The sequence below is a fragment of the Malaya genurostris genome, chromosome 3 (genome assembly GCF_030247185.1).
Source record: "Malaya genurostris strain Urasoe2022 chromosome 3, Malgen_1.1, whole genome shotgun sequence".
Lineage (NCBI taxonomy): Eukaryota > Metazoa > Arthropoda > Insecta > Diptera > Culicidae > Malaya > Malaya genurostris.
The window spans coordinates 18,365,985-18,488,898 of record NC_080572.1 but is presented as its reverse complement, the minus strand read 5'-3'; the positions used below and the strand labels follow the sequence as shown (position 1 = coordinate 18,488,898).

General features: G+C 36.9%; 5 protein-coding genes across 9 annotated transcripts; 2 read left to right on the top strand and 3 right to left on the bottom strand.

Annotated features, from left to right (window-relative positions):
* Positions 1-9,731: 9,731 nt before the first annotated feature.
* LOC131436922 (venom serine protease-like) lies at positions 9,732-12,684 on the bottom strand. Its single transcript, XM_058605917.1, has 2 exons — positions 11,997-12,684; positions 9,732-11,927 (listed from the first exon to the last, which is right to left on the bottom strand). The coding sequence occupies exons 1-2, from the start codon at positions 12,547-12,549 to the stop codon at positions 11,308-11,310; spliced, it is 1,173 nt and encodes a 390-aa protein (XP_058461900.1). The 5' UTR covers positions 12,550-12,684; the 3' UTR covers positions 9,732-11,307.
* A 26-nt stretch (positions 12,685-12,710) lies between these two features.
* On the bottom strand, positions 12,711-20,577 carry LOC131436921 (venom serine protease 34-like). Of its 3 annotated transcripts, none has more exons than XM_058605915.1 (5): positions 20,191-20,577; positions 19,851-20,059; positions 19,584-19,796; positions 19,416-19,521; positions 12,711-13,356 (listed from the first exon to the last, which is right to left on the bottom strand). In XM_058605915.1, exons 2-5 carry the CDS (start codon positions 20,049-20,051, stop codon positions 12,728-12,730), a joined length of 1,149 nt encoding a protein of 382 aa, XP_058461898.1. In that variant the 5' UTR covers positions 20,052-20,059; positions 20,191-20,577; the 3' UTR covers positions 12,711-12,727. The 3 variants fall into 3 exon arrangements, with proteins under 3 accessions (XP_058461898.1, XP_058461897.1, XP_058461896.1); XM_058605914.1 differs by having other exon boundaries at positions 20,222-20,577; XM_058605913.1 differs by having other exon boundaries at positions 19,851-20,577.
* Positions 20,578-34,875: 14,298 nt separating this feature from the next.
* On the top strand, positions 34,876-46,128 carry LOC131437508 (venom serine protease-like). The gene is made up of 5 exons (XM_058606905.1): positions 34,876-35,129; positions 44,835-45,053; positions 45,119-45,221; positions 45,275-45,726; positions 45,804-46,128. Exons 1-5 carry the CDS (start codon positions 34,905-34,907, stop codon positions 45,981-45,983), a joined length of 1,179 nt encoding a protein of 392 aa, XP_058462888.1. The 5' UTR covers positions 34,876-34,904; the 3' UTR covers positions 45,984-46,128.
* Positions 46,129-50,362: 4,234 nt separating this feature from the next.
* Positions 50,363-57,523, bottom strand: LOC131436286 (venom serine protease-like). 2 transcript variants are annotated; one of them, XM_058604926.1, is made up of 4 exons: positions 57,388-57,523; positions 56,782-57,260; positions 51,141-51,243; positions 50,363-51,075 (listed from the first exon to the last, which is right to left on the bottom strand). In XM_058604926.1, exons 2-4 carry the CDS (start codon positions 57,232-57,234, stop codon positions 50,438-50,440), a joined length of 1,194 nt encoding a protein of 397 aa, XP_058460909.1. In that variant the 5' UTR covers positions 57,235-57,260; positions 57,388-57,523; the 3' UTR covers positions 50,363-50,437. The 2 variants fall into 2 exon arrangements, with proteins under 2 accessions (XP_058460909.1, XP_058460908.1); XM_058604925.1 differs by having other exon boundaries at positions 56,782-57,429.
* Positions 57,524-57,782: 259 nt separating this feature from the next.
* LOC131436284 (uncharacterized) lies at positions 57,783-98,717 on the top strand. 2 transcript variants are annotated; one of them, XM_058604924.1, is made up of 6 exons: positions 57,783-58,194; positions 92,529-92,758; positions 92,915-93,508; positions 95,683-95,952; positions 96,376-96,540; positions 96,610-98,717. In XM_058604924.1, exons 2-6 carry the CDS (start codon positions 92,705-92,707, stop codon positions 96,886-96,888), a joined length of 1,362 nt encoding a protein of 453 aa, XP_058460907.1. In that variant the 5' UTR covers positions 57,783-58,194; positions 92,529-92,704; the 3' UTR covers positions 96,889-98,717. The 2 variants fall into 2 exon arrangements, with proteins under 2 accessions (XP_058460907.1, XP_058460906.1); XM_058604923.1 differs by lacking the exon at positions 57,783-58,194 and adding an exon at positions 68,183-68,388.
* The last annotated feature ends 24,197 nt before the right edge of the window (positions 98,718-122,914 follow it).

The following is a 122,914-nucleotide window of genomic DNA, read 5'->3' as shown; positions in this document are numbered from 1 at the left end:
GACGAAAAACGGGAAGAAGAAAATGAAAAGTAAAAGAAGAAGAAGCCCCTCCCGAAATCAAAAACAAATATACAATCTCAGACATGAGTTACAGAAATAACAAGATAGTAAACGTAAAGAAATGTAATACAATAATAGTACCAGTGGAAAAGTTTAAAGTGTCTATTAAAAACACCCATAAAAGGGACACCGAGAATTAGGTACATCAGCAATCTTCAGTAACATTATTTTTTTTATCTTTGGGACCCTCCCGAAACGAAATCCTGGGTACGGGCCTACAGTAATCCACATGATTTTTTCCGAAAATCGTTAAAGTAATGTGCTGATGTCTCGGTAAAACGCGTTATTTTTCAGAAGTTTTTGACAAGTTTGGCAAAAATTGGTAGTTAACAAATTTTGGATTGCCGAGATTCTCAGTAATCATACATTTTTCTGAGACGATTACCTAGCACTCTGCTGTGCAAATCTCTTCATTTTTTCGCCGAGATTCAGCAAGAAAATTTAAGTGTGTATATCTTCTAGATTCATATTCAGAGTTGCTATTCATACAGAATTATCTGTAATAAACGTCCATGCGGATTTCATGCAGTATACAGATTTAATACATATTGTCAAAACTAAATACAGAATTGCGCCTACTTCTCATCCTTCAACGCCATACAAAATCAAACCCATGTTTTGTTAAGATATTTGCTTGCCTCTGGCCTGCTACCACTTAATTTCGGGTGAGATGACTACAAGTACATTTCATATCGGGCCCTACACCGATAAAAATATTTACATTTATTTTCATGCACATATTTGGAGCAGGAAATTGAATATGAAGTTATATATACTTTTCAATATACTTTAAAAGCAAAACTAAGAGTAAATTGAAACATGTTGTATAATACATTGAAAAATCGAGACATTTTAATTTACTTTTACATCGATGATGGTTTTCATGTTAGTTAGTGGCCGTACGAACCGACTTCGATTATACCGGTTCTCGGGTTCCGGTGCCGCAAGTGCATATAATAGTGAACCCACTTCGTTTTCTTAAGGATGACCTACGCGAGCAAAGCACTGTTTCATTATGTATGTTATACTAGTTAATGCACAAACAATCCCTTGGTCTCCTTCAAAAATCGAAGAGAAAATTTTTGAATAGAATACCACAGTATTATATATGAGAAAGACATCATTACTGTGTATAATGATCTTATTAAACATTCCTTGCGGAAAACTAAATATTACAGCTATGTATTATCGTAACCTGTGACCTGTTATCCTTTGGTCATAATTTAGTTCCTTGGGCACTGAGTCCAGTTTGTATATATTTTTCGATTATTGTATATTTTTGTTCATTTTTAATTGTTAGTAAATGTCTAAGTAGAATTTAATCGTCAATTGCGTTCCTACTCCGTGTTTATACGTTTGAATTACGTTTAAGTTCTGCTTAGTAGCAACGGTTAGTGTCAAAAGTAGGGTTTCGTTTATTTATTATATTTATTCTATTTATTTATTTATTTATTCATTCATTATATATTTTTTGTTTATTTATTGACGGGTAGGATCTAACACTTTTGAAAAATCATTAATTTTTTTCTATGTATTTTTTTATAGTAAAACATTTGAAGAATATTCTGTGAAATTTTCATGCCTATTGGAACAAAACTCTACAAGTTATGGGCCTCTTTGCTATCTCATACTGCGAAGAAGTAAGAGCTCGGTACACAGGCCCAAGACTTTTGCTTCGATTGACTTAAAAACTTGACAAGACATTCTTGAAATGTTTCATTATAACGAATTTTAAAAGAAAATATATGTATATTTTTTAAATATTAGACCCTACGGGCTCCCTTGAGTAATAAATTGTTTCCATTGATTTTATAGACAAAAATTTTAAACGCGTTTTTCTCGAACCCAGGTTTTGAAAGTCCGTGTCCATCGTCATTCAAAAAGTACTGCATTAATTTTGTTCAAATTTTGCACACATTTTCTACATATAAAAAACCAGACCCCAACGTTTTCCTTTTCGTTGCTTGTTACTTTGGGGAGGTTTTACAGCTTCAAAATGGCGATTTTTTTAGTGGAAAAGCGAAGTTTTCACTTTGAACAACCACCAAAAATAAAAAAAAAATTTAAAAATCTGACAGAAACGTTGGGGTTTAGAAAAACTTCAACTCTAACTATGCTGCTTTGATTTGTCCACTTCTGATTAGTTTGCGCTAAGGTACAGTGGACACCGCAAATCATGGTTTTTTAAAAGCGTTCTCAAAAATACCTATTCACCGACTTATTTCTCAATATTTTTCCACGAAAAAAATATAAAATGTTGTTCGAATGATGCTTTTTGTCATGCAAAACATTTGAATTTTATTTTGCTAAACGATAATTCTGAAAAAAATCGCAAAAATGATGATTTTTTCGTTTATGAGTACATAACGCTGCATTATTTTCAAATTTTTAAAAAATGCGGACGGGTATTATATCAGAAAATCAATCGAAAAACCATGTATCACCATCAAATCATCATCAGATGAAGACGCATGGTATTTAGTATCTGAAATCATACACCACTTACCTTCAGAACTAAGTACGATGCGTTTTCATCTATAACTTGTTCAGGTCTTGGGTACACTGGAGTCTCTTTTTACGCAGTTTTTTTTAATGCGGTTTCTTTTTACACGGTTTTCTGAAGTTACGCGGTTTTTTTACGCGGATTTCCGAATTTTCGATTTTTCAAGTCTCAAAATTTTTCTATGTTTCAAAGTTGATTTTTTTTGGGACTACACCAGATCTGGACGTTTCATGCATTTCTAAGATATTTGGCATCAAAAAATTTTTTTTCTTTAGTTTGGAGTTTATTTACGCAGATTTCCGAAGTTACTTACCTTACCTAACAGCTATAGTCTTGGGGTGTCCTTTGCTCTATCAAGCATACGTCTCCACATAACTCGGTCCATGGCTGCTCGTCGCTAGCCACTCATGGCACGGGTGCGTCTGAGATCACCCTCCATTTTTTTCGAAAATAGATCCATGGCCCAGTGGTACCCTCTGGATAATGTTAAGCCCTTGGAGTATTTAGGATCTTACTAGTAACCGGAATCGGATTCGGATGATCTTTCGTGAGACCATCAATTACATCAACTGTTTTTTTTTGTAAATTAATAATATCAAAAATAAAAACTTATGTACAGTAAAAATTTCAGTTATAAGAGAAATAAAAAAATTAAATTAAATTGAATTTACCTTGTTGCTGTTGTCTCTGTTCCTCTATCGTAAAGAACGACGTAAAGCTCATCCAACGAGATTTCCAATTGGCAGTCTTTTGGTATCGTTTTCTGCTATCTCAGTTTCTCTGCCGTCGTTGTGGTCACCACTGAACTTGGTGTGCTGCCCCAGGTACAGTGCTATTGCTCTTGGTGGTGATAAATTGTGATGCTTGCAGTGTATAAATGTCGTTTCTTTCAACCCTACGTAGCGTACAAATTCTGGTACCTGGTAGATCAGCACTGGGTTGCTTTAGCACCTCTGTGCCTTTGCACCCCTTCGTCTTCACACCTTTATGCGATGGCACCTCTATGTCACTTCTATGCGCTCGCATCTCTGTGTGTATGAACGGGATGGCCTTCGTTGCTAGCTTTCCAGTCGGGAAACACTCCAAATATTGCCTTTGCGACTAGCACCAGCAGTTTAAATTTCCTGCAGCCGTTAACTCACGAGTCAGTATAATTGAAACACAACCTCTTCGCTTGAATGGTTTTTACTGAATGATTGGAACACATTATATGAGAGGAAAAGGCCTTCGTACTCGAATAACGACGCGTGTCGACGTTATCGTTAGATGAATTTGTGTATTCATTCACTTTTTACCGCAGATAAGGATAACATACAAGAAGAATAATACGTTACCACACGAAATTAACTAACGACGTATGAACCACGGTTTTGAATAGCTGCGTGGAGATCCCCCTTTTCATAGAGGTTGTCGCCTGGGCAATATCAATTTTAACGTTCTAATGATCAAAAAGATGTACTTATGATCAGATAACGTAGGTTCAAGCTCATCGAGGCCGATCCAATATATCATCGAGGCCGAGCCAATAATATAGGATCGACTGCGAAATCTGTTGAAACAGAAAGGCCAAATTCCACAAAAGGTATGTAATGCCAATACTTTGCTATGTAGCCATTCAGACATCTTATTGTTGTGTCATTTTACGACATGGAACAGGAAATCAGTGAATCAATTCTTATTTGAAATAATTCCGCTGGATGTCACACGGTTTACCTGTTTGGTGGACTTATCATTGTTAGTGTTATTCTTAGACAGTTGGTAATCGCTACCGACACTACACGATTATCTAGGTTGCTCGGAAAGGGGAGTTGATATTGATGGTAAACTTCCATGGGTGGCTGGATGGTGTCACCCCTTAGATGATGCCGATTGAGAGCACATCAGTTTAGGCTATATTGACGGGAACGAGCCAATATATCAACGGTGATTTTTAACGGATTTTTACTTGTATGCTTTACACAGCTTTTTTTGAAAAAGTTTGTACTAGCTTGAATGTCTGTTCTCTGCGTTTAAAGTTTGATGAATAAAGTTGACTTGTACCGGTAGTTTATTTATATGGTTAATAATATGTCTTCAAATGAGTATAAATATGTGAACAACCCACAGGTGCGAATTTTGTGAGGTTATGTTATGCTTGTGTAAAACTGTAATACTGTAAAAACTGGCTGTTCACAATACTGAATCAGAGTCGCCATTTTAAAATCTGTGTTTCAACATGAAAAATCTGTCTACCATCTGTGTTGCATATTTTCGCTCATAACCTGCGAAAAAAACATTTTGAAAATCTACTATTCTTATGAAATATCTAAAAAATCTGTTGAATTTTGATAAAATCAGTGTTCTGTGGCACTGAATCTGAGTGGCAAAATAGGCGGAAAAATCCGTGGTTTTACAGAAATATCTGTGAATATGGTAACTCTGTACTGAACCTGATGTTTCTCACTGCTCATCATAAGTTTTGAAGTCTCAGAAGACTTTAGAAAGCAGATGATGTCAGACAAAAATAAGTGTTAGTCCAAACACTGTAAAGGACCTTATGAGTAGTGTTAAGAGGTTTGTACAGGTGAAGATATAGTATAGAAATTGAATAAAACAAACGTAGAAAAAGTTAAATAATATTTGGATTCTTTGATTTGATTCCCTGGAAGATTGGAGACCGGTAGCGACACCTGCCACTGAAAAATGGAATCAAAAAAGGAGTTTCCTGCCAAACATTTTCATAACGGCAGTAGTAATTCGCAACGATTTTTTCGTTTATTTAATTAAATAGATATCAGCAATAAAAGTAAACTTAGAGTAGAAGAAAATCGATTTTTAAGTGATTACTACTACTTTTTTTTGTGTAAACTATGATTAAACAAGGAAAATCTTCAGAAATTGGGTAAGGTTAGGTTTTTTCGGACCAACAATTTTTTTAACAGAAACCAGTGTAATGTTGATTCCTCGAATACTAGAATGTTCAGCGATCGAATACCATTTATTTTGGATACTTTATTTGTTATTTCCGGGCTATTTAAAAATGATATTGAACCAAGTATAATGCTCCATTCTAAACAAACTTTAGTTTTCGCACAATAAATTAAGATCAACATTACCATCTCAGAGTAAAAACTGTTTTCTTTCATTTCTACTGATTTTTCAAATGAATTTGTTCATTTTTATAAGAAATCGTTAAACAGGTGAATTAATTAAAAATTGTCCTAACAATTTGACAGCTCTTGCTGAAAGTATCATCTCTAAACAAGCAGCGTCTCTACATTTCATTTTAGCGTCATTGGCACAATCAAGGGAAAAGAGATTCGTTTTCTTTATTTTATTGTACAGAAGAAGTCAGGAAAATTCCTCCCATCAATGTTGGCGATTGCCGATAATTTGGTAGAGAGCGGCTCGATATTTCTCTACATTGTATACAACATCGACAATCTGGTAGATGATGCTACAAGAACTCGCTGCCTCTTAATGCATGAACCGTAAGAGAATTTTTCTACGCAAGTTGACAATAATCGCAGAAAATCGAATCGATGATTCGACTTGATGATTCTCATACTAGACTGCATTTCCAGACATTTTCATAGACACAACTTATACAAAAGATATACGCACATAGAATATGCGGAAACCTATTATATTTTTAAGAGAAATTACTATCAAACAAAAAATCTTCTCAACAGAGTTTTCGCCACCTTATTGTTTAATCTTTTCTATCTCCACCTTATTGTTTAATCTTTTCTATTCTCATACTAGGCTGCATTTCCAGACATTTTCATAGACACAACTTATACAAAAGATATACATAGAATAATCGGAAACCTACAATATTTTTAAGAGATATTACTATCAAACATAAAATTATTTCAACTGAGTTTTCTCCACCTTATTGTTTAATCTTTTCTATCTTTAAACAAAACTTCTCAGCAAAGATATAATTGTTTGTTTAAATTAGGAAAATATTAATGGTTTTAAGTCTATTAGAGCAACACTAGTTGTTAGATGCTTTTCTAGAACAAAAGGTGATTTCATAATTATCAACACAGCGAATAAAAACTTTTAAAGCATCATATATGAGATTTCTCGAAAAAGTGTGTTATGAGCATTTTATTTTCAGAAATCTTGAATTTGAATACGCTCTGGAGAAAGATCGAATTCATTGCTTTTGAACTATAAGATCATATTTTAATGTTAAATTGACTATTATCAGACCCTGTTAGCTTAGAGCGATGTCAATCTTCAGTTCAGCAACGCCATCGAACGGCGGCGCATTTAACTTATTATGTCAAATGCATCACTCACTAGTGAGAGTGCTGCGAGCATGAACGATGCATGAAAAAGAAAACCTATTCTTTTTCTAGCGTAGAAAGTAAACAAACGAAGACCCTTGTTCAGCATTTGTGCAGGCAAATATAAACATTTGTAATAGAAGATCGATCACCTTGTGTAAGTCGTATGTGTAAGAAAATCTCGGTTTAATCAAGGAACAGTGCAATGAGCCGAAGATGTACTATTGTTGGCTGCTTCAACGGATGTAAAGGTCCATCGCCGAAATCTATGTTTAGAGATTTCACCGTTAATAGTTACGTATGTGCTGATCACTTTCGAGATGAGGATCTCTTGAATAGCAGAAATTATTCTCGAGGGTACACTGAAATGAAAATCTTATTTATATTCATTAGATTTGTCATATGAATCATATGCAGAATATAATTCATAGAAATTATATGGAAACTTATAATCTTTATTTAATGTGTACGTCAAATCTAAATGGACGTTATCATAATGAAAGTTATGAAAATATCCCATATAATTTATATGGAAATCCAATGAAAGTCGTGAATAGTTGTGTCCTCGATATTCATCAACTGCTCCAGACCATTTCTTCAGGAGGTTCCGCATCTCAATGTAATTTTAAATTGCTGACAAGACAGCTCATCCAACTTCGTTCAAGGATATGCGTTAACGGACCATGAAATATATATCCGGTACATTTCATTACTCTATCTGTCTAGTAAGATTCATTTTTTTTATTTTCAGTCTCGGGATCTCACTTCTCTTTCGCAAATATCATGAGGTGCTCCCTTACCGAATGGAATATTAGTAAAGCTTGAATCCTCAACGAAAAGTAGTTCTGCTATTATCTGCTTATCTTATCTGCTATTCGTATGACCTCCATTGAAAGTTATATATATATATATATATATATATATATATATATATATATATATATATATATATATATATATATATATATATATATATATATATATATATAATTTTATAAAACTAGTCTTATGGTATATATGAACCTATCTAAATAAATTCGAAGTGAATATAATATGCGCTTCATAAATTGTTTCAATGTATGTTGTACGGATATCTAGTAATGGTTATAAGACGTACCAATAAATTTGACTCAGACTGGAAATTTTATTCGTTATATGGAAATCCTATAAAAATAACGTTAAGAAGAGTTTTATGTGTCATAAGATTATCTCATATATTTGACATGATGTTGAACACATCTTGTAACTATTATTGGAAATGCTAATAGTGCAAAATCATTAGAATATCATATAATGTGAAAAAGAAAATTTAGCTCAGTGTATGATTGTTCCATCACCAGTGCATTATTATATTTTCAATACTTTTAGCTTAGAACCATTTGTTACTCCAACTTTGCGTGGCCCTGCTCCAGCTAATGACATACCCGTACCACAGTTCAGTCTAATGGATATTTACGATAATCAAGGTAAAAATATTCTACAAGTTATAAACGTTTAATAACATTTAAATCTTTCCAGTCGAATATCAGCCGATTATGCTATTAGACGAACAGGACGTCACTGGCGAAGTTGTTATCGATACATTACCGGACAAGATAACTTTGAATAACAATAAATAACAGTCACGAAAACTTTATTGGAAAACGAAGGCTGGTTGCTATATATCTCGTCAATTACTATGTTATGGAAAAATCTTCATGAAAATTTCGGATTTTCATTTCTTCGGACACGAAATCTATCACAAGACTGTTTGGAACATTTTTTCTCCGTAATCCGATGGAAACATGTTAACAACAATCATCCAGATGCAAGGCAATTCATGTCAGTTTACAAGTCAGTTGTCATCAATCAGTTTTATTATTATTTAAAGGAAAACGTTTAATAGTTGCTGTAGATGCGTCTTGTTGGACATTGTTTGCAGTTGCTGGTTGGTTGGGTGGTAATTTGTTAACTGCAGCTGGTGTACTTTGTTCTATAGGGGATACGTTGGATGGTTTCGTTGACATCATCAATCAGTTGATTCTACCAAAAAAAAGTCGGTAATGTCGAAGCTGATCTAAGCAAATTTATTATAAATCAAGATGAAATTAAAAAAATCGGTTTTATTACTAGACGGCATATCCGTGAAAAATATATTTGCAAGGAAGATGATGAAGCAGTTGAGTTTACCAGTGATATAAACCAGCTTTCTAGCATTCATTGGACTACAGGATGGGCATGTAGCACAGTCAAGCATAAAGAATGTTTGATACGAATGACAACACAAACAGAAAGTGCTCCGATGAATGCAACGATTTTGTCCGATCTTAAACGATACTGCAATTCTAGCCGTATATTGACACCTGGAGAGAAAATCTTCATTTTTTTTCCAAGGTGTGTGTCGAATTTTAAATTCCCATTTCGATGATCTATTGAAATTAGGTCCGGTAGGAGTAAAGGCCGATCTAATAGAGATTACAGAAGACCGCTTTGAATTCCATAAAATAGAACGAGCAGAATCTACTGAAAATACTGAAGAAAAATGAATATTGTTTGAATGTGAAAAATAAATAATGGATGTAATGTGTATTACATGTGCATTGAAAATTACAGATAAATATATAAACATGCTTATAGGATGTAAGTTAGCCAACATGAACTGCTCATTTAAAATTAGAAATGACTATAAGAAAACTCAAAATAAAGCTAAAAAGCTCAATATTTATAAATCTACACAATTGATGAGTAGATACTAGTACATATTTTTATACGAAACAATAAATAAATAAAAGTATGAGTTTTGATTTTTTTAATTCTATTCTGTTCACGACCATACAAGTATGAACATTATTTTTACTTTTATGGAGCCACTTCTCATCACAACAGTCTACGTTGAGATTTTTTTAAAGCAAATTATGGCGTTCAGAAACGGTACAAAACAATCGAAGTCTAATAGTGTTTGTATGCAGGTATGAAGCAGAGGAGTCAATATTTTTTAAATAATCTGTTATTACTTTTCTGATGAGAGTCTGTTATTATTATTTAACCCAGGTTAAAAAAAATTACTTTGAGTAGAATATTTAGAAATTTTCAATTAAATATAATGTCAAGCTAGATTGACGTATTAAGAGTAGATTCTAAGTATCAGAGCATTCATTAACAATGTTCAAAAAGATAATTTCTGTATCAGCGTTTATAGGCTCTTGGGATTTTAGTCGAATTCCGAATAAAGAAAAACATTTCATGGTAAAAGAAGCAATGAATCTCACACACATATTAATTGTTCTAAAATCAATCCATATTCTTTAACTTAAATTACTTAAATTTTTACCGAATAAAATTGAAGGATATTTATTGTAAGATGCTTAGTAGACGTTCATTAGCACTAACAAAAGAAGTCACGAGATCGATATTAATTCTTGATAATGCGATTTTTTAGAATTACTCTGTCCAATTCAAATACGATTGTTAATAGTAGGTTTACAAATATTGTTTTATTTTGGTTGATCCATTCATTTACAGTTACAACGAAACCTGTTTTTAGTACTTTTTATGATACAGATTCAGCACACATCTTGCTCCGCTATCAAAATGATCCATTTTTTTGGGACAGATTATAAAAAAAAGCAAGTTTATGCTGCACATACGGACAGATTATAAAAAAAAGCAAGTTTATGCTGCACATCTCACAAGCACTTTTTTCATCATAATGTGCATCTGATGCATTCTGTAAAATTAATTGTAAAACAAAATATAACCCTTTGACGATCGACATGATAATGCTGAAAAACAAACCAAACGATTTTGATGCAGTAGTTAAAAACATAAATATTGTCGCTCACACTCTTTGTTATTGAGTTACTTTCGCGCTCGCTGATGTGACAGTTTTCTCATGTGCGTGTATGCATAAGTTGCGATGCGGACTCGTTAGGGGGTGTCATGTTGCAAAAAAGTATGTTGCCAATAATTTGTACGTAAAATCGGAAAGCTGGCTATCTTCAAAGACATCATATTAACAAGATATCCAGCTCTCACATTTCCCGAACAAATCATTGGCAACATCCTTTTTTGCGAGCATGTCGCCCTCAGGTGAGCCCGCATCGAACCTCATACATAGAAGTAGAGGAGAGAAATGTCAAATTCGTGCGCGCCAAAATAGCAGGGCTGTGCACCCATACAATTGACATGACATGTTGAATGAGACGCCGTGCGATGGCGTTGCTGAACTGAAGATTGAGATCGCTCCAAGCTGACAGGGTCTGCTATCTTGGTAATAAGAAGTCTTTGCTATTATCCATCAAGAGCTTAAATATGATCAGTATATAACGAGGAAAACAGGACATGTGAATGCAATTATGTAATGTCGGCGTCAGTACAGTTTTCATCTACAATTGATTTTACAAAATTTTGTAGGTCGTATATGTGCATCAGGAGTGTTAATTTTCAAGGCTAGCACCTCTGGACCCAGTGTTCAACATTAACTTTTGACTATTTCACACAAAAAATTGCATCACCGGTTTTACTCCGTATCCAATCGAGAAAGGCTGTTATTCTAGTATTGACAGATGGCGTTGATCCTGCACATACTCCTCCGTAGCTAATGATACCGATTGTATACATATTTTGTACTCCTCGTAGATACAAAGGCCCTCCTGAATCGAACTGGCAAGTGTCCTTCCCAGGGGCATAGGTACATAATTTCTTACTATTAACGTACTGAACGTTGCAGTTTTCGTTTGCAATGACATTGAGCGTAGCACGACGCAGGGTCGTGCTTTGCTGGCCTCCAAAACTTGTGGTACCCCAACCGGCTACATCGACTTGGAGGTTTTTGAAATCATAGTACCAATAATTAAATGGAAGGCAAACTGGGCCGACGCCGCGATTCCATTCCATATCTTTACTGGTCCGCAGCAAGGCAATGTCGTTGTCACGTGTACTTTGACCATAATTCTCGTGAACGATGATTCGTTCTAAGTCGTAAAGCTGAGAATATGGAGTATCCAAGCCTGTTCGGTAATTTTGGTCTCCTACCAAAGCTTGAAAACGGTCAACATTTGGGGTGTTTTCCACGCAGTGTGCTGCGGTTATAATGTATCTATAACTTACTAGTCAACAAATAAAAATTGAATCTATTAAAATGGAATCTATATAAATAAATAAATACACAAACTCACTTATTACTCCAGAACAAAACACGTTCACGGTCACCTTGTCCAGTAGTCCCACCATAGATGTATATTCATTAATGCCAGATTCCGTTCCGCCAACGATTTTTTGCCAGCGCGACCAACCGCAGTCACAACTCTGTGATTGTACCATAACCCTACAATTGAAGGTACCTGCATTGCTTGAGCTTGATGAGGTATAGGCTATCATTATTTTATTGAACAGAGATTGGCGATTCAGTACTCCGGTGCCACATGAGAACTCACTCCCCACCAACGAAGAAAAGCCCTCCGTTGAAATGTAGAACAATTCTGTTGAACAAGACGATCCCTGAGGTGCGTCTATGTTAATCGCACAGCTGACATTAATGGTGTATCCCGGAGGAGCAATCAGTAGATAGCGACAAGAACTTCCCGATGGATATTTGCCTGGATACAAAGATGATTGCAACTGGAAATCTGCGTTTGAGGTCAACTGAAACTGTTGATCACAGCCTTCAAACCAAGCACTTGTTAACGGTAGAACTAGTAAACTTAGAAGTAGTGATCGTTGTGCGATCATTTTTGCAACTGAATTCGCCAACAAATTTGCGTTAACCGATATTAGAATAGCAACTGTTTAAATACGGCTCTGTATACATTTTGGAATGAATTAAGTTTCTTGTTACTGCGAAGTGTATTTACTTATAGTACCACTACATTGTTGAATAACAAATTTCGCAGTTCAGTTTTAACATATTTTATTGATAACAATATGTCCATTCAGGAGTGTTTTTCATAATCCAATCCATATACTCTGTAACTCTGGTACTCACACTCGGATCATTAGTGGCACAAGCCATACCATAACTTACCGTACCAATAAGATAAACCAGGCCATTGTAGAAGTCAGTGTATAATAATGGCCCACCTGAGTCACTCTGGCATGTGTCCTTCCCAGGCACAAAAGTACAAATTTGAGTAATTGCGTAGTTTTTGAACGTCGCATAACATTTGCTGGGATCGATCACGGTTAGGCTGACCTTCAGCAGAACATTTGACTTTGGATCACCAAAATCTGTCGAACCCCAGCCTACAGCCTCTAGCTCCAATCCTACGAATGTTGCTCCGTAATATTTGAAGGGTAAACAAGCTGGACCAACACCGGCTGAGAAAATAATCTCTGTAGCGGCGCGAACAATTGCGATATCATTGAGTTTAGTTTCCATGTTGTACAACTCATGCGTTTTAATAGATGCAACGCGGTGTATGGCGGCATATAGTGTATCCGTACCGGAGGTGATATTGTGATCTCCTACTAACAGGGCCAGGTTAGTGATACTATGGCCAATGGGGCAGTGGGCAGCCGATATTGCATGAAAGTTGCTAACTGAAAAAGAAAGAGCACATAAAAAACCTAGAAACAATAAACGAGCTAATAATCGCCTAATGATCAATATTCAATGTATGATAGGTTGTAAGATTTTCCACGAAGAAATAAAACCCCGCATTCAGTTAAAATTTCTAAGTTGACTGTAAAGTTTATTTGTATCAGAAAATAGAAAAAAATACATGGGACAGCCCTTTGTAATTATTCGAGCTATTGATGTGGAACACGATTATTATTTTATTTTGCTCCCCCGATAGGGGGAGTCGTGAAAGGAGGAGAATCTCCCGGGCCCGGACTTTTTCAAGGGGTTCGGAAATTCGAAGATTCAAAAGTGTTTCTTATGCTTATTCTTCAAAATCAAGTGTTCTGATTTTGACGTAGGACTATGCCTTTCTTTACTATGCTCACCTGGGTGCATTTTAAAAACTTCACAACACGAAAGTGTAACGAAATTACTCCAGATTTGTTTTCTTAATGACTTTTTCCTTGTTTGAGTATTTTCTCAAATTCTTTCACGACACGAATTGAAAAAGATGTAAGATTGTTATTAATACCACGTCGATTGATATACCACTTTAATTTGCGATTCCGTCTGCTGTGGTGATGTCCAGATGTAACGACAAGGGAGGCTATGTTGGACGAAGGTGCTGCGAATGGCCATGTTCTTGGAGGCGGCCAAATCGATGAGTCAGCTGGTGGGCGCTGAACTTTTTAATCGTCGGTCTGAACTCCTCCTCCAACCGATCACGCGCCTCTGCATATCACCCATCACGATGAAAGCTGTTGCCAGCTCGCGTGTATTGCCTCAGCTCTGGTAGATGGTATGATCACCTCTAAACGTTCGCACCATAGATCCTGTCCAACACACCTCCTGCAGCGCTACGATGCCGAACCCGCGGTCCTTCAGTAGATCGGCGAGTATGCGGGTGCCCCCGATGAAGTTGAGAGATCGACAGTTCCACGTACCGAGCTTGCAATCGCAAGTCCTTTTTCGTCGCAGGGGTCATTGCCATTGCTCTCGATTCGTATTACTCTTGCTGATTTTCCGTTGCAATAGTTTTTTACGGCTCGCAGGACACCAACGCCCTAAATTTCCGGAGGACCATAGTGTACAGTTGAGCTTGAATTCCTTTACTGGCCCTCGGACGTCGATCAGCCGCCCCTAACATGGGGAACAGACGCTGTTGTGAGCCGCTCCTAACATGGAGAACAGACGCTGAGGCTTGCAGAAGCAAACCCCCCTTCCCTGTCAGCCTACGACCAAAGTTCCCGGGGTTGGTTACCCGATCTTCCCTAAGATTGCTCGCAGTCCAGCCGGTTCCGCGGGGAGGTAGGGATAGGAGTTACTGAGAAGAGGCTGATGACCTCAATGGGGTCTGTGTTGCGCGTTACCCTGCCTTTACCAACCAAGTGTAAGTACACCCGGCATTATTCAACTGGTGCTTCAGTCACTGGCGAATATGAGTTTCCGTTTCTCAAGCATAATGCTCCCTTTACACTTCTGCTGGATGCCAGCATGCTCGTACCAGTATACTGGATCCAGAACGCTACCAGTTTAATGTAAACGCTTACCAGCTGCTGGTTGGTGCATAATGAAAATTTCTGATTGTTCTAAATTTTATGTTGACAAGCGAAGCTTGTGAAGAAACTCAAAATGGCGACAGGATGAAAATAATGTACTTTGTGCACGTGTTTCATATTTTTTTTTCAGTTAAAAGAATTCGTTTGCACAAAGTGGGCCAATATCATTAATGAGAATGATGATTTAAGGGCTTAAAAGATACTTTTTTAAGTTTTTATAATTTAAAAAAAATTGCCAGCAAGGAATTTCAGCAATGGTGTAAACACCACATAAACGCAGAAAAACAGCAGTTATTCTTTGAGCATATCTGCTGTAGGACATTCGCAGTAGTTTCGTTTCAAACAAGAGAGATTGCATCATCCACTTTCTGGTCGTTTGCATTGGAGGAAAGAAAACGAAAAGTGGAAAACGATGATGAACATTATACAAAATCAGCCGAAAAAGGCCAGAGATGGCATTTCACCAGAGTGATACACGCTGGAGTCAGATTCTTGTCCACACCGAGGATGCAAAAAACGAAGCACTGCACAAAGAGGAAAGCGCACTTCTTCTCAGTGTCGAATAGACAGCATTTGAGTGTGTGCTTGTGGTTAAAGCAGCTGGCGCGAGTGAAACACATTCTCTTCGCATGAATCGCTCACACGCGCTCTCGTCTAAATACACCCAAGTGACCACTGGCGCGTGATGGTGAGCGAACACTTCTGTGAACTTCAATTAATAGAGAGTAGATCTAGCCTTGCCATGAAAAATTTGCAAGGAAAACCGAAAATTTTACGATAAATTGTTTTATTTTGCTGATTTTGCGTGTCCACGCTTCTTCAACGCAAACCATACAGCAGAGTGCTCACCGGCGTGTATACCTCTGTGAAAGTATCTGCATCCACCTCAGAGAATTTATTAGCTAATGCTCTAGCACTTTGGTGCGATTCAGTGGAAGAGGTAAAAGGAAATAAACAAACGCACTCATGATGCTTGCACACTTTATACAACAGTGGTGTATAAATGTGAAAGAGAAGAGCTCTCGTTGAAGTTGTCAGTGCGAGGGGAGAAATTTTGCTTGTTCTTCGTCACACAGAGGAGATAGACATCTCTGCATACGGCATATCAATATCGTAGAAAACACCATCTTCTGAAAGCCTGAAATGAATCCGCGATTACATCATTCAGCTGCTGGTCGTTTGCGTTCGAGTAACAGAAAAAAATACATTTAATCGGTTCAAAAAATGAAAAATGATAATCAGAAATGAGAAGTCCATCTTAAAATTCTATTCGTTGGTATTTTTGTAGCAGTGAGAACCGCTCTTTTGATCTATTATGTCCATTGTTCGCTCCGTTCGCAGTGCGGTTTTCTCTTCAAACAAGTGCGGAAAATTCATCAAAGTATGAACACAACGGAACGAATACATATACAAATCGACAGTTCTAAGGGCCATACATGATATTGCTATAATCCGCAATTACGTCCGAATCATTTAGTTCCTAACACAAGCATGTGGCAGATTTACTTTGTGCGCCGTTCGCCAAACGAGAGGCAATTTTGCTCGTGGGAACAATCGTCAACTGTGTTGAAAGTTGGAGAAATGGTAACCTTCGTTTCTTTTCCAAAGCATTTTACAAAGATGAGATTCTACTTGAAATAGATAATTTATTAGTAGAACAATGTACCAGAATAAATGTGGATTTTTAAAGCGATCTGCCCCTTGTCGACAGCAGTCCTACGTCAATCTCGCGGTTATGTCTCTAAAATTACCTACCACAAGTTCTATTCTTCATAATCAAATCATACCTTGGGACTTTTTTTAGTTCGTTCAATCCCCGGAGATGAAGTCTTTGTTTTTCTTTATCACTAAACGATCGGGCACGTATTGCAATCCGGATCAGGGTAATTTCGCCGAAAGCCATTCACCCGAATGCCGTTCCGCCGAATGGGTCATTTCGCCGAATGTCATTTCGCCGAAAGCCATTTCGCCGAAAAGGCCATGGCGCCGATTCCTGCAATTGTCTTAATATTATAATTGGAATTGATTTAAAATAAAAACAAATGAATGATAATACGTTAACGCCCGTTTTGTTGACTTCTTGAATAAATATTGATTTATGAACTCTTGAATAAAGATTGAGTCAAGCCAAGCAAATGTATGTGATATTTTCCGTTTACTAAGTGAAAAAATATCGACTTGATTCGTGTGCTGGCCGACCTCGCTACCGTTCGTTCGAACTTAACTAAAGCAAAGAAACCTAGCTTTGAGTAGACCGGGCAATCGAGGCGGTTACAGGGTCGTATGCAAGTGGCCGCCGCTTCCGACCCGCTTTATGTCTTCGAGACATCTTGGTTTCGGTTATGTGGCTGCGCCACATCAGTTATACAGGAGGCATAATAACACAAAAAATAATAATATAATGGGTTCGAAATTACCCTTTCGGCGAAATGACTTTCGGTGAAATGACCTATTCGGCCAAACGGTTTTCAGCGAAATGGCGTTCGGCGAAACGATTTTCGGTGAAATGGCTTTCGGCGAAGTGACCCGCTCCCGGCTTCACACATGCATACATACAGCTGTTAAGTGGTTATCGATATCGCATCCTAGCAAGAAGTGCTTCAATAAAAAAAATCCAGGCCAGTGTGTGCGGTTGTGAAAAATCCAAGCCAGTCTCGCTGGTGGATCGTTAAACAATTTGGAATTTACAATTCGATCGTGTCCCGTGAAATGCAATCTTGGAAACGCAAGGAAGATGAGGAATTACTTGAACAAAGCTGTACTACGAGTGGTTAATGTAACCGAAATGCATCAAAGTGTATACCAAGCAGATAGCCGGTCTGAAATTTGTGAAAATTCGTGGGCATGTCTCGTCTGGATGTTTAAAAAACGTTCCGGAAGAAAACAGTTAGCAGAACTATAAAGTGTTTTTATTGTGGCAGGCGATGTGTGGGTGTAGTAGTTCAGCAAACCGTACATAACGATCGGAACCACCAACGGCTAAATATGTAAATAAGATTGCCTTCAGCAGCATCTGTTGTCCTTCCTCCGGTTCCACGAAGGTAACACTCTTTTTTCCCGGATCTGGGATCCGCGCCGTAACGCGAAACCGGGTTTTACCGATCGAGATAAAAATTGGCTTAACTATTATTGGATTGAAAAGGAACACGAAAAGTTTGATGGAGCTGAAATCTAAATTTTGTCCCAGCCTAGTGAACATGGTATAATGATAATAATAATAGTCACCATGGAAGTTTTTGTCAGTAGGTTGGATAACACAATCCTGTGTTTGGCGAAAACTTTCGATAAGATAAGATTTGATTGAAAAAAACAAACAAAGTGCTAGTTCTCCGAATTTGATAAATAGTACATAAAAACTGCGTACGCGCTATTACTGACAGTGCTATCTATCCTGCCGAGTTTTTAGGAACGAATGATATCACCAAATGAATGTAACGCAAATACAGATTGAGCCGAAGACACTTGAAGTCGGATCCGGATCAAATGCAGGAATTATGTATGTGACCACAGGGCCTTTCATTTGAACCTAAATTTGTGAAAATTAGTCACGCCATCTATGAGAAAACTTACACATTTTACCCATTTTGCACATTTTACCCCATAATTCCGGAACCGGAACTCGCATCCAAATAATATTCAGGAATTTTGTCTGGGACCGCAAGACCTTTCTTTAGAATCTAAATTTGTGAAAATCGGTTCAGCCATCTCCGAGAAAAAAATAGTACAAAAAAACGATACATACGCACAGACTCACGCATACACACACAAACATTTTGCGTACTCGACGAACTGAGTCGAATGGTATATGACACTCGGTCCTCCGGGCCTCGGTTCAATAGTCGGTTTTCACAGTGATTGCATAACCTGTCTGTATGAGAAAGGGAAAACACAACAGATCATATAAATTCACTAATTTATGACTATTTACAATATTTGAAGAAATTTGCATTACTTGTTTTTCAATTTCGAATGGAATGTTTGTACTTATTTCTGAATTTAGTGATATTATGTTGTCGAACGGTTAGTCAGAGTTATCAATTATTGTGTCCTTGCAATGAAATCTCTTATTAATCGTTTGTTCACATTGTTCTGTATAATCTGTGTTGCTCCATATGTGTATTAGTAAATAATGAGCCTTTTCTAATAAAGCACCCGGTTTAACGACGCTTAACGAAGTTAAAGCCGGATATAAAGAATTAATATAAATAAATAAATAAGTAAATAGGAAAGGAAAGCCTTGGTATTACATTCCTGTAGTGGAATTTGACCTTATGTTTCAACAGACTTCGCAGCCAATTCAGAGTGTACAGAACCATTGCATGGCTAGTGCTACGATTCTACTGACACTACAAATCCTTCCAGGTCGGGACTCGAACATACGACATCTGGTTTGTAAGACCAGCGCCCTATGCATTGAACCGCCAACCCGGGTAAAAAATAAGTAAATAATTCATAGCTATTTCCAAGCTTGTACTTACTGATTGTGGCACCGCAAAATATCCCATTTCCGCTAGCCATATCAATTAGTGCAGCCATCATTGGAAACTCATTGACTAAGGTTTCTGTACCTCCAACAATTTTTTTCTGAAAAATTACCCTCTATAGTAGCACTAACAAGACAGCATATAGATTGTCGTTTCTCATACCTTACGTTTCATACCACATTGACAGTTGATTTTCTTAGCAGTGCAGTAGAACCTTCCACCGTGCGTTGCTGTGGACACTTCCAGCGTAACAACCATTGAACTTCCAATAGACTCCGTGGTTACAGTACCGGTTCCGCAGTAGGCTTTCGAATCTGAAAGATCCAATTTACCTCCAGTTGAGATTAACAATTTGTCGTAGTAACATGAAGTGCTCTGGAAGAAAGTAGCTTTGAGGCAACCTTCGTTATCTTGTTTCAATGATCATACCTGTGGAATGTAAACATCGGGACAAGATAAGGCAATTCTTGATCCCGGGGTGGTGGACAGAGTCCAACGACAGTGCGTGTTGGCCTGATACAACTGGTCATAATTGGGTGAGTAGATAGCATACGATTCGCCGGTGACGACTTGTTGATAGTAATCACAGCCTGTGTATTGTCCGAATGCCAATGAAAGGGAGATAACCATCAGTGGGACTACTATCCGAACCGTTGAATGTACCAATTTAATCATGAAACAAGCAAAAACGCAATTATTAAATCAAAATATAAAACGTGCTTCCTTGAACTTTTTAAACATGCAAAAGAAATAATATTTCACTAGTCACAGAATCAATTATCCTTGGCCGCAGGTATTACCGCAACAAGACATCAATTTCATTTTCGCTTCCATTTTCCTTCCCCACTGGAATTAAGATTTAATTTAGGACGGTTTTTTTGGGGCTTTGTTTTTCTACGGTATCAGATTATGCGTTGTGAATCGTGACCGTAAATCCGTATCCGGTGTCTGATGTGCATGTAAATAGCACGCAAAATGTATTCAAAAAAAAAAAACCGTCCCGCTCTTTTACGTGCACTTGGGTTGTTTTTCAAGGCTGCTTTCCACAATTGCCACCTTGCAGCGGACACAAGTTAGTCGTTTTTATTGCTTAACTAATTCGATTCTGTTTCCTTAAGCACTGGTCAAAAGTCTAGGAAAAGCTCTGAGCTTACGAGCTATATTTTTACTACTAAGAGATGACGCTAATTGTTTTTGTGTTTATATGTATTTCGCTGGGCAGGGAGGGGGGACAGACGTTTTGATAAATTGTTTGTGCAGAAAAAGCAAGCAAGAGCCTGAGATAAGGAAGATTTCGGTAACATCTTCACTGGAAGAAATGTATACTATAAGATTCTATTTTCATAACAAAACATCTGGAGCAAGTTATTGCATAGATGAAAATTAATTCGGATCTTTCAAAATAGGCTTGTAACGAGTTTCATACGCAATGGGTTTTAATGGAACAACACCGGTGGGTTATATTCAAATGTTTGAAAATTATTGAGCTCGGAATTCGTGCACAAAAATTATGTATGAATTAGCAATTTAATAAATAATAGTAAACAATCTTCCATCTAGAAAGTATGGTTTCGCGAAAGAACTGAAACTTGTTTTTACATTTCAAAAAGAAATTCTCCATCTTCTCCTAATTGTAGTCTAAAATTTGTCTTGAAGTTTGGTCTTTTTCGTAATTAGTTAGTAAACAAATGTGCATAATGAAAGGTTCATTTTATGATTTTCTTCTATTTATTTGATGCAATTGAAGTTAGCACTTTTTCTAATGCGATCAATTTTCTCGGAGATGGATAATTTGATTTCAACAATCTTAGACTTGCTTAAAAGTCAATATCAATCAATTGATCAACTTCGAAGATCAAACGGCTGACACTTGCGATTCTGGAGATATAATGGTATAAGTGACGTAACCGACAAATCTCACTGCCGCTATACAATTTTCTTGGAGATGGCTAGAACGATTTCAGCAATCTTGTGCTCGTTTGAAAGTGATTTCAGAGATATTATTGTTTAAGTGTCGTCACGGATTGACAGTTTGTAAACATTGATTATCGAATTTACCGAAGTTCGGTGAATGATTTTTGCTTTTCTCATATAGAAAGGTTACGAAATCACTGTGAACCGACTTTTGAACCGAGACCTGTCGAGTACGCAAAATGTATATGTTCGTATGTGCGTATGTGTGTTTTTTTGCATTAACTTTTCTCGGAGATGGATGAACCGATGAAACTTAGATATAAATGAAAGGTCTTGCGGTCCCATACAACGGTTACGGGATTATGGGGTAAATACGTGCACCAACAACCTACTCGGAGATGGCTGAAGCTATTTCTACTATCTTAAATTCAAATGAATGGTCTTATAGACCCATACAAAATTTCATCCACATCCAACGTCCGGTTCCGCAATTATAGGGTAAAATGTGTTAAAAGTTTTATACCATCACTTGAAGGTGCGAAACAAAAAACGTAAACATTTTAAACTGGCCTTAAAACTACTCCATCCGATAGTTGTTATCTGTAGAAGGCCAAACAAACCGATTCCGGCTATACTGGTTTCCGGTTACCGATTCCGGATGTACCGGAAATGGTGATATTTTTCTCAAATGGATCTCACTCACTGTTCTTAGAGATTGTTTGAACGATTTTTCACAAATGAAAGGTCTCGTTGTCCTATGAGGAATTCCTGAATTTCATCCTGATTCGACTATCGGTTCTGGAACTATAGGGTAAAATATCTTGAAAATTTGATACCATCACTTAAAGGGGTGAAACAAATTATTATTGTTTCAAGGATCGAAGAAAATTGTTTTGAAGACTACCACAGTATTACATACGATAGTACGATGGACATAAGAAAGGCATCCACTAGGTGGATTAAAACAGATTTTTTTATTATTCATACAGTATTATTATTTCTAGTACGTACAATCGACGATCATGACATTAATAGCATTGTTATTTACTGAGTACTGTGAAATCACTGGTGTATGATTGAACGTCCGGTAAACAATCGCCTAATTTCTGTACAATAATTGGAATCTAGCAGAAAATTGGTCGTTCCCAATGCTAACCGAGGGATTTGTAGAAAAATACGCGGGACAGCGAGAAATCACTTTTACGTATGTCGGTAAAATAAAGAAAAGCCTTGGTATTATTACATTCCGTTTGTAAAATTTGACCCTCTGTTTCAACAGATTTCGCAGCTGATTCAAAGCGTACAGAACCATTTAATGGCTGCTGCTACGACCCTACTGACACAAAGAATTCTTCCAGATCGGGGCTCGAGAACTGTCTTGTAAGACCAGCGCCCTATGTATTGAACCGCCCACTTGGGATATCCGTAAATATATGGACGTCTGAAGACCCGTAAAATTAAGCGAGAACATAAATTGAAAATTAAAATATAAATGAAATGTTTTGTCTTGCCAGTTATTTTATTCACAATTACTATTGGAAGTACTTACTGTAGAATAACAAACTGTTATATATTTATTTAGATTCAAATTGATCACTGTTTGCGGTTCGTTTCCAGTAAACTATGTGATCAGCCATTTGTTGGAGAGCTGAAATATCAATTCTACGCCATATTTTTGGTGATTTTGCAAGATCGAAAATTTTCAAACTTTGACCACCGGGTGGCACCACTTACCTATATCCTATTTAGCTCAAATTTTGCATGAAAAACTTTCCTAATGTGCTAAAATTATCGTTTACAAAATTAAAGATAACCCTTTTTAGTACCCTAGTGATTATATGATCAATATGAGCCACCCTTGAAGTAATATCGAAAGATGGTATCGGGGAATCTAGGCTCGAGCCCAAGTTGTTGTGATGAGAGAGTGCGTAAAAGTATTTTTCAGCTTGTAAAAAAAAATAATTCTAGTACTGAATGACTGTTTACTGACAACTGCAAAAGGCAGCGTTTCGGGAAACTAGCAGTAAGCATTTCCTTCTACTCCTACCATGGGTACTCGGCTCATGAAAAAGAAATAAGTGGTCGGGCGGTCAGATTTTTTAAAATAGTTCTTGAGTCTTAACATGAGATGAGTTCAACAAATAATCAAGGTTATGCTCGGCAATGTTGACACTCGTTTCGTACTGTTCCACGTTTTGCCGAATCCTCGTTCACCTTTGCACGATACATATCATACGAAAACCAAGCATGTCAAAAACGTTTTAACCACTGGTATCAAATTACTCAAAAATTGCCAATTGGGTCTGCAAAAATAATGGTAATTGAAAAAAAACAACTTTCGAAAACTCATTAGCCCGTCTGCTGTTTTCAATTATCCACCTGGTAACCAATTGATTTGGTAGGTTTATGTTGACATACAGCACAGTTTGGTTTACACGAATAATTGAGTTTTCTTTTTGCCTTTCTCATAGAGAAAGGCCACAACCTTTTAACGCAATCGCTGTGAAAACCGACTTTACAACCAAAGCCCGGAGGGCACAGTGTTATATATCATTCGACTCAGTTTGTCGAGATCACAAAATGTGTTTTTTTTTGTGTGAATGAATGTGTGTAGGTAACAACTGGCTAAGAATAACGCTACGGTCCACCTGTACCGGTGGTATAAGTCCACCAAACAGGTAAGCCGTGTGGCATCCGGCGGAATTATTTTCTACCAAGAAAATAGGAAGTCCCAAGTCAAGGTGTATTTCCGTGCCGATGACGATAAGTGCTGGAGATGTAGTGTTCATTACTTTATTTAATAATGGTTAGAGTAGCACAAATCAATCTCCAGCATAAACGTACAGCAACTATGAATCTATCCAGACTTCTGCAAGAAGGAAAAGCTTCTATAGCTTTGGTTCAAGTACCATATTTCCAAAAGGGAAACTTCTACGTTGGAAAGTTATTAAACCCAGTCTTCGTTGCCTTCAACCAGAACGGCATGACTAATTCACGTGAAATGCATACTTGCAAATAGTGCTCTCGATGTTTCTCTCATATCGGAGCTCACAAATCGGGATATTTGTGATGTCACAGTTGGTATGACTATTGATGGCATAGACAGGAAATATGTCTATTGTTCGGCATATTTAAAGGTTATATCATATTGCTGCAAAAGTGATTTACCGCTTATAATCGGCAGTGACATAAATGCTCACCATATCATTTGGGGCAGCACAGGTATAAATTTGAGAGGCTCTGATATGATGGAATTTGTGAGCAGTACAAACCTGCACATAGTCAATGCAGGAAATCGTCCAACTTTTGCGAGATCTGGAAGACAGGAGGTTTTGGACATAACTCTCTGCTCTGATAGAATTGCGCATGAGATGATAAATTGGCTCATCTTCGATGAGCTCGAGCCTTCGTTATATGATCATAAGTACATCTTTTTTGATCATTCAAAAGTTAAATTTGATATTGTCACATATCGTAATCCCAAATCTACAAACTGGGACCTCTATGAAGAAAGCTTGGCGACTAGATTTTACGAGTACCACCCAACAATTAAAACCCCAATTGATTTGGAAAATGTTGTCGACGAGACAAACCCACTCATAGTTGCTGCATATGAAGAGGCTTGTCCACTTCGGAGTGTGCGAGCTACTAGAGGAACTCCTTGGAATGCTGAACTTGCTAGACTAAGGAAACTATGCAGAAGAGCTTGGAACCACCGACGCAGAAAAGTTGGAAAAGCCTTTGCACAAATGTCTCTAGTTTTAACGAGTCTAGCAGATTAAATAAGTTATTTTTGAAATCTAAAGACTTTAATGTCGGTTTCTTAAGAACTTCAGATGGTGAGTGCTTGTCTGATGAAGGTGATGTACTTCACTATTTTTTAACACTCCCTTTCCAAGATGTATGGAGCCATCATCGATAGCTGTTCCTTAGACTTTTTCGGGTAGTTACGATTCTTGGACCCTTGCTTTAAGAATTGTGACGATTGAAGCGCTATTCACACTAGGCCGTGACGTATCCGGAACGGAACTGCAATGCAGCTCCATGTGAATACTCTCATTAGACCGTGTCGTGCCCGTGTCTGTATCGACACACGTCCGAAACACGGTGAAAGCATGCGTTGACTCAAAGTTACTATTGACAGGTACTTGAATTGTCACATGCTTACCATCCAAGGCTGCAAGACACAGCGGGAAATTCCACAAAATCGTTAGCAATCTTCTTCCACATGTCTTCTGTTGCTAAATATCTGAAATCATGAACCGACATCCACTATAAGCCATCTCTTTGATCGTTATAAAATTTTTAGCAGTAACTGCCAGCCTCTCTCGGAGATTCACTGCTAATCGGAATGTAGTGTCGTGCTCTTTAAGACATGGATGAATTTTACTCAACATCGAGTTGAAACAGGCTTCTGACATTCGGAAATATTCCTTGATCTCGTTATTCACAAGCTGCTTTTATAAGGTGGTGAATTCACCCTCAACTGCTCTTTTTCGCCAAAGTTCGTGCATCCAAATCTTCTTTCTTTTTTTTTTCGTTTTTAAACTGCTTATAATCTTCGTCATTCAGAGCAATTGAAATTACGGCCAATTCTTCGTTGGAAAAATGTGCCATTTTCGTGAAGAACATAAAAACATCAAATGCAACGATTGTGTATGTTACAAGTAACAACGGCAGCGACACGGAAAGTGCACGGTATGATGAGAATATTTTACAAATAAATTCCGACACGTTCCGGATACGTCACGGCCTAGTGTGAATCGGTCAAATGAGCAGTTGAGAGTTGAGAATCTCTAGGAAAGTATGGAGTTTTTCCAGTTTTACTACAGAAAGGGTATGAACATTTCAAACATGTTTGAAAAAAATACTTACTTTTAGTCATTTTTTTCGTAAATACACGGAGAACCCTTCGATCATAAAATTGCGATATCGCAGTTTTTGATTTTTGCGATAGTTGATTTAACTAATTTCTTTTTGATTTAATCAATATGGCTTTTGATTTGCATATATTCAAGTAGTTGAAAAATATATTGTTTGGAATGCTGTCAAATGCCGGAGATAGTTGAAAGCAAAACAATAATCGCAATGCAAAATCAACAACTTTTTTAGTTGAAATCTGTTCGCGTCGCTTCAAAATATCAATGAAAACAACATCGATAGTTAAAGCGTTTGGTGAAATTGTGTTCATTCAATTTGAGAAATCTTGTTATCATGTGTTTATCTAACAGCGGTGTTGTGATAAAGTTAACCTTGTTTAAGATCAAAAAGATTTGGTGACAAACTAGAAAATGTCAATGAATGATCATCTCGTAATCTTTCAGGTATGCTCAAAAATTTTATGCTTCAAATTCGATCATTGATTTACTTCCAGCAGACTGTTTTACTTCCAGCTGTTTGATACCGATGATGATGTTCATGCATTAGCAATAAAACGCATTTTGACATGAATTTAATTTATAAAAGTAACAGGAGCGAAGGGTTTCAAACACACAGAACGCGCTGCAATTGAATGGCGCGTTTGAATTGCCGTCGCAAAATTCTAATTCCCAGCGGCATCAACCCAAGCTCATATAAATTGACTAAAATTATCAGTGCATAACTTAAGTTCAACCGTTTGAAGGCATTATCTTTCAATACTCATTTTAGGTAAATTTAATAATTTCGCTATTTTACTCGCCACTCCGGGCACTTTTGCTGATTAAAAACGTTTTTCTACATCAATCATTTCCGATCGAATCGGAAGTATTTTTTTCAAATTTAGATCTTTACTGATCTCGACTTGACACGATCATGATCATACAAAAATCAAAATCACTTAGAGATCAGATCAGTTCTGATTTCGTAATGATAATTTATTCCTTGGTTAAGATCACTTGAAATCAGCAGTGATCGGCGGTTTTCCCTGCCCTAATGATATTACATATCAATATAAAATACTGTTTATATTTTAACAACGATATTTATTTCATGAATAACATCATGAACATTCCGAACTTATTTCAAATAGATCATGACGTGTATCAGTAAGTATATTTTGATTATTTTCGCAAATCAATAACATTGTTCGAGTTGATTCATCTATTTGCAATGTCTAAAACAAATAAAACCGATTTATTTTTCAACTAACAGAATTTTGTTTCAATAACAACACCAGTTATTTCAACTAAAATATTTGTTGAAATTGAAAGGTATGTGTCCTCACTAATTGACAGCATTTTTTTTCAAACAGTTAAATTAGTTGTTTCAACCATTGTTTCTGCTAATCGAAAAACAAAAATGACAGTTTAGTTAAAACAACAATCGATTAGTTGTACCAAATTTTAACCAATCGAATTCAGAAAATCAACTAATATTCTGGTTGAAATGGGATCGCGGGTGGTTCCGTGTACGTTTATTTCATAGGCAATATACAGAAGTTTTTCTCTATATGCATCCACAATACATAGTACTTTAAACCTAATGCATTTCGAATATTATATTAGTATGTTGGTATTCATTAGTTAATCTAAACACTGTTTTTATCAAGAGATTCGCTATTATAAATTACATTAAATAAAATACATTTATTTTGTATATGCATGTTGCTAGAATGTCGGAGAACAATCCGGTCAAAATATTCCTCGACAATGATCCGACTGGTATTGAAAGAAGATCCGCACAGCCGACAAGATCGATCGATCAAGTTGAAGACGACCTGCGGACGCTTCAAAGCTGGCGAAGTTGACGGCGAGTAGCCATAAATCGACTTGAATGGAGTCGCTTCCTATATACAGCAGACAGCCGCGAGGCCAACGACTGAAAGAGTAAGAAAAGCAAGCTTACAAAGTTTATGAATAGTGCTCAAAGCAAACTTCATTTAAGCAATTATATACATGCAAAAGTTTACGCGACGCATCTGAACAAACTTTAAGCAACTTCTAGAGAACTTTGTTGAGTTTTTCAGTAGCGAGAGAGTTTGCTATCCATATCCACTTGGAACTATTGGCATTAAAAATGCCTCACTCTTCACTATATGGGACCGGGTGTCAAATAAAAGTTTTAAAAACAAACCCATGAAGGTTGTACTTCAAGGACTACCAGACATGATGGAAGCCGAACTGAATTAGGCTGAGTATGAAATGCTGCATCACGTTCAGCTAAATCCAAGTTGGCAACCCCACCAACGGGTTCGTCCTAGTGCTAGTTGAGGCGTTAAACAGAGCAAGCACGATGATCCTCCAGCAATACAGGGGATTGCCGTAGGCCTAATAAGCCGCCCGTAAAGTATTTATTATGAATAATACAGGAGAGAATACGACCCGGAACAATCGGCATGCATAGAGTGGAAAAGCGGACATCGAGCGGCTACCTTCTACCAAAGCTGTGGCACAACGAACGAGCTGGGAACAGGCTTTATAGTGCTGGGCAAGATGCGTCAGCGAGTTATTGGGTGCCGATCAACGCTAGGATGTGTAAGTTGAGGATTAAGGTGAAATGTAGTCTGAAAAAATGCGCGCAAAATTTTATCCGCTTGAGTTGATCGAATCGTCGCACAAAGCATAACAAGAAAAACCTACACATAGGAACCAGCAATATTTTCAGTCATTGAGCGCAGTGGGCTTATCACTAATTTTGTTGGCTTGTAAAAGTGACTCATTGGGGCGTATGAATAAAATGTAGTAAAGTCTGTTGTTTGTAGTATCTTCTTAAAAACAAAGTCCACAGAGTATAACGCGGTTTGGTATGAATAAAAAACAAGTTCAAACATGTAGTTAATGCTACTTCCGAATTTAAGCATTTACTGCATACCGTATCGACACAGAGCCGGAAAAGCTGGCATAAGCATGCACAAAGCAAGAAACGTACTTACATCTGTAAAAATGCCACTTCTTTAATTTCTGTACTTCAATTTATCAGCAAACACACGAGTAGCAACCTCTAGAGCTACCTACCGAAAACTTGTAGTAAATACTACAGTTTGCATCATTTTTTGACAGGAACGTGATCCACACGTAGCATTTATCACCGAAATTCAAGCATGCTACGTTTTATTCATACGGCCCATTGATTCGTAATTTCACACTTTGAATATATCCTAATTCAATCGTTGATTACACTAGAACTATGAATCATGAGTAATTATGATTGACTAACATGAGGTTATAACAGTTCGGCTGAAAAGTTCGTATCGTTTAATAGAAACACACATTTTTTTGCCAGAATTCGTTTTTATTATTCAACATAATTGCCATCAGAGGCGATACAGCGATTATAGCGATCTTCCAACTTTTCGATACCATTTTTGTAGTACGATTTGTCCTTTGCCTCAAAATAGGCCTCAGTTTCAGCGATTACCTCTTCATTGCTTCTAAATTTTTTATCAGCGAGCATTCTCTTGAGGTCTGAGAACAGGAAAAAGTCACTAGGGGCCAAATCTGGAGAATACGGTAGATGAGGGAGCAATTCGAAGCCCAATTCGTTCAATTTCAGCATGGTTTTCATCGACTTGTGACACGGTGCATTGTCTTGATGAAACAAAACTTTTTTCTTCTTCAAATGAGGCCGTTTTTTTTTAAATTTCGTCCTTCAAACGCTCTAATAACGCTATATAATAGTCACTGTTGATGGTTTTTCCCTTTTCAAGGTAGTCGATGAAAATTATACCATGCGAATCCCAAAATACAGACGCCATAACCTCACCGGCCGATTATTGAGTCTTTCCACGCTTTGGGTTCGGTTCATCGCGTGCAGTCCACTCAGCTGACTGTCGATTGGACTCCGGAGTGAAGTGATGGAGCCATGTTTCGTCCATTGTTATATATCGACGAAAAAACGGTTTTATTTCGATATAACAGCTCCAAACACTGCTCAGAATCATCAATTCGTTGTTGTTTTTGATCGATTGTGAGCTCACGCGGCACCCATTTTGCACAAAGCTTTCTCATATCCAAATATTCGTGAATAATATGTCCAACACGTTCCTTTGATATCTTTAGGGTGTCAGCTATCTCGATCAACTTCACTTTACGGTCATTGAAAATCATTTTGTGGATTTTTTTCACGTTTTCATCGGTAACAGCCTCTTTTGAACGTCCACTGCGTTCATCGTCTTCGGTGCTCATATGACCAGTACGAAATTTTGCAAACCAATTACAAATTGTTGCTTCGCCCGGTGCAGAGTCTGGATAACACTCATCAAGCCATTTTTTGGTATCGGCGGCACTTTTTTCATCAAAAAGTAGTGTTTCATCAACACACGAAATTCCTTTTTTTCCATTTTTTTTACAATAACAAAAGTAGCTTCACTCAAAATGCAATATCTCACAAACTAATAATCAGACAGCTGTCAAATTTATACACGTATCTTTTGAAGGTTGGTACTAACTGAAAATGGTATGGATTTAATTCTAATGGCGCCCTCTCATAGAAACGATACGAACTTTTCAGCCGATCTGTTATGCATATGTATTGACTAACTTGCTTTCCATGTATATGCCTGAGTTTAGTAGCAAGCATGGGTTCTCCCTTCAGAAGAACGATTGAAGACAAGAAAATATTCAAGTATTTTCGGTATCTTTGACACCTAACCCTTCACGCCGTTGAGAGGAAAGTTGTGTAAAAGTATTCCCTTGACACGCATGATAGAGCGCGGTCGAATTTCTTTATCGAATAAAACACTGTTAAAATAAATTACTGGACTGGAATTACCGCCAATATATTCAATTCTAATTGACTTTCATTGTCATCTTCGAATAAGTAGAAAGTGGTTATATTGTTATTCTTCTTCATGTCACTAGCTATGTTAGCGTAATCGTAATAATTTTCGCTTACGAAAACCACCGTGCCAACCGTGCTTTTCTCACACCATGTTAATACGAAACAGCAGCGCGCAAGCAATAAAAAAATGCGGAAAAGTTTATGTAAACTTTTTCTAATTTAGGTTGTTTTGGCTAAAGTTATATAATTTTGAGTTGCATTTCAGATTCTTTGTGAAATTCTGCTACAAACAATACTTTTCAGTTCTAAAACCATCCCCGTGGAACGGAACAGTAACCGTTTATACATTTCAAAAACCAATTACGGCTCGGCAAAGCAAAATTTCAAATTTCTGAGAATACTTAGTTGTGATAAATTTAATTGCGAAAACTTAAGTGTTTTAAGTTTTTCGGAAATCGGTCTAGTTTTTGAATAATTGATCGAAAATGCGAAAAGCGCATTCCACTACATTTCACCTTAAAGGCCGTTTTTTTTCAATTACAGCATCATTAACGTGCACTGCCCACATAAAGGGAGACCCGATGACGAGAAAGAAGCGTTCTACGTGCAGCTGGAACAAGCCTATGACGGCTGCCCACGCAGAGACGTAAAAATTGTCATCGGTGACATGAATTCCCAGGTAGGAAGGGAGGCAATGTACCGACCGGTAATCGGGCCGAACAGCCTGCATGCCGCATCGAATAACAACGGCCAACGATGTGTCAACTTTGCGGCCTCCTGAGGAATGGTAGTCAGAAGCAGCTTCTTTCCCCGCAAGGATATCCACAAAGCTACCTGGAGATCACCAGACCAACAGACCGAAAACCAAATCGACCACGTTTTGATCGACGGAAAATTTTTATAAGTCCGCACCTACCGCAGTACGAATATAGATTCGGACTACTACTTGGTTGCTGTATTCATGCGCTCAAAACTTTCGACGGTGGCTACCAAACGTCGAAACCGAACCTCGTACTTTAACATCGCGCGGCTCCGGTAAGCTAGAGTAACTCAAGATTACGCGCAGCAGTTGGCAGTGGCACTACCAACGGAAGAGCAGCTTGGTGCAGCTACTCTTGAAGATGGCTGGAGAGAGGCACGGCGGCTCCGAACGTAAGGAACGACTGGTTCGACGACGAATGTGAACAGTTAGTGACCGAGAAGAATGCAGCTTGGACGAGCAAGCTGCAACACCGGACGAAGAGCAATCGAGGAGCGATACAGACAGGCGCGGAACAGATTAAACTAGGTATCCCGTAGAAAAAAGCGTCAACAGGAAGACCGAGATCGCGAAGCGATGGAACAGCTGTTCCGTGCTAATGACACAAGGAAGTTCTACGAGAAAGTGAACTGTTTGCGCAGAGGCCATGTGCCACAGGCCTATATGTGCAAGGACACCAACGGGAATCTTCTCACGAACGACTGTGAGGTGATCGAGAGGTGGCGGCAGTATTTCCACGAGCACCTCAATGGCTATGTGGCGGAATACGAAAGTGGCGGCGCGGATAGACTGTCGGTCCCAGGTGGTAATGAAAGCACTGCACTGGGTCGTTACCAAGATCTGGGAGGACGAGATTTTACCGGAAAAATGGATGGAAGGAATCGTGTGTCAAAAAGGGTGACAAGCTGGATTGCTGCAATTACCGTGGGATCCCAAATCTTTCATGACTTTCACCGATTGTGATTGACCAGCGCGGTCGTGAACAGAAATCTTTATTTACGAACGGAAACCGAATTTCGTAAAAAAAGCAATGAATATTTTTAAGACGAAACGTAAAGTACAGTAAAAACGGTTATGTGCCCAAAGCACAAACATAGACTAACCCCTAAATGACAATGAATATTGTTATAAATACTTCTTGAATGCAGTTGATGATGATATATTGGTAACGTTATTGTTTTATAATTATTTGCCTATTTTTCAAATTTAAATCTGTTGATGATTGAGTTTCAAAATTGCAATTCTGATGTCATTATGTTCGGTCGTGTCACGCACACAACTCTGTACTTTTTCTCTACTTTCAAGTTGCCTAATGTTTCACGAGTATTTTTAAGTAGCGACAGAGTTCATGCACAGCTTGTTCTAAAGTATTAGGAAATTTCTCTTGTATTTTAGGCAGCAACAAAGTTTATTTGTCCCGATACTATAAAACATTTGATTGCTAAGGATGTTTTTGTAACGTATGTGTATTAGTAAATCGTTAGAATATGTCACTGTTTTACCTTTCTAGTTCTAGGGATCTTAAGATAAAAAAATGATCAACTTCAAATTGACACATTCGCTGTTTTATCGTACATTAACAAACTTGCACACCTCTCATTTTAAAGATGTGAATGCGTTGTATCATGTTTACTGTTTTATTCTGGCATCGCCCTCCAGTTGTGAAAATGGCTATCAGAAGTACTTGTACGCCAAGTCAGCGAAATTTTTTACGGTGTCCAAATGTTCTATCAACAACGTAATAAAAGTGTTCAAGAAACGTTTGTCGTCAGCCAAGAAGATTACATTGGGGAAAATCGAATGCCTGCAATATGCAATTATATGCAATGTATGATGGTAGTGTCGTTTACACTTGTGCAAGTAAGTGACGATAAGTAAAACAAGTCTGCCTGACTACGATAGCGGCAGCTTTAGATAAAGATGTTGGCGAAGTTTGATAGCGTTTGATTATCCTATAGATAATGTACCCTTTGTCAACTTTGAGCAGCTTTCGGGATAGGAATATTTTACGGCTCCAGGCAAAAAGAAAGGCAACGATTTTAAACACATTAAGCAGTTTATGTTCGCTAAGAAATATTTAATTGCAGGGCATCTGTTCCTGTGGCTTGATGAACTATATTTACGTCGCAACCGACTCATTTATGTGCAAGAAAGCATGGAAAAACTTTGTTGCCGTTTCATCAAGCCACACAATTATTTCGTTCTTTTGTTGGATCGATTTAGCATCTTACCATTGCGGAAAATAAGAACAAATAGTGGTTTATCGTAAAAAACGTCCAGGTGGTGCCCAAGCACATATAAATGCCAGACAATTTGCATTTGACGAATTGAAAGTTAGAGTAAATATTCACACACATAGTTGTTTGACCAATTTTTGATCGTAACACCGTACAACATTGGGTCGATCTATTGAAATTTCACCAATTAAATCTAAAGTTGCCGAAAAGAAAGTCAAAACCTGATATGAGCCGTACATTAGAACATCGACAATTGTTATTAGTATCACAACTGCCTAGCAATAATCGTTTGCCTCCTATCATTATGCAACCTACGCGGACACTCGCTAGCACACAACCGAACACACGTCCCTTCACATACTCTATGTGAGCAACAAACTAGTCGATAGCCTATAGCAACCGGTTGAGATGTGATAGTTGAGAACTTTCAGAAAGCATCGTTTGATTAGCCAATCAGATTCTAATCGAAATTTAGCACAACCACAACGCTCGTTTGTTGCAGGATATTGCACTGTTAGAGAGATACATTTGAATACAAGCGATAACGCAAACCACACCGGTTATTGAACTGTTGAAAATTAAATTTTCGGCTAAACGGGCATGCAGTTATATTTACTGAGCGCTAAATTGCCTTGCTGATGGAGGCAATAACCGGTTGCTGGAAATAGGAGTTTCGATATAAGTAAAGTTTGCTTTTCGGGAACGAAATTTTATGCTTCCCTTTTCAATTTATCAGTAGATATTACAATGCATTTCAAACGAGCTATTCCGCTTTCAATTTACAGGCGTTGTGACTATTTAAGTTAGCTTCGCAGCAGTGGTGATTTCAGTATGTTAATTTTGACATAGAGAAGGAATAGTTCGCTTGGAGCAATGTGGTTTACGATAATTTGTTTGATTCTATTATTTGAAGGCAGGCTTGTGACGGTCACCGGACAGTGCTTCTACTCGCTGGACATGAAATTCGGTTCAGATTACTATTTTACTTCGCCAGGATATCCGCTGCTTTATTCACCGAACATTGTGTGTTCTTTTCGAGTGAATGCGCCCTTCGGATATAGAATCAATTTCACATGCGAAGACTTTCAGATTCCTCGAGTAAGTTAATTTCCCGAAGACATTGTGCTATGAATGTAGTTGTGATCAGTGGTATCAATTTGTGAATTGGGCCATTTGGTTGCTAGCTGAAAACAGATAGATTTCAAAATGATTTTATTCAATTTTTGCTTTCTCATATAGAAAGGTTATGCAATCACTGTGGAATCCGACCTTTGAACCGAGGCCCGTATGGCCGAGTGTCATATACCATTCGACTCAGTTCGTAGAGTTCGCAAAATGTCTGTGTGGATATGTGCTAATGTGTGTATGTAACGTTTTTTGCACTAACTTTTCTCGACGATGGCTGAACTGATTTTCACAGACTTAGATTCAAATGAAAGGTGACCGCAAAACCATACAAAACTCCTGAATATTATTTGGATCCGACATCCAGTTCCGGAGTTATGGGGTAAAATGTGCAAAAAAAAAGAAATTATGTGTTCTAATTTTTCTCATAGATGGCGCGACCAATTTTTTCAAACGTAGGTTCAAATGAAAGGTCCTGTGGTCCCATACGTAATTCCTGAATTGCATCCGGATCCGACTTCCGAATCCGGAAATATAGGGTAAAGTGTGTTAAACATTTTATACCATAACTGAAAAGGGGCGAAAAACCGTAAAAAGTTGTCCAAATCGACCTCAATCTTCTCCAATTGATAGTTTTTATCAGTAGACGGTCAAACAAACCGATTTTGGTTATTCTTTTAAGAATCGAAGAAAATTATTTTGAAGAATGCCACAGTATTATATATGATAGTATGATTGATACGAGAAAGGCATCATTACATCACTAGGTGGATCGAAACAAGTTTTTTTTATTTCATGTAGTTTTTATAGCATCATTGATTCGCTTGATTCGCAAGTAGTTAATAATTCACAAATTTATATGTTTTGGTCGTCGCGTTTATTCTGGCATGTACATTAAACATACATGTAAATCGTCAAACATAAATTAAAAACAAATCGCCCTCACTCTATTGTCAGCCTTAGAAACAGTATGAGTGTGACTACTATATACCTATGTTGAAACAGAAGGTCGAGTTCCGTTTCCAGGTACAGTAGCCGATTTATGCCTTTTGATAAACGGATTTTCGTTACAAATGCTGATAGAAGTCTGGTTTCGTTAGTAGTAAATAACAAAATTTTGTACAAACTAATCAAAAGCGATATGGTTTAGATATGATATGTAGATTGGGCAGTTAAGGCATTCAAAGTGTTAGCTAACATTAGTGATATAATTTATTTCATGGAGACGCATGTTGCTTTGTTGTGCATTAGCTTTTGCGTGTTTATCATACATAAAAAAAGTTCCTTTGGATAATGAACATATGGGGCATTCCACGCAAAATCAGCCATCCAAATTTTTTTTTTTCATCTAACTATTTTTACTCGGGATAGAACTCGAAAATATTCGACACGTATTTTTTATTTCAATATGGTACGTGGAATTTTCGAGATATGATTTTTTGAAAAAATCGTTTACAAAAAAGAGCCTTTTTTCAACAGCCTATACAGTAAAATCTAAAAATACGAAAACTCTTACAAAACATGAAATGTGCGTCCTTAACTTTTAAATAAGCGATTCCATAAAACAACCTCTTAAGTTAATGAAAAGAGTTAAAAATTAATAACAAATAAAAAAAAACAAACTTAGGGCTATTTTTTTCCTTTTTAATTCAAAAAAAAGCCTTAGGGGTTTAACTCATTCTTGGCAAAGTTTCAGAGTGGAAAGATTAATGCTTTCGGAGCAGTGAACTTTTCAATCACGACCCGCACGCGCGGAGTGTACCGCAGCGCAACTGGCGCGAATACGGGCTTAACTCGTCGACACATGTCACGCCACTGATCGAATCCTAACTTTGAGAATTTATTGTTAGCAACGTTTTTTTCCGTCGGCACTGGAAAAAACTCGGCGAGGAATATCGGTGGCAATCAAATGGATTTTATCCCGGATCCGGGATTCCAATACATGTATACGCCGGCAGCTCAGTCATCGCCGATGAGGAAAAAAAAGTCCCGGATAGTCCCGAATGGTTCCGTCCCGGTCGTTCCGGTGCAACAGGCTATAATTCGTAGATTGAATTTAAACTAAAAACTTCGCCAATATTGCATAGGAAAATATATAATGACGCTCTGATGATCTCATGATATCTGAAGTCGTAGTGTAAAATAAAACTAAAATAATATTGAACCATTTAGTCGGTGTTGAACAGTCGTTCGCACCGCACGCGTATAGCTCTTGGCTCCTAGAAATTTTTTCTGGCTACCTAGAGTTTCATTGATTCAAGGCTTCAGTCTTTTTCAAGGCTACCTGAATCACTAACAGTCTTTTTAAAGACTAACAATTAGTTAGCCTTTCTCAAGGCTATACAAAGAGTGATATTAGAGTGACTAAGTGATACAAAGAGTGATATTAGAGTGACTAAGAAATTAATCAGCCTTTTCTAAGGCTAGCTAGGAGTCTAATCGAAGACTAATTTAGCCTAGTTAATTTAATTTAAAATTTCATTCATTTCAAAAATGCCTGCGTCCAACCGGAAAGGCAACAAGCCTAAGGCTAAAAATAATTCAATACGGAATAAATCACAATCCGTTACTCAACATTTTTCTAATAACATTTACGATCTTATAGAATCTGAATGTAAAAATAAAAGACAACGGACGGAATTCCCTTCCGTTGATTCTATGCCGTCTAACAATATTTAGGAGATTATTCCTGAATCAGATTGTAGCGACATAGAAGAAAATTCTTCAAAAATTCCCAAAATGGACGCTTGTCGTTCCGGGAAGAAACAACAATCTATGCCACCAGTGACGGTGATGATTTCCGACTTCAAATCATTCCGTGCTGAGCTTTTCTCCCGGAAGTAAAAGTCTCATTTCAAATTGAACGAAGAGAAGAATGTCGAGTCTTGGTTGATGGATTGGAAGATTACGAACGTCTTATTCGATATTTGTCCGAGAAACTTCATAAATTTTATTCATATGATATAAAATCAGACAGACCCTTCAAGGCTGTCTTGAAAGGCTTATCAAATGATCAAAGTATTGATGAAATTAAAAATGAACTAGAAGAATTGCTTGGTTTTGCCCCTTCCCAAGTAATACTTATGAAAAAAAGAGCGAATGGTACTTCTAAACCACGCTCTGGAATTTCCCATGAACTTTACCTAATGCACTTCAATCGAAATGATGTAAACAAATTGAAAACTTTAGAAAAAGTACGTTTCATTTCCCACATTAAAATTCATTGGGAACATTATAAACGGCATAATCGTATTGCAAACTTAACGCAATGTCGTCGTTGCCAAGGCTTCGGTCATGGAACCAAAAATTGTCATGTGGATATACGGTGTTTGAATTGTGGTAAATCGCATTCGAAAAACGTTTGTCCAGTGAATGAAATCACTGATAAATTTACATGCTCAAATTGCGATGGAAATCATAAATCCAATTATTTGAAATGTCCTGTCAGAGAAAAAAAATTAAACGCTCGTTCGTTTAGACAACAAGTCAAATCAACGACCTTAAATTTACAGAACATACCTGAAAATCAAAAAACCGTTACAAATGCCACGCCTAATTCTTTTAAGGCACTTATTTCTTCGAATTTAAAACAAAAAACAGGTACGCCTGCCAATTCGTCTTCTAACGAAAATAATTTATTGACAGGTAGATCGACCTCGTCATCATCTTCTTCTAATGTCAGTTATGCTGGTATATTAGGTAGAAATCTATCACCTATTTCTTCTAATGTAAATAATCAAAACACAAGACCGCCTTGCAGTTCATCTTCTAACGAAAACAATTTATTAATAGGTAGACCGGCCAAATCATCTTCTTCTAAGTCTACCTACAAATCGCTTCTTTAAATGAAGTCGATTTAGGCGAAATAACTGAAAATAAAATGGTCTACCTACAAGATCAACTTTTTCACATGAGCATCCAAATGAATTCGACTTCATCACTTTTTGAAGCATTTCAAATCGGATGGCAATTTGCAAATAATATTATAATGAATTTAAAATTTAACAGTGATGTTAAATAATTATTTGAATATTTTAAATTGGAATGCTCGATCTTTGAAATCGAGTGAAGATGAATTTTATAATTTTCTCGAAGTTCACAAAATCCATATTGCCATTGTGACAGAAACTTTTCTTAAACTAAATGTCAAATTGAAAAGTAATCCACGATATGTGGTTCATCGTTTTGATAGGTTTACTGGAATGGGTGGTGGAGTTGCCATTTTTGTCCAACGGCAAATTTAACATCGAATTTTACCTTCTTTCAATACTAAAGTTATTGAAAGCTTGGGAATCGAAGTTGAAACCATTCATGGAATTTATTTCATCGCTGGAGCATACTTGCCATTCCAATGCACCGGCGAACAATTAAATTTCTTTAAAGACGATTTGCAAAAACTTACAAGATATCGATCGAAATTTTTCGTAATAGGGGACTTAAATGCTAAGCATGTCCAGTGGAATTGTAGGCAAAATAACAGTACTGGTAAAATACTTCATAATCAACTCTCAGCTGGTTACTTTACAGTTCTTTACCCTAGTAATCCGACTTGTTTCTCTTCCGTGAAAAACCCGTCTACAATTGATCTGGTTCTAACAGATCAAAGTCACATTTGTAGTGAACCAATTACACATGCTGACTTTGACTCAGATCATCTTCCAGTAACATTCAGACTTTCCAACGAAGCTATAATTAATCCAATTAGTTCTATATTCAACTATCATAGAGCTAATTGGTTGGATTACAGATCTCACATTGAAAATCATGTGGACCATGAAACTAAGCTCAAACTAAATTAAATTCTCCTATCATCGATGACAATCTTCAACTGCTCATTCGGTTGAAGAATGTTCGTCGACGACAATATCAACGTTCTCGTGATCCTGCTATGAAAAACATAGTTAAGGATTTACAAAAAGAAATTAAACATTGATTTACTCTTTTGCGAAATGAAAATTTCGCTAAAGAAGTTGAACAAATTAAACCATATTCTAAACCTTTCTAAGGTTCTTAAGAAACCTCAGAAACCAATTCCTGCTCTCAAGGAAGGAAATCAAATACTTCTTACAAATGACGAAAAGGCTCAAAAACTTGCTCAGCAGTTCGAGAGTGTACACAATTTTAATTTGAACGTTGTGAGTCCTGAAGTCTCAGTGAAATATGATCATATTTCAGCCCAAGTGCTATCACAAGATGACATTATTGAGACGAATTTTGAAGAAATTAAATCAATTATTAGGAAACTTAAAAACATGAAGGCTCCTGGTAATGATGGAATTTTTAATATTCTTATTAAAAATCTTCCAGATGTTGCCTTGAGACTCCTGGTTAAAATTTTCAAAAAGTGTTTTTCATTAGCTTACTTCCCAAAAAGATGGAAAAGCGCCAAAGTAATTCCTATCCTGAAACCTGATAAAAATCTAGCAGAAATATCAAGTTATCGACCAATTAGCTTACTTTCTTCTATCAGTAAACTTTTTGAAAAATTATCTTGTTGAGAATGATGTCTCATCTAAATGAGAATTCAATTTTTTTTTACCAGAGCAGTTTATATTTCGTCATGAACATTCAACTACTCATCAACTTTTCAGAGTAACGAACATGATAAAAGCAAATAAATCTTCTGTGTTATCCACTGGAGATGCTCTTCTAGACATAGAAAAAGCATTCGACAGTGTTTGGCACAAAGGTTTAATAGCAAAAATGTCTGATTTCCAGTTTCCTATTTATTTGATCAAAATGATTCAAAATTATTTAACTGATCGTACTCTTCAGGTTAGCTATCAGAATTGTAAATCTGAATTGCCCGACCCGTACGAGCCAGTGTTTCGCAAGGTTCGAGCGTAGCTCCAATCTTGTATAATATTTTCACTTCTGATCTTCCAAATCTACGTTGGTTGTCAGAAATCGCTATTCTGTGACGACACAAGTCTGTTAGCCACAGGTAGAAATCTAAGAGTGATCTGCAGTCGCCTACAAAGAAGTTTAAATATTTTCAGTGATTATCTGTCAAAATGAAAAATTAAACCAAATGCAGCAAAAACGCAATTAATTATCTTTTCTCATAAGCCAAGAGCTTCTTTTATTGAACCAAACAATAATCACATTCTCAAATTGAATGGCTTGGAATTGACATGGTCTGATCAAGCTAAATACTTAGGTTTAACGTATGACAAAAAACTCACTTTCAAGGATCACATTGAAGGTTTCCAGGCAAAGTGTAATAAATATATTAAATGTTTATATCCTCTTATAAACAGAAATTTTAAGCTCTGTCTAAAAAACAAATTGTTAATTTATAAACAAATTTTCAGACCAGCCATGCTTTATGCAGTACCAATTTGGTCAAGTTGTTGTTCCACCAGGAAGAAAACGCTTCAAAGGATTCAGAATAAAATTCTGAAAATGATTCTGAAGCGTCCTCCCTGGTTTAGTATAAATGAGTTACACAGACTCACAAATATAGAACCATTAGATGTAATGTCACATAATATTATAAGCAAATTCCGACAAAAATCGATGCAATCTTCAATTGAATCGATTCGCTCTCTGTATTAGTTAGTAAGTTAGTATATAAGTTCTCTTTCCCCATTACACAATACAAGTAGGTTTAGAATTTTCCCTACACAAAAATCTCAGAATTTCGGAAGCAAATAATGTCCTCATGGTAATAACCAAATCATATATATATAATAGGGCTGAAAAGTCACCACTTGTGGCTGAACACCCAATTTAAATAATAATAATTTGATTTTAACTCATATTCCAATAAATAGTTATTCAAAAAAAAAAAAAATTTAACCATTTTCCCAATTGTTGGGTCCGGAACGGGTAAGGTCGAAATGAGTATGTTAGATCATCAATTAATAAGGTGTACGAGTTGCAAATTCCGCACTTTATCCACTGTCATTTATATTACCGTATGAAAATGTTTACATTCCTGAATCAGTCGGATTGAAAGCAAAAACCTTTTATGGGATCTTTGATTTGAAAAATTCAATCTAGCCATATCTGAGAACATGATGAAACTCGCATTTCTTAGTATTTTGACTACTTCTAATGCAGAATTGTGAACTGGGATCCAGAATAACCAAAAATATAACAAAAATGTGCACTTGATTTCTTCGGAGATGGCTGGATCGATTTTCACAAACTCAGATTCAAATGAAAGGTCTTGTGGTCAGGTTGCTATTGAATTTTACCCGGTTCGGACTTTCGGTTCGGGAGTAACGGGAAAAAAGGTACAAAAGGTCCCATAGGTTGCTATTGAATTTCATTTGGATCCCACTTCCGATTCGAGAGTTACGGGGTAAAATGTGGAAAAAGAACTAAAAATGTTTCATCGTTTTTTTCAGAGACTGCTCATCCAATTTTCACAAATGTAGGTTCAAATAAAAGATCTTATTACCCCATTTAATCTTACCGAATTTTATCTGAATACGACTTTCGGTTCCGGAATTACGAATTGATAGGTTCGGTTTCGGAGTTATGGGGCAAAATATGTAAACATGGAAAAAAGCGTACTAGCGGTTCTCAAAGATGGCGTGACCGATTTTAAAACTAAAACTTGGATAAATGGTCTTATGACTTCTGAATTTTATCTGGATCAGACTTCCGGTTTTGGTGTTAAAAATCTTATATACCATCACTTAAAGGGGCGAAACAAAACACTTAAAAAAATTCTAAATCGACATCAAAACTGCTCCAATCGGTATTCATTATCAGTAGATGGTCAAACAAAGCGATTTCGGTTATTCCTTCAAGAATCGAAGAAAGTTATTTTGAAGAATACCGCGGTATTATGTATGATAGAATGGTTAATATGAGAAAGGCATTATTAAACCACTAGGTGGATTAAAACAGGTTTTTATCTTAGTTCTGCCCAGTGCGGTAAAATTTCATTTTCACTCGAATATTATAAGATGAAAATAAAATTTATAGCCACTGACCGTCAGCATATTCCTACTAATTCATTTGACTTTTGCTGCCATTTTCAAGTGAAGCTCCAAGAATTCATCGTCAGTTGAATAATCGTACCTAGTCATTTGAAGTTTTGCTTGCTCAGTTTCAAGTGCCAAGTAGTCTAGCTGCTTCATTGCCTTCGCTCTTGGTAGTGAGCAAGTTCAAATGAATAGAATTATAAATGGAGTAAAGTATGAAAAATATAAACTGAAGGAGGAAACAATTAACTTATATATATTCTGTAAATGATATTTCAGCTATTTAATTTGTCTTTCCTCTATTACCTTGAATCAATTCAAATGTTTACATGAACCTCATTTGAAGGCCGTTCTCACACTTTTGAAAGAGATATTTTGTTATTTCAAGAGATCAACTGACGGTGGAAAAACTAAGAAGCTTCGATTGGGAAAGAAAAGAGTAAAGAACTGAATGCTGCCCGTTGGTACGTCAGAGAACGTTGTGTGTGTCAGAGTGTGAAGTTCACTGCTTCAAATTTAATTCATTCAATATTTCGAAACTATGGTAAAGGTGGGATGAATATAACCTCTTATGACAGAAAATTTTCAATAAATTCAAATATTCGAGTAAGAAAAAAAATTTAATTGAACTGTAGATATTTGGTATTTTGTGCTTTAAATTTGAAAGCGTGCCCTGACTTTATAGTTTTGAAGCTTAATTTCTATGGGAAAATCCAATTTTATTTTTAATCAAACTGAAATCTAAGTACTAGTACTAAAAAATATTTTCTGTCTCTATCAATCGTCTTAAGGCCATCGTCCAAGAACGATGTGCGCGGATGGTTTTAGGAAATTTGCGATGGAAATTTTTAGCAATTTGCCTAAACCAAAAACATACAGACCTTTAAAATTTTTTTTATCTATCTGTAGGACAAAAATGGCTAAAAGATTCGGAGGATTTTCCGAGTCTTAAAAAAAATGCTCTGAAAATGAGATTCTTGAGTGATATGCTGCTTACAAGATCGTTTTGTCCACCAGCTAATGAATACTCTAAATTGCCCGGAATTTCATTGAATCGAAAAATACTGGTAATCTTCAATGCAGCGGCTGTGTGGCAATCAAGGGCACCCAGCAAATGCTGGAAAAACGGAAGAAATGTGCAGATTCTATGTACGTTTGCACTGTGCGATCACTGAAGGGCTCCATCAAGAGAATGATTCGAGATTTATAATGCAGTAACTATCATCTTTTAGATAACACCAGAATTCAATGTTCCATGTATTTTTAAGACATGCGGCAAGAAAAAATTTCGTGGTTTTTCATTTTGTTTTTGGCGAATTTTCAAATTTATGGGTTTATTCCTAGCCAGTTTCTAAAGTCATGCGGTTTTTTATGCGAATTTTCGTAGTTATGCGTTTTTTTACGCGAACCTATCTCGGCAGTAAAAAGTCTTGAGTGTAGTACACCTTAGAAAAGGTATAATCTCCAAGGAGCAATTAGCTTGCAGCGGAGCTCCAGACGTATCAGCTAGCTCTTATGGACACTTATTTTTAAACTTGTATGCTACAGTAATGCAAGTATGTTTTGCACAGTTTTGTGGAAGCACTCCAGAACTAATAAAAATGGTAGTGAAGCATTATTTTTTTTACTTACCTTTGGGATTGAAATAATTGTCTAAGTTTCACACGATTCTGATGCAAATTTGAACTATTTGCAAAAAAGCTTCCAGAAACATTGCATCCAACACTTCCTGTTCTAGAGTACCAACTGTAAGATGGACTCCTTTTCGATATCGCTGGCAGGACGAGAAGATTTGCAAGATGCATTCACCTACTGTGGAGCTGGAGTGATTCAACATAAATCAATTGCTGAACAGCTCTATGTACAGCTGCGATCAGTTCCAAGTAGTCGAGGTGGAAAATTTCTTTGCAAAATGTCGATTATGCCTCAAAACTGTTCATGTGGCAAGAAAAAAACCGTAAGCTAGATTCGATTAGATTTAACAGTACGGAATTGTTTGCTAATATAATACGAATTATTTAGATGAGAATTGTAAATGGTGTTCAAACAATGGTGAACGAGTTTCCAATGATGGCTGCGTTGATCGATGTCAAAACAAGAACTGTCATGTGTGGTGCTGTAATAAGTATTGCCGAAAAATTATAGATTTGAATTGTTACCAAGCCGTGTTTCTCACAGTTTCAGATTTTCACGCTCTTACAGCAGCTCACTGTTTGGTACATCGTACTGTTGACGACACGGTTCTGCTGCTTGGCGATCATAACCTGACCACGGGGGCGGACACAATATATGCTCAACCGTACGTTCTGGCACAAGTTCTGACACATCCTGGATTCACTATGAACCCTGTATCCAACGATATAGCTATGCTCCGAACACTTCAACAGGTACAGTACAATGCCGGTGTTGGTCCAGTTTGTCTACCGTGGAAATTCCGTGGTAACAACTTCGACGGTTCTGTGGTGGTGGCATGTGGCTGGGGAGATCTGGATTTCGGTGGACCACAAGCTACAGCACTCAACAAGGTCGCCCTGAATGTTATCGGCAATAAAGTTTGCTCATCACGGTTGAATACCACCATTTCGAATCAGAAGATGTGCACCTATAACCCAATGAAGGACACGTGCCAAGTAAGCAATAAAATATAGATTTAACCGCGTTTATTCGGTGTTTCATTTTTTCCCCTTTTTTGGATGAATATATCTAGTCTGACTCCGGAGGGCCACTGTTCTACATTGAGCCAGGACGCGGGTTGGTTTACGAGATTGGCATCGTAAGCTACGGGTTTGCTTGTGCTACAGCAAATCCCAGTGTTAACACCAGGGTCACCGAGTATTTGGACTGGATTATGGTCAACAGTCCCGACACGTTCTACTGCTTTCAGTGATGAGGATTGCTGTTCACAATTGACGATTTGGGTTCGTTCGAGATTTGGCGTATATGGTTCACCAATGGTGTGTGTGTGATCAATCATTATATGTGCTTCGGGTGAAATCGAGGTATATTTGTAGCGAAATAATTTGAATTCTTGTAATGTGTTTTGTTTTTGTATTGATTAATATATACAGTTTGTGATAAACTACGTAGAAACCGTTTATGTTTATCAAGATATTTGAGAATAACATATTTATTGGTTTGTTGTTATTCTATAATAGCGCGTGACTAGGTGATTTATGTTGTGTGTTTAATATGTTTAGCTGTAGGTAAGAAAAGATGGTGAGCTAAATTTGTCCGCGTCAGTTTTAATTGTCGAAAATGTTTCGGTCAGATAGTATATGTACTTCTTCTAGTTTCATTTCTTTTGATAATCAAAATTATTTTTGTAGTTTCAGAGACACATTTTAAGTCGTCGATATGGTTCAATAATGGCATTTTTTTATGAAACACATATCCCCCTTGAAGCAGTTAATCTAGCTCACACATCTTTATACTAAACAGATTGTATTGATTCTTTGTTTGGTGTTTGTTTGACCAAGTAAAAACTGGTCTAAGGATCATTACGCGAGGAATTACGCGAGGAATTACGCGAGGAATTACGCGAGGAATTACGCATCATTTGGTCTGAGTTGATTTGAACATAATACCTTATTCGATACAGATGTGGGCCTTGTTTGTTTAAAATGCGTGAATTTTCACTTATAGCTGAGTATTGATTTTTTAATGCTCCTATATAAGGTTCAGATAGTTACTATAGGATACGTGATTGGAACACGTGTGAGAGAGAAATAACTGACACATAGATGAATGAAACAGATAGATTAAATATTTAAGTTATCATTGATACTAATTTAAAATTGAACTTCTAAAATACAAGCTTCGGGAGCTGGGGAGCTCGCTAGTTCTGCTTATTATATATATATATATATATATATATATATATATATATATATATATATATATATATATATATATATATATATATATATATATATATATATATATATATATATGTATATATATATATATATATATATATATATATATATATATATATATATATATACTAGCTGACCCCTGCATACTTCGTAGCGCAATAATATTAGATTAAATGTAAACAAATAAAAACTACTTTCAATAAATTTTAATGTTATATCGCGGACCACAGCTATTCTGTGATAAACAACATTTTATTGTTTCTCTATTATCGATAAAAATATATAAAAACCGATGAATTGCTGACACTTTTACAGGCAACATAAAATTTTTCATATAAAAACTCGAAATTCACGACATAAACTCCTAACCTTGAGCCCTTGAGATTTATTGAAGGTAACAGAAAAGCCTAACAGATGGGAAACTGACGTTTGCATTCGAATGATGTATCATCGGAATACGTGGAATATACACCCTTCACCTTTGAATTTGTCAGTTAAAATTGTTCCCTCAATAACATCTGCTCTTAACCTTTTAACTTTGAACTGTTTTGCTGCATTTGCTTCTGCACTTTCTTTACCTTTTGCTGTACTTTCTGTACCTGTTCCTGTAGTTTCTGAATTCGTTCCTGTACTTTCTGATTTTGCTCCCATTTTTTCTGTACCTGCAACTGTCCCGGCGAAGTTCGTACTACTCAAAAATTATCTTATTTCATACACTCACGAAATCAGAATAGTCAAACGACCTATGTAGGAGTTGGTTTCAGAAGAGCGTGGCCATGAATGCTCGCGATCAGTGAAGAAATTCTAACAGTTGTTTTATCGCGCACTTTATTAATTTATTAAATTTAATCAATGAAATACGGAACGACTTGAATAAGATGTTGATTGCATTACGCTCTAAACATAAAGGATTTGGAGAGGCCGATAGGGCTTAACTGAGCTCTGTTTCATGTTTCATTTTCATACTACCGGCCCTTATTACCAGTGTGAAGTGAAAATTAAATGGAGTGAACGTATCCTAATTGAGTTTCACACGATGACATCACACGAACGGTAAATGTAGTCCATATTTGACGTTTATTGGTGGTTAGTGTACTATGGAATACTGTGGAATGAGATAGAATAATGTAGAATAGAATAAAATAATACAGACTGAACTAATGAGCAAACCACTGATAGCTGTCAAACGATGTTCATCCAGTTCATTTTGTAAGGTTGTGTCGTTTTCATGTGAGGCCTGATGGGTGAGATGATCTGTGAGTGAAGTGTAAGAGGAAGTGTATGCAAGAACGGTAATGAAGGCCACCTTTTCAGCTCAGGACTAACGATCGACCAATAGTAAAGATGAAAGTAGGGTAACGGTACCTTAATTTATCTCAGCTCCATTAGTCATCTCATATACGAAAGCCATTAGTTAGAGTGAGATCTGTTGTCTCTGTTCGATAGATTGACTTCAAAAGTAAGATGAAATTAGAAGCATTCGCTTCAAGTTTTCGCGTCGCTATAACAACAGTATTGAACAATTTTCGAACTACTTTTTCTGCGGTAGTGCTTCACAAATCCGAAGCAAAGATATTGTATTCGATTTGATCACAATGCATTAATTGAAAGTCGAGTAATCGCTAAAATAACATGGTGACACTACTAATGAGATGATTATTGGTACATTAACTCTAGTCAGAATCTATTAGAATAGAAACAGTAGCTCAATGTTACGATGTTTCCTTGTGGAGTACATGTATGTATGTATGTATGTGTGTGAGTATGTTTGAGTGCATGTGTAGATGTATATGTATGTGTTAATTGCATGTGTAAATAATTACTAACTCAACATTTCTATTCCATATGAAATTAATTCACACTGAGACCAAGTGGGCATCATAGCCTTGGAACGTCTGTGTGTTGATTTAAAATAGACGCTCATAGAAGCAAATCTTATCAAGGGTCCAGTGTAGAATCGAAGCAAAGAACTACTGCCACTGCGACTACATTAAAAACATTTACAACCATAGAATGAGTAAAATAATGAGTTATTTGTGATACTATGTAATGCGAAGCTGGATGTAAAAAGATGGAATTGAAATAGATATTTCAACCTTTGAATTGAATTCTTTAATCGATTTAAATACCCCATTCATTTTCATCACATAAGTTTCATACCGTTGAATGTGTTCGCTTATTATTGGAAATGGTGGATGTACAACAAATTCGAGCTCATAAGCATTTGCAGAAAATGAATTGAATGCAAGTACACATGGAAATGTTCCGACTGCTTAAATGAGGCTAATTTTAATGACACGGTAAATATATATTCGAATGCCGTAGGTTTATGGTAAAGGGGTGTGTCGTGTTGGTTTCACAAGTACATAATTCGAATTTTTACTTAAAGAAGGAAATCAAACTGCACAAGTTACGCTTCCTTTCCTTGTACCTTATCCATCAAAACAGAAGGTTAAGTTCTGCAATGGAATGTAGTACCAAGCCTTTGCATCGCCTTTTAATATATTCAAAATAATTGTACAAAAGCTACCGTTTCAGTCGTGTGGAATGTTGTACGGAGGACTTCAGAAACTGAATGTGCGCTGAAAATTGTACGACATTGGGTCTTACTAAACGGTGACTGCTGCTTTGTAGAGTTCTCATTGCACTGTTGGCGGGAGTTGAATTCCAAATGTGCCGACCATTTATTTGTTGACTGCAAATAAATATTAAAACCAGCTGCTGCTGATGACAGAGCTACCGCGACAATGCCAACAACGGTCGATTTCCAAAAGACTGAGGAGTAGAATAGGAAGGCGTGATTTTGAGGGTAGTGAAAACATAACAATTTATGGCGTTTTCCTTTTGTTAGCGTGCCCATAGGATTTCATTCGGTTAAGTCAGAAAGATTTGCCACAGTGAGATACTACTCTTTGGATTACTTTTCGTTACATGATGTGATGGGGAAAATTGAAAATCAAATCTGGCTTTAGGCAAAGAGCGCTAATTATCAGCAGATTATGAGTACTAAGTTGAAATCGATTTTTTAATATTAACTGGATAGTATGTATCATATTTCATATCGATTCTCGTTGGAACATGATCGTTCGCTAATCTTGGAAAAAAAATGCAATGTAATCCCACTGTTCTAATAGTTTATTGCACAGCACGTTGGTCGTTCATCAGATTGATAACGCAGCAAAAACGAGTACTGAACAGCGTCCTTCGCGCTCAGTTGCCCTCCCCAGGAAGTAAAATAGTTGTATCAAAAACACATTTCCATCGGAGGCCAAGCACGGAAAGCTGTGGACCACCCAAGCGATGTAACTCATTTCTTATCGTACTGTTCGTGTTTCTAGCTGTTGCCGCTGTTTCATTCGGGTGTGAATAGAATTACAAATGAAACCAACTATTAATTATTTTTAAAAGCGTTTCCAGTTACAAATCCATTTTATTATTTTCATTATTTAAGTGCGGCAGATTTCCATTATGTCTTCTCGCAAAAACTGAACCCAGTGTTAGTTTCAATCCAGTTCAAGTACGAGGTAACGCGGGCACTGACACTGGGATATTTTGAGGCGCACGTTATACCATAATTTATAACACCTATCGCGTACATTTTTCCGCCGGACGCGTCGACATACAACATGGGGCCACCGGAGTCAAACTGGCAGCTATCCTTTCCAGCCGTGTAAGTACAGATCTGGTTATCCTGAACAGTGTTCATTCCGGATAGTTTGGATCGACATGTTGCAAGATCCATCACCTGTAGAGCAACTTTCTGAAGATCGGTCGCCATTGGTCCGCCGAAGTCCAGCGTACCCCAACCGAGTGTTGTAAGGTAGACATTGTTGAAGCTGGAACTGGTGTATGCGTATGGCAAACAGGCCCGATTTACTCCAGGATTGAACACAATCTGATCGGTCGTTCTCACCAGAGCGATGTCGTTCGTTTTTGTCTTGGAATCGTAGGCCGAATTGACGGTAAATGTGGAAATCAACATTGCTTTCGCATAGGCCGTATCCGTTCCAGTTTTCATGTTATGGTCACCCACTAACAGAGCGGAGTTGGAAATTGATCGTCCCGAGACGCAATGAGCTGCCGTCAAACTATGCCGGTCGGTTACTGGATAAAAGAGTTAGGATAGATGAATGAGTTCTGTTAGTTTGATGTAGTGTCAGCAAGCTTACTAATTGTTGCGCCACAAACTAGAGATTTGGATGAAATTTCAATGATTGCTGCTGCCATTGGGTATTCGTTCGGTTGAGTGGATTCTCCACCCACTATCAGAGGCTGAAAAATTGAAAAACCGAGACAGTTGAATTTATTTTCCAATTATAAAAACACAGCAGATACGTCGCTTTGAAACGATTGAAATAGTTATACTGCGTGAAGATCAAAGTTTTATACGTTAACGTTCGTACCATATACAGGACTGTTACCAAATATAATAGATAAAATGGAATGTAATATATATATATATATATATATATATATATATATATATATATATATATATATATATATATATATATATATATATATATATATATATATATATATATATATATAAGGCTTTGTCTTTCAAAAAGGCTTTGTTAACATAGTTGGTTCATCACAAAAATTGAGAGCTGAATTCTTCGAGAGTACATTAGTGTCGAACGGGTTGTCATCTAGAACCGGCCATCTCAGTCACAATATTCATATCCAAATACTCAGTCTATAATGAAGTGCAATATTACTAAGGCAAATCATATAATTTGAACCAACTTTCTGAGTAATTACAGAAAATGTGGAGATCTTCTCCAATACAATTTTTCGTAAGATTTGTGGATTCCTCAACGGTGTGAGACCAAGTGAGAATGCTGAAGAAAATGGATTTTGGTACAAAAAGAATTGCATAGCGGCAATAATTGACACAGAAGAAGAATGAATTAGCTTCAAAAGTATTTGCATAGAGTATTCAATAATAAATGTGCGAATATTTAACAAAACTACTGTTGTTGTTCACAGGTTATAAAAAATAACTAAGCGGCATGATGTATCTAGCGAAATTCATTCACCCAAAAACTGAATTACTGGGTTTTAGTTCCTTGTCATCAAAGGTGGTACTGTGAACGTCCGGAAAATTATTGTTCAGGCTTCCAGTATGATGGGTCGAACTGTGCCACATGAAGTGCCTCTTGCATGAATACTTGTGATTAGTCTTACTACCAAATTTTTTTTCTGAATTCACAACATGAGATAGGGGAGACCGGGGCTGGTTGGTCGATGAGAAAGGTAGGCTTTCCTGAAATAACTATTATGTGCATTGGCGAAATCTAAAGTGATTTTGGTAGAGTTTTAGATCACCCACATACCGACTATTTTTTTTTGTGTTTTTGTATTGTCGTTTGTACAGGAGCACGTTTGTTCTTTTTTCGGAGCCGGTGAGTAATTTTCAGTTTTTGTAAAGTAATACGTGTAACTTGGATCCGGTCGTCAAATGGTGAGATAACTAAGTCCTCACAAGTCCCTATCTCATGCCTCCCCGAGCGTCTATGATGACATTTGGTCAATAGAACGGCGTCGACTGGGTGCTATCGCCTTCTGCGTTAGTGGCAGAATGAGAGGGTGCGAAATGGCTTGTAGGTTGAAGCCCATCCTGAAATGCAGTGTTTATCATAGTGTGTTGCAACATATAGTTCTGTTGTTTATTACATCATGTATTATTATTATTATTATTTTAATTATTATTATTATTATTATTATTATTATTATTATTATTATTATTATTATTATTATTATTATTATTATTATTATTATTATTATTATTATTATTATTATTATTATTATTATTATTATTATTATTATTATTATTATTATTATTATTATTATTATTATTAGAAGAGCGTAACTTACACTGCGACATTAACTGTTATATTGTATCATAGCATATTATTTCATATATTATCGTCTTACACTATTTTATGTTTTTATATACTATGTTGTATGGTATTATACTGCATTGCATTATATCACATTATATTGTATTATATGTATTATAACACATTTTATTATATTATATTATATTATATTGTATTCTATTATATTATGTTATATTGTATTGCATTATGTTGTATTATATTATATTATATTATAGGGTTTGTTATGAGTAGTACTACGTACCTCTGCGCAAAATATAAATTTGTTTTCCTTATAAGTTATCATTTTTAAAGTAACTTTCAACTAAATATCAAGGTCGTCACAAGGTGAGCTTGGTTCTCACCAGGCATGTCCAAACACTGCACTGCTCTGCGTGCTTCATATAACCACCGCCACCTCGTGTATTGAGAATGTCATTGAGTGCCAGTGCACAAAGTGAAACACGAAACGCAATATCCGAAGCCATGGTGCTCGTGGCGCAGTTTTATTTTCGACACTGGTGTTTCAAGCTTCGGCATACACCGAAACCGCGTGTTTTCAGTTTCGTTAAACACCGGAGCCGAGTGTTTTGAATTTCGCGAAGGCACCGAAGAGCACCCATGCGTTGGTTATATTGCCAATCAATTGAATTCAATCAAACGCGTATTGATGAAAAAGGAATTAATCTTTAAAACGCATTTTTCGTCATAGCGTGGCACTATATGCGCTTATAGTACAAGCAAAGTATAAGGCAAATTCGGAAACACTCGGCCTCGGTGTTTGCCGAAGCCAGGAACACTCGACTTCAGTGCTGCCCGAAAATCCGAGCACCGTTGCTTAGCAATTACACGACCACCGCTACGGGTGCTTTTTCTGCTGCGTTCGGTGTTTGTTATTCAACACGGACACGAAGCGTAGCATTCAATAATCCTGGTGGTGTGCTCACGAGTGAAGGTGAGTACCGTGCAGAACGGATCCGTGTTTTTGCCATGCCTGGTTTTCACTGGTTCCTGTTTCATGCCTACACGTGTGTCTGTGGTGACAAATGGTCTATGGAATGCGTTGATGGCAGAATGAGAGGATGAGAAATGACATATAAATTCAAGTAATATAATATCATAGCATATCGCAACATATCATTTTATTAATTCTATTATTTATTATATAATTCATTGTACTATATTATATTGTTTTTTATTGTTATTTTCATAATTGTATTTATTGTTATTATTATTAATTTGTCATCAATAATAATAACATATATTATTTTTATAGATGTAGATATTATTATTGTTATTAGAAGAGTAATATTCTACTGCCTGCAGTATTGCGAAGATAGAAGAGCATAACTGACACACTACATTAACTGTTATTTTATATCATGTTTTGTAATATATTATATTATATTGTATGACATTGTATTATATTATAATTAATTAAAATATATTATATTATATTATGTTATGTTATATTATTTTGTAATCTATTATATCATTTTATGTTATATTAATTTCATTACACTATGTTTCATTGTATTTATCAATATAAAACATTTTGCACGGGGGCGTAAAGAGGAGGGAGCATCAGGGCATCGGACGAATTGATGACTGGACGAGGGATTGTGGATAGCCAGCCCAAGTCACTTGAAGGAAACTTGTTTCCTTCTGAAGGTTTGACATGAGTCTGACGCGCCCTTCTCAAACAAACCATCAGGCGGGTTCAAGCATGTATAGCGATATGCTTCATCCATGCACTGGATATTATGGTTGGAAGAGCATCTTTTATTCCCGCGGAATACGAGTAAGTGACTCTACTTACGTATCCGCCCAACCCTTTTTGTTCGCTTTTCGGTAACAGCTATAGTAAGAAGGTGAATGGATGAGTCATATCGGGGCTACTGTAAGTCTACCCGCATCCACTGGCAAGTCCTTGAACTGATGGTGGCTTCACTTCACATCACTTCACACATCACAGTAATACGTGTAACTTGGATCCGATTTCCAAAAACGTGGTATTATTGGAATACCTCTTTATAAAATGATATGTCGGTTTCCACTGCACCCTTACTTTTGTTTTGGTAAATCGTGATTGGTCGCGAAATCATTCATTGTGGTAGGTTTACCACAGACGCGTACCCGGAAAACAATTTCGAAGGGTGTTTCGGAACATGTTGATCGATTGCCATACGAACGGATATATGTATATATGTTATTCGCATGAAAAATTTGTGGTTAAAAAGTCGTTTGTAGAAATTTATTCATTTTATAGTTGATTTATTTTTTTATTTAAACAGGAAGGTTTCTCTAAAATGAAATTTTCTTTGACTTTCTGAAGGGGTTTGAAACCCTAAAGCACCTCCATCTGTATACGCACTTGGTTGGTCGAGTTGCTTTTTGATATTCGTGAAACATTCACATTTTTCTAACGAATTGAGATATTTTGCTATTATTCATAACTATAAGGAAAAACATACAAGAGAAATGAGAATTAACAATAAATTTAAATTATTAACAAAGACTCAACCACGAACAAAATTCGTTCACAGTGTAGAATCTGATGTAGGCCAGTCTGAAGACGTCAGACTTCATGTGCGTGATGATGACGAATTTTCAACCACAGAAATATCGCTAAAGAGATAATCGAAAGGGAGAAGAGTGTCCGATGATATTTCGATGCTGAATTTCCTTTACGCTTCCGTTCGAAACTGAAGTGATTCATTCAAGATTCAATTACTGTATTTCCAGCAATAATAAATTCTCTACTGAATAAACTCGAAACTGAGAAATAATGACTGCAATATTTTCGAAGCACGTGTGGTGGTCAATATGAACAATAATATTTTTTAGCACATTGCAAATAGTGATAAAAACGACAAAAGACTGTTTTAATTCTGGCTGGTTGGTTTTAAGCTGGTTGATTACACTGCATTATTTAGATTAAACCCAATAAAACACTATTTAGCATGAATTTAATTCATAAAAGTAATAGGAACGCAGCATTGTCAGTATGTCTGAGACATTTCCATCATTTGCCTGCGTCTGGCGCGTTTTAATGGGCGAAGTGATAACCTGCGCTTATATTACTTTTACGTACAATATTTAAGTTTAATTGGGCTATATTTTCAATCAGTAGCATAACATGTTTTGTGACTGGTTTTTTAATAATGTTTCTTTATCATTATAGTCATAATTAATCACAGTACTTGCTGCCTTTATTGATGATATTACTCCACCACCACGGCATTGCAAACTAAAACTCGATCACATCATTACTAGAAATCCACTTATCAACCACCCTACACGCACTGAACATTTTCAGTCAGATTCTGTTTTTGTTCATCGGCGATTTTATTCATCATGTATTTTTCAAAATGTTGAGATATAATAGCTATGAAAATTCATTTCCTAAAAATCTTCTGTTCGAGAATCATATCAGATATCATAAATATCATCGAGCAGAATGTTCAGTAGTGAACTTTTCACAACTAATAATAATCAGTTTTAGTGAAAACCGCGTTTGCAAAAAACCAGCACTAAACCTTTTTGCATTGAGTTTTCTGATCGATGATTTTTTGTTTGAAAATCACTTCTGAAAAATTTCAGTGGCGTTATTCGAAATTTTGATTTTTTCCCAACACTACTCTTTTTTGAATTAGTTGCTCCACGCATTGAAAATAGGTTACCTGAGATAATCAAATATATTTTCATTTATATTTCATTCTTCTGGTATCTCAAAATCGGGAACAAGCTAGAAAATTATGAATAATAATTGTAACTTCACAATAGCTATTAGTGCAAAATATTTTAGTTGAAGTTCAATTTTTCTAAGTGATCGTTTTCACTGCAACTTTATGTTGGCAGTATGCGTTACAAGAAATTGTGAATTGAACTACTTAGCCTGGTAGGTAATGTCACAGATGCTACTCACCGTCAGTCTAGTGCCGCAGTCGCACTTTAATGGTACAGCAGTAATCTGACACCGGAAACGTCCTCCCGTAGATTGAGTCAAGGTTTGCAGTGCTATTACCATCTTGTTCCCCGTCGAAGCCACGTTGAACGTTGTACTGCCACATCGAACCTCGGCGTCGGCCAAAGCATTATTTCCGGTAGGTGAAACTAAAAGTTTATCATAGTAACAGCCGTAGCTGGACGGTAGGTACATATCGTAACATTGCGCATAGAGGTAGTGTCTGGCAGGTGCCTGGATGGTGAACCGACAATTCGTGCCTCCTTTGTAGTAGTTACTCCAATTCGGTGATTGAACGTATCCGACTGTGTTAGAGGGATAGTTGTAGCTATAATCACAACCCGCGTAGGAAACTGCACAACTGTACAACTTTAATATGCATATCAATCCAAATGAAGTCACAAGCAGGCCCATTTCGAACAAGCGTTATCGACCGTAATCTGTTAGCATTTGGAAAAATAATAATAGAACCTCGATAGTACTTCAAATCATTATAAAACTGTATTGGAGCTTTCGCATTCGAAAAGATGTCGTCCCAGTTGTGCAAATATTCGAAGTGATACTAACGATCTGTTGGGGCGGTATCTGTTTGGATGTAGACGAACAAATGGCCACGTTCGCATGTTGTTAGAACTATATGTTTTTCACTCAAGGAGAGCTTCGAGTGAATACCTAGTCATTGTATGTGATAGTATATTATTGTGTTGAAATGTTGTTTTCGTGTTGCAATTTTTTGTTATCACAAGATACACTTCGGATGTCTACTGCATGGTATCTTTCCTGTTTGACTGGTTGTAATATCTCGAATGTAAATTTTCATAAATATAATCTCATCTTACATTCAGAATTATAACCTATCAAACTTTTACCAGGTATTAAAACTAACAAGTTCATGTTAAAAGATATGCCGTTCAACATGATTGTATATCTCACATATCTACAATTGCATTATGATAAGAAGTTTTAAAGTGCACGTAGGATCAGATTGTGCTTATTCGAGTCCGTAAGATAGTACTTCTACAATTGATACGTAAGCATTGTCTATCAGTATCACTTAAGAGATATCTGTAGATGCTAATATAATTAAATGTATAGTGTCGGACAAAATAATAAGATAAGGGATTTGTATAATCAGTAGAATCTTAGTTCATTATCTTTGTCAATGAAACAATATATTATCACAACTACGTCACCAAGAGCAATAGCGCTGTATCTGTGGCCAGGTACAGGCAGCATACGCCAAGTTCAGTGGTGACCACGACGACAGAGCAACAGAGATAGCAGAAAACGATACCAGAAGACTGCCAATTGGAAATCGTCGAGCGAGCTTCACGTCGTTCTTCACGACAGAGCAACAGTGACAACAGCAACAAGGTAGATTTAATTTGATTTAATTATTTTTACTGTAACTGAAATTTTAAGATTCATAAGCTTCCATTTTGATATTATTAATTAAAAAAAAAACAATTAATGTAATGGATGATCTCATGGAAGATCCGATCCGATTCCGGATATTAGTACGAGCATTAATACTCCCAGGGCTAAACATTATCCAGATGATAGGTCTGGACCATGGATAGTCTATTTTCGGCGAAAATTAAAGCAATTGAACTTGATGCAAATTACGAAAGATTTGACATCACATTTCTCTGAATTAGTTGAAATTTCAAAAGTTAATGAAGATAAAATTCGAATTATTGGTAACGAGTTGCAACAGGCCAACGTGATAGTAACCTGAGAATTATTCGCTATTGAATATCGACTTTACATTCCATCGAAGGATGTGGAAATTTACGGTGTTGTCACTGAATTCGTGACTTCCTGTTCGGCTTTTTGTTTCGCATGTTATGAATTGCACGAACAGTAAAAAACTTATTGTATTAATAAGCCTAAATGTATCCGATGTGAAGGGCCCTATAAAGATAATAAAGACTGTCCCAGAAAGTATGGACGCACTTTGATTTTGCTGTAAATAATTCACAAGTGTTAGATATTCAAATTTTATTTGATATACTGATAATATTATATTAGAATATTATTCTCAACATTTGCTACTTAGCCATTGTAGACTAGCTGGCGCACCTTCTTGAGAACGTTCCTCATTGAATTCCGTACAGACTCCTTTGCGACAAGTTTTGACACTTTTTCACAATCTATTTCGAACTGTTGAATGGTTTCGTCTGCCGAGACATGTTTCCTAAGATGTTCCTTCGTTAATGCCCAAAATTCCTCAATTGGTCGAAGTTGTGGGCAATTTGGTGGATCCATGTCTTTTGGGACGAAAGTGACATTTTTGGTAGTATAATATTCTACCGTTGATTTCGAGTAGTGGCAAGAAGCAAGATCTAACCAGAAGACAACAGGATCCTTGTGGCTTCGAATCATGGGTAGAAGTCGTTTTTGTAAACATTCCTTGATGTATATTTCGTTGTTTATTGAAGCAGTGATTATGAATGGTTTCGAAATCTTACCGCAGCTACGAATTGCTTGCCAGACCATAGCTTTCTTACCAAATTTTTCGACTTCAATCGATGTTACGGACGGGTTCAACACTTGCCCTTCTCGCACCGTATAATATTGTGGTCCCGGCAAGGATTTGTAATCGATTTTCACGTAGGTTTCGTCGTCCATGATTATGCAGTTCAAATTTCCAGCAAGAATCGTATTGTACAACTTTCGATCCCTCGGCCTGATCGATGCTTCTTGTTTCGGACTACGTTTTGGTTTTTTCTGCTTCTTATATGTTCGAAGATTCAAACGTTCTTTAGCACGAAGAACATTTTACTTCGAAGTGCCTACTTTTTTGGCCACATTCCGAACTGAAACCTCCTTCTTTTTCTCGAACGCCTTCAGTATACGTTTATCCAACTGAGTGTTAGCAGGACCTTTTTTTCGACCCGTTTTCGGTTTATCATCAAAGGAGGGAGGATAACACCGAACTTACTGATTGCATTTCGCATGACTTTTTCACTTACTCCTTCCATTTTTGCTATCTTTCCCAATGTCAGTCCGCGTTCTGTGCACCATTTGTACACAATTTTTCGACGTTGTTCTGCTGAAAGTCCACGCATTGGTTAGAGAAGAGTGTAAATAACAGGACGCAGCCATAAAAATTTACTGATTCTGAACCATTGCGAAATAGCAGCGGTTTTTGGTTGCGTCCATCCTTTCTGGGACAGTCTTTATTTGCGATAAAGACATTGAAAAATGTGTTTATTGTGGGGAGAGTCCTCATGATCTCTCAGTATGCGCTGCATTCAAGTTACCTAAAGATAAAATTAAGCTTTCTTTAAAGGCACGGTCTAAGCGCTCATATGCAGAAATGCTTAAAACAGTTATTGATGTCCCCCCTCTCGAAATAGAAAACGGTTTTTTAAATCTAGAGTGAGAGGAATCTGACTCTGTTGAGAATAGTGAAGATACATCGTTTATCACTCCTCAAGGTTCTGTTAAGAGGAAGAAGTCCTCTCCCAAATGATCAAAAAGGCACCTAAAATTACACCTTCAAAAAAGATCCCCGTGTTAAATCTAAAACGCAAAAACTGTGCCTTCTGGTTTGTCATATTCACAAACCAACCCAGGAACTAGCACAAAAAAGGACAATAATCTAGTGGGCTTCGTCTCACAGCCACCAACAGGATTGCTGAAGTTTTCGGAAATTGTAAAATGAATTTTCGCAGTATTCAATATTTCTGAACCGTATGGTGGAGTGCTTTTAGGAATTAAGAAATGCTATTCCTTTTATAAATTAAAGATTCCATTTGTATATTTCGGTTTATGTATATTCCTCCAAGAGCACAAGTTGGACAGCGACTGCTTAATGAACTGGTTGAACGCTCCACGATTGATTTTGAGAGATTTCAATTCGCACGGAATTATGTAGGCTAATAATGATAACAGATCCTCTTTAACATATAATATTTGCGACAATTTTAACATGACAATATTAAATATGGGTAGTATGACACGGATCCCAAGACCTCCTGCACGTCCAAGTGCATTAGATTTATCTCTTTGCTTGACTTCAATTCGACTAGATTGCACCTGGAAAACATTTCCTGATTTACACGGTAGCGATCATTTATCAATCATCATCTCAATTAGCAGTAACAAATGCATTGCTAATTCAGAAAATATTCCATATGATTTGACAAAAAAATATTGACTGGATCAAATAACAAAGTAATGTTTCAAGTGTCTTAAATTCAATGGAAGAACTCCCCCTGCTAGGAGGATATGACTTCCTCGTTTGTTTGATTCTGGTGGTCGTAGAACAAGCCCAAATTTCTTGGTCCGACGACTAACAGAAGGCCTCTAAACCTTTGGTGGGACAAAGAATGCTCAGATGCTAAGAGCGCGAAACAAAATGCTTGCAAGACGTTTTTAAAACGACCAGGAGAAACTCCTAAGAATTTTTGGTCTTAGAAAGCAGATACAAGAGCACAAGGGGCCAAGAACCCAAGTAACAATTTTTGTTACGCTAGCTTGTTTGTGACTAGTTTGCAACCAGATATTTGAGTGATTAATACTAACATCTAACCACTCGCATGACTCAAAAAGCGCAGTTTCTACTAGATGTTAAGTCGGCTAAAAATAAGTTGTCGTTACGTTGTAATGCCATACTGAAATAACTTATCTTTGCATAACTTGAAAATAACTTGTTTTCAAGTTAACTAGTTGAAACTTAGTCACCATCGACATTATAAACATTGAATGAATCCAGAATACTTTTTCTATCATCAATAAAAAGCAGAAGAGTACTTTAAATCACAAACTTGATACAAGGTAAAAATTTCACAACGATTTTAAAACTGACGAGCGGAATTCAATTTTACTTAGCTGTTTTTCATGCGCCTCCAATCAAAATCTGTTTATAAAGATATAAAAAATAAACAACAAAATAACCCCATGTTCAGAGTGCTGAAAATTATCCGAAGCAGAGTGATTTCTCATCATTTTAAATTCAGATATCATGAGAATTATAATATTATAACAATCGATGCTCAATCCCTATATTATTTTCTTCGTATTTATGACAGTGCATAGAACAAAAATGACTATTCTGCCTTTCACTATTTTCGGCAAAAAGTAGTTTTGAAAAAAGTAATATCCTGGTTTTATTTATGTTTCATACACTTCTTGAGACTCCATATTGTGTTCGCCATATTTAAGCCAACAAAAGTTTTTTGTTTGCATTTTCGTTATCATAACGTTAGGAAAACCTACCGATAACTATCTGAATCAAGGAAGAAATTTTATGTTATAATCTTATAATATCTATGTTATTGCTATATCAATTCACAGTAACGATTCACATATACGCTAACGTATTTATAATGGTTTCGCAACGGAAAATAAACCTTTTTTTAACTAGTAGATTAAAGCATAGCTGTGATTAAAGATATGTTAGAATCAAGTAACGATAACTTACAAATGATAGTTAGTTCAATGTTTACGTTATAAAGAAACACTGCTGTCACCTTGTTTTAACCAGTATAACATAAAAAACATGTTCGTGCTCTTGTTGCAACACAGTTAGGTTAAGTGGTATCAAAACTAGTCACGGGTTGCTACTATTGAAGTCAAATAAACTTATTTTCAATTAGTAGCTAGAAGCCTTGTTGTGATTAAAGATATGTTTGGATTGAGTAACGATAGCTTATAAATTATATTTAATTCAATATGACACAAATATGTTATGATTGGAAACCTAAATAACTATTTCGTAACTAGTTATGTTATGATGAAGCATTGCTGTCACCATGTTTTAACCAGTATAACATAAAAACATATTCGTGCTCTTGTTGCAACATAGTTTGGACTTTGTCGTATCAGAACTAGTTGCGTATTGCTACTTGGGAAATGTAGCTATTGGATACATTTTGCCGAAGGTTTGTCTAGAGAAACCCTAATGAACACTCTTTGGAACACGGCCAGACGAATAAGGAATCGTAACGTAGGAACTGAGAGTGATGAGTACTCGAACCGGAAAGTTTGCCCAGATTCTGTTCCTACGCAGAGCATTTTTCGGGAGTCTAACTCAAATAATGGTTCTATTGATACCCCCTTTCTATGATGGAATTTCCTATAGCACTCTTGTCTTGTAACAATAACGCTCCTGGGTTGGACAGAATTAAATTATTCTTCGACGTCTCGACACTTGGGTTGAGGTTAACGGCTTGTTATCAGATACTCAGTTTGGCTTCCGTAGAAATACAGTCTGACTATACAAATTTCCTTCGTCCAAAAACAACAAATGTCATCTGTATTTTTAGACATTAAAGGAGCCTTTGATCCAGTTTTCATCGGTATTTTTTTAGACAAGTTCCACTAACATGGACTTCCAGCGGTTTTTAATAATTATTTTCACAACCTTTTATCTGAGAAGCGCATGCATTTTTCACATGGCGATTTGGTAACATCCAGAATTAGCTACATGGGTCTCCCGCAAGGCTCATGTTTCAGTCCGCGCCCCTTCAATTTTTTCGTGAATGACATTGACAGCTGTCTAGTAACCCCATGCACACTAAGACAATTGGCAGATGATGGCGTGGTTTCAGTTACTGGACCCAAAGCTGTTACTGGACCGGATCACCTATGCTCGATGGAAATCCCAAAAATATTTTCAAGTAAGTTCAGACATATAGACTCTGAGAAAATGTTTTAATTTCATAATTTAATTTATAATAGCATATCGCATGATAACAATGTTTAGATTAACTAATGAATTCCAACATACTAATATGACATTCGAAATGTATTAGGTTTAAAGTACCATGTATAGTGGATGCTAAGGCGAAGAAAAACTAATGTATATTGCCTTATGAAATAAACGTATTTATGAAACTAAAAAATTGTTTTTCAAAACCAATCGACCCTTCAAACATTCGTACTTACCTTTACCTAACAGCTATAGGCCTGGGGTGTTCTTTGCTGTATCAAGCATACGTCTCCACATAACACGGTCCATGGCTGCTCGTCGCCAGCCACTCAAGGCACGGATGCTTCTGAGATCACCCTCCACTTGATCGATCTACCTTGCTCGCTGCGCTCCTCTTCTTCTTGTACCAGTCGGATTAGATTCAAGAACCATTTTCGCTGGGTTGTCGTCCGACATCCTTATGACATGCCCAGCCCATCGTAGACGTCCGATTTTAGCTGTCCGTACGATGGGTGGTTCTCCTAGCAGCTGTTGCAATTCGTGATTCATACGCCGTCTCCACGTTCCGTCTTCCATCTGCACTCCGCCATAGATGGTCCTCAGTACCTTTCTTTCGAAAACACTGAGGGCGCGTTGGTCCTCTGCCAACATAGTCCACGTCTCGTGGCCATAGAGAACAACCGGTCTAATGAGCGTTTTGTAGATGGTCAATTTCGTGCGTTAGCGTACTTTTCTTGATCGAAGGGTTTTTCTGAGTCCAAAGTACGCACGATTCCCTGCCAAAATACGTCTATGAATTTCTCTGCTGGTGTCATTATCGGCGGTCACCAGTGAGCCCAAATACACGAGCTCGTCAACCACCTCGACATCGTCATCGTCTATCAATATTCGTGGTGGGAGACGTAGTGTTCTTTAGAGCCTCTTCCTCTCATGTATTTTGTTTTTGACGCATTTATGGCCCGTCAGATACGCCTAGCTTCAGCTTTCAGTCCGATGTAGGTTTCCATCACCTTCTCAAGGTTACGTGTCACAATATCAATATCGTCAGCGAAGCCAAAAAGTTGTACGGACTTTCGGAAGATCGTGTCACTCGTGTCGATCCTCGCTCTTCGAATCACACCTTCCAGGGCAATATTGAACAAGATACAAGAAAGTCCATCACCTTCACGTAGCCCTCTCCGAGATTCGAAGGGACTCGAGAGCGTCCCAGATACTCGGATGTAGCACATCACTCTATCCATCGTTGCTTTGACCAATTGCGTCAGTTTATCCGGGAAACCGTATTCGTGCATTATCTGCCATAGCTGCTCTCGATCGATTATGTCGTATGCCGCTTTGAAGTCAATGAATAGGTAATGCGTGGGTACGTTGTATTCACGACACTTCTGGAGTACTTGTCTTATCGCGAATATGTGATCCGTAGTGGCGCGGGCTCCAGTAAATCCCGCTTGGTACGGCCCTACGAATTCCTTAACTATTGGTGATAGACGACGGCAAAGGATTTGGGAGAGTAGCTTGTAGGCGGCGTTCAGATTACAGATCTACAGATTACAGATCTCTGTATCTTGTGCTTCGCCATTCAGATGCTCGTTATAGTACTGCTTCCACCTGTCGATCACCTCACGTTCGTTCGTGAGAAGGTTACCACTGGTATCTCTGCACATTTCGGCCTGTGGCGTGTAGCCTCTACGTGAGCAGTTCACTTTCTCATAAAACTTCCATGTGTCATTTGCGCGGTACAGCTGTTCCATCGCATCGCGATCTTGGTCTTCCTGGTGGCGCTTTTCTTCAGGAAAACCGTGTTCTGTCTGTTCCGCGCCTGTCTGTATCGTTCCTCGTTCGCTCTAGGGCGGTGTTGCAACATCCTCGCCCTTACTGACATTCGCCGTCAAACCAGTCATTCCCTCGATTCGATAACCTTGTGCCTAGAACGGTTGCAGCTGTGCTACTCACGGCGGACCTTATGTTCCTCCAGCCGTCTTCAAGAGTCGCCGCGCCAAGCTGCTCTTCCGTTGGTAGCACTAGCTCCAGTTGTTGCGCGTAATCCTCTGCAGTGCGAATGCTACGTAGCTGCTCGAGATTGAGTCCCGGCGTTCCTGTGCGACGAGTATTGTGCACCGTCGATAGTTTTGAGCGCATACAAACCGCGACAAGGTAGTGGTCAGAATCGATATTGGCACTGCGGTAGGTGCGGACATTGATGACGTCGGAGAAGAATCGCCCGTCGATGAGAACGTGGTCGATTTGATTTTCCGTATGTTGATCAGATGATCTCCAGGTGGCATTGTGGATATCTTTGCGGGGAAAGAAGGTGCTTCGAATTACCATTCCTCGGGAGGCTGCAAAGTTTACGCATCGTTGACCGTTGTCGTTTGTTACCGCGTGCAGGCTCTCCAGCCCGATCACGGGTCTGTACATTGCCTCCCGGCCTACCTGAGCATTCATGTCGCCGATGACGAGTTTTACATCCCGCCATGGGCAGCTGTCGTAGGTTTGTTCCAGCTGCGCGTAGAATGCTTCCTTCTCGTCATCGGGTCTCATGTGGGCAGTGCACGTTGATGATGCTGTAATTGAAGAAACGGCTTTTTTGATATATTTTTATACGTAATCGCACACATACATACATACATATATACAAAGACATTTCTCAGCTCGATGAACTGTGTCGAATGGTATAGTACACCAGTCAACTTTTCATGTGATTGCATACCCTTTCTATATGAGAATGGCAAAAAGAGCTTTATTTTGCCAAGATTTGTGAAAATCGGTTCAACCATTGCTGAGAAATCAAAGTAAGTTCTGGTTTTGGAGCTTTTCTTTACTACTATAAGTGCTTTTGGAACCGGAAACCGGGGACTAGTAGTCCCATAGTAGGTTTATATATCCACCAACTAACAAGATCTACCATTTAGATGAATTTACCAGTATGCTTTATACAAATTTGCACCTCGTTTCGCCGAAAGTTGAGTTTGGATAAACTTTTTGGGACTTTTGAAAGAATTTAAAGGTTTTTTTATTTGCATCTTAGCTTGTGAGCGAAATTTCGAGAAAACTGAGTGCGCATTTTCTCATAGATTTGCACATATTACCTTGTAATTCCGGAACCGGAAGTTGGATAAAGATGAAATACATTAGCAAGCGATGGGATCATAAGACTTTTCGTTTGAATCTAAGCTTGTGTGAATCGGTTCAGTCATCTCTGAGAAAAGTGAATGGCAATTTTTTCCATTTTTTGATGCATTTCACCCTGTAATTCCGGAACCGGAAATTGGATCGGGATAAAATTCAATAGCAATCTATGGGACCATAATACCTTTCATTTGAATCGGAGTTTGTTAGAACCGGTTCAGCCATCTCTGAGAAAATTGAGTGGCATTATTTGTCTCATACACACAGTTGTAAATACACACACAGACATTTTGTGATATCGACGAACTGAGTCGAATGGTGTATGACACTCGTCCCTTCGGGCCTTCGTTCAAAAGTCAATTTTCACAGTGATTGCATAGCCTTTCTGTTTGAGAAAGACAAAACAGCCATTTTACACCCTCTCATTTTGGTACTATCGCATAAGGCGAACCTATGATTATCTAAATCGGTTGAGCCATCATCGATATAGAAAAAAGTACAGTTTAATGGCTGCGCCATTCATTAGATTATATCTCCGGAAGGTATAACCTTCGAAACATTGGCCGCAGAGTCCGCTGGTCGCCTTTTGACCGTGTTCGCTGGCGACTCGTCATCCCGTTCCGATAGGGTCGTCTTCAAGAACCGTCTTCACCAGATCATCACCCGATATCCGTCCAACTTGTCCTGCTCTGATAACGTCCGATTTTCGCAGTATACATAATATGGGCACTTCCAGTAGCTAATGCAACTAGTGTTTAAATCACCTGCGCCTTCCTTCTTTTATTTGCACTCCACTATGGTTGATAAGATGGTTGCTAAGAGTAGAAAAGGGGTGAATGATATGGAAGCAAAAGAAGGAAGTAAATGTGTTGTTGATAATGGTTTAATTGATAATGGTTTAATTGATAGAATATACCACTTTATGTACCGACAGATTTTTGTACGAATTTTTATCCAATCCAATTTGATCTTTAATTATCAATCTTTATTTTTAATTTCTGCTTGGGCTAACATACACCAATCCAAGCTGAATACAGCATCCAAAGTGAAGTTTTTCGTCATCGTAGAACCTTGAAATCAACACGTGTTTGAGCGATCAAACAAGAGAGACTAACTGCTGTGACGACACATGGAGTCAACATTCTTACTGGGTTAGATATATTCCTATTTTCTTAGTCTCAGTTTTCCATATGCTTTCTATTCTCTTCAGCGGCATTTGATTTGCACTGGCATCAGCTGGGCAAGCACTTTGATTCCGAAACAACGTGAGAGCGGCCGGATGCCCATACTGTTTATGTGAGCAAGTCTCTGCAACCGGCGCAATGTTTGCTCTTGGCCACAAGCTCTCGAAAAGATCACGATCGATGCCGGTTGCGTAAAATGCACAGACACTGCGCTGCGCTCATGGGAAATCTAAATCTATGGTTTGTAGAGAGACGGGGATAGGATAAATAGGAGGGCGATTTTCACTTCGTAAGTGAAAATAAGTTCTCGCATTTTCCGCTTTTCTAGCGCAACTGGGCCACTGTACCGAAGTAATTTTCTCTCGGATATCAGTATCGAGAGATTTTCCGTAGTAACAAGAAAGAGGATCAGTTTCGGAAACAAACAATTAGATAAAGGTAGTTGTTAATACGGGAACTAAAGTTTGATTCCAAAGTTTTGTTCGGAAAACGATAGCAACCAATTTGAAATAAGTGACTAAAAACTACTCAATATAATAATGACGGAGACTAAAAAGTATTCGGCCGGGTGGAAGTTGGATGTTCGAGAAAAAGGTGATTTTCAACGAAATTTTCCTAATTATCTTGTAGTCGGAACAATGGCCTTGACAAGTTACAATAATATTCAGATTGAAAGTCAGTTGAAAACCATTTTCGGCAAATTTTTTTTGCGTAGTTCTATTTTTAAATTATAATCTTAGATCAGTTGAGTGTATAAATGTATTTTTGTTGACGCTGTTTGAGCTTGGTGTTTTTCAGGAGAGACTAATTCACTGAGAGTGATCATAGAAGAAGCCAGTTGATCGAACATTAAAATTCGTTTCGATTACTTACATATAATAATGTAAGCTCTGATAATAGTACGATATTGCTCGAAGAATGTAGATTCTTGAATCTGATTTTTAGATTGGCATACTCAGAGTCGTAGGGAACAACAAGTGCATTGCATGGATCTTGGTCAGATAAGTAAATAGTAAATAAACACGTAAACATAAATCGGTGATCAAAACAAAAAGAGAAGTCTTGGCATTGCATTCCTTTTGTGGAGTTTGACCATTCTATTTGAACAGACTTCATAACCGATTTATAGCGTACTACGATCCTACTGATACTAAAAATCGTTCCAAGTTGGGGCTCAAATATACGACAACTGGATTGTAAGATCAGCGCCTTATGCATTGAACCTTCAACCCGCTAAGCAATTATGGAATTTGATAAGACAATGTAATTTTTTTGCCTTTCTAATATGGAAAGGCTATGCAATCACTGTGAAAACCGACTTTTGAACGGAGTGTCATTCGATTCAGTTCGTTGATATCACAAAATATATGTGTGTGTATGTATGAATGGCTATGTGTATGTGACAAATAATGTCACACGATATTCTCAGAGATGACTGAACCGATTTTCGAAACTCAGATTCAAATGAAAGGTTCTATGCTATTGAGTTTTATCCCGATTCGACTTTCTGGTTCAATCTCCTGAGAATATTCTCATGAGCGATGGCGAAACGAGGTGCAAATTTGTATAAAACTTACCTAAATTTATCTAGTTGGTAGATCTTGTTAGTCAGTGGATATATTAACCTACTTTGGGACTACTAGTCCCAAGTTTTCGGTTCCGAAAGCACTGGTAGTGGTAAAGAAAAGCTCCAAAACCAGAATTCACTTTGATTTCTTAGCAACGGGTAAACCGATTTTCGCAAATCATTTGGTGATGTTTTTGAAAAGATAAGTAATATGAGAATGGAATCATTACACCAGTTGGATAAAAAAAGAATTTTGTTTTTTAATTGCAGTGCATTTTGGCGGTTTACAACGTTACTTTTCATCTCACGTAGTAGATTCCCATATGATTGATTAAATTACAATATCAGATGCAACTATACATGACCTCTGTTGAACATTTTTTAAGGCGCCAGAAAACTCATATTAAAGCGGAGCAAGCGCTTGATGATCCCCTCTTCAAAATCATATTTGTCTAAGTTTACTCGAACGGTCTGATTTTATCAAGACATCAATCAGTGGCTTAGTTGAATCGTAACGTGCAGGAGCAGATTCTCATCTTGTTATCAGATTCAACAATTATTTCCACTAGGTAGTCATCCCGTAAGTTCCGTTTTTCTTAGTTTTTATTAGGATTATATTCATTTGATTGAAACCCGGTATTAACCTGAAGGTGTTTCGCAGGGAGTTTTCGTCATACATCTGCACTTCACTATAGATGGTTTGCTGTTCATTTCTTCCGAAAACTAGTTGAAATTTTGCGGAGTCCGAAGTATACTCAATTTCCCACTAAAAGACGTCTCAGTATTTTCTTCTATCGTCTGTCGAACTACTGGAATTCATAAACCGTCGCCCGTCTATCGATATTCGTAGCGGACAGGAGGAGTGTTTCTTATTCTAATGAATTTTGCCTTTTTCGTGTTCATTTCACATCTGAGCCGCTAGATTTGATCTTGCGTTCGATATATGCTTTTGTCATCATCTCAAAGTTATGTATCCCGACAATAACTTTTTTAGCAATGCCCAGAAGGTGGGAAACTCGAATATGCGTACCATACATTACTCGCACTTCTAAAAACACTTTTCCAAGCCACATTAAGTAGTAGATGTAAGAGTAGCTTGAAATTCGAACGAACATGAGAGCGCTCCAGCACACAGCTTGACTCATCTTCGCTTTGATCAAGCGCATGCTGGTATTCAGTATTCTAGGATAATCTGCCAAGAATTGTGCCTATGCCTTCTGTCGTATGTGGCTTAAATGTCAATAAACAGGTGAGTAAAATTCGTCAACTCTAAGAAACAAAACTATCTGCCAAATGTTAATGTCAGAATCCACAAACCCGTAAAATTTTCGCTGATAGTATCGCAAACGGATAGTAATAAGGAAAAAGCAATTACTGTTATGATCGATTCTCATGACATGCGGAAACTTCGTCAGGCGCGTAGAAGAGTTATGACTAACTTTCTTGAAAGAGAAAATATTCAATTAACCGCGGCTCATCATGTGCACCGCAAGAACACTGTGCTTTTTCATTTGCCAAGCCGGTTTACCTAATCCGATGCCATTACCATGCAGGTCATTTTTCTCCTGTCAAGCATCTATTTAAAACTTCTGTGTAAGTTACATTATTCTGTCTGCATAATACATGATGCTTTTTTCTCCTGGGAAGCTGGTCTCTGGGGGCAGCTTGTTGGTTTCCGCGTTGTTTATGTAGCGTGGGCATACATACCAATACTACACGCGTTGAAACGAAGGGGTCGCTCATATACACGTATAGAAGTCAAGCGTTCCCCTATGTGTTGTATGAATAGTCTGGTGCCACAATGAAGATATCCTGAATCCGGATCGGAATATTCCCGTTCTCTTGTCCGCGGTTAAATTTAATGGTCGGGAAGAAATTTACAACCCACTCAGCCACATACCGCGCGGGCTCGTAAGCATGGCGAGGTGCTCTGGCTTCGACCGACAAACCAGTTCACACAGACAGATTACACGTGCGGTGGACAGGCCATGAACATAATCTAGGTTCCACCGGCATGACGCACCCGGAATGGCGGAGAAGGCATCCGGTAGCCTCGTATATCAAGCTGCTATAGTGTGGCGGATTATATCAAATTATGCATGAGGAAAGTTGGATCCAGTTAAATAATAGCTCCTGAGGTCGGGAAGATATTTTTGTCCTTGGCATAGTGCTTTCAGCGCATTGTGGACTACGCGCTAAATCTTGGATAATTATCGATGCTGCACGAAATGGTAACAATTGGGCTTAACTGAATGATTATGAATTGCAATGGTGCAATGTGGCGTAGGGTTGTTTATTGTGTTGTTGAGTTGCTAGTGTCTCGACCATATATTTTATTGAAATCAGATCATTACCAGATCCGGGCCAAATTTATAGTTGAAAGGAATTGCACAATGGTGGTGTAGGTTTTGGGGGCAGAAGGTTTTAGCAGTATTCACCTCTGCAGGGTAATGCACCGCACGTCCAGACCATGTTACCCTTTTCGTTATTTAATTGAAATTTTAAAATTGAATGCTTCTGCTCAAAGTACTCCAGAATTTTTATCACTACAAATCAATACAACCCGTGCTGTAGTTGCGGTTAGTCACAGTTAGTCAGTGACTAACCAGCTCATGAATCTGCAACTTCTCAGGAATCAAGAAAATTTGTTCTCGGAAATAACACATTGTAAGAAAAAATTGAAAGGGCGCCTTAGAAATGATTCAAGGGCGCAGAATCACGGCAAAAGAATTGAAAAGGGTGCCCATAAAATTAATTCCAGGGCGTAGGGTGGAAGAATTTTAAAATACATCAAATGATCCTACTAATTAAATTTGAAGCTAAAAAAACTTTGTAAGACAAATTTAAAGCGGGCACCTTAGGAATGATTCCAGGGCGCAGAATCACAGAAGAAGAAAAGAAAAAGGCGCCCATATAATTAAATCCAGGGCGCAGGAAGGAAGCATTTTTAAATACATCAGATGATCCTACTGAGGGCGAAAATTATTATTTATTTTTAAGCTAAATAAATAACATCTGGTATAGATAATTTCAAAGGGCACACTAGGAATGATTCCAGGGCACAGAATCACTATAGGAGAAATGAGAAGGGCGCTCAAAAAATTTATTCCAGGGCGCATGGTGGAAATATTTTTAGATACATTAAATAATCCTATTGAAAGCGCAAATAATTATTTATTTTCAAGCTAAACAAATAATATTTTGCAAGAAAAATTTGAAAGGGCGTCTTAGGAATGATTCCAGAGTGCAGAATCACGGTAAGAGAATTGAAAAGGGTGCTCAAAAAATTTATTCCAGGGCGCAGGGTGGAAGTATTTTAAAATACATCAAATGATCCAACTGAGAGCAAATTCAGCAGCTGCAAGATTCATATGGGTGGTCTATAATATAACTGAAACTGAAACAAACGTATCCCCAGCAAGCCGTTTTAGTTTTAATTATTCGAACATTTCTTCTGTCGAACTTAAAACTGGTATACGCTGCCGTTCTATTTTCTCTATATTTGCAACACAGATAAAACGCTGCTGGGGCTGCCAGTTTATTTTGTTATAATTTCTAGATTTAAATTTTAAAACTGACATAAATTATGCATCTAGAACTAGAACACTCCTGAACATGCCCTGAGGGCGCAAATCATTATTTATTCTTAAGCTAAAAACCTTTTAAATTTACCTAGTGGTGTAATGATGCCTTTCTCATATTACTTATGTTCTGACAAGATTTTTTTTCAAGCTTGAATAAAATCAAAAACTTTCTTTGGTAAAATCTATCATCACCTTTTTTCGATTTCTAAACAGCTATGTCAAGTTAATATAGATTTAAATGTGCAACCCTGCACGCTATACAAAATAGAACAAAGCAAACTGGTGATTTGTTTTCTTCTTATTCCGTACCAGCACGTACCGATGCGTACCGATTTGGAATAATTTTGTATAGCAGTTTGAAAGTTGTGATACTTATTGCCCTATAATTGCATAACAGGAAGTCGGATGAAATTGCACAGTGTCTTTTAAGACACTGAGAGCTTTATTTTGAATCATGATTTGTGGAAATCGATTAAACCGTTACCGAGAAATCGAGGTGAGTTCCGGTTTTGGAGCTCTTCTTCACTACCACCGGTGCGTTTGAAAGCAGAAACCGGGTACTAGTAGTCTAAAAGTAGATTTATATATCCACCAACTAAGAAGGTCTGCCAACTAGATGAATTTACCAGTAGTTTTTATTAAAATGTGCACCTCGTTTCGCCATCGCTTGTGAAAAAATACACATGAAATTGAAAAATTTTGCTAATCGCACTGTATTTCCGGAACCGGAGATCGGATCTGGATCATCTCCTCGGGGACTTTTTAAACAATTTTAAGAAATTTGATTTGCATCTTATTTTGTAAAAATCGGTTAAGGAATATCCGAGAAAATTGAATGCGCATTTTCTCATAGATTTGCACATATTGCCTTGTAATTCCGGAACCGGAAAACGGATCGGAATATAATTTAATGGCGATCTATAGGACCGTAAGACCTTTCATTTGAATCTATGTTTGTGAATAGAAGCTCAAAAGTCGGTTTCCATGCACGGAACCACCCGCGATCCAATTTCAACCAGAATATTAGTTGATTTTCTGAATTCGATTGGTTAAAATTTGGTACAACTAATCGATTGTTGTTTTAACCAAGCTGTCATTTTTGTTTTTCGTTTAACAGAAACGATGGTTGAAACAACTAATTTAACTGTTTGAAAAAAAATGCTGTCAATTAGTGAGGACACATACCTTTCAATTTCAACAAATATTTTAGTTGAAATAACTGGTGTTGTTATTGAAACAAAATTATGTTAGTTGAAAAATAAATCGGTTTTATTTGTTTTAGACATTGCAAATAGTTGAATCAATTCGAACAATGTTATTGATTTGCGAAAATTTTAGTTAATTTATATGAGCTTGGGTGCATCAACCGCTGGGAATTGGAATTTTGCGACGGCAATTCAAACGCGTCATTCAATCGCAGCGCGTTCTGTGTTTTTGAAACCCTTCGCTCCTGTTACTTTTATAAATTAAATTCATGTCAAAAAGCGTTTTATTGCTAATGTATGAATATCATCATCGGTATCAAACAGCTGGAAGTAAAACAGTCTGCTGGAAGTAAATCAATGATCGAATTTGAAGCATAAAATTTTTGCGCATACCTGAAAGATTACAAGATGATCATTCATAAACATTTTCTAATTTGTCACCAAATCTTTTTCATCTTAAACAAGGTTAACTTTATCACAACACCGCTGTTAGATAAACACTTGTTATCATGAATTTCTCAAATCGAATGAACACAATTTCACCAAACGCTTTAACCATCGATGTTGTTTTCATTGACATTTTGGAGCGACGCGAACAGATTTCAACTAAAAAAGTTGTTGATTTTGCATTGCAATTATTGTTTTGCTTTCAACTGTCTCCGCCATTTGACAGCATTCAAAACAACATATTTTTCAACTACTTGAATATATGCAAATCAAAAACCATATTGGTTGAATCAAAAGGAAATTAGTTAAATCAACTATCGCAAAAATCAAAAACTGCGATATCGCAATTTTATGATCGAAGGGTTCTCCGTGCACAGTGATTGCATAGCCCTTCTATATGAGAAAGTCAAAAAGAGTTAAAAAGGAGTTGTCGAGGAAAATACGGTGCCCCGCTCGCATCAAATAAGTCTGATACTAGAGCTTTATAACTGTTGTATACAAAAATACAAAGATGAAGAAGCAACAAACCCCGTTATAAAATCTAACTTCAGTCAATTGAAATGCGCCCCTGTACCACGGAAATCAAGGTGCCCCATCAACAAAGTCAGCGTCTAACCAATGAAATTTGAACAACTACGGCACTGAATACAACTACCAATCTCGCAAATCTTCCGGCTTCTCTCAAATTTTTCCATCAGACTCACGATAAGCCTTGTTGGGGTGAAAAATTTTTCCATTGTTTTTATTTCGGCTCACTTTGGTTTAACGTGGCATTTTAACAAAAAAAATTTTTTTTCTTTATTGCTGGATCTTGATGTCATCTATTTCCTTGATCTTAATGGAATGGCATCCAACTCTCTATGAAATTGGATGTTAACAACGTTGTTTGTCTTGTTGCATTGAAGCACGAGCACACGTTTTAGATCAAGATGCATTCGCTTCTTAAGCAAACTTTCAAGTTCTTGTATCGAAGGTCGAATTTTGCACTGCCTGAAGTCAATAATTTTTTTTCGTGGTGGCATTTGTTCACTTAGTTCACTCATTTTGGAATCGTTTTATTGTTCACTACACAATACTGTACTTGGTTTCTGCCGTCCTGCACGTAAGCGGTTTTGTTGTACAGACTTGGATGAGATGTGAAAGCGAACTGTGATTTTTTTTTATTTTTCATTAAATTGAATGAATTTGCCTTTCTCATATAGAAAGGTGATGCAATCAATTGTAAAATATACCAGTGAAAATTGGTCTGGAGGATTCAAATGGAACGCCTCGTTACCACATACGGAATTCCTGAATTTCATTCGGATCTGACTTCCGGTTCTGGAGTTGTAGGGTAAAACTTAAAGTGCCGAAATAAGAACCGTAAAAATTTTCCAAACTGGAGTCAAAGCTACACAAATCGATAGCCATCATTAGTAAGCAGCTAAACAAACCGATTCCGACTATCCAGGTTTCCGGTCTCCGATTCCGGAAGGTGTGTTGTGTCCATAGGTCATTGTTGTTGATGGCTGTTTCCGATGTACTGGTTTTTTTGGGTTGGTGTGAAGGAAGTGTGGTGTGGTGTAGTTGTCTCCTTGTCCTGTTTATCACATGGCTTACCGTAGTGAACAGCTTTTTGGTGTCTTTTGTAGCGGCGGTAGCTTTTGTTCGTTTGGTTCACTCATTTCAAGATCGTTCTATTGTTCACTTGACAATACTTGGTTTCTTCTGTCCCGAACGTAAGCGGTTTTGTTTTATAGACTGCCTGGATGAGATGTGAACGCGAACTGATGTTCATATATGAGTCATGCTGCAAACTTTTACCTAACCCTACAATTGAATGCAAAAAGGAGTTTATGCTCCAAGGATGTAGATAATCGGATGGATTTAGTTGTCCTCAAATCTCCGTATGTGCGCCAGGATGTCACAATTGTGATAATTTATGATCCGCCATAATTGCTTTTTGGATGCTGATCCGTTGATTAAGTGATCGAATGAGGGATCGAACGAGGTAAATTTCTGTAGATAATAGGCTAAACGTATGCGCAGGCACCATGTTTGCTTCTACTCTTTCGCCAAGTTCTGATATTTTTTACTGGAGAATATGGAACATTTTTGTCTAATGGAACAGTAATTCGAGAGTAACTTGGCTTGTTGACATGTGCGAGGACCTTCAGTTCTAATTTTTCGGTCCCAGTGCAGATTTATAAAACTAGTTTCCACACCAAAGTCAGGCAGGTATTTGTAGTGTGTTACAATTTGGGTTTCGCACAACGATTTACTTCATTAAAATGACGAAAAAAGAAAATATGCAAGTATTGTTGCTTGAAACTACAAAGCAAGATATTTGATGTTTCTCAGGGAATTAGTTTTTTTTTCAATAAATATTTCGATTGAAATAACATTCGAACAACAATTTTTTCGTGGTAAAATATTGATAAATAAAGCGGCGAAAGAGTATTTTTGAGAACGTTTCTTAGCAATCATGATTTGCGGTGTCCACAGTATCTCAGTGGAGACTAATCAGAAGTAAACAAATCGAAGCAGAATAATTGTAGTAGATGTTTTTCGTTTTTTTTAATTTTTGGTGGTTGTTCAAAGTCAAAACTATGATTTTTCACACAAATGCCGCCATTTTCTAGCAGTAAAACCTACCTAAAGTAACAAAAATGAAAACGTTGGGGTCAAGCATTTTACATGTAGGAAGTGTGTGCAAAATTTGAAAATAATTGGTGAAAGATACGTACTTTCAAAACCTACTTCCGAGAAAAACGCGATTGTATATAAAATCGATGCCCGGGTTGGCGGTTCAGTGCATAGGGCACTGGACTTACAAATCAGTGGTCGTATGTTCGAGCCCTGACCTGGAAGGATTCGTAGTAGTGTCAGTAGAATCGTAGCACCAGCGATGCAATGGTTCTGTACACTGTTTATCGTTTTTTTTTTATTTAAAAGATATTTTATTCAGGCCTATTTGCGTACAAGCTTTACGTTGCCGATTGAACCGATTTTTTAAATAATTTTTTTTTTGAGTTGGATCTCGTTGTCACCCTTTTTCTAGGGGGAGAGGAGCTTCCATTTCCATCCTGCGAGGACTGAGGGACACTTCGTTCGTGGTTCGTCTCGTCATCCATTGCCGCATCGATGGTATTGTTGTTGGTTTCATTGCTAGTTGCTGGAGATGAGTCTTGTTGTACATTGTTTACAGTTGCTGGTTGGTTGGATGGTAAGTTGTTAACTGCAGCTAATGTACTTTGTTCTATAGGGGATACGTTGGATGGTTTCGTTGAAGGGGATGCTTCACTGTTGTTGGTGACTGTCACAGGTGTACTGGGGGTAGCTTTTAGTTGGTGTGAAGGAAGCACCGTTGTCCTTTGGTGTAGTTGTCTCCTTGTCCAATTTATCACATGGCTTACCGTAGTGAGCAGCTTTTTGGCAATATTGACATGTGGCCATCTGATTGTCATAGGTAACAAGTGATTTGCACGGAATTCTTGAATCTTGGCCGAAAATCACATAAGAAGATATAGGCTTCTTCAAGTGTATGCGTAATAAACGTACGCCATTTAGAATACCGTGGAAAAAATTCTTCCACTTTTCTTTTTCGATAGAGAGAATCTCTTCGTATTGGGACATAGTTTTGCGAATATAATAATCGGTGACACTTGAGTGAAGATCGTGCACACGCACTTCTATAGCACTATCATCCATATATACTGGAATGTTGCACCTAATGTTCTCGTGCTCCACATAGTGCACATTGTTATTGTCTTTTGCGAATTGAATTGCATCCAACTCTTTGTAAAACTGGATGTCAACATCATTATTCGTCTTATTGCATTGAAGTAAATGCACACGTTTAATGTCAAGATGCATTTGCTCCTTAAGCAAACCTTCAAGTTCTCGTATCGAAGGTCGAATTTTGCACTGCCTAAAGTCAACAAAAATTGTATTCTTTCGTGTCGGCGGTAGCTTTTGTTCGTTTTGTTCACTCATTTCCGCGGTCTATTGTTCACTACACAATACTGTACTTGGTTTCTTCTGTCCCCAACGTAAGCGGTTTTGTTTATCGACTGACTTGGATGAGATGTAAAACCGAACTGCAACTTTACATTACTTGATTTCAGCCTTTCAAAAAGTATATGTATGTGCCTTTTGGTCTGCGACCCTGCTTCCTATAAGTAGTTTAAGTTAATGTATAAAAAAGGTAAAATGTTAAATAACTTTTCAAGGAAAAGGCCAAATCGTACAAAATGTGTATTTTTATGGGTTTAGTAATTGTCTCGAACATAGTAGACATGATTTTAAGGGATTCCAAACGAAATGCTTTATATATCCGAAACTTTTTGCGTTAGACCTATAGCTTCTTTGGCAAAGTTTTTTCTCGTTAGAAGTTCTAAAACTTTATAGGAAACATCGTTTTTCCATCTCTTACGGGAAAAAAGTCGTTGAAATGAACTTTTAGCATAGTGGGCTTTGCACATTTTTTTTTATTGTGATCAAATTACGAGGTATATTTTTGGAAGGAAATGAAAGCTCATCTCCCCCTAGAAAAAGGGTGACAACGAGGTCCAAGCTTAGCTTAGCTAATTTAGACCGCTCGTGACTTTCCCGCGATTGATCAGAAACCAGTTGAATTTGCATATTGAACCAAATGCATGATACTTGGGGAGTAGTAGATCATGTTCAACGTGCAACCTAAGCTGACTTAGAACAATGACTGGTCAATAACGTAGATGGCCACGTCCATGCAGGTCAATAAGGGAAGAAAAGGAATGCTAGTTCAACAATTGTTGCTCCTAGTGACCGCGGAATTCTCTTCATCACCACAATTGTCACAGGAAAGGAGTGGTGTTAGTGGGGCGAGGAAATGGATTTATCTTGGTAAATAATGTGTTCTACTTATTACTTCTAATATTATTATGTGTTTATTGATCTGGGTAGCCGGCTACCGAGAATAGGTTGCAATTTTATCGCATTTTGTATTAATATGTGCTTCTAACTAAAATACGAAATTTCTTCCGAAACTCGTAAATCTCCGACAGCGGGCTGTGGAGAGGCTCGCTATCCGTTCATATATTTAATTCATTGTGTTCTGTTTTTTTTTGCAATAGACAGCAGTAATATTGTACAACGTCTTAATAACGTATAACATACAACGTTAGGTAATACGAAGTATTTTCGATATCTACTCTCCTACAAAAAAAAAAACAAATGGATCCTCCTTGCAGTCCAAACTAAATTTACATCCACCGTTGTTAAATACGGTCGCAAAAAATATCTGCACGGTTATAAATTTCACGCGCGTATCTTAAACTAAGCGTTTAACCATAAGAAAAATGGATCAAACGTTCCCTGAATAATCGATGGAGTTTAGTCTAGCCCGATTTTTAGTAGAGAGAAATATATAAAGACTAAATAAAAAAAAATCTCTAAGAAACGATCTCACCAATAACCTGATTCTCCTATTCAAATTGCACTATGGTCCGAAACGGGAAATTAGCGCGACCAAAATATTTTCACTATTATATATTAGTTGCAAAATTGTGCGCAATAATTAGTTCAACAACTCTTCTGAAGACAGCTTTTCCATAGAACGTTTCTGAAAAAGGTGTATTTTCAGGAGCCACCCTACTTTTACTCGGTAAAATTGATGTAACTCGATCAAATGAAAAGCTAGAGAACTGCTTTTTTCAGCAAAGTTACTCAAAATAAAAAATTATTACAACTCTTCTGTACATTGAAATTGTTTTTGAGCTCAATTAAAAAAGTTAGATTTTTAGATTTCAATCTAAATAAGAACCACCCTAGTAACTTTTTTCATTGAAAGAAGCGCCATTTGATTAGAAATAACTTTTGTGAAGTCACCAACTACAAAAAACTTATATGTAATAGTGAAAATATTTTTGTCACGCTAATTTCCCGTTTTGAACCACTGTGCATTGCTGTAAACAAAGCGAGAAAAAACACTACTACCGAAAAAATTGAATGAATTTTTGATTTTCAGTTTGAATCACACGATTTACTTGTAAATTTTCACACATTCCATATAAATCTGATAACATAAATCTGATAACATAAATCTGATAACACCGACAACGATATACAGTTGACGCTTCGATAGGTTGACGTCGTTTATTTTTGAACGGTAAAATTCGCAGTTTTCATCGCTTGAGCATTTTTTTTAGTTTCGCTAAACAGCAATATTCAATAAATAGTACTTTTGACTTATCAACACACACTTGTCACAGCTGTACTATCACTCAAATTAACTGCTTCGATGACTTCCGGTGGAGCTCTCAACATGTAATCACGTTGATTCGCGGATAGTGCTTTAGAAATTCGAGTAGTTCGCGAGAAGGAAAGAAAGTTTTTTCGTGCTGAAGTGGCTCGGCGGTACGACGCTGCGAGATACCATCGGTAGTCAAAACAGTAAAGTCCATGTGACTATAAACGAAACCGCTGGATGTATCATTGTAACCTTCCCAATGTCATTGTAACCTTTCCAATCAAACAAAGAAAGAAGAAGAAGAACTGGTTCGATCAATCACTTCACTATAAGTTGTTTGATACACATTGTAATTAGACTTTTTCTAGGGCAACACTTAGGCACCGCATCGTACTTCCAGTGATCAAAAGGGTGACAACGCGGTCCAATATAAAAAATCGGCTCAATCGGCCAAATAAAACTTGTGCGTATATAGACCTGATTAAAATTATCTATATAAAAAAAAAACAATATGATAAACAAATATTTCCGCTTAACAAAGAGTACAGTTGACAGTCATAACCATTAGCACACTGGTAAATATAGCTATACCCGGGTTGGCGGTTTAATGCGTAAGCCGCTGGTCATACAATTCAATTGACGTATGTAGGCTTTAAAACCACTTTTGCCCCATGGAAAATTTTTGAACTTTTGACAATTGAGAAAAAAAACTGCAAATTCTATAGTTTATTTTTGTAGAAGAATGTATAAAAATAAACTTTGTTTCGCAAATATAGTTAATAAAGTCTATAGCAGGATAAGCATGTGAAATCTGCCCCCAAAGGGAATTCATATTGTTATACCACATTCGAAAGGTCATAGATTGAAAACAATTTTCTCCAAGTTTCAACCCTTTAACTGCCATATTGACGAGGCTAGGGTGGTTCTAATGATTTTTATTTTATTTGATTTTTGAAGAAACCGCTCCTCCGAAAAATTTGAAAAAATCAGGTATATTTAAGGCATTATGGGGAAGGTATACATTTTTTTCAAAATTTTTGAATATGTATTTCTTTCATTAAAAAATACTTGAAAGTTTTGAAACATTTTGTTGCCCTCTTCCAATTTTTGCACCACCCCGGATTTTTGAGTGATAAATAAAGAATTTTTGGACATGTTAAAGTGGTATGTTTTCATATTTTGAAAAAATGTGGACGACCAAAATATTTGATTTTTTCTAAAAAATAAATAACAGTCGACCATGCGTTCCCATCAAATTCTAAGAGAAGGAAACGCATGGTGCTCTGTTCTAGCAGTTTCTAGTAGTAGTCAACCATGCGTTCCCATCAAGTTCTGTTAGAAAGAAAAGGCATGGTGCTTTGTTCCAGTAGTTTATGCAACTCAAGCGCAGGACTTAGAAATCAAAGTAACGAAAAGGAGAAAATGAATTTCAACCATTGCATAATACATACACAATAATACTCCGGGTACAACCTAGGAAGCTACAAAGTAAAAACTTACTGGTATGTGGTTCATATATGAATGGTAGTAAAATATAAACGTCGCGAGTATCACACATATGAAATTCGGTTACGGCAGTCAAGAACTAGAGCGGGTGTCAGTTTTTTACGTGTTACTGATAGATGTAATGAAAGAATAATGAAAGGAAGAAGGAAAATTTCGTTACAGTTTCAAAAGTGACTGTATATAATTCGATAATTCGCTAGTGTTTCATGAAATGGTCAAATTTGCACTGTGGGGTCTCGTACAAAGCGGTTTCCTTTTAGACAGCTCTGTACATTTCACTAAATACATAGCGAGTTGAAACAACAGCGAATTGAATTTTTCTTTTTTATATTGGTGAATATTGATGAAGGTTGGAATCGAAACAGAAGTGACCATTGATGAAGGTTGGAATCGATTTCTTAGAATTATTGACTGTATACTGAATTTAAATAGAAACTGGGATAAAAAATGTTTTAAAAATACATTGCTATTTGAAAGCACACATTTTCTCTGTGATTATTTTAGTTTATTCTCTAGACTTATCATCGTCACTTCTTTTGTTGATAGTCGTTGCTAGCTGTTCTGATTTAAGTATTCCGGTCTCAACTCACTGGATAAAAACTGAGCATAAGGATAGGTAGTAAATAATGGCGGCCACGTGTGAACAGTAACAAACAGTTCTATTGCCAATAGCGCACTCACAGCAACGGCGCTGGATTCCCAAATATCCAGTCGAAATTTTAGTGTACTCGATATAGCCCTTGTATGCTTTGAAAAACGAGATACAACTTATTACGGACCCGAATAGTTTTTTATGCTATGTGTGTCTTAATTAGGTCATCTCGTGATAAAGCTTTAAATCCAAAATTGTTGAAAGAAAATCCTTTTCAAAAGCTTCTATTCCAGAGCTACTATATTCCGATATTTGTTGCTCTCGTTCCAATCCAAGGATTGATGATATTACCTTATTAGAACTTCCCGTTCGCAATTTGAATAAAAATACGACTAAATCTTCCTCATTGACACCAGCATATTACGAAGCTCAATGATATTTGGCCATGTTAAACTAGTAAAACCCTGGAGGCGTTCCTCTGAGAGTGAATAATCACTTACTGAGTTAATTGGTATATGAGAGGTCATTATGTATTTTCAGATTTTTTATGGAAAGTACGGAGCTTTCTACACAAAATTAAAGAAATCCATTCACTCAAAAATTAAAGAAATCGATTCAGCGAATCAAGTTTTTTAATGGACATGGTCGATAAATGTATGACTTGAAATTATAACTTAAACGAAAAATAACGCATCGCTTCTTTTATATCTGTTGTTGTTTCAAATTTTAGAATAAATATAAAAATATATAGCGCTCTCAGTCCACAAACCATGAAAACCATCATGAAGATATTCGATTGATGTTTTCAAACACAAAATTCCAATCTTATCTTTATCACACATTTTTCCAGAAAACTATAGACCTCGATAACATATCTTTATTATAACTTTTGACACTGTAATGAAATGAAATTTTCTTCTTTCTTTCATTATTCTTCCTTTACATCCATCAGCAACACGTAAAAAACTGACACCTGCTCTAGTTCTTGACTGCCGTAACCGAATATCATATGTGTGATACTCGCGACGTTCATATTTTACTACCATTCATATATGAACCACATACCAGTAAGTTTTTACTTTGTACCTTCCAAGGTTGTACCCGAAGTATTATCGTGTATGTTTTATGTAATGGTTGAAATTCATTTTCTCCTTTTCGTTACTTTGATTTCTAAGCCCTGTGCTTGAGTTGCATAAACTACTAGAACAAAGCACCATGCGTTTCCTTCTGACAGAACTTTATGTAAACGCATGGTTGACTACTACTAGAAAATGCTAGAACAAAGCACCATGCGTTTCCTTCTCTTAGAATTTGATGGGAACGCAACTGTCGACCGACTGTTATTTATTTTTTAGAAAAAATCAAATATTTTGGTCGTCCACATTTTTTTCAAAATATGAAAACATACCACTTTAACATGTCCAAAAAATCTTTATTTATCACTCAAAAATCCGGGGTGGTGCAAAAATTGGAAGAGGGCAACAATATGTTTTAAAACTTTCAAGTATTTTTCAATGGAAGAAATACATATTCAAAAATTTTAAAAAAATGTAAACCTTCCCCATAATGCCTCAAATATACCTGATTTTTTCAAATTTTTCGGAGGAGCGGTTTCTTCAAAAATCAAATGAAATAAAAATCATTAGAACCACCCTAGTTCCGTCAATATGGCAGTTAAAAGGTTGAAATCTTGAGAAAATTGTTTTAAATCTATGACCTTTCGAATGTAGTATAACAATATGAATTCCCTTTGGTGGCAGATTTCACGTGCTTATCCTGCTATAGCCTTTCTCTAGTTCACATGTCTTATAAATTGACAACCACACCAACTGACATCGGATAAACCGGTCTCCGGCATCAGCTTCTAGATGTAGCGGAAAGAGTGATCAAAATTCCCCAAAATGGAACTCAATCTCTTTACTCCAAGATGACTTAACTGATTTTCTCGAAAGGAAAGAATCGGGCCTTCCCGATCAAATGTTTCTTGATGACGTAGAATCATCGGCGATATCTGATAATTGTTACTTATTTCAACGACATTTCAGCAGTGTATTCTCCGATGAAATTCTATCGAGTAATCAGATCTCAAAAGCTAACATCAATGTTCCTAGCCGCTCTCCGACTGGTTCACACCCCTTCATAACAACTGCTATGATTGAAAAAACGTGTATTAAGATGAAATCATCTTCCAAAGCTATACCGGATGGTATTCCTTCGTTAGTATTGAAAAAGTGCTCAAACAGTTTCCTAATTCCACTGTCGATTTTGTTAAATATTTCTCTTAGGTCAGGAACATTTTCAACTATTTGGAAAAAATCATTTATTTTCCTAGTTTTAAGGGGAAATAAAACCGATGTATTCCATTATAGTAGTATAACCGCACTATGCGCCGTATCTAATTTATTTGAAATTATAGTTCTGGATTTCATGAAGCACAACAGCAACAACTACATTAAAAAAACTCTAACCGGATTCTGGCCGAAACGATCAACTGCAACATACTTACTCTGCTACACTTCATTTACAGTTCAATCTCTACAAGCACGCCTACAGGTTGATGCAATCTACACTGATTTCTCTGCAGCCTTTGACAAAATAAACCACCAAATAGCAGTAGAAATACTCAATACTTGGTTTCAGTGGATCGTTGCTAAATTGGCTCGAGTCGTATCTAATTAGTCTAATATCTGTGAAAATCGGAGACTTCATTACAGTGCCTTTCACTGTCAACTCTGGAGTATCTCAAGACAGTCACTTAGGACCATTCTTATTTTTACTCTACCTCAATGATCTCATCTTCATATTGAAATGCCACAAACTCTCCTTCGCAGACGACTTCAAGACGACTTCATTTAGTTAAATTTCAAGAAGACACTATATATTTACAGTCACACTTAGACTTATTCACAAACTGGTGTTAGGATAATAGAATGGTTGAAACGTGAATTTTCCGTGAATGATCTAGTCCCTTCGACACTAGAATATGCAGCTGTTGTCTGGGCACTTCACTATCAAATCGACATTGCACGCATCGAAGTTACCAGCGTTTACAATCACGTATCGATTGTCCCGAACCTCTGCAATTGATTAATCTGGACGCAGATTATCTTTAGATCAGTATTTTTTTGTAACCGTTTGTATTTTTGTTCAACCATCACTAGGTCTTTTTCCGCTCACTGTTGGAAACTAATTAGGTTCGCTCGCTGATATTAACCCTTTTGCTTCTCCTCTCATTTTTCTTCGTCTTCTGTTTTTTATTGGAAACTAATCAGGTTCGCTTGCAAATACTAACCCGCTCGCACTTTCTTCTTTTTCTCCGTCTTTCACCATCTTTTCGATCACTAATTAGATCCACTTGCTCCGCTGTTTGACCACGCTTACTTACCACCCCCTTCACCTTCTTTCATCATCCATTTACCTATCCATTTCTCTCTTCTCTCTCTGGCCATTTAAGCAGAACACTATTGCTGCCTTGTGATGCCGTTTAAGAACACTATTGCTGCCTTGTGATGCTTGGTGTCATCAACTAGTTATAGGGTTATAGGTTTAGTTTTAATTGTTAGTCTTTATTGTTAGTGTTAAGCCTTATTGTATCTGTTGGATCATTGTAATATGTTGATACAATAGATGAAGAGATTTTCTGCCTGATGGAGAGAGAGAGAGATTGCCAAATTTCATCTCCATCGGGCTTTTCCATGCTCCCCACAATAAACAAAATAAACAAAATAAACAAAATAAACAATATAAACAAAATAAACAAAAAAAAAACAAAATAAACAAAATAAACAAAATAAACAAAATAAACAAAATAAACAAAATAAACAAAATAAACAAAATAAACAAAATAAACAAAATAAACAAAATAAACAAAATAAACAAAATAAACAAAATAAACAAAATAAACAAAATAAACAAAATAAACAAAATAAACAAAATATACAAAATAAACAAAATAAACAAAATAAACAAAATAAACAGAATAAACAAAAAAAAACAAAATAAACAAAATTAACAAAACAAACAAAATTAACAAAATAAACGTACATGCGTACTCAATTTTCTCGGAAATTTCTCAACCTATTTTCACAAACTAAGATGCAAATAAAAGATTCTCAAATTCTTTAAAATGTCCTCTAAAAAATTTCTAGATCCGACTTTTGGTTCCGGTATTACAGCGCGATAAGTGGAAAATTTTCAATTTCTTGAGCGATGGCGAAACGAGGTGGAAATTTATAAAATAACTTACTGGGAAAGTTGGTGGATCTTGTTAGTGGATTTATAAATCTACTTTGGGACTGCTAGTCCCCGGTTTTCGTTTCCGAAAGCACGGATAATAGTAAAGAAAAGCTCCAGAAACGGTAATCACTTAGATTTCTCAGCAGCGTTTAAACCGTTTTTCACAATACATAAATTAATGATCTCATTATCTTAAAAGATACTGCGCAATTTCATCTAGATTCGACTTCCGGTTCCAAATTTATATGCCGATGAGGGTCAAAACACCCCCGCCTTTCGCACGATGCACACAACTTGCTTTATCGATTTCGCATAGCTTGTAGCATTACAACATTGAAATCTATATTTTTCAGGAGAATAATCTGTATTGAGTGATCAAAATGCTGTATTGGAAATATGTATGTGAAAATGATAAGAAATTAAAGCGCAACGAAATGAAAAAGTTATTAAATTAATGATTAAATGATAGTTACTTTTTGTTTAGAGGTAGCGTATTGTAATGCAGTTTTTTCCATATCGGCTATGCAGTCAATACTGGATTAAAACAAATATTTTTGTTTTAACACCCAACGTTTCGACGCTACTGGTTTGCGTCTTCTTCAGGGGAACTGTATTTAAAAATAGACGTTACAAACTATGTTCGACTAATCACAATTTTGAAAAGACTTACAAAAACAGGTTATCGTTCCTCGTCACAAACACTCTTGTAGGTGTCAATAGTCATACGGTGGAAATTCAGCATCTGGTATAACTATAGGGTGATTTTTTAAGAGCTTGAGAACTTTTTTAAACAATAAAACGCATAAAATTTGCAAAATCTCATCGGTTCTTTATTTTAAACGTTAGATTGGTACATGACATTTACTTTTTGAAGATAATTTCATTTAAATGTTGACCGCGGCTGCGTCTTAGGTGGTCCATTCGGAAAGTCCAATTTTGGGCAACTTTTTCGAGCATTTCGGCCGGAATAGCCCGAATTTCTTCGGAAATGTTGTCTTCCAAAGCTGGAATAGTTACTGGCTTATTTCTGTAGACTTTAGACTTGACGTAGCCCCACAAAAAATAGTCTAAAGGCGTCAAATCGCATGATCTTGGTGGCCAACTTACCGGTCCATTTCTTGAGATGAATTGTTCTCCGAAGTTTTCCCTCAAAATGGCCATAGAATCGCGAGCTGTGTGGCATGTAGCGCCATCTTGTTGAAACCACATGTCAACCAAGTTCAGTTCTTCCATTTTTGGCAACAAAAAGTTTGTTAGCATCGAACGATAGCGATCGCCATTCACTGTAACGTTGCGTCCAACAGCATCTTTGAAAAAATACGGTCCAATGATTCCACCAGCGTACAAACCACACCAAACAGTGCATTTTTCGGGATGCATGGGCAGTTCTTGAACGGCTTCTGGTTGCTCTTCACTCCAAATGCGGCAATTTTGCTTATTTACGTAGCTATTCAACCAGAAATGAGCCTCATCGCTGAACAAAATTTGTCGATAAAAAAGCGGATTTTCCGAATGGACCACCTAAGACGCAGCCGCGGTCAACATTTAAATGAAATTATCTTCAAAAAGTAAATGTCATGTACCAATCTAACGTTTAAAATAAAGAACCGATGAGATTTTGCAAATTTTATGCGTTTTATTGTTTAAAAAAGTTCTCAAGCTCTTAAAAAATCACCCTGTACAAAAACACATATAACAAAAATTCACAAGAAATGTACAAACAGGGCTACTTACAAGAATTACAATACTCATTACTCATTAAAATTTGTCTAGAAACACAAATTAAAAAACTTTTGCTATGGTCACTATCTTTTGTTATGGTGGATTTTTTTCCCTCTGATTTCTATCTATGGTACATAATGAAATATTTCGTTGTTTGGATTATTAAGCGATAAAAAAGGGTTATGATATCTTGGAAATATTTTTGGTGAAACAATTCCTAATTGTATGCAATATTGCTGCGTATACCACACCATTTTTTCCATAAATACGTTTTTTTCATATACAATATACATAAGTTTTTCTTCGCCGTGACATCCACAATACATAGTACTTTAAGCCTAATACATTTCGAATATCATATTAGTATGTTGGTATTCATTAGTTAATCTAAGCACTGTTTATGTCAAGCGAGTTGCTATTATAAATTACATTAAATAAAATACATATATTTTGTACATGATCTCATAACTATTTCAGATTTGTTTGTATCAGTTCATCACTTTTATTCAATATCATCTAGTTGGCTATTGGTTGAACTCATAGAAGAGAAAACAGTCTAACATAAAATAAAATTTAAATTGGAACTCCAATGAACTTAATGAAATGATAAAGAAGTTTCATTTAAGGAAGCCCGGGTTAGCGGTTCAATGCATAGGGCGCTGGCTTTACAAGCCAGTTGTCGTATGTTCGAGCCCCGATCTGGAAGGATTCTTAGTGTCAGTAGGATCCATAGTACTAGCCATGCAATGATTCTGTACACTAAGGATCGGCTGCGAAGACTGTTGAAACAGAAAGGCTAAATTCCACAAAAGGAATGTAATGCCAAAAATAAAATAAATAATGTAAGGAAGATCACGACAAGTAAGAATGTCGCGAGCTAGGACATTGGATAGTCTTCCTTGGGTACGAAAGGAATTTATTAGTTGAGATCTGACATCACGATACTCCACGCATGTCCAAACGACATGATTAGTCTCGGAAAGTCCAATTCGAAGGAGATGTGCGTCTAACGTGTAGTGATTGGACATGAATCTGGACATCACACGAATGAAATCCCTACTCACATCCAGTCTCCTGAACCATGCCTTTGTCGATATTTTAGGAATAATTGAGTGCATCAACCGACCCAGATCATCTTTATCCCAAGAAGCTTCTTTGGCGCTACAGAATTCATTGAAAACAATCGGTCTCTCATAAATTTCACCCTCAATAGCACCACGTTTGGCTAAACTATCGGCTCTTTCATTGCCTGGAATGCGGCAATAAGCCGGGACCCAAACTATTGTGATTTGATAATTATTATTCAATATGACGTTCAGGCACTGTTTTATTTTGCCCAAGAAAAACGGTTCATTTTTTCTAGCAGCGTTTGACTGAATGGCTTCAATTGCACTCAGACTATCTGTGAAGAGAAAATAATGGTTTGAAGATAATGTGACGATTACACTCAAACTTTAATGAACTGCTGCTAACTCTGCTATATAAACAGATCCAGGTTCTTGAAGCCTAAATGAAGCCGAAACATTATTGTTGAATATACCAAACCCAGTAGCCTCTTCAATTCGTGATCCGTAATATCCGTAATAATATTTTTGGGATTGCCATCGAGCGTAAGTGTTCCGGGATTCCACGCACTTTGCGCTGCATGGATGTGTCGAAAAATAAAGTTGAGTCAGGGACATTTAGGAGGCTGTCACGGATAGGAATATATCTTGAAGGGTCGATTTTCTGTGACATATGGTCAAAATATACTGTCATGAATCTTGTTTGTGATTGAAGCTCAACTAGTTATTAATAACCAGGGGATTCAGTACCTCACATCTTATTAGCAGTCGCGATGAAAGCTCCCAAAAACAATCTTTCAATGGAAGAACTCCCGCCAGAACTTCAATACTCAATTGTATGTGTCGAATGCATGCACCCTAAAGCAATTCGCAAACAACGATACTGAATTCGCTCCAGTTTGATAATATGAGAGTTTGCAGCGGAACGCAAGCTCTTGCTTGCATAGAGTAAAGTCATTTAGAGCGATGATGCAAAAAAGGGTAAAATTCTACTAAATTCGGCTCAAAGGTCTACATAGTTCCGCAACGGAAAGCACAGAGTTTGTAAGGTATTTAGGATCAAAATGATATTTAAATTTAATTGTCCTTAATTTTCACAAAAAATACTAATTCTCTCAGAGACTGTAATTATTGAATGAAATTCTTATTTGTGTGGCTGTTCACTTGTCTTTAGTGAAATAACACACGATCAGAGATAGGGAACCTAACAGTAACTATTGGTTTTAATTCAATATTTGATAAGTTTTTCAATGCAATTTCAATACAGCTGAAACATTTCCCGGGTAGAGGTGAATTGCAAACAAAGAACAAAATAATGTAAAAATTCACCATCATATCTTGTCCTGATGTTTCTGTGCTGTCATAGCGATACTTGATATTTTCTTGATATTTCATCAAAGGAATCGAGGAATAGTACAATATCTGTTAAGCATCAAAATAAGTTATTAAATCTTATTGAGTAATTGATGATATATTTCAATTTAATTAAATACAATTGATCCCGTAGTTCTATCTTCAAATAAAATACAATTGAATAAACTGGATCAGAATCAGATAAGAGGGAAGCTTATGATATTATTCTTTTCCGAGTACTAGAATATCCAATAACTGAAACATTCGTCTTCTATAAATATTTTGTTCTGGTTTTGATATTACAATGACAGAATTTGATATTTTGTTACTATTATCTCATATAGACTTTGTTATGGGTTTTGATATTTTAACTCTTATTTCAAACTAAATAATGTTAATTTCTGCCATTGAGATGTTCGGTTTTAATAATAAAATTTGCTATTGGTTTACCAATCACTTCTACCCGGGTTTGCTTGGCTACAATTTCTTGATGTTGATTCAGTGCAAATACTTGAACGGCACCTAATTTGAGCCTATCTCAAATTCTTTACGTGATATTTTTTCCTGAGTTTGATTAACTAAAACCTTTGAATTTCATAGTTTTTGCTGCCTGCCAACGAACCTCACCATTACAAGCCTTCTGTCACTTCTATCTTATCCTATTGATTAGAATGACACTTCTAATCACTTCCTTCGAAGCATGTGAAGAATCCATAGGTTTTAGAGTTGAGGTTGTCTGAGCACGGTGCGTTGACCGAAAGTGCATTAACGATGTCTCTTATTTCAACTGCTCATACTTACGTATTTTATCCTGGACTGGATTAAATTCGATGAATAGCTACTTTATCAACTGTCAGCTCCTGCCCCTTTGATCGGTGGATCGAATTGGAAAAGGGCAAATTCTTGACCTGGGTTCATCATTTACTGTAACCCCAATCATAAAAATCAAATAAACTACAACTGCTGAGATTCCTCCAACCAAACAGCAATAAGACCCCCGTATAGAATTCGATTTTGTTTCCAGTCGAGAAAATCAACCGCCGGAGCAAAGTCATCCATTCCAAACTTTACTGTCGGCAATCAAACAAACTTGATCATTATGTACGACCAACACAAAAAAAATTCTTACCGACACCCAAACATCGGTACATAGTCGATGTGGGACAGAAAGCAACTTCTAGAATGAGTTCATCTATAATTCACATTCTCACCTTGTTTATTTGTGTCCTTTCCGGTTGCGCTTCTTTCAGCTTGCTACATAGACGTCGAAGCCGCAGACGATAACGACGGTGGCCAAGGTGAGAGCCAAGCAGACGGCGCAAAGGAATTCAACGGAGCTCAAGAAACCAACCCGAAGAGCAATGACGGACATAGTGATAAGCTATCTAACGGCCAGTCGCAGTGGTGTGATTTACCGGAACATATCATGGAGCGCATTTTTGCACACCTGAGTATCCGTGAACGGTACTATGCTAGTTTGGTAAGACACCACAGTCTGACTTTCTCAGAACGATGCGAAATAAAACTTTGTAAAATTGTCTTGGGCTGATGGGAGCATGCGGCTGCGGATGCTGAAGCTCAACTCAATTTATTCCATTTCGCTGATGAGATGATTTTTCGTTTCTTTCTCGAACAGACCTGCTACAGTTGGTACCTGGCGTTCTATCTACCGAACGTATGGTCCAATTTCCTGGTAGAAGATAAAACACTCTCGAGACTAAAGTACAACTACTACTCCGGTTGGCAACCGGTACTGGATCCGGCTCGTGTGCAACTTTGTCTGCTATCTGTAGGAAGATTATTCCGGGGACTGGATTTTCGCCCGGTATTCTCGTTTAACAACATGTTTCAATTCATGACCACAATTTCGTGGGCCATTGAACAGAATCAAAAGCCTACGCTCCCGCGGGAATGGATCGGCTGCGGAACCAAAATCAAATCTCTGAATTACATCTTCCCGTGCAATATGGCATCCAGTGAGGACCCGGAATCGATTAAATTGTTCGGCACGGGTGGCCAACTGCTCGCCGCACTCAAGAAACTGATGTACAACTTACCTCACCTGCAAACCCTGAAACTGGTCGACTTGATGCTAGAAAGGTACGAGGCGAATCACTTGCTGGACGAAGTGCTGGAAGCGTGCTGCTTGGTGCTGAAACGACTGCATCTGATCAATGCGACTATGGTGCATTGCCCCGTGATGCACATTGGATTGTTTCTGAATTTACGGGTAAGTTCCGTTCCATACATTGTATCCAATTGCGTATGATCTGTGAAAGGAGTAAAACAATTGTTACACATTTGCATCGTCTTTGGATCGATTGGTACAGTTTATCGCAATCAGGCACGATGCTGCGTGTTGGAGAGATTGCTTTGTAAGTGCTTGTAGTACATTTTGAAAGTGTTTGGTCGGTTGTGTTTCGTTTGTATCTAACGAGGACAATATGATAATTGTTATAATTTGATATGTCGCAGAATATATTAAGCATAACACAGTATTGACATAGAATTTATGTCATGTGTAATTTTTATTATTAAAAATGTGTCCACTTGAAAAACTGTAAAAAGCTAGTTCTGTGGTCCAATTGACAATAGAAACTCAGGTCGAGGTCCCAAATCCTACACACACAAATTTTTGAATTTTACTTGTTGTCTAATATGATGCCATTCATGAAAATCTAGCATATCAAATGAAAAAAATGTCTGGGTGTGTATGTGACAAAAATATGCACTCAAATAAAAGATACTCTTGCCTTTACTCACATAGGATATACCGGTCCCCGGAAATTCGATTCGAACGATTTTCTCGAACTTAGATTCAATTGAAAGGTCATAGGCTCTTTTAGGAAATTTCTGAATTTTGTTCGGGTATGATTCTGGCTGCAGTGTGATAAGTGATGTAATGTATTTATCGTCAACAGTATTTCATATTAATAACTAATTACCTAAAATATTTGTACTTTCTTTCCAACACAGCGTAGTAATTAAATTGTGGATCCCTTAAAAGGAAATCTTTTCCACTGGGATTCCACTTTAATAAATTGCACATCAAACCATGAATAAATAGAATCTCAGCGGTGTTTGAAATGCCAAGTCGTCGTATAGAGCGATGATGCAAGACAGAAAAAATGCCCCCCAGTATTTTGGCAACTGGAATAAATATTAGAAAATTTGTTAGAAATATCTTATGATATAACACTTTTTTCGGTTATCCCCGTATTTCGTCTTCGCAATCCTTCATATTTTTAACTAAGTTACTAAAATTTTTAAACAAATTTACTACAATGTGAAATGTGCTATACTGTACCACTTTCGAATATTGGTTATTACTGGAATAGTAGGGGAAGTGTATGTGATTTTTGCTTGGTTGCTTTTTGCTCTAATCTCTCCGTTTCCTATATAAAAATTCTTTATATATTGCAAAGTTCAATGATCTGTAGTAATAATTTATTGAACCATCCCCCCACCCCCCAATATTTCATGGAACTTGCCGCCCCTGTCTACAAATCATTTAGTCGATGCAACAGTGTCGGGAGAAAAAATAAATTAAAATTCTAATCAGGTCACAAAGCGTACACCGAGTACTGATAAGTCCTACCTTAAATCTATCATGTCGGCACTATTTTGCATTATAATATAAGCGGATATTGAAAATCAATAGTGCACCCGACTGGAACTGATGAGCAGTTTCCCCTCTTCGAGAGTAGTTCAGGAAAACATTATGTAGATGGAACAAAGAGGTGCTTTCAGAGACACCATTTATTCACAATGCAGGCTTCCTACTGCTTAGGGGATCACTTGCATCACAGTCACGCGATCTGCGGCAGTCGTGCTGGCACTTTCCGGGTCTGCTGTGAAACAGATGATTTCTCACAATTGCTCACTCGCTGATTCTCTCAGCCCATGGTCCTTTTCTGTGGGGCTACAGTTAAAATCATATGTAAGTGACATCATCCTACGGAAACACCGATGCATTTCCAGTGCTATTGTTGGTGGTGATGCGGGAGAGGTCATTTTGAAAAGAAGAAGGGTCGATGACATAGCAAATATGACTGGCGGTACTCTATGATCTCGATAGTACGAGCTACATTCATATGTTTGTATGCAGCAGTACGGGACCATACCTTTGGTGCATGTTTCATATCACTCAAAGAGGTGACAGTGAATACATTAGCATACATCAATTCACGAACTGCAGTTTTATGGTGATAACCTAATCGATTCTTGTGCTCTTCTCTATTACGAATGCAACTAATAAAAATGATTTATTATTTATTTATTACTGAAAATGCGACCATAATCGAGTATTTGTTGTTAGAAAACTTGATTGTATTATCGATCGACCCACTCGCTATAATAGGTTTTATTGCACTTTAATTTATGCACAGTTTATTCTTGCAACAGATCCTCGTTGTGTCTCCGCAAAACATTGACGACGACATCCTGACACTGCTGGCCGATTCTAAAGTACGACACCTGTACCTGTTCCAGAACCGTTACACTCCGGTAGCACTATCGATCAGTCCGTGTACGACCAAGGGCTGGCGACTGCTTCGCCGGGATAATCCCGATTTGCGGGTACACCTGCGGGTCGAGTCCACAAGTGCAGGCGAAATTTTGCTGCAGCCGGAAGCGCCGGTGCACAGTATGATTTATCAAACGACGAAAACAATGGTGAGTAGAATTTTCAAATGCGTTTTTCTAGGCTTCTTGGTGTGTTGGCTGCTGAGAGCAGTATATTTTCATATTATTTTAAAGGAAATATTAGCTCAAGATCCTGTGTGTTTAAGCTGGTAGTGCTCTCTTTTTTATCAGCTGTATGTTACTGGGTATAAAGGTTTTATATTTCTATTGTATACACAGCGTAGATAAATATTCCAAAACTAGTTTTAGCACTTGCTCTGGTGAATTTGAGATTTTTGATAAGGTACGGAGTTGAATCGTCCTGCTATGTTATTTCTCCTAAATTTTTGGACATCAAAACTAACAGTGTGAAGTGATGTGTGAAGGTGTGCACTAAAAAATTGTCTTCTCTGAATTCAACGAACGTATTATCGACGAGACTAAAGCCGATCAAAATATTGTTATCATTTTCAGATTGACACGGACAAATTACTCGCCGCAATCGATACATACCAGTCCACGCTGACAGTGTACGGGTATGAAATGTTGCCAGATTTTACTATGTCTGTCGAGAGGCAAGAAAGAGTTGAAAACCTTCTAGTACTAATGGCGAGATTATGCACGGGTCTGACCGTACTGGTGAGGATGTACTTATGAAAAGGATGTATCGTAATTTTTCGGCCGAAAAATTTCATCACTCTTTTTCAGATGATCCGTGAGCGGATTTCAACGGTGACGGTATTGCTTATCGTACGATTTGCAAAAAATTTACGCCACCTTATCGTTCGACGGACCCAATTGATGGTAGGAGACGATTGGCCTAGGAATCCGGATTGGAGTGATGAATTCTATCTATGGCTTTTGATGGCTTCACGCTCAATTGAATCAACCGAAAAGGAAATATCGCAGATTATGGGTACGAATTGGAAGGCTATTAGTGATGAACATTTTGCTAAGACTTTGTTAACCAAGCACGTGGATCATTGAATCGTCGATTGTCAGAAGAATGGGAGATACACTGGTCCCTCATCTAACAAAAGAAGACCAATGAACGAGACGGCCCATCTAGATACAGTCATAAATGAGGCTATCCTCAGAGCTCCCTTTTAATTAAGTGTAGATAATCGAACAATTATTTCATTACTGTGTAGACTGTGGAGGAAGGAACAAATCCCGAAGAACAGCCTCTTGTGATACACAATCAGAAGGCACTTTGGTCTTGTTTTTCCTCTTCGATGCGATGGTCTGCTGGATTTTCTTGAATCGTTATTATCAGCAGTCATAATAATGTTACCCTCATTTTTGTTCTGTTGTTACTTGTAATAGCAAAGTCTGGCCCGGCTGAGTCTCGGAGGAATTTTCTCCTCATTTCATAGGCGCTTATCATGAAGCCTAAGCAATAAGACCGAAGAAATTTAACATTATTAGCATCGTGTGCCGTTTTAGGGAGGTTCGGAAAGTAATATCACAACAGCAGCTCATTACACTCTAGCATGTCGTGTATTTCATAGTACTATTTAGAAAGTAAAAAAGATAAGCATACCCTAGTGCAAATGGTTGAGTAATTTACAATAAAATGCGTTCAAAAGCAGTAAACAAAAGCAATCACAATTGTAACATGATTTTAATGGTCTCTGTCACTTTCGGTCATGAGATTTAACTTTTCATCACTGCAATGTTAGTAAAATGTAAAAAAAATATGGTACTGGAGTCCTAGATAATAGTTTAATGGCCGATCTTACTGATTGTTTAGACTTGGTTGTACCCATTCACAAAACCATTTGGGGTCGTTTGACTTCGCATAAGAGCAATTCCAGGAATGAGTAGACGAAAAAGTGACAAAATCGGAATCGACCTTCTCCGATTTAGATGAAACTTTGCACATGACTTCAGTATGGCAAACCATAAGTTCTGAACAGATAGAGAGGTCAATCCGACTCACGACTGATTTTTAAAAAGGGCGTGTGTATTTTTGCATTCCACAAAAATTTCCTTTTTCAAATCGTTGTAACTCGGAAACCGTTAATTGTACAAAAATGGCGTCCAGGGAGAAGTTGTACGGTATCGATTGGGCACTCGTTCTCGCTGAAAGATAATCATTTAAACAGTAGAATATTATTCTACAAGTTAAAGGCAATATATTTGTTCATGATATCCTTTCTTCTAAAAGTAGCTGTTCTTGAGATACTTGGACATATAATTATAACACCATTTTTTATATTTCCATGAATTGTTTATTTGCTTGCTATATCTACAATTATTACATGTATATATCTACAATTATTACATTACGATCGTATGATTTTCCTTATAAGCCCGCCTACGACAGCGATCACAAATGTTCAACGCGGTATTCAATTTAACCTTGCTTGAGCTTCTAATTTTCCAATTATGGTTTCTGTTAATAGGAAAAATTTTTCGGGACACACAAAACCAGGAAAAGGTTAACAACGCTTTGGGAAAACCATATTGTAGTATTGTAACTGTTTCGAAAGAGATTTGTTATAAACTAATATCTGTTCTACGATGCATAGCTATTTATATGTGAAACAGGTAGAATTTAGGTAAGCAATTCGCCGGTACGTACGTTGGTTGTAAACAGTTGGTAGTCAACTAGCACAGCTCTTTGATTCTACATGTGTTTATTCATTTTGACGTAGTCACGTTAGTTCTACTGTTTAAATGATTATCTTTCAACGAGAACTTGAAATTTCGAATATATCTGTAAATTGTTTTAGCTGTAATTTCTTCATTTTTCAAAAGGAACGGATGGGATAGCCATCAATCTGTAGGTTTTAATAAGAGCTTTAAAATAAAAATTATCAAAAAAAAAATAAAACCATGATTTTTTAAAATTTAACTTTTTCGGATTATTTTGTAATTATTGAGAAAAAAAAATCAAAAATTTTCTTCAGTGTATATATTTTTAGAGTGCCCAATCGATTCCCTACGACCCAACGATTTGAAAAAGGTAATTTTTGTGAAATGCAAGAATACATACGCCCTTTTTAAAAATCAGTCGTGAGTCGGATTGATCTCTCCATCGGTTCAAAACTTATGGTTTGCCATACTGAAGCCATGTGCAAAGTTGTATCCAAATCGGAGAAGGTCAAGTCTGATGATCTGCTAAGCATTTCTGGAATTATTCATAAGATGTTAAACATAATCTGAACGGGCTCTACAGTCATAAAATGGTTCTGCAATAACAAAATTTTATGTGAACATAAAACTATTGATTCAGCAATGAGGGATAAACAATGGGATAAAATCAGTTATTTTGTCAGCCTACCGAAATAAATTGTTGGGATCCCTTCAAGCAATGTGGATCCTTAAAATCACGTCCGATATAGATTAAAAGTGAGTTTTGAATCCAACATAACACCAAGGTCATTAATACGATCAACTCTTTGAAGCATTTTTCCGTCAATTTTATAGTCAAAAAGTAATGGATTCAAAATTCGGTCGAATGTTATGTCCTGACATTTTGCTATGCTGACGATAAGCCAGTTCCTTCGACAATAGGCAACGAATTCATCCAGAAGCTTTTGAAGACGCACGCAGTCGTCAATAGAGCGTACCTCAAGGTAAAGTTTTAAATCGTCGGCGTAAACTAATTTGCAGCCACTATCGAGCAGCAAAATAGCGTCATTAAAAAACTGCGAGAACATGTTGCTGCCTTGTGGTACACCTGATATGTTCGAGAACGATGAGGACATACAGGAATCAAGCTTGACTCGTAAGACTCTACCACTTAAGTAAGAGCAAAGCCAGTCAATGAACTTTTGTGTTGCGCCCAAACGCGATAACTTGCACAAAAGAATTCGGTGATCAATTCGGTCGAACGCCGCGTTTAGATCAGTATATACGGCATCAATTTGTACTTTTTCCTCCAAACGCGAAAAACAGGTCGAGGTAAAATCCAGAAGATTAGTGCTGACCGAACGCCCGGGCATGAATCTGTGTTGATCAACTGAGATGTAATGTTTTGTACGAGAGAACAGCTTGGTGAGGTGTAGTAAGTTCACTGAAAAAGGGGAGTTCAGTATAAAATTTATTCGACAAGAAACGATGCTTCTTGACAAACACAGATACTATTTTATATCAAAGGAGATTATTACGTTATTTCAAGTAAGAGGGAGTGTAGCAAGTGTCTCAAACATGGGAAGTGTAAGGTAAAATTGATCGGATTTTACGAAAAACGTAAAACTGACCCGATTTGACGAAAATGCCGTGAACCTAAGATGGAGCATAGACCGTGCGCAATCTGAACATGTACGGAGTATTGTTCTGGCCGTGTTTCACTACATTCAAAGTAATTCGATAGGCTGGACAATCTTTTTGCGACCTTGCCATTACGAAAAATTTCCGAGTAACGCCGGGTAATTCTGCTAGTAATATTTAAAAAGTTACATATTTTTAAAATAATGTAAATTTTTGAAAATCATTTTTTTCATTTTTAACAAAATTGAATGAAAGAACGCTAAATTTATAATAAAAAAGATGTAATCAAAATTTTTCTAGATGCTACCGTTCTCGAGAAAGGTGTGAAAAGAAAAATTTCGGGAAATTTTTGTGATTTGCAATTACAATATTCTATCTATATGTGGAAGGCAAAACCTCAATCCTGCATATTGTATACAAATTTTTTCGAACGGCAGTGGAAATATTGTTGAGCGGAAGCTGGGATCTTATGAAATATAGATTCTGGAATTAAGAAATTATGAAATAGTTTGACTACTAAAATTGATGAAACTTACACATGTTATACATATTTTGTATAACGCCGTCATACCCAGTCAATTGGCATAAAATCCCACCAGTTTGCTCTATGCTTCAATGATCCCATTAAAGGAAAAAGAAAAAAGAACTTGCTCAACTAGTTTATCCTCACCATCACACAAGTGGTAAATTTATTCACATAAATCTTTCCAAATTTCCAAATAAATTACCATTTCATTTCGGATAGCAAAATTGGATTGTTCTTAGAACCTTATGGTCTAAGAAGAAAGTCTGTTTGTTTCAATTTTAATCTGTTTTTCGTTCGAAAAGTCGGAGCCCGTGTTGGGGTAGAAGAGAAGATAAATTGAGAGTGCATAGACCGAAAAAAATCCCCGAATAAATCACCGGAAATTTGTTTTTGCCTTTCTCATATCGAAAGGTTATGCAATCACTGTGAAAACCGACTTTTGAACCGAGGCCCGGAGAGTCGAGTGTCATATACCATTCGACTCAGTTCGTCGAGTACGCAAAATGTGTGTGTGTGTGTGTGTGTGTGTGTGTGTGTGTGTGTGTGTGTGTGTGTGTGTGTGTGTGTGTGTGTGTGTGTGTGTGTGTGTGTGTGTGTGTGTGTGTGTGTGTGTGTGTGTGTGTGTGTGTGTGTGTGTGTGTGTGTGTGTGTGTGTGTGTGTGTGTGTGTGTGTGTGTGTGTGTGTGTGTGTGTGTGTGTGTGTGTGTGTGTGTGCGTGTGTGTGTGTGTTTGTATTTAACGATTTTTACACAAACTTTACTCGGAGATGGCTAGACAGATTTTCACAATTCAAATTTAAATTCAGATTTTGATTCAAATGAAAGATCTAGTGGTCCCATACAAAATTCCTGAATATTATATGGATCCGACTTTCGGTTCCGAAATAATGGGGTAAAATGAACCGATTTAACAAACATAGATTCAAATAAAACGCTATTTGGGTCGTGTAATAAATTCTTGAATCTTGTTTGGATCTGATATCCGGTTTCGCAGTTTTGGGGTAAATTCTCAGATATGACAGGACCAAATTCCACAAACCTAGATTCAAATGAATGATCTTATAGTTTTTAAGAAAATGCTGAATTTCATCTGGATCCGGTTTACGGTTCCGGAATTATAATGTGACAAGTCTAAAAATTAAAATTTTAAAATACTTCTCACTTTTCCCAGAGATTGCACTTATGGTCTTTTATAAAACTTATGAATTTCATCTGGATCCGACTTCCGATTCCGGAATTATAGGGAGAAGTATATCAAAAACGGTATACCGTCACTTAAAGCGGCGAAACAAAAAACGAAATAAAAAATCCTATACTGGCCTTAAGACTATTTTAATCGGTAGTCAAACTATTCTAATTGATAGTCTTTATCAGTAGACGGTCAACCAAACCGATTTCGGCTGTTCTTTCAAAAATCGAAGAGAACTATTTTGAAGAATACCACAGTATTATATATGATTGTATGATTGATATGAGAAAGGCATCATTACACCACCAGGTGGATTAAAACGGGTGGACGTTCACTATACAATAGAAATAGACAAATCCTATCACCGAGTCAATCTTAAATTGAATTATACTTGAACCTCGTTATTAGCACCCTGAGCGAATGTTGTTGTGCGAAACAAAGAAAAAATCAATTACCGTGGGACGATCAATCGCCCACCATCCTGAATAAAAACTTTTATTTGCAGTGGATCGAAATTTCGTGGCACAGTCTCAGTTCGTTTGTTCTTGTTGTGGCGCTGCAATGGATTAAATTAAAAAAAAAACCTTGGTGAATTATCGGGACTGAAGTAACAATTAAAATCACTACTGCCAAACTTTGAAACCTGCACTCCTTCCGTTCAGCAGAACACCGGACCAATGTATGGGCGTGTATCAGGAAATTAAGGTGAAAGCGTACCAAACTCTTTGATTTATGGCTAATAATTAAATTTAAATTCGACGGAAATTTAATTGCACGGGTTCGTGGAGGTAGCGCGACAACAACGCGAGATTTATCGCTGCTTCAATGGTTAGTTGGCTGGTTACAACACCCAGCAGGAGTATGCGAAAATAGTGCTAGCTGATCGGAACTACGATTTTAGCATATTCGACCATAAACTTTGGCATGTCGTGTAAATTAATCATTGTTATTATTGGATTATTTCGAATTTTTAATTCTTTTACATATTATTTTATTTTCGGAAGCAATGGAATGCATCAGAGCAAGGACATTTTTTCTCTTTTGTGGATTCAGAAAATGTAGGGTAGGATTTGATTAATGCAGATCAAATTATACGTTGACATTATTTTTATACCTGTTAGATTGGTATCCTATTATTCCATGTACAGTATGTGTAATTTAAGTCAATATTACACATATTGTCAGCAAAGGAAGTTACATTTTGAGTTTTTAACAATTGTGCTTAGAGTCAACACTAAGTGATGTAGATACAGCTAAATTCAACTAATACAGATAAATTCAACCATTTGGATTTTCAATATTCTGCACCAGTAATAGTCGCGTTTCTAGTTCTCAAAATAATCAATTTTCCGTCCTTATTACCAATCCGATGTGAAAACTCTTTCTCGCTTTGAGTTAAAGAAGCATTTAGCACTAAGTTTTTCGAATTTCCATCTATCATTAGTTCAGTTCAATCCAATTTATCAATTAGTCCAATTGATCAACCATTTAAATTTTTGTCATGGCCGTTAGGCGATCGCAAATGGCTTGCCGAGTAACATTAAACTACTCCGCCATAAATTTTTCTATTCGTGTAAATCAGGTGCAGTTACGTGTTGAAGGTCGAAACACGTAACTGCAACAACATTTTTTGACAATGCGAGGATTTCGTATGAAATCACCCTTAACCTTTTCTTCCGCCTTTCTGCATGCCGTGCCATACTTACTATTTTTCGTTTTTGTTCCAGAGCCATGGGTCAAAGGGGTCTAAGTTTTTTATTCGAAAGCTGGTTTAATTGCAGACTTGCATTTTACCCAAAGTCAGCTAGGACTTCTCTATTTTTTTTAGAGAACGGACACATTTTTTCACGCGTCTCCTCTCAACTCACTTCCATCCTGAACGCAACAAATCAACCAACTTAAGAATATTCCCAAAAAAATAATGCAAAAGCCAACAATGATCTAAAAAATTCATTTTTAAATCGAATGTTATTGAAACTCTCAGAGAATGTGTTTTTGCAAAGTTGGTCTATTCAACCTCCTTTGCTGTCTCCTCTACAACCTTCACGACCGCTAGCCGATACCCATCAAATCATGTGCTACACTTGCGTCATGTTTTTTACCCACTTTTATCAATACTTTCTTCAGATACTTGTCTTTTTTGAAGACCTTACATGTTTTCCGGAGGTTGCCTTCATAATCGCACAGAACTTTTCTATTGGGCGAAGTTTTGGCGAGTTTGATAGATTTGCTTCTTTCGGTACAAACACAACATCATGGGCTTGGTTTCACTCTATCTCCTGTCTTCGAGGGACCAAGTGAAGGCCAGCGAGTGCTTCTTCATGTAACAGGTGTATAAATAAGAAACAGACATCCCACGGTTGGAAGTCAACGAGACTGACAATGACGATTAGACCAAAATTAGTTCACAACGTACCTTATGATAATCCTCGTACAAAAAACGTTTATTCACTGTCTCATGATAAAAAATCATACTTTTAGTTTCTCTTGAAAAACCAAACCACCACCAAAAACGGCCGAAACATCCGACAATTTCATAAACAAATCGGTCGCCTATCTCCATTTGACTGAGAAAGCCGCAATTCTTCCGATAAAACTCCAAACCAGTCGTTCTACACAACCTTGGTATAAATAAGTTCATGTCGTTTTCGATCAGATAGCGTAAAATGATTTTTATTCCAGTGATTTAGATACAGGTTGGAAAGTAACTGTCATACAGTTGTCAATATGCGTACCGAAGAAAAGTCTGTGAATTCTACATCGTTCATCTCATGAAAAACGTTGTGTGAGGTTTCGACAAAAAAAGTTAAAATTCCAAAAATTCATCTTCTCATTCCATTTTCGGGCAATTTATTCTCACATGAGACCATTATCATCATTCTACAGCTATTTATGCTTGACGACAACACCACCTGCGAAACCATCTCCTCCACATGATGATTTCACTCCGTATTGGCCGTTAAATGGCTTGATGATTTGATTACCGCATTTGGTTTGGTGAAGCATTATCGAGACATGTTTTTATTAACAACGTTTCCTTGGGATCCTTCTCACCCCTAGTCTATTGTCATTTAGGTTGTTGTTTTTTCTGGGATGGTTCGAATACGCTGGATTCCGCTGATAAGAATCGACTGGGTTTCCAGCTTTGGCAGGAGGCTGCGTTACTTGCTAGACTTTAAAGCGAACCGAAACACATTACGCATTTCAGTATATGGTTGATTCGGTTGGGTGAAACTTCAGTACGATAGGCAGTACATGATCGGATAGGAGTCGTATCCAGAATCTATATAGCGTTAGGTTTGCCTAGCCTGTTTGTCGTATACAACAGGCAAGCTCTTAAAGGAATAATATGTGATATGCATAAATTGGTGTGCTTTGTAATTTGCTGTAGGTATGGTTTCAGTAAACAGTGAGAGGTTTGTGATTTGTATTTATTACTCCGACACAGAAAGAAATTATGAATTCTACAGGTGACATAATTCTTCAAACGATACAATTCATAACTACTTTACTTCTCAAATGACACAATATTCCACACACTTAAAAAACCATGTGATGCACATAAGTGGAGCGTCGCAGCTCACACAAATTTACGTGGAAGAACATTTAATATTGTGTCTAAAACTCCATACATGAAATTCATTGAAATAAAAAAAAAAGAATACTGAGAGCGTCGCGACTTGAACCGAGAATCATTGGATTGCAAGTACGTCTGTTAATCCACACCGAGCCACAGAAGCATGCATCTGCTTGGCTGGTAAAAGGTGCATTTAAATTAATACAGTCGCACCTGCTAGCAGAACGCAAGTTACAGTCGAAACCAGTAAAATTCAAGCTTAAGTCATTACAAATGAGATTTTCCGTCATTTGACGAATTAGGTCTTTATGAATTACATCGTATGAGGGATTAAATCACCTGTAAAATTCAATTTGTATTTGGTGTGCATTCGTACAGAAATTTACTGGCTCCGAGTGTAATTTGCATTCGGCTACCAAGTGAGACTGTATGAATTTATATGCACGATTTACTAGCCAAGCAGATATGTGCTTCCGTGACTCAGTCGACTAACTGATCTTTTGATTTTTAATCCTTTCGTTTTAAAGCCGTGTAATATTCAAATCACACAATTTTTTACATGTTCTTGAATATAAATTGGTGTAAAATATGACGCTCCATTTATGTGCATCTGATAAGATGTAAAATCACAAGAATTGTTCGAACTGTGGATATTCAAAGTATTAAAAGGGTGGTGATTTCGCAATAACGTTTCAATCCATTCAGTGGTGTAATGATGCACAGTTCGAAAAAACCTTGTGATTTTACATCTTATAAGATGCACATAAATGGAGCGTATTTCACACAAATTTTTATTCAAGGACATGTAAAATTTTGTGATTTGAAAATTACATGGCTTGAATACGAACGAAATAAAAAAACAAAAGATCATTATTAGCAGCGCGACTTGAACCGAGAAACAAGACCATCGGTTACTCGACTGAAACACAGAGCTCATATCTGTTCATTGAATAATTGATACATGTAAATCCATGCAGCGGCACTTGGTAGCCGAGTGCAAATTACATTCGGAGCATGTAAAATTCTGTGCGAGTGGAATATCGCGTCATTTGAAATATTAAGTAGTTGTGAATTGCATCGTTTGTAGAATTATGTCACCTGTAACATTCATAACTTTTTTCTGTGTGCCTTTATCATATCAATCATACTATCATATATAATACTGTGGTATTATTTAAAAGAATTTTCTTCGATTCTTGAAAGAATAACCGAAATCGGTTTGTTTGACCGTCTACTGATAGAAACTATCAGTTGGAGAAGATTTGAGGTCGATTTAGAATTTTTTTACAGTTTTTCGCTTTTCAGTGATGGTATAAAATTTGTAACACACTTTACCCTACATTTCCGGACCCGGAAGTCGGATTCGGATGAAATTTAAGAAATCCGTATGGGACCACAGGACCTTTCATTTGAATCTAAGTTTGTGAAAATCGGTTCAGCCATCTCTGAAAAAAGTTGGTGCACTTATTTTCACAATTTTTTGCACATTTTACCCCATAATTCCGAAACCGGAAGTCGAATCCAAATAATATTCAGGAATTTTGTATGGGACCACACGACCTTTCATTTGAATCTAAGTTTGTGGAAATCGGTTAAGGCATCTCTTAGAATAGTTAGTGCAAAAAAAGTACGGGTGTGTAATGTCATAGACATAACTGGATGTCATGAATACGAATTAAACTGACGCTCTTTCTTTATACTTCCGAATATCAATTAGTTGATGGATAGTGTGAATTGCGCAAGTTTTGCCCTTTTACACTACTAGAATTTGAAACGACACACCTAAACTACAGTACAGATTAGTTACATTAAACATTTTGACACACAAATATTACGAAACAACCAGTATAGTTCTTTATGATAAAATAATGGTGGTTCTGAAAAGAACCTTTTATGAAGGCGTTCGTGATGGAGAGAGACGAGTTGAGTTCATATTCCGATGGGTACCATTGACTTCCGATGGGTACCCCTGACTTCCGTCTTTTATTTCTAGGATGACCTGTTGTCCGTGAATGCGAACTGATTCCTCGATCGCACCATAATCAACACGATGACAACGACAACCAAATTCGAAATGAATGGCTTCTGAGTCGGTGCTATTTTATATAACATTGCATTTTATATAACAAATCTGCAGAAAGTTTACTACAAACTACAACTGTTTGAAAAATGGGCTGTATACAGTATAGTGTGGTAAAATTTCGCATAATTCTTCGGGTATAAAATTATGGTTATAAATGGCACCATAGAGAATTTTGATGTTGATTATTTCATTTCGGATTTCAATATTTTAGTAAAAGATACTATCAAAATGTTGTATGGGATTAATTTCTGGCTTCCCAGAAGAGCCAAATTGTATAATTTTCTAAGATATTAAACACTGATTGTATATAAACGATTTTAAACACTGTTTCGGATTTAGAACTGTGAAAATTGCAAAAAACTAATCAAATTATCTTAGATTTGCACTACACTGATAATTTTAATTTTCGATTTACAAAGCAGCAATCTTTATAGTTCTTCAGGTAACATTTAGAACCAACAGAAGCGCTGATTTTGCAGAATGTTCCACATTGTTGTCCATTTTCCGTTGTATTTTGCTCCTATGCAAACGACCACCAACAGAATGATGTAATCGATCTTCTTCGAAGGGAAACTGGCTCTGCGACCTAAGCGTTTGAGGTTTTGTACAACGCTAAAGGTCTGTTCTTATTACTAGCGACTGCTCCACCTGACGACCGAAGTCCAAATGAAAGCATTGACGACTACTGCTCCCGACGATTGCAGTCCATTATTGACGACTGCTCCATCTGACGACCGAAGTCCAAATGAGAGCATGACCTGAGCGTTTGAGGTTTTATACCACCCAAAAGGTCTGCTCTTATTATTGACGACTGCTCCACCTGACGATTCAAGTCCAAATGAAGCACAACCTAAGCGTTTGAGGTCTTATAACACGCAAAAGGCCAGCTTTCATTGCCAACGTCTCCACCGGAAGACGATTGAAGTCCAAATCGGTGTTGCGACCTGAGCGTTTGAGGTTTTTAAGTCACGCAGAAGGTGAACTCTCCAAAGCTGCTGGTTGATTAAATCATTCCCACGACGTCTGCTTCCATTCAACGCACAAGAAGAAATGATCGATTTTCGACCACGGTTCCCCTTTTATACGCTGTCAGTTGAAGATATGTGCCTGACTACCTCAAAATCGTCGTCCTTGCGCGAAAAACCCAAGCGAATGTAAAGTGTTTTCCACGTTGTTTTCAAATTTTCAGAAAATTTAATTTTTGAGTTGTTTGTGGTTATCTCAAACTGTTCAAAATATTATCCTAAATTCCTAATCATATTTTTGATGAAATAGTGAAAGAATTATGTTGCTGCCAATAATACAAGTCGAGATATTCACGATTAAATTCTGCCCATTCTTCCATATAGCTAATTTTGAAAAGGCACCCCATAGTGAAGTAAGTCGTATTCACGACAAAACGTTACATACACACATACGCACATACACACGCATACACACACAGACATTTTGCGTAATCGACGAACTGAGTCGAATGGTATATGACACTCGGCCCTATGGGCCTCGGTTCAAAAGTTGGTTTTCACAGTGATTGCATAACCTTTCTATATGAGAAATGCAAAAAGTTATGTCATATGTTTACGTTTCGTCTTCGACTCATCAGTGCGTCAGCAGAGTATGTTGAACTGCTGACGCAAACCCCCGTTAATGCTATTTGCAAGACACTTTTTTATTACACAAGACGTGTATCGTCTAAACTGACGTCTCGAACGAAACAAGTTTCGTCTTTTTTGACCCGAAATGTATGCTAGGCGCACAAAATCATTACACCATTATTAAAACAAGAAGTTGTGGTTTATTTTAATAAAATTTATTACATGATTTGAATACTATCATATTGGAGTAAACATACCGGATTTATGATTTTGTGTTGAAACGTGAATTAATAATGTGTTCCTTAATGCGATGTGGTACAAAAGCAAAGTTTTATGACTAACATAATTATCAAGCTCTATTGAAGAGTTTCAATTTTTATCCATATTACGCCTATTTTATTATTATAACGCATCAATTTTACAATGCTCAACATCGTAGTGTTATCGAGTGGGCGAATATAATTAACTCATCATTCCACTGCCCTTCATAGACACCTTTGAATATGCAATTAATCGTACATTGATTGGTTTTTAACCTCAGTACATAACTCATATGATATGATCATAAATTCAACGCAAGATAATTCATTAAATTTGTTAAATTTGGTGTTTACTCGTGGTAGACTGATGCATGCCAGATGGACAATTCACATTTTTCACTAAGGTTGATTCCATTTAAAGCGTTGGAGTTTAAAAAAGTTGAGCATAGCAATGGGCATTATCTTCGAGACACACTAGTGATTACCACGATTTGGATTTGCAGCAACGAGTGAATATTATAAGATTTGTTATCATTCATTATTCTATTTACTCATACCTATATGAGTAATGCATTACGTATGTGTTTAAACGTATTCATCAGGCACGTACCCAGAGGGGGCCCGAAGGGCCCTGGCCCCTCCCGGAATCAGAAACAGAAACAAAAAAAAAAATGTTGGGTACGATGCGAACATTGTCTAAAGTAAATAAAATGGAGATTATAATTGTATAAACTTAGCATGTACTGTACTGCCCATATCTGCATATCAGTCCCTTATGGAAAATCAGCAAGTCGAGAAAAAGATGATTAAAATTTTATTTCAGAATGTTTTGAGCTATTGTGTTACCTAATGCTAAATCATGGTATTATTACATGAAATATCGGTAATACACCTTTGCTATTCCAATATTGCGACAAATAAAATTATTGAAATTTGCACTGAATGGGACTGACATGCGGGTACTTTGAACTGAACAAACCCTCAACTTTTATTGCAATTTCTTAGAATATATTGAGGATAGATTGCATTTCTCATGCTAACTCAATATTGGCGAAAATCGATATGGGACTGATATGCGAGTATGAGCAGTGTAGCGATGATAAACTTTCTTATGATTTGTTCAACTTGAATTCAATTCGAAGGCAGTGAAAGCCGACTACGATTAAATGCAGGTAAAATAGGTTTTTTCGATCGATTTGAGAATTGATCAGTTATTGAAATTCCTTTAACCATGCTATGCCCTATAAATCAAAAGCTTTGTTCTGGATTGTTTTATGGAATTTGAAACATTCCGAAGAAATATTTGCTTGGATGAGATATTGATGTGCGGTTGTATGCTTTAGGTATACAGCAGTTGCTTAGATAGTGAACTTAAATGAGAAATAATAATACTGGGTTGAATTCGAAAATGATGTGATAGGCAATCGATAAAAAACTCTTGCTTAAATATATAAAAATTACATATCAAAGGTGGTAATATTACTCACACGACCAATTCATCAAACAGAATATTATTCGAAATCATGCCCCACTCTTCCGGAGTCAATCAATTATTTCACATTTATCCACTTTTGCTTATCGCAATATTTCGTTTTTCGGTACGTGGAAAGAGTACGGTACGTTTTGTGTTGCATTTGCTTTATAACACAGACCAACCTTATAACGGTCAGGCAAAGCCGCAGCTGGAAATCATGTCCTATACCCCCACTTCTGCATTCTTGTCTCGGCGACCTTTTACCCTCGTTCGAACGGATATGTTGGCAGGCCAAAGGAATTGATTGAGTGTCCAACTTTTGTTATTTCGAGGTATTCGTGTCAATACGCAATTGTCTGCTCCCAAATTTAATTAATTTGATTTCGATGTTGTAGCTCCGACATCGGAACATCCCGATAGGGATAAGTTCGTGCTTTTTTCTTGCAATGTTTATACTTAATTATATTGTTATTGGGGCATTATGCAGGTAGTATTATGTTATAATGAATTGTAACATTCGCCCAGCGTACTGGCTCATCATATCTGGAATTGTTTCAGAAATCATTCACTTATTTTTAGTAAAATAGTTGATTTAATTAAAAGAAATGTGTGTTCCTTAGCACACTAAGTTTTACATTACCAACAATCTATTATTATTTATCATTATTATTTGAATATTGTCATAAGTTTATTAGTTTAATCCAGCAAAGCTGTTAGATTAAACGCCAAATTTGAAGATGCATTGTGTGGTAGTAGAGTCTAAGTGTTTCCTCGTTGCTCGATTCAGCGTCAATTTCAATCAAATCAAATCTTCCGAGTGTAGCAAAACCAAATTGCTGTCTAAACATTTTTTTATGACGAAAATTCGATGAATCGCTCCTTTGCTAAGCTGCCGTGTTTCGCACTTTGTGGCGGCAAAGTGGTGTGAGAATCACATCAATATTAAAATTATATGAGAAGTTTTATGAGTTGATAAGCCGGAGCAACGTTTTGTGGCGTTTTATTTGATATACGAGAAAGACAATCAGTATGACTTGCTTCATGTAGTGGATTGTATCCTATATTCGGATTATAGGTTTCTAAGTAGTGTAGACTCTTATTTTCTGTCTGAGAGGTTGTGAAAGATTTTTCCACTTTACAGAATTGAACAAAATTTCGCACAGTTCGTAATTAAAGTGCACTCTGTGAATTTTGTAGTTGGGTGGTTTGTTGCGACCGAGTTGCAAGTGAGTCATGTAGAGAAGCTTGAAAAAAATTGTGTACGCTTGCATGGAAAATGCGAAGCTGTCCCTGGACAATCAATCATCTTCAGATTAGTAACAATAGCAGGCTAGAAACAAAAATATCGAAAAAGAATTTTCGGATGGATCAAGTTTTCATAACAATATTTTTAAATAGCGATTTCTGACAACCAACGGGTATATTTTGAAGATCAGAAGTGAAAATATTGTACAAGATTGGAGCTACGCTCGAACTTCAATTTGTTTAAATAATTTGCCTATGAAACAATAAGACCTTTTGTCTTTCTCAGACAAAGTGGCTATACAATCAATTTGAAAACCGACTTTTGAACCGAGGCCCAGAGGACCGAATATCACATATATTGTGATTCACTTTCCTCGGAGATGGCTGAATCGATTTTCACAAACTTAAATTCAAATGAAAGGTTGTATGGCCCCATATAAAGTTTCTGAATTTCATTTGGATCCGACTTCCGGTTCCAGAGTTACAGGATGATATGCACTAAAAAAGTGATAATTTTGTCGCTCACTTTACTCGGAGATGGCTGAACCGATTTTCACAAATTCACAAATAAAAGGTCTCATGATCTTATACAAAGTTCCTGACCATTTTTCAGATTCGACTTTCGGTTCCGGAATTACAGGGTGATATGCACCAAAAAAGTGAAAATAATGTCACTCACTTTTTTCGGAGATGGTTAAACCGGTTTTCACCATCTTAGATTCTACTGAAAGACCTTAAGATGTCATAAAAATATTACAATTTTTATTTGAATCGAACCCCTGGTTCCGGAGGTAGGGTGATTAATGTAAAAATGATTATTTCAAGAATACATTTTTCATAAGTTACATCTTTATATTGGTTAGAGAATTTGTCTAGTTTGCAGACCAAATAAACCATTGATAGACCTAAGTCCGACTACCGGTACATATTTTTCCAAAATTCAAATCGCCATATAACACATGGACTGAAAAGTCACGGGCCTAACAAAGAGAATTTTTTTATTCAAAATTTACTTTATTCATCAACGTAATGCTCATCAAGAGCAACATTTCAATACCACTTTTGTAGACCGATTTATCTTTTGCCTCAAAATAGGCCTCAGTTTCAGCGATTTCATGTCGGCGAGCATTTTTTTCATGTCTGCGAACAGCCAGTAGTCGTTGAAAGCCAAATCTGACGAATACGGTGGATGTGGGAGCAATTCGAGATTCGATTCATGTAGTTCTGTCATTGTTTTGATTAACACCGTGCGTTGTCTTGATGAATCAAAATTTTTTTCTTTGCCATATGCGGTCGTTTCCTTGCAATTCCAGCCTTCAAACGCTCCAATATCGCTATATAATATTCACTGTTAATGGTATTTCCTTCATCAAGATAGTCGATATACAATAAAAAGATCACACGCGGTGGTCTTTAAAAAAAACTTTTTATTCCTTTAATTAAATTTACATTTAACACTATGCTATGCTAACTGAACTCGTCGCGCGATTGAAACTGAATGAATGCCCTACCTATCGAGGTTCTACTTAATGGTTCTAATTGCTGATCATGCTATATTGGCCTGGGGGTGAAGTCCACCGGGCTGGAATGCTTGCAGCGGCGTGTTCGAACGAGTTGGCAAAGTCCACCGGACTGTACTGCTGATGTCTGCACTTCTGCAGTGGCGTGGTCGAACGAGTTGGGCCGTTGGTGATTGATCAGTATGTAACTCCTCCGGGGGGTAAAAAAGCGTGACCTCACGCGTCCTGATTTGGTTGATCTCCAGGTGATGGGGTCTTGGGTTTACTTTTCCTAGTAAGTTTTGATAATATTGTGCATAATGACTTTCTGTAGAGTAAAAAAGCAGAAACAGATACTGTTATGGTTAATGCCGTAGAGATGGAGATTCCTCCTAGTAGGCTCCAATCCCAAAGTTTGTTATTGTACTGCATTAGATAGACATGGTCGATCTTCTTCCTGTTGGTTATTGTAAAGTTGTTGATTAATTTCAGTACGTCGTCCTCTGGTTGCAGTTCCATTACAAGGTTGTGCATTGCTCCATGTAAAATATTTGTTGTTATTTCCTTCGTACTCGATGTAAACGATTCGTTTCTGTAGGAAATGCTACGGTTTGAAAATGATATTAGGAAATTTCCGGTCAAATTGCGGTCATCTGGTCCACAATTGGTTTGTATTAAATCGTTCCGGGCATTATTAATAAGTATCATGCCGTCTGTAAGGAGAGAACTTTTTGTCTCCAACGATTCTTTTGTTGAGCATTTGCTCGTCTTTCCTTCTATCAAAGGTTGTATACAACTATCAGAATACTCACGAATGAAGGCGCTGCGTTGAATATACGCGGTCGGTTGGTTCGTGGAGTACAATGTTTTTCCAATTTTTAACAGATAATCTGGAAACTGTGTGATTATCTGTCCATCTTTCGTCGTTGGAATTATTCGAATGATGGATCCTTCTTCTTTTTCCAGCTGTGGGACCTTTATGATGTACAAAAGGGTTTGATCGCTGACAGCTACGCTGGGTTGCACGAGGTTTAGTGCTTCGTCCGGGAGGTCCGTCTGAATTCCCTGATCTTCTAAGATTTTCCTGATGATGAATATCTCATTCAATGAGAGTATTTTGTTGCTGGTTATTGCCAATTTGGAAAGAATAACGGCGTCTGCTATGTCCTCTAGCAGCTTGTTGATAACGTCTATTTTTATCATGGTGACGATGGTCTCCATTTCGTCCAGTATTATTCTGTTTTTTGCTTTGTTCTCGATGATTGCGTTGATACTCCTGGTAATTGAATTCAGTCGGTTATTGAGCTGTTCGTTTACCTGGTATTGTTGGTTGTTGTTGGCGATCAACTCGTTCATTGTCTTGTTGATGATCCTCAGGTCTTCTGCATCTGGGCTGCCTCCTATCCATTTCCATGCCGTTCCGAAAGATTCCAGACTTCTGTGTCCCCTGTGGTTCCTAGGCTTGATCTCTACAAAATTTGAATATAATTCTTTTATTTTGAATTTTGCTATTTCTGTTAAATGATTGTTAGTTTTTTCGTGAACAACGTTGGTTAAAAGATTAACTGTGGCTTCTATATTTGTCAAATTGATAGGATGTATAATTTTTATATTCCCTGTTTGAATTCTACATTTGCCTGTAATCAATGTTAAGAGAGGTTGCTCATTTATGTTAGCTATTTCTAATTTCTGGGCCCTAACGTCAATTATTGCGACGAGCATGAATATTTTAAACCCTATCATTATTGGAATTTGATTAATTATTGATTATTCAACTAAACTTGTACTATTAAGTGCGTAATAACGCGCTGGAAAGAGAGAAAAAGATTGGTGTTGTCTTGTCGTTCTGTCTGTCGATAGCGTCTTCTCACGTATCCATGTAATATCGATCGCAACTGTGGCCTAAAAGAAAAAGAAGATTATGATAACTTTGGTTCTAATTTTTTTTTTGTGTGCTGCAAAGAAAAATTTTTTTATTTGTTTTTTTTTTTGTCGTGATTCCTGGAGGAGGGTACCGGAACCTGTAACGAGAAAGAAATGAATTAGTAAAGTTGAAATTTTCATCTTCTTAAACGTTTAATTTTGCTCTTGTTACGTTTTACATTCCTCGGTATTTTAACTGTTTTGATACCATTTTCGATACATTGAGCGATTGTAAAGCGGGGGTCTAACTTTTTTCGAGTACCCTTTTTCACAAAAACGTCTTTGCCAACATCGACTACGGGTGGATCTTCCTTGTTAGCGTTGTACTTTTGCATGTTCTTTTTGGCTTTGTTTAAGTGAATTATGGCGTTATCGAAAATTTTTTGTGAAGCTTCTGCAATTTCGAGAGGGTTTACCAAATTTCTCTGGTTAAATATGATCTCGTTTGGAGTAAACGAGGTGGCAGAATGGACCGTCTCATTGTAGAGTGAAGATATTACGTTCAACATTTCTGGTGAATGTAACTCTGGGTATTTATGTTTGTTTGTGTTGAAAAGTTCTATTATTGTGCTGTGGGTTTTTTCTATTTGACCGTTGGATTCGGATGAAGATGCGAATTCTATTTGAACTCCTAAATCTGCTAGGAATCCTTTAAGTTGAATACTAGTAAAGGAGGCTTCGTGGTCACAGACTATAGTACGTGGTGTTCTGAAGTTAGCAAAATAAGTTGTAAGAGCATTTTGAATGTCTAGAGTATTTCTCGTTGCAATTGGAATTAACTGAAGGTGTTTGGAGAACGCGCAGATGAGGGATAGGTAGTTGTGGTTGTCTATCCCGAAAATATCCATATGTACTCTCTGGAATGGAGTTTTTTCTATTGGTCTGGGGGTAATTTTTATATTGTATGGTTTTCGCTCATACTTGTGTTGGAAACAGATGCGACAAGAATTGTTATACCTTTTGATTTTTTTCAACATTTTTGGAAAATAGTAAGAGCGTTTGAGTTGTTTCTCAACTTCTTGAATGCCACGGTGTGCTCTTTCATGTTCTTTTTTTACTATCGAATCTTGCCTGTGCTCGGAAGTAACATCATTTACCATATTTTGCGTTATGACGAAGTGTGAAGGGGAGTCCGAAAAATGTTCACGGTACGCTTCTTGGATTAATTGAAGTGTATCTTCTGGAGCATGAATTGCAGTTTGTTTGCCGTTGTGGTAATTTTTGAGTGTTTCAATGATTAGGTTCTTATCCAAATTGTTACTGCAAACTGTTGTGCGAGTGTGGTGAGGGAAAATGGTTTCCTGTGTTGTGGTGTTTATTCTGGCATGTTTGAAAGTAATTTGATTCTTATATGAATTGATGGGACGTTCAGTGAAATGAAGAAAGAAATCGTCTGATGTGTCAGCAGAATGGACGGTGTCTACGTCAGATTCAGCGGCATTGTTTTGTACAGATTCTCCATCAGTGTCGTTTCCGTTTTCTAAAGCGTTAACTTCCACTTTCCTACTCAAAGCATCGGCAACAACGTTCGTCTTGCCGGTTCTGTACTCGACTGTGTAGTCGTAGTTTTCGAGTTCCAGTCGCCAACGTAGGATTTTTAGATTTTTTGTAGAGGTCTTGATAAATGTTAGTGGCTTATGATCGGTAATCAGCGTGAACTTATGTGCGTATAAGTAAGGTTGGAACTTCTCGACGGCCCAAATAATCGCTAACGCTTCTTTTTCAGTCGTGGAGTAGTTGACTTCGTGTTTGTTCAGAGTTCGGGATGCAAAAGCTATTGGGTGATCTTTTCCATCATTGATTTGGGATAAAACAGCCCCTAGAGCATAATTTGAAGCGTCGGTTGTTAGTACATAAGGTTTCGAAAAGTCTGGGTGAATCAGAATTGGGTCCATTGTCAAGATTTTTTTACATTTCTCAAATGCCTGAATGTAAAGTGCGTCAGTCGTGTCCAGTTCTCTGTCTTTCTTTAAGTACTTGGTCATTGGGTATGCTAATTTGGAGTAGTCTTTAACGAATTTTCTGTAATAGCCCAGTAATCCTAGGAACTGCTTAATCTCTTTCTGAGATTTGGGTAGTTCCCATTTCTGAATTTCTTTAATTTTTTCGGGGTTTGGCTTAATGCCTTCGGCTGTGACAATGTGGCCTAAAAATTCACAATCTCGCTTCAAAAATTCGCATTTGTCGAGTTGAATTTTTAAGTTTGATTGTGCGAGCCTTTCAAGTACTTTGCCTAGATTTTCAAGATGTTCCTGGAGGTTTTTGCCGAAAATTATTATGTCATCCAGGTAGACATAACATACACTACCAATGAGGTCTCCTAAGATGGAATTCATCGCTCTTTGAAAAGTGGCGGGTGCATTTTTTAAACCAAATGGCATCCGCAAAAATTCATAGTGCCCTAAGTCTGTACTAAATGCAGTCTTCTGTCGCGATTTTTCGTCGAGTTCTATCTGGTGGAAACCAGATTTCAGGTCAAGCGTGGTGAAATAACAAGAGCGCCCTAGGTTGTCTAAAATGTCTTCTATCTGTGGGATGGGGTGTCTGTCGTCAATTGTTTTGTCATTAAGTTTTCTATAGTCTATAACTACGCGAAATTTTTTGATACCAGAAGCGTCTGTCTTTTTTGGGACGACCCAAATAGGTGCATTCCACGGAGATTCTGAATGTGTGATAATTCCGTTTTCCAGCATATCTTCTATTTGGTCCTTGACAGTTGTCTTATGAGCGTGTGGGTATCTGTACGTTTTCGTATAGATTGGAATGTCGTCGGTCGTGTTAATTTTGTGTTTAATTTTAGTCGTTGCTGTTAATTTTTCGTTATCTCTAAGAATAACTCTGTCGTGTTTTGCAAGAGTTTCTAAAGTTTTTAATTTTTCCAGTTCGGTTAAATGGTCTGTTCTAATTAATGATTCGATTGTCTCTGTCGGTATTTTGTCGGTTTGTTTAGCCTGGGTAAAGAAATTGTTTACTTCGAAATTATTGACCTTCAAAGATAGTTTTTTAACAGGTATTTCCGGGGGTACGGGGTTATTTGTTCTGACGAGAAAGGTGGTTTTATATTGTTCTGACTTGTATAATCCGGGTTCAATAAAGATATTTTTAGTTAATTTTGAAGGCTTGGTGACAATCCAGTTTCCATTTTTGTCACTTGGTAGGGTTATAAAATGGTTGAACTGTTTTGATTTACGCCTGATTGTGTACTTGTGAAACTTAATCGTTTTGTTAAGTACATTCAGGGTTGAATTATTGTAATCAAGTGTTGCATTAAATTTTGAAAGGGTTTCTGAACCTATCAATCCATGGAAAAAATTATGAAAATTTAATTCATAAACCGGAATTGCTGGTAATTCTGAGCCTAAAAGTGTAGCCATACCTCTTGACGAGATAGTCCTACTTCCACAAAAATTTTTGGTGATAGTTGGTTTAATTTTCTTAGGATTCTTAAGAATCCCTGGTCGAAGAATGTTTTTGTTTGCGCCGGAATCGATCAAAATGTTCAGAGTAATGTTTTCATTCGTGTCAACAATTTTTAAGTATGGTAGGAAGTCGTGTTGTTTTACGGATCCGTGTCTGGCGTCGTCATCGTGCAAAAATTTGCTTCTACATCGCTAGAGTCGTCGTCGGAATCAATTTCTTGATTGTTGACGAGCTTCCGATTTAACGTCAGTCTGCTTTTAAGGGATGGGTCGACCTCCATTTGGTCCGCTTTTTGTTTATTCTCGACATTGCTGTTGTTGCCATAGTTTTGAGTTCCTTTTTGATTGGTGTGATTTTGGGTTCCTTTTTGGTAGCGGCCATTTTTTTACCAGAGCAGTTTGGATTTCGTCATGAAACCAACCGGAATTTTTTTGCGTCGATACATGACAATGGATGAAACATATATGACTTCACTCCGGAATCAAAACGATCGCCATCTGAGAGGACAGCAACTGGTATACCTCGTCCAAAGCACCCGAAAGCACAACAATCGGCTGGAAAGGTTATGGCCTCGGTATTCTAGGATGTGCTTGGTGTAATATATATCGACTATCTTGATGAAGGAAATACCATTAACAGTGAATATTATATAGCGATATTGGAGCGTTTGAAGGCTGGAATTGCAAGGAAACGACCGCATATGGCAAAGAAAAAAATTTTGATTCATCAAGACAACGCACGGTGTTAATCAAAACAATGACAGAACTACATGAATCGAATCTCGAATTGCTCCCACATCCACCGTATTCGTCAGATTTGGCTTTCAACGACTACTGGCTGTTCGCAGACATGAAAAAAATGCTCGCCGACATGAAATCGCTGAAACTGAGGCCTATTTTGAGGCAAAAGATAAATCGGTCTACAAAAGTGGTATTGAAATGTTGCTCTTGATGAGCATTACGTTGATGAATAAAGTAAATTTTGAATAAAAAAATTCTCTTTGTTAGGCCCGTGACTTTTCAGTCCATGTGTTATATGGCGATTTGAATTTTGGAAAAATATGTACCGGTAGTCGGACTTAGGTCTATCAATGGTTTATTTGGTCTGCAAACTAGACAAATTCTCTAACCAATATAAAGATGTAACTTATGAAAAATGTATTCTTGAAATAATCATTTTTACATTAATCACCCTACCTCCGGAACCAGGGGTTCGATTCAAATAAAAATTGTAATATTTTTATGACATCATAAGGTCTTTCAGTAGAATCTAAGATGGTGAAAACCGGTTTAACCATCTCCGAAAAAAGTGAGTGACATTATTTTCACTTTTTTGGTGCATATCACCCTGTAATTCCGGAACCGGAAGTCGAATCTGAAAAATGGTCAGGAACTTTGTATAAGATCATGAGACCTTTTATTTGTGAATTTGTGAAAATCGGTTCAGCCATCTCCGAGTAAAGTGAGCGACAAAATTATCACTTTTTTAGTGCATATCATCCTGTAACTCTGGAACCGGAAGTCGGATCCAAATGAAATTCAGAAACTTTATATGGGGCCATACAACCTTTCATTTGAATTTAAGTTTGTGAAAATCGATTCAGCCATCTCCGAGGAAAGTGAATCACAATATATGTGATATTCGGTCCTCTGGGCCTCGGTTCAAAAGTCGGTTTTCAAATTGATTGTATAGCCACTCTGTCTGAGAAAGACAAAAGGTCTTATTGTCTCATAGGCAAATTAATTAAACAAATTGAAGTTCGAGCGTAGCTCCAATCTTGTACAATATTTTCACTTCTGATCTTCAAAATATACCCGTTGGTTGTCAGAAATCGCTATTTAAAAATATTGTTATGAAAACTTGATCCATCCGAAAATTCTTTTTCGATATTTTTGTTTCTAGCCTGCTATTGTTACTAATCTGAAGATGATTGATTGTCCAGGGACAGCTTCGCATTTTCCATGCAAGCGTACACAATTTTTTTCAAGCTTCTCTACATGACTCACTTGCAACTCGGTCGCAACAAACCACCCAACTACAAAATTCACAGAGTGCACTTTAATTACGAACTGTGCGAAATTTTGTTCAATTCTGTAAAGTGGAAAAATCTTTCACAACCTCTCAGACAGAAAATAAGAGTCTACACTACTTAGAAACCTATAATCCGAATATAGGATACAATCCACTACATGAAGCAAGTCATACTGATTGTCTTTCTCGTATATCAAATAAAACGCCACAAAACGTTGCTCCGGCTTATCAACTCATAAAATTATAATTATAATTTTTATTGATATATATGTATGCATATATATATATATATATATATATATATATATATATATATATATATATATATATATATATATATATATATATATATATATATATATATATATATATATATATATACATATATATATATATATATATATATATATATATATATATATATATATATATATATATATATATATATATATATATATATATATATATATATATATATATATATATATATATATATATATATATATATATATATATATATATATATATATATATATATATATATATATATATATATATATATATATATATATATATATATATATATATATATATATATATATATATATGAGGCATCATTCTCAACAAGATAATTTTTTCAAAAAGTTTACTGACAGAAGAGAGTAAACTAATTGGTTGATAACTTGATGTTTCTGCTAGGTTTTTATCAGGTTTGAGGACGGCAATTACTTCATCGTTTTTCCATCTTTTTGGGAAGTAACATAAGCTAAAGAAAAACACTTGTTGAATATTTTAACCAAGAGTGAGACTCTTGGCAATCGGGCAACATCGGGAAGTTGTTTAATAAGAAGCCTTCATGTTTTTAACTTTCCTAATGATTGATTTAATTTCATTCAAATTCATCTCAATAATGTCATTTGGTAATAACACTTGAGTTGAAATATGATCATATTTCAGTGAGACTTAATTTTCAATAGTATTCACAACGTTCAAATTGAAATTGTGGACACTCTCGAACTGCTGAGCAAGTTTTTGAACTTTTTCGCCATTTGTAAGAAGTATTTGATATCCTTCCTTGAGAGCAGGAATTGTTTCCTGAGGTTTTTGCACTAACATTTCTCGGAGATGGCTGCACCGATTTTCACAAACTTAAATTCAAATGAAAGGTCGTGTGGTCCCATACAAAATTCCTGAATATTATTTGGATCCGACTTCCGGTTCCGGAATTATAGGGTAAAATGTGCAAAAAATTGTGAAAATAAGTGCACTAACTTTTCTCAGAGATGGCAGAACCAATTTTCACAAACTTAGATTCAAATGAAAGGTCTTAAGGTCCCATAAAAAATTCCTGAATATTATTTGGATTCGACTTCCGGTTCGGGAGTTATGGTGTAAAACGTGCAAAAAAAAAGTAAATATGTGTTCTAACTTTTCTCATAGATGGCGCGACCGATTTTCACAAACTTAGGTTCAAATGAAAGGTTCTGTTGTCCCATGGGTAATTCCTGAATTTCATGCGGATCCGACTTCCGGATCCGGAAATATAAGTTAAAGTGGGTTAAAAATTGTATACCATCACTGAAAATGGGGAAAAACCTGAAAAAATTTTCTAAATCAACCTCAAATCTTTTCCAATTGATAGTTTTTATCAGTAGACGGTCAAACAACCTGATTTCGGTTATTCTTTTAAGAATCGAAGAAAATTATTTGAAGAATACCACAGTAAATATCCATATGGTATGATTGATATGAGAAAGGCATCATTACACCACGAGGTGGATTAAAACAGGTTTTTTTCAAATGTGTTACTTGGGAAGGGGCAAAACCAAGCAATTCTTTTAGTTCATATTTAATTTCATCAGTACTTTGATCATTTGATTAGCCTTCCAAGACAGCCTTGAAGGGTCTGTCTGATTTTATATCATATGAATAATATTTATGAAGTTTCTCGGACAAATATCAGGCATAGAT

Excerpts from the sequence above, each read along its gene's own strand:
- LOC131437508 (XM_058606905.1), top strand. The coding sequence starts at position 34,905 with ATGTGGTTTACGATAATTTGTTTGATTCTATTATTTGAAGGCAGGCTT. Across the intron at positions 45,054-45,118 it reads CATGTGGCAAGAAAAAAACC|ATGAGAATTGTAAATGGTGT; the intron begins GTAAGCTAGATT and ends CGAATTATTTAG. Across the intron at positions 45,727-45,803 it reads CAATGAAGGACACGTGCCAA|TCTGACTCCGGAGGGCCACT; the intron begins GTAAGCAATAAA and ends GAATATATCTAG.
- LOC131436922 (XM_058605917.1), bottom strand. The coding sequence starts at position 12,549 with ATGATCGCACAACGATCACTACTTCTAAGTTTACTAGTTCTACCGTTA. Across the intron at positions 11,928-11,996 it reads GTTTTGTTCTGGAGTAATAA|TAAGTTATAGATACATTATA; the intron begins GTGAGTTTGTGT and ends TTTGTTGACTAG.
- LOC131436284 (XM_058604923.1), top strand. The coding sequence starts at position 68,334 with ATGACGGAGACTAAAAAGTATTCGGCCGGGTGGAAGTTGGATGTTCGA. Across the intron at positions 93,509-95,682 it reads GATTGTTTCTGAATTTACGG|ATCCTCGTTGTGTCTCCGCA; the intron begins GTAAGTTCCGTT and ends TTCTTGCAACAG. Across the intron at positions 96,541-96,609 it reads GCACGGGTCTGACCGTACTG|ATGATCCGTGAGCGGATTTC; the intron begins GTGAGGATGTAC and ends ACTCTTTTTCAG.
- LOC131436921 (XM_058605913.1), bottom strand. The coding sequence starts at position 20,096 with ATGATTAAATTGGTACATTCAACGGTTCGGATAGTAGTCCCACTGATG. Across the intron at positions 19,797-19,850 it reads CCGATGTTTACATTCCACAG|AGCACTTCATGTTACTACGA; the intron begins GTATGATCATTG and ends ACTTTCTTCCAG. Across the intron at positions 19,522-19,583 it reads AATGTGGTATGAAACGTAAG|AAAAAAATTGTTGGAGGTAC; the intron begins GTATGAGAAACG and ends GTAATTTTTCAG.
- LOC131436286 (XM_058604926.1), bottom strand. The coding sequence starts at position 57,234 with ATGGGCCTGCTTGTGACTTCATTTGGATTGATATGCATATTAAAGTTG. Across the intron at positions 51,244-56,781 it reads ACTGCGGCACTAGACTGACG|CCTCTGATAGTGGGTGGAGA; the intron begins GTGAGTAGCATC and ends TCAATTTTTCAG. Across the intron at positions 51,076-51,140 it reads AGTTTGTGGCGCAACAATTA|TAACCGACCGGCATAGTTTG; the intron begins GTAAGCTTGCTG and ends TCTTTTATCCAG.